General features: G+C 38.8%; 2 protein-coding genes across 2 annotated transcripts; one reads left to right on the top strand and one right to left on the bottom strand.

Annotated features, from left to right (window-relative positions):
* Positions 1–4,154: 4,154 nt before the first annotated feature.
* Positions 4,155–15,141, top strand: LOC129409505 (uncharacterized). The gene is made up of 9 exons (XM_055155847.1): positions 4,155–4,653; positions 5,056–5,144; positions 6,863–7,134; positions 8,225–8,372; positions 8,478–8,724; positions 8,817–8,917; positions 9,104–9,275; positions 11,214–11,996; positions 15,001–15,141. The coding sequence occupies exons 2-9, from the start codon at positions 5,089–5,091 to the stop codon at positions 15,139–15,141; spliced, it is 1,920 nt and encodes a 639-aa protein (XP_055011822.1). The 5' UTR covers positions 4,155–4,653; positions 5,056–5,088.
* A 9,832-nt stretch (positions 15,142–24,973) lies between these two features.
* On the bottom strand, positions 24,974–74,514 carry sema3ab (sema domain, immunoglobulin domain (Ig), short basic domain, secreted, (semaphorin) 3Ab). Its single transcript, XM_020934759.2, has 17 exons — positions 73,892–74,514; positions 50,251–50,411; positions 49,018–49,080; positions 43,623–43,742; positions 42,125–42,215; positions 40,582–40,701; positions 38,265–38,407; positions 36,383–36,497; positions 36,163–36,232; positions 35,931–36,075; positions 35,259–35,478; positions 34,723–34,814; positions 34,595–34,636; positions 33,263–33,420; positions 31,055–31,122; positions 26,793–26,938; positions 24,974–25,670 (listed from the first exon to the last, which is right to left on the bottom strand). The coding sequence occupies exons 1-17, from the start codon at positions 74,007–74,009 to the stop codon at positions 25,134–25,136; spliced, it is 2,409 nt and encodes an 802-aa protein (XP_020790418.1). The 5' UTR covers positions 74,010–74,514; the 3' UTR covers positions 24,974–25,133.
* Positions 74,515–120,212: the final 45,698 nt, after the last annotated feature.

Below are 120,212 nucleotides of genomic sequence, written 5' to 3'. Positions count from 1 at the left end.
CCGCGCATCTGCCCCCGCGCATCTGCCCCCGCACATCTGCCCCGCTCTCCCGCTCCCCCCGCTGCAGAGCTCCGTCTCCCCCCGCTGCAGAGCTCACGTGCAGGTTTTACTCCTCTGGATTACACCTGGTTTAGAAGTGAAATAGACCCGATGTAGTCCTGGTTTAGTCCTGGTTTAGAACTGAAATAGACCTGGTTTAGTCCTGGTTTAGTCATAGTTTAGTCCTGGTTTAGTCCTAGTTTAGTCCCAGTTTAGTCCTGATTTAGTCCTGGTTTAGTGCTCGTTTAGACCTGGTTTAGACATGGTTTAGATCTGGTTTAGTCCTGGTTTTCGTCCTGGTTTCGTCCTGGTTTTCGTCCTGGTTTTCGTCCTGGTTTCATCCTGGTTTAGTCCTGGTTTAGTCCTGGTTTAGTCCTGGTTCAGATCAACATTTCTTGTATAATCTGGGTCAGATCAGTAGTTTGTATAAATGTTTGGGGACAGGGGGACACAGTCTCGGGGACACGGGGACATGTGGACTCTGTGTGTCAGTGTCATATTAGATGTGAGAGATCACTAGATGACTCAAACAAACATTCAAACAGCCCCCCCTCCCAGGTCCGGACCTCCACCTCCATCTATGCCATCTCCATCTCCTCCATCTTCATCTCCACCACCTTCACCTCCTTCTCCTCCACCATCTCCTCCTCCAGCACCACCTCCACCTGCTCCATCTCCTCCTTCTCCACCTCCACCTCTTCCACCATCACCTCCTCCTCCACCTTCATCTTCATCTCCACCACCATCACCTCCTCCTCCACCATCTCCTCCTCCAGCACCACCTCCACCTGCTCCTGCTCCATCTCCTGCTCCATCTCTTGCTCCATCTCCTCTACCATCTCCTCCACCTCCTCCAACTCCACCTCCTTCTCCTTCACCTCCTCCACCTTCTCCACCTCCTCCATCTCCACCTCCACCTTCATCTTCATCTCCACCACCATCACCTCCTCCTCCACCATCTCCTCCTCCAGCACCACCTCCACCTGCTCCTGCTCCATCTCCTGCTCCATCTCCTCCACCATCTCCTCTACCATCTCCTCCACCATCTCCTCCACCTCCTCCAACTCCACCTCCTGCTCCTCCACCTCCTCCACCTCCTCCACCTCCTCCATCTCCACCTCCACCTCCTTCTCCTCCATGTCCACCTCCTCCATCTCTAACACCTCCATCTCCTTAAACAGGGGCTGATCTGGAACCTTCTCTGTTCTAATGTTCTAATGTTTGAATGTTTGTTTGAGTCATCTAGTGATCTCTCACATCTAAATATGTGACGTTACAGTTACAGTTACACTGCCACGTACAAGTGTCATATTTCCTCTTTAATATATTTTTTTCTTTTCTTTTTTGTTTCAGGATAAAAACTCGTTCTTTGTGGCGACGAACCTGATCGTGACGCGTGGACAGAGACAAGGAAGCTGCGCCGAGGTCAGACTCACACACAACCCGACCACACAGTCCTGGACTGACGCTTTGGACGCGCGTCTTGGCCGCTGACGCCAAAACGCTCAAGACGCGCCGCGTCGACGCCGGATTCGCGCCGCGCTGACGCCGAAAACGCGCCGCAAAAACGCAGGACGCTCTAGTCGCGCGTCCACATAGACTTTACATAGAAAGTGGACGCTTTGACGCTTTGGTCTGGTAGGGGGCGCTATACTGTTCACTTTTCATATGTTTTNTTCTGTCAGCTTTCCCATTTCTGACCTTTGTGGACGACTATCTTCGGTACTCTAAAAAAATCGCTTTTCCTTCTCTCGGTTAGAACAATTGGCACAGCCGTAAACTGCACAACACATCGGCATTTCCCTCCAGTCGGTTCACTTCTTGCCCTCCATCTGATTTTGCGTGCTGACAAACGTCGCCCTGTAATGTCACGTGAAACCCAGATATTCAGAATTATTATTTCCATGTAAACTCCAAGGAAAATATTTTAAGTCCAAACAATTTAATCCAGAACAATTAAAAAACATCATGTGAACGTGGCCATTGTGTTCTAACAGTGAGTTTTTAATCATTTCAATACCAGGTTTAACATTTGTGCGTTTACCTTTTGGATATTTCGTGGCAAAGTACAGTGTGATAAAGAGTAGAGGGGTGTGCAAAAATATTGAAATATCGATATATCGTATCGTTTAATGTGATGACACAGTATCGATATTGTGGGCTGCTCTATCGATATATCACCAAGAGTATTTTTGGTTTATTTTACTAAATGATTTTGTTACAGCTACAGTTTCGTTGTTTGTTTAGTGGAAGGAAACTCGTTTGACATTTTCGCTGTTTTGAGGATGAAAATGTTTGTGTTTCATATGAACTTTGCACAAGAAGTGGTTTAAACAAAGATTTTCCATGATTTAGCCTTTATTTTTTTACTGAACCGTATCGAATCGAAAGCGCACTGTATCGAGGTTTGTCTCATATCAGTGACTTCTTAACAACACTCGGCCTCAGTCAACAGGGAAACGTGGCTCTTGCCCCGTCTGGGAGTATGACATCATCACATTCTAGAACCTGAAAACCTCCCAGTTCCATCAGGTTTCACGGCGCCGATGACATCATACATGTAAAGTTCCATAAAGCCTTGTTACCATGGCAACTCCGGAACTCAAAGCTAAACTTCAAAGCTTTGTTTGGCCTCGGGGAGATTATAAGAGTAGGCAAATCGAAAATCACAAATCGAAAATTACATATCGCTTAACGGAAAAGGCACATTTAGCTGAGCTTGACACAGAGCAAATCGTACAAAGATTTCAAACAGTAGACTTCACAGAGGAGACTTTACAGAGTAGATTTCACAGAGTAGGTCGCACTTTTTATCTGCGTAACAGTAAGTACAGCAACACTTACAAAACAACTCAATTATAAAACAAAAATGGCCAGAAATAACAGAGGAAAATATACCCTTGACCTTAAACCATGACCTTAAACTAAAAGAACTGTGGTCTTCGTGTGATAAAGAGTAGAGGGGTGTGCAAAAATATTGAAATATCGATATATATCGTATCGTTTAATGTGATGACACAGTATCGATATTGTGGGCTGCTCTATCGATATATCACCAAGAGTATTTTTGGTTTATTTTACTAAATGATTTTGTTACAGCTACAGTTTCGTTGTTTGTTTAGTGGAAGGAAACTCGTTTGACATTTTCGCTGTTTTGAGGATTAAAAATGTTTGTGTTTCATATGAACTTTGCACAAGAAGTGGTTTAACAAAGATTTTCCATGATTTAGCCTTTATTTTTTACTGAACCGTATCGAATCGAAAGCGCACTGTATCGAGGTTTGTCTCATATCAGTGACTTCTTAACAACACTCGGCCTCAGTCAACAGGGAAACGTGGCTCTTGCCCCGTCTTGGGAGTATGACATCATCACATTCTAGAACCTGAAAACCTCCCAGTTCCATCAGGTTCACGGCGCCGATGACATCATACATGTAAAGTTCCATAAAGCCTTGTTACCATGGCAACTCCGGAACTCAAAGCTAAACTTCAAAGCTTTGTGGGCTTTAACTCAAAGCTTTGTTTGGCCTCGGGGAGATTATAAGAGTAGGCAAATCGCAAATCACAAATCGAAAATCACATATCGCTTAACGGAAAAGGCACATTTAGCTGAGCTTGACACAGAGCAAATCGTACAAAGATTTCAAACAGTAGACTTCACAGAGGAGACTTTACAGAGTAGATTTCACAGAGTAGGTCGCACTTTTTATCTGCGTAACAGTAAGTACAGCAACACTTACAAAACAACTCAATTATAAAACAAAAATGGCCAGAAATAACAGAGGAAATATACTCCTTGACCTTAAACCATGACCTTAAACTAAAGAACTGCTGTGTCTTCGTGTGATAAAGAGTAGAGGGGTGTGCAAAAATATTGAAATATCGATATATCGTATCGTTTAATGTGATGACACAGTATCGATATTGTGGGCTGCTCTATCGATATATCACCAAGAGTATTTTTGGTTTATTTTACTAAATGATTTTGTTACAGCTACAGTTTCGTTGTTTGTTTAGTGGAAGGAAACTCGTTTGACATTTTCGCTGTTTTGAGGATTAAAATGTTTGTGTTTCATATGAACTTTGCACAAGAAGTGGTTTAACTAAAGATTTTCCATGATTTAGCCTTTATTTTTTACTGAACCGTATCGAATCGAAAGCGCACTGTATCGAGGTTTGTCTCATATCAGTGACTTCTTAACAACACTCGGCCTCAGTCAACAGGGAAACGTGGCTCTTGCCCCGTCTGGGAGTATGACATCATCACATTCTAGAACCTGAAAACCTCCCAGTTCCATCAGGTTCACGGCGCCGATGACATCATACATGTAAAGTTCCATAAAGCCTTGTTACCATGGCAACTCCGGAACTCAAAGCTAAACTTCAAAGCTTTGTGGGCTTTAACTCAAAGCTTTGTTTGGCCTCGGGGAGATTATAAGAGTAGGCAAATCGCAAATCACAAATCGAAAATCACATATCGCTTAACGGAAAAGGCACATTTAGCTGAGCTTGACACAGAGCAAATCGTACAAAGATTTCAAACAGTAGACTTCACAGAGGAGACTTTACAGAGTAGATTTCACAGAGTAGGTCGCACTTTTTATCTGCGTAACAGTAAGTACAGCAACACTTACAAAACAACTCAATTATAAAACAAAAATGGCCAGAAATAACAGAGGAAATATACCCTTGACCTTAAACCATGACCTTAAAACTATGGTCTGTGATCTTCGTGTGATAAAGAGTAGAGGGGTGTGCAAAAATATTGAAATATCGATATATCGTATCGTTTAATGTGATGACACAGTATCGATATTGTGGGCTGCTCTATCGATATATCACCAAGAGTATTTTTGGTTTATTTTACTAAATGATTTTGTTACAGCTACAGTTTCGTTGTTTGTTTAGTGGAAGGAAACTCGTTTGACATTTTCGCTGTTTTGAGGATTAAAATGTTTTGTGTTTCATATGAACTTTGCACAAGAAGTGGTTTAACAAAGATTTTCCATGATTTAGCCTGTTGTCAGATCTTTGTGGAGGAGAAGGTCCATGATGAGCTCTAAGACGCTGCAGCAGATCCGGGAGCTGGAGGAGAAGATGATCAGGTCAGATCCCATTTCCTCTTCATCACGTTACAAACAGATCGTTAAATAAAATAAAATCCGCGAAATGTCACAGATCCGTGTTAAACAGTTCCAAGATGGCCGCCGGAGATTTAACGTTCTTTATTTGGTCGCTTTAAAATAAACGTTTATATTCATCCTAAATATATTTAAACTAACAAAACTAAGCATATGTAACAAAAAATACAGTTACGGTTGATTTCAGTCCTTGTTATTTATAAATTATTTGATTTAATCCGTTTTGAATTGACTGTAGGCTAGTTAACTGTTAAGTGTAGTGTACGTTAGCGGCCACTTGAGGGCGCACTACAACAGCTCTGTGTGTTTAATGTGGCTATAAATGTTTTATTTTTTAACTTTAAAATCCAAACTAACCCTGTTGTATAAAAGATATAACTTACACAGAGGCTGTTGGTTTCAAATCTAAAGTCCGTGGTCTTTAGTCTGTTTTCATTTGGTCTTGATTTAGACCTGTTTGGGGAATATTTGGTCTTTGAATATTCAGAGCTTGTTAACACGTTACCTGGTTTGGACCTGGTTTAGTCCTGGTTTAGTCTAGTTTAGCCTGAGTTACACCTGGACCTGGTTTAATTTCGGTTAAACCTTGGTTTAGACCTGGTTTTGGATCTGCTTTAGTCCTTGTTTAGTTCTGGAGACCTGTTTTAGACCTGTTTTAGTCCTGGTTTAGACCTGGTTCTGGTTTAGACTTTGTTTAGACCTGGTTAAGTCCTGGTTTAGACCTAGTTTAGTCCTGGTTTAGACCTGGTTTAGACCTGGTTTTGGTCCTGGTTTAGACCTGGTTTAATCCTGGTTTAGACCTGGTTTAGTCCTAGTTTAGACCTGGTTTAAATCTAGTTTAGACCTGGTTTAGGTCCCAGTTTAGACCTGGTTTAATCTTGTTTTAGACCTGGTTTAGTCCTGGTTTAGTCCTGGTTTAGACCTGGTTTAGACCTGGTTTAGACCTGGTTTAGACCTAGTTTAGACCTAGTTTAGACCTGGTTTAGACCTAGTTTAGACCTAGTTTAGACCTGGTTTAGACCTGGTTTAGACCTAGTTTAGACCTGGTTTAGACCTGGTTTAGACCTGGTTTAGACCTAGTTTAGACCTAGTTTAGACCTGGTTTAGACCTAGTTTTAGACCTGGTTTAGTTCTGGTGTAGACCTGGTTTAGACCTGGTTTTGGTCCCGGTTTAGACCTGGGTTAGACCTAGTTTAGACCTGGTTTAGTCCTGGTTTAGACCTGGTTTTGGTCCCGGTTTAGACCTGGGTTAGACCTGGTTTAGGCCTGGTTTTGGTCCCGGTTTAGACCTGGGTTAGACCTGGTTTAGGCCTGGTTTAGTCCTGGTTTAGACTTTATTTAGACCTGGTTTAGACCTGGTTTAGACCTAGTTTAGACCTGGTTTAGTCCTGGTTTAGACCTGGTTTTGGTCCCGGTTTTAGACCTGGGTTAGACCTGGTTTAGGCCTTGTTTTGGTCCCGGTTTAGACCTGGGTTAGACCTGGTTTAGGCCTGGTTTAGTCCTGGTTTAGACTTTATTTAGACCTGGTTTAGACCTGGTTTAGACCTAGTTTTGTCCTGGTTTAGATCTGGTTTAGACCTGGTTTAGTCCTGGTTTAGTCCTGTTTTAGACCTGGTTCTGGTCATGGTTTAGACCTGGTTTAGTCCTGTTTTAGACCTGATTCTGGTTCTGTGTGGGTCCAGTCTGGAGGAGCAGGACGAGCTGTGGTCTCGTAAAGAAGCTCAGGTCCTGGAGAAGCTCGACCTCCTGAAGAAGGAGCAGAAAACGATCCTGGACCCTCTGAGACGAAAGCTGGAGCAGACAGAGAAGAGCTTCAGGACAGAGCTGGAGCAGGCAGAGAGGAACTTCAGGACAGTGCTGGAAGAGAGGAGGAACAAGGAGGAAGAACACGCAAGGAGAGAGGAAGAACTACAGATGAAAATACAAGACGCACAACGCAGGAAAAGAGAGTCAGGTGAGGACAGGTGAAGAGAGACAAGGACAGGTGAGGAGGGACAGGTGAGGACAGACAGGTGAGGAGGGACAGGTGTGGAAAATTTAGACTCCTCCATCCATGTTTGAGTCATCTAGAGATCTCTCCCAGGCCCTATTCAAACCCTCGTCACATTTCGCTGCAGTACGAGTCTGTACGAGGCTCCGTCCCCCCACATGCTCCACACGACAACTCTCCATAAAAACACAAAAACACGACACAAAACTGAACACAACGACACGACAAACCTGATGTTTGTGCAGGAGTTTCATTAGTGCGACGCACGAGTGTGTGTGACAGTGCTCTGAAGGGGGAGGGACTTAGCACATAGAGCAAAGAGAAGAGAGACTCAGAGAAACTTATAAAACACGTTCATCTGTTGTTTTTGGTGAAGATAACATTTTTAAAACAGTTAAAGGAACATGGAGATCTGAATATCTTATGTATAAGTGTGTGTGTGTGTGTTTGTGTCTCTGTGTGTGTGTGTGTGTGTGTGTATGTTTGTGTCTCTGTGTGTGTGTTTGTATCTCTGTGTGTGTGTGTGTTTGTGTCTCTGTGTGTGTGTGTGTGTGTGTGTGTGTCTGTGTGTGTGTGTGTGTTTGTGTCTCTGTGTGTGTGTGTGTTTGTGTCTCTGTGTGTGTGTGTGTTTGTGTGTCTCTGTGTGTGTGTGTGTGTGTGTGTCTGTGTGTGTGTGTGTTTGTGTCTCTGTGTGTGTGTGTGTGTGTCTGTCTCTGTGTGTGTGTGTTTGTGTCTCTGTGTGTTTGTGTGTGTCTCTGTGTGTGTGTCTGTGTGTGTGTGTGTGTCTGTGTGTGTGTGTGTGTGTCTGTGTGTGTGTGTTTGTGTCTCTGTGTGTGTGTGTGTGTGTGTCTGTCTCTGTGTGTGTGTTTGTGTCTCTGTGTGTTTGTGTGTGTCTGTGTGTGTGTCTGTGTGTGTGTGTGTTTGTGTCTCTGTGTGTGTGTGTGTGTGTCTGTCTCTGTGTGTGTGTTTGTGTCTCTGTGTGTTTGTGTGTGTCTCTGTGTGTGTGTGTGTGTGTGTGTGTGTGTGTGTGTGTGTGTGTGTCTGTGTGTTGCAGAGGAGTTGTTCTTCCAGCAGAGGGCGCAGCTCATGGCTCAGATCTCGGACTTGGATCAGGCTCTGGTCCGACAGGAACAGGAGCACAAGACCGAACTGGAGAAAGCGAAGAAGGAACAAGAGGAACGCATCGACAGAAAAGTCAAAATGTAACACACAACACACACACACACAGAAACTAAACCAGAACTGAACCAGGACTGAACCAGAACTAACCCAGGTCTTGATCTGCCCACTCTGCCGCTGTGTGTCAGGCTGATGTGGCAGAGGCGGCAGGTGGTGGAGGAGGAGGAGCAGGCGTTGCTCCTGTCGCAGTGGCGCAGGGAGCAGGAGCAGAACGACAGGTGCAGGGAGGAGATCGCGGACGCCCAGAGGGAGACGGACGAGCTCCGGGACGATATCAAACTCCTGAGGGACCAACAGAGGGAGATCCACCTCCGCACACACACCACCAAACAAAAATGCGAAGACATGAGGAAGATCAACCAGACCCTCAAGCAGGTCTGGACCAGGACTAAACCAGGACTAAACCAGACCCTCAACCAGGTCTGGACCAGGACTGAACCAGGACTAAACCAGGTGTGTTTGTGCAGGAGATGGGGAGGTTGTCCAGGAAGTTGAAGGACCTGAGCAAGAGAAAGTTGAGTCTGAACGAGGAGAAGGTGAAATCTGAGGAGCTCACCGACAAACTCAGGTAACAGTCACACTCCAGGACTGTTCCAGGACTGTTCCAGGACTGTTCCAGGACTGTTCCAGGACTGTTCCAGTGTTCCAGAACTGTTCCAGGACTATTCCAGGACTGTTCCAGAACTGTTCCAGGACTATTCCAGGACTGTTCCAGGACTGTTCCAGGTCTAATGAAGCATGTGTTGCTCTTCAGGGATGACTACAGAGTTCTGTGCCTGAAGCGGGAGGAACAGAGAGTGGAGATCCTCAGACTGAAGGAGGAGGAGAAAAGAGCGAGGAGGAGGAGGACACACAACGAGACGAACCTACGCATAGCCATCGATGTCCTGCGGGAGATCATACAGGTGGAACAGGACCGCAGACAGGTGCTCCCTCTCCCCAGACACCTCCCTCTCACAGACACGGGGAGATGAAGAGAGAAGAACCTCTTCATCTCTTCCTTCTACCTCCTCTCTCTCCTCCTCTCACTGTTTCTCTCCTCTGGACCTTCAAACCTCCTTCTGTCACTTGCCACGTTTACTTGAGAGCTTGAATTCTGGATAAAAAACAAATTCCACTTTAAAAAGTCCATGTAAACACTTAATTCTAAATGAAAATGATTCAGAATTCATCTTAATAGTGAAGTAAGTGTTTGGTTTATTCAGTTTTTTTCGCTGACTGAGTTTGTTTGGTGGATCTTGTTTGTGGTTTGTTGTTGTTAAAATAATACTGGTGCTTCGTGCTCGTCGTGTCGTCCTTCTGACACGTCGGGACTTTGATCCACGTCTCTTTGGATTTGTGAGCGGGATGCGGGAGCGGGCTGAGCTTTTGTCTTCTTCCTCCTTCTCCGACGCTCTTCCCGTCTCCTCCTCCTCAGTTCACAGACGGAAAGTGTGATGAGACGATTCTCCAATTCTCATCAGAATCACTGCGGGAAAAGTTTGGATGGTTTTTGTGTCCGTGGAGGAACGACAAACGCAGACGACAGAAAAGACCACAGCTCAGTTTTTAGAGAGTCCTGGTTTAGACCTGGTTTAGACCTGGTTTAGTCCTGGTTTAAGAGCAGTTGAAGTGTGTGTTTTCTTCCCAAAGACATAAATCCGTTGGTTTTTCTGTCCAATCAGAACCTTCTCCACCTCCAGACGCTCACACATATGAAATAAAAAACATTTCGCCAGTTTAAAAACAAAACAACAATTCAACATGATTATTTACAAGATTTGAATTCAGAACAGTTAATTCAGAGCTAAAAAACATGATGTAAATGTGGCCTCTGTTTCCCTCTCCTCTCATTGTTCTCTCTGCAGATGCGTCGGATGCCCCCCTCCTCTGAACCTGCCTCCTCTGAACCACATCCATCAAACAGGTCCATCTTCTGCTCCTCTGACTCTGCTCTAGACCTGGTTTAGACCTGGTTTAGATTTGGTTTAGTCCCAGTTTAGTCCTGGTTTAGTCCCAGTTTAGTCCTGGTTCAGACCCGGTCTAGTCCTGGTTTAGTCCCAGTTTAAACCTGGTTTAGACCTGGTTTAGTCCTGGTTTAGACCTGGTTTAGACCTGGTTTAGTCCTGGTTTATTCCCGTATTGGACCTGGTTTAGTTCTGATTTAGATCTGGTTTAGTGCTGGTTTAGTCCCAGTTTAAACCTGGTTTAGACCTGGTTTAGTCCTGGTTTAGACCTGGTTTATTCCCGTATTGGACCTGGTTTAGACCTGGTTTAGTCCTGGTTTAGTCCTGTTTGCTCTCTGTATTAAACCCTTGTTGGTCTCCATCTCTGCTCCGGTCTCTAGGTCTGGTCCAGGGTCCAGGTCTGGTCGGGTCCCGTGGGTCCGGTCTGGTGTGGGGCGTCTGTGTGAGTTGGAGAAATACCTGTTTCCTGCAGACTCTGACCTCTGACTTTGCATGTTTTTATGAGTTCAATAAAAACATGAGATTTTCAGCATTTATTCACTTTTGTTGATTTATTTCTCCTGGTAAAAACACAGTTGAACTACATTTATATTTAAGACAATCTTGTGTTTGTTGAGTCTGTGTCTCCACTTCCTCTGATGATTCTCACAGCTCTGTTCAGTAAAAGAAAAACTGGAGGAACAGAAATGTGACAAACACTTTTCCAAACTTCAACACAACAGATTAAAATATGAAACAATCAGTGAATTATACAACAAATATAAAGAACAACTTTTATGTAACACAGAAAAAACTGTAATTTCATTTTCACAATATTTTTTTTCTACGTGTATTTTCTTTTGAATCTTTCGTGAGCAGGTTCACTTTCGGAGAAAAGTCTGAGAAACTCTGATTTATATCTTGTCATATTTACATCAGATGCCCTCCCTGAAGCTCACGCGTCTCTGCGCCCCCCGCGGACTCTTGGTGTCCCGAGAGCGCCCCCCGCGGACTCCTGGTGTCCCGAGAGCGCCCCCCGCGGACTCCTGGTGTCCCGAGAGCGCCCCCCGCGGACTCCTGGTGTCCCGAGAGCGCCCCCCGCGGACTCCTGGTGTCCCGAGAGCGCCCCCCCGCGGACTCCTGGTGTCCCGAGAGCACCCCCGCGGACCCTGGTGTCCCGAGAGCGCCCCCCACGGACTCCCCGAGAGCGCCCCCGCGGACCCTCGTGTCCCGAGAGCGCCCCCCGCAGACTCCCCGAGAGCGCCCCCCGCGGACCCTCGTGTCCCGAGAGCGCCCCCCGCGGACCCTGGTGTCCCGAGAGCGCCCCCCGGCAGACTCCTAGTGTCCGAGAGAGCGCCCCCCACCCTCCCGAGAGCGCCCCCGCGACTCCTGGTGTCCCGAGAGCGCCCCCGCGGACTCCTGGTGTCCCGAGAGCGCCCCCGCGGACTCCTGTGTCCCGAGAGCCCGCCGCGGACCCTGGTGTCCCGAGAGCGCCCCCCACGGACTCCCCGAGAGCGCCCCCCGCGGACCCTCGTGTCCCGAGAGCGCCCCCCGCAGACTCCTAGTGTCCCGAGAGCGCCCCCCGCGGACCCTCGTGTCCCGAGAGCGCCCCCCGCGGACCCTGGTGTCCCGAGAGCGCCCCCCGGCAGACTCCTAGTGTCCCGAGAGCGCCCCCCACGGACCCCTAGTGTCCCGAGAGCGCCTCCTGTTGGCGTGTGGGGCGTGAGTGACAGAGGCAGATGTTCCTTCGCTCAGACTGAACACTGAGTCTTTGTCTGGGAGGAATTCAGTTTGTGTCTCGACCCACGACTCCAGCACAGACCAGACTATTCTTCACATTTACTCTCATTTATTCTGATTTCGACTTGTGCAGAGAAACCACAGATCGGTGTGTTTGAGTCACACTTGGAGTGACCAGGATTCCAAAATCAAAAACTGGGACACTCGGTTTGTGAGAAGAAAATTGTGACTCGAGTGCAGAATTTAAAAAAAAATATTCTGGACTCGAACATGTGAGTCAGTACTGTCACATTTTCTTTGTGTTTTGGTCGTTTTGAAGCAGATTTTCTGTATTTTACCCAAACAAATGTCAGTTTATGTCTCTCTTTACTGTTGACAAATATTAAATTGGTTCAAAATAGGGACATTTCTTGTATAAAACTTGGACAAATCAGTGGTTTTGTATAAATCTGGAGACACAGGCTCAAAAATACAAATGTGTGAACACTAAAACTAAAACTTTTACACTATTTTTGCAATCTTATTGTACATTAGTATAATTTTTGATGTATAACTTTTAAGTGTATTTTCTTTTAGGATGCCTTTTTGATGCAAATGAGCTCTTATCAGCGAACTCACATTTACATTGTTTTGATGTTGATTAATGTGCAAATAAATAAATAAAACTGGGACTGGTCACTTTAGCCAAAAACTCACTGTATTACATCACAAATCTGTATTTTAAGATTCATTTGAGCAGATCTCATCTTTATTATTACTTTTTATATTATCTATTTACTATTAAATATTGATTAAATATTATCGGTCTATAAAAAAGTCGCACTGGAGCCACTGACTGTGACTTTCTGGTTTCGTTTCCAGTAAATTTGTACAAATGAGACAAATTTTACGCACGTGCTTGTCTTTTTTATTTATCTTTTTTTATCGTGGTAAAGTGTCCAGTTCTGTCCCGTTTGGGCGTAAACCGAGTCCTCTGCCCCCGCGCATCTGCCCCCGCGCATCTGCCCCCGCACATCTGCCCCGCTCTCCCGCTCCCCCCGCTGCAGAGCTCCGTCTCCCCCCGCTGCAGAGCTCACGTGCAGGTTTTACTCCTCTGGATTACACCTGGTTTAGAAGTGAAATAGACCCGATGTAGTCCTGGTTTAGTCCTGGTTTAGAACTGAAATAGACCTGGTTTAGTCCTGGTTTAGTCATAGTTTAGTCCTGGTTTAGTCCTAGTTTAGTCCCAGTTTAGTCCTGATTTAGTCCTGGTTTAGTGCTCGTTTAGACCTGGTTTAGACATGGTTTAGATCTGGTTTAGTCCTGGTTTTCGTCCTGGTTTTCGTCCTGGTTTTCGTCCTGGTTTTCGTCCTGGTTTCGTCCTGGTTTAGTCCTGGTTTAGTCCTGGTTTAGTCCTGGTTCAGATCAACATTTCTTGTATAATCTGGGTCAGATCAGTAGTTTGTATAAATGTTTGGGGACAGGGGGACACAGTCTCGGGGACACGGGGACATGTGGACTCTGTGTGTCAGTGTCATATTAGATGTGAGAGATCACTAGATGACTCAAACAAACATTCAAACAGCCCCCCCTCCCAGGTCCGGACCTCCACCTCCATCTATGCCATCTCCATCTCCTCCATCTTCATCTCCACCACCTTCACCTCCTTCTCCTCCACCATCTCCTCCTCCAGCACCACCTCCACCTGCTCCATCTCCTCCTTCTCCACCTCCACCTCTTCCACCATCACCTCCTCCTCCACCTTCATCTTCATCTCCACCACCATCACCTCCTCCTCCACCATCTCCTCCTCCAGCACCACCTCCACCTGCCTGCTCCATCTCTCTCCTCCTCTGCTCCATCTCCTCTACCATCTCCTCCACCTCCTTCTCCTTCACCTCCTCCACCTTCTCCACCTCCTCCATCTCCACCACCTTCATCTTCATCTCCACCACCATCACCTCCTCCTCCACCATCTCCTCCTCCAGCACCACCTCCACCTGCTCCTGCTCCATCTCCTGCTCCATCTCCTCCACCATCTCCTCTACCATCTCACCATCTCCTCCACCTCCTCCAACTCCACCTCCTTCTCCTTCACCTCCTCCACCTTCTCTACCTCCTCCATCTCCACCTCCACCTTCATCTTCATCTCCACCACCATCACCTCCTCCTCCACCATCTCCTCCTCCAGCACCACCTCCACCTGCTCCTGCTCCATCTCCTGCTCCATCTCCTCCACCATCTCCTCTACCATCTCCTCCACCATCTCCACCTCCTCCAACTCCACCTCCTGCTCCCACCTCCTCCACCTCCTCCACCTCCATCTCCTCCATCTCTCCACTTCATCTCCACCACCTCCACTCTCCTTCTCCACCTCCACCTCTCACCATCACCTCCTCCTCCACCTTCATCTTCATCTCCACCACCATCACCTCCTCCTCCACCATCTCCTCCAGCACCACCTCCATCCCTGCTCCATCTCCTGCTCCATCTCTTGCTCCATCTCCTCTACCATCTCCTCCACCTCCTTCTCCTTCACCTCCTCCACCTTCTCCACCTCCTCCATCTCCACCTCCACCTTCATCTTCATCTCCACCACCATCACCTCCTCCTCCACCATCTCCTCCTCCAGCACCACCTCCACCTGCTCCTGCTCCATCTCCTCCACCATCTCTCCCATCTCCTCCACCATCTCCTCCACCTCCTCCAACCTCCTCCCCTCCACCTCCACCTCCTCCACCTCCTCCACCTCCTCCATCTCCACCTCCACCTCCTCCACCTCCTTCTCCTCCATGTCCACCTCCTCCATCTCTAACACCTCCATCTCCTTAAACAGGGGCTGATCTGGAACCTTCTCTGTTCTAATGTTCTAATGTTTGAATGTTTGTTTGAGTCATCTAGTGATCTCTCACATCTAAATATGTGACGTTACAGTTACAGTTACACTGCCACGTACAAGTGTCATATTTCCTCTTTAATATATTTTTTTCTTTTCTTTTTGTTTCAGGATAAAAACTCGTTCTTTGTGGCGACGAACCTGATCGTGACGCGTGGACAGAGACAAGGAAGCTGCGCCGAGGTCAGACTCACACACAACCCGACCACACAGTCCTGGACTGACGCTTTGGACGCGCGTCTTGGCCGCTGACGCCAAAACGCTCAAGACGCGCCGCGTCGACGCCGGATTCGCGCCGCGCTGACGCCGAAAACGCGCCGCAAAAACGCAGGACGCTCTAGTCGCGCGTCCACATAGACTTTACATAGAAAGTGGACGCTTTGACGCTTTGGTCTGGTAGGGGGCGCTATACTGTTCACTTTTCATATGTTTTATAGTTTATTATATTCAGACCAATATCCCGCATTAGAGATTCAAATTTCAGCACAATCGAACTAAGCATGTCCCTGTAATCATTTTATAAATATTTTTTGGGGGATTCTTTGCGCCCCTACTGGCAAACCGTGAAAAATGCATCATGTCCGTAATAGACTTTTTTGCTTGTCATCATGCATAGAATTTAATTTCTGAATTTGGTACAAATCCGATAATGTTGACGTTTCATGTCTATGCTAGGGGGCGCTATAGAGTTCACAGTTCATATGTTTTATAGTGTATTATAATCAGGTCGAAATCAGGCATTAGTGATTCAAATTTCAGCATGATGGGACTAAGCCTGTGGGTGTAATAACTTTTTTAAATATTTTTTTGGGGGAGTCTTTGCGCCCCTGCTGGCCAATGCGTGGAAAAATGCATCATGTCCGTAATAGACTTTTTTGCTTGTCATCACGCATAGAATTTAATTTCCGAATTTGGTACTAATCCGATAATGTTGATGTTTCATGTCTATGCTAGGATGCGCTATAGAGTTCACTTTTATTAAATTTCATATTTCATCACATTCAGACCTGGATCACGCAATTGTGATTTGAATTTGAGCTCTCTAGGACCAATGCCTGTGGCCGTGACAGGTCACCGAAAAAACAGGAAATGAAGGCGTTATTCGCCGGCGTGCTACGGGCGAACCGTAAGGCGTATCAAAAAAAAAAGGGTAACTTCTGTGAGTTCATGTCTGTAGATGTGACATGTCAAATTTGAGCTCATTTGGACAAAACCCCGGGGACTTGAATCATTTTGTAGACCCCCAAGTCAAAACGGCGCCGAATTTTTGATCCAATATGGCCGACTTCCTGTTCAAGTCAAAACGGCGCCGAATTTTTGATCCAATATGGCCGACTTCCTGTTCATCATAGGGTCACGCTCCAATTCATCTTTTGTCTTGTCTCATTGTTCTCTATCACTGTTCCGAATTTCGTTTCCCTGCGACAAACTTTGCATGTCCCTACTCCCATAGGGGTCCAATTCTAGGTGGCGCTGTTGAGTCGGGTCACTTTGGTCATTGTCACGATGTCCATTTTATCAAATTTTTCGCCGGGCCGATCGATCTGGACCCGGTTTGGGGACTTTTCGTCGATGTTCAGGGGGTCAAAAATGCGATCGTTTGGTCGGAAAAGGGAATAATAATAAAGAAACCGAGCGAAAACAATACCCCTCGCCCAAAGTTAGGGGCGAGGGCCAATAATGGGAACAAATTTGTAATAATAGTAATGTGATGTCCAACCTTGTGCCTCAGTAAACGCACACTGATTCTAAAGAGAAACGCCCGTCTGTCCGTTCAGGGTTGTTGTTTGGTTAACGGTGGTGCGGTGCAAGTAAGTAGGTTTCTAGTTTGGCGATTTTTTTTTCTCATGTAAAGTGTAAATAATGTTTGATTGTAATGTTTGTTTGGGTGAAAGAAGTTAAAGGAGCCAGGTGACGGCTTATTTATGACTTTAGAGGGTTAGTGCAAGGCTGGATAGCTGTTTCAAGGGTAGCACAAAGCTCTTCAGACCAGGCAGATTCCTAGCACACTGCACTTTAAACATCTAAAACTCAGCGCACTTTAATCTAGTTACACTTGAACACTTTATACCAAACTGGGGTCACCAAACTTTTTTCTCTGGGGGCCACATTATCGCTCCTGACTGTGATGGGGGCCAGGGTCGGTTGGCTGACGAAGCAATACATGCTGTTGAGCAGCCAGTCAACCTTTGATCCATCGATTCCTATCTTCTCTTGTTTGCTCTTGCAAGCTAGCATGCTCTTTGTGGCAGGTTTCGTAGTGACAATGTAGATTATATTCTCTGAAAACCGCCACACTTTCTTTACATGTCAAACAAATTCACAGTCCTGCACTGAACAAAAAAATTATCGGTCTTGCCCTGTTCTTTGAAAACTCGGCACTCTCTGTCAACTTTCTGTACTTTAACACTCCCCATTTTGTTGTCTTTAACTGCACTACAGAACTCTGCGCGTATGTTGACTGTCACTGTGTGATCTCGAGCTTGTCAGGTGACGCAAATGTAAATACATCATATCTTTAATTAAATATAAATATAAATACTTCATGTAAATATACATGTTTAATTGAAAAAAATCAACAAAATACAAGATGCAGATGTGTTATTATTTCTCTAAAAAACATAGGCCATGACAATTTTTGAGGATTATCTCATAGGGCCAGTTCAAGTGATGGGGAGCAGATGGGCTGGGGCGGCCGGTCAAAGGGGCGTGGTGGGCAGCAGTCGGCCTTAGTGTGATGACCCCTGCTTTAAACATTAAAAACCAACTACAGCGCTTTATATTTCAAATTTGCACATCACCAGCACTTTGGGTTTACAGTTATATAGGTTTTAACTTTTTAGTTTGATTAACGGTAGTAAAGACTCTATATTTCAGTCCCAATTTGGTGTGTGCTGTCAGTTGATTTTATTTCTGTGTCAAACCTTAAAATGTAAATGCTACAAAAGAAAGAATAGCCTTCCAACATGATTGTCTAAATATATTTTTTACATTATCACTCTATGCTGCCGTCATCCATAGTTTTGCCAGACTTATGCCAGACTTATTTATGTTAGTTGGGGACCATAGCCTCTCCCTGGTTACAAATGCATTATTATTCAACACATCATTTCTCTGATAGTTCCACATTTTCACCATCCCTTCGTACACACCCTCTGCTCTGTACTTTGTTCTCCAATTTTATTTTTGTAATCAGTGAAACATGTAGGATTTGGCAGCGTTGCGTAATCAAAATTTCACAAATGAAAGAATAAATAAATTGCTATAATATTCACAAGATTGATTTGCAACTGTCTATAGGAGGGGCTTTGTTGGGATGACGTTTACAGGAATTGGTTTCCATTGGGCTCTGTAGTTTACCAGCCTGGAAGTCAGTGAATTTGTTTCTTTTGTTAAGTTTTAGATAATGTCATGAGCTAAAATAACTGAAATACAACATAATGGGTCATGGGTGTCATATTATAACTATATGACATACAAAAGCACAACATGTCTTTAACAGGTCTAGTTCAAAATAATATTACTTGAACAAGAAATATGGACTAAAGAAAACTTAAAAGGTTTTTTTTTTCTTTTCAAAAATATACCAAGTTAGTAAAACGTAAATGATTACTACCCATCTCCAAAGACACTGAAATGAACACCCCTTACCATTATTAGTCAAGCCCACTGAATTACCCTAAGGTGTGAACCATCACCTGAGTTCTAAGTAATATGTAGTATTCAGTGAAAGCAGACCTATATAGACATGGATGTTTGTGTAGGTACTTTTTATTGAGCTGTTTTCAGTTTTCCAACATGAAAAGGAAAATAGTCAGTTTGCATTTTATTTAATTTCATACAACTTTATTTTCCCCAATGGCAACTTTCCAGGAAGAAATGCATTAACAAACATTGGACTGCCGTGTACACATATAGTGTTGGATGCATTTCAAGTAGAGTACAAACATTTCCTTGTGCCTGTGTTTGAGTGAAAACAGCAGGAAAGGTCCTGCTCTGTGGCTCGTGTCAGTTTTTCCATTCTGTCAGTGCTGCTGTGTGCCCCTGTATGGATGGCCTCTCCTCCACCTCTGCTCAGCTGCATTTACCAACACAAGATACCTTCAGCCAGCAGAGGGCAGCAATGCTCTGTGGATGTGGTAATAGTCCTTTCACTTGGCTCTATTGAAAACTGGGTATGCACAAGTAGAATTGTTCATTAGGGGATTTGAGCTATGAAAAATGAATAATAGAATAGAGAAATAAAATAAAACAGTTCTGAATAATGTATAATAGATACATGTGTTTAGTTGCTCCCCAACACTGGATGGAAGGTAAGTAAATCTAGAATATGTATGTAAGCATAACTTACCTTAACCGTAAGTAACTTTCTCCCATCTCTGCTTGTCTTATTTAGTTTGAAGCATACACATTACTAGAATTTATCTACTAATTGTGTTAATAGTAAACTTAATACAGGGGTCTCCAACCATTTTCCTTCTGTGAGCTATTTTTTACAAAACAAAAATGCCAAAGAGCTTATCATTTTAGTGCCCGCAAGAAACTGGGACGATTGTAAGAGGGCAAGCCTTTGGGTTCAGTTAGATGTCTGTAAAACAGGGGTCCTGAACACATTTCCTTGCGTGAGCTACCTTTACTAGATAAAAATTCCATAGAACTACTCATTTTAGTGATTGCAAGAAATAAAGTATACATAAGAGCCATAGCAAAACTTAGATGGGGTACAAAACAACATAAACCATTATTTATTTATGAGTACACAAAGTCAGGCATCAAAATTATACATTTAAATAATAATATGCATTTAATTAATCAAGTTTTAGTTATTCAATACATGTAAAACAATACATGTAATTCAGAAATCCTTTGGCAAGCTACTTGGAAGAGGGTGGAGAGCTACTGCTAGCTTTCCAGCTACAGGTTGGAGACCCCTGACTTAGTATATTGTGTGTATATATATATATATATATATATATATATATATTGCATTGTAATTATTTGGATGACCTCCAGTACTTTGATAGAAATGAATGAAATGTGAATTGCAAATCGATGTGGCACCATCAAGTTGACAATCAGCACAAATCTTACATGTGTACTTAAATACTTACATGTGTTTATGAATATGTACCGTCCTTCTCTAAATAAAATCAATTTTGTGTGTAATGTCGTATTAGAGCCATCAGAGAGCAGCAGTGAAACACATTTCTTAGATCTTAGAATTCAGCTCAGACCTCATCCCTGACTCATCTAATGGAGTAGACAAGGGACGTTTAATTTTTCTTAAATTAAATGAAATATAATAATGTGAGCATTCAATATGAGCCTCAAATATGGCATGTGGTCACGACTGGTTCTCTTTTATGATTCACATGAGAAATAGACAAGTTCATTGGTCATCTACCATTTAGAACAACATCAAACCTCTCTCACATCAGTTTAGAGTTTAGACTTTCACTCTGCAGACCTTCACAATATTTTTCAGCACACTTTATTTTTCTCTTTTAAGCAGCCATATTTGTTTTTGTGTTTCTGTTGTTTCAATATTGCAATTTAAAGGCCATATACCTGATTTTGTTCTCATGCATCTGAGCAATTGTTCTTGCCCCAACACAGATATTGTATAAGCAGCTCTTTAGGCCAAAATAAGTCTGCTGCATGCTGTCTGTAACCATTTATAAAGAGTATTAATGTCCGAAAATGAGTGACAGCAAAACACTTATAAACTCGCCATGGTGAAGGATGCTTGGATTGCATAATGTAAGTGAGGAACAACTTTGGACCACTACAAATGGTTTCAAATGAATTTGTTCTGTTTTTGTAGTCATGTTTTGAAGTTACAGTGCCTTAAAATGTCCCCAATAAAGACAACCCTATAATATCTTATTTAAGTTTACATAAAATACAATTGAGTCAGGTACTTATGAAGACATTTAATAGATCAGTAGAGTACATCATATCAGCAACATGCCCCGACCCCACTCCTCTTGCAGTACAATGTCCAGTATCCAGCTTCACTCTCTGATATTGAGTCCTTTGATGAAGTTGGTTGCACAAAATCGTCCTCTTAATTTTGGTGTCCCAAGTCCTCCATTTTGAATCCCAGACCAGACCTCATATCTGGACAGAATCATATAATTTCTCACTAACTGCATCAATATGTACATCTTTTCATTTTTCTATAACAACATAAATCAGACTACAATGTCATAACACGTACATCCACATGCACTACACAGTATCCAACATAGAACATAATAGTTGTATTTACACCAGGTATTATGAGCCCCATAGAACTAAAGATATACAATATTTTAAATAGTTCACAGCTACATTCCAGGGTTGTGCATTTTAGTACACCGGTATATCCAGAAGTGTCATAAAATACATGAAGATGGGTACCATATTAAAGTTGATTATGTCTTATTATGAGTAGAGAATGATGCATATATAGGTTGCAGTTTCCAGTGGAATATTTCATTGGTCTTGTCTGGGATATGTCAGTACCATAGACTGTATAAAGAAGTTGAGTGTGATGTCATCCATAGTGTTCAGCTCCAGCCAAATAAAGCTAGTCGAGGATAGCAGCTATAATGGCTAATTTGGAGGAAAGATCCATATTTGGAAATCCAAGCGTGTGTATAATAGTGACCAATTGTAGTGCTATTCAGGATCAAGGGTGTTGACTGTAACAGCCCTTCCTATAAACGCTGCTGTGAGCCTTGTCATTTTGGTCTTAAAATGTTTGCATTAACCCGCTCTAGATGATCTTGGATTTATTTCGCTCTTTCGTCCATAAATCGGCAATGTCAATCAAACTTGTGACTGATGCTAGCAGCGATCTTTGGGGAGAAAAGGCGCCTCATTGGTCTATTATAAATGCATATCTTGACTTTATGGAAGAAGTAGCTAAATAAATCCACAGATAGGTCATGTAGAGCATGTTAATATGACCATTTTATAATCAAAATGACAAATATGACAGCAGCAATTAAGGAGAGCGTTGCGACATTTTTTTTGTTGAAAGTGAATTGGAGCCAAGAGTCGAAGGAGCCAAATCGCATTCATGCTCACTTCCTATTAGAAAAGCGCCAACTAGTGGGCTAGTTATGTCCACTGACAGTCTATGGCCACTTGTACTTGTCAGTATATTTCAAAAACCACTCAAAATTCATAAACTTAACTGTACATTTAATTGTGTTCAGTGTTGGAGAAGAAGACACAAGTACTTCAAGTTTTGTCTTTGTTCATTTTTATGTAGGCTACTGTTGAAAATTTGCATAAAGGAACCAGTTCAATATAGGAGGAAGTGTATTGCCCATGGACATAATGGCAAGGTGTACAGTGAGGGATACTTAATTTATTAACCCATGTCTTATTTCAAATGAGTTAAATTATACATTATAACCACAAATTTTGTATTGGAAGTTAATTACACTCAGAGAACCCAGGTTACACTAACAGTTACCAACCATTATTGCTTGTGTCTTCTTCTCCAATCTTTAAATGTACATTTTCTGCAAACCAAGATGCTTGATCATCCCTTTAACCCAAATATTATACTGCGTGTTTTGAACCATCTTTATAATATATAATGTCAATAAATACAAGTAAAACAGGCTGTGTACGAAACGGAACATGACACATATCTGGCAGGCACACATCCCAGTGACAGTTGCTTTTAAAATTGCTGACATGGGAGTAACTTTTATGAGCCTCGAAACATAGTATTATAAAATATTATGAATCTTGGCATGAGGACAGACTATAGTTCACAATATCCCTGTTCACGACTGCTTTTCATAAATAAATTACTATAGAGAACAAAATGCAACAAAGACATCTGCAAGCTATTCCCTTTTAGTTTGAGTACAATATTTACATTTCAGCTACACTTTTACACATATTTAAACATATAGTGACAGTCAGAGCTCAGCATTAACTATTTACATGCTGTTTAATATGGCAAACATTATTTAAAGGTGCACTATGTAACTCTTATGTAAGTTATTAAATTGAAGTTCATCAAGTTTATTCCTAAATGACAACATCCCTATAGTTGTCTTTTGTTTTTAATAGTTTGTATAATCTTGCACATTTTGGCTACACCCTAATAATGGTTAGTTCCACCTTGTGACTAGTAATCGTTAGTAATGCAGGAAGGGCGTTTGTTCATTTTATTTGTTTTCCAATAATATACACTGCCAATTAAAAGTTTCGACTCACCCTCTCATTCAATGTTTTTTTTTTTTTTTTTTTTTTTTTTGTATATTTACTACTTTCTACATTTGATAAACGATGCAAGATATATGGAATTATTTAGTAAAAAAAAAAAAAAAAAAAAAAAAGTTTTAATAATTTGACAAATATTTTTCAACAAAGCAAAAAGTGGCTAATTTAAGGATTTTGTTATAAAATATATTTAAAATTATTTATTATTACCTTTTTTCTTTGCTACATAATTCCATATATATCTTATGTCATATATTTGATGCTAGCCGTTTAGCAGCTTCGCTAGTAACGTCTCAATTGTTCTTCTCACATAGAATAGTATTTTATTTTGGCAATTCCTTTCACAAAGATTTAGACGTATGCTTTAGTTTTTGCGGACATTATATTAAATTGAAAAAGTCTGTAAATAGTCTTATGAGCAACGCGGCTATATGCTACTAGCCTACATTGAGTTAGTTAATGTTGAGCCCTGATGACCGCTGCTCCCAGTTCTCTTGCAGTTCCTGGGCATTGACCTCCTCGTACCTCTCCTGTGCTCTCAATAGCTTATTTTGTGCTTGTAACACCACTGCAGTCCGTTTATTTTTCCCACAGAACTATTAAACGACTAGTATTTGTAGGTATCTGCTGAGTGGCTAATAAGGGATACCTACCTAGTTAGCATGCATGGAGGACACAGACACTTTTCAGTATGTAGTCCATGTACAGTGTGCGCTGGTGACACTAGTTACTCTTATGCTACTTTTTGTGGTAATGTGAACTTTCAATGCTTTTTTTGTGTGTATCGCTAACTTGCTCATTTTTAACCATAACACAATGCTATTATGCAGGCCCAGTGACAGAAATGTGGGGCCTGGGACAAGAAAACTATTGCTATTATATGTGATGGGCTCCATGTGTTAGCCATTTTAGCACTGAATTAGTCCTTATACAAGATTCTGTTGTCGTCCTGCTCATTATTTTCATTTTATAACAGGATCAGTGAAAATTTTAGTACTGCTGTGAAGTTTTAGCTAGGGTGACCAAATGTCCGTTTTTCCCCCGTACATGTCAGTTTTTTGCGTCCTGTCCTGGGCGTCCGGGGTTTTTTTCATAAAGTGATGTCTGGGTTTTCATTATCTTTTATTGGGCCATTAAATTGAGTGGCTCTCGTAGCTCTCTGTAACTCAGAGGGAGCGAACAGACACAAACAGTCGGTCAGTCTGCAACATACCGAGGCACAAATGCGCATTTAACGATAACTTGGGCAAGAAATTCCCCGTTTTCCATCCCGGTTGGGACAAGTGGGAGGCCATGTGCACAGTTTGCGAGGTGAGAGTAGCTTAATGTCGTAAGGTGCCCGGGTTTTCACAAACAGAAATATGGTCACCCTAGTTTTAGAGCACTTCACAGAGGAACATGCACAGTGTGTTAAAACTGCATAACGCACCATTATTGTTTAAAGGTTCACTGTGTAACTTTTCTGATGGAGAGTCCGCCACCTGCTTGACTCCATGGAGATATTACTGTTTTGCCTTGATTATTCCACAGTATGCAAATAAACTTGGTTATCACAATGGAGTTAATGGTTTGATATAAGGAAAAGCAAGCCTGGTTAGGTTCTCTGGCAAATGAATAAATACAAGTCATATATGTCAAATGCTCTATTATGGAACGTTCCATGCAAAGGAATAGCATCTCCATCGAGACCTTAAAAGTTACATAGTGTACCTTTAATATTTACTTATTTAATCTTGATCATATTTTGACTTTCTTGACAAAAAAGTGTATCATTTGCTGCAGCCTATCAGAAAATTCACAACATACCACAAAGCAGTGTGTCAAAGCAGCTAGTGTTTCTCTAGTTCCCCGACCACTTTGAAAATGTTCATATTAAATCCTTACACTACTGCAAATAATTGTGTCATCCAGTGTCCACTTTTCAGCAGCCGTCCGTAAAAGTCAGAGCTGTTAACATTGTCTATTTTCCAGTCTCATCATCTGGTTAGGATTTCAGTTACTCCCAAGTCCAGTCAGTCGATACTACGTGGAGCTCTTTGTATATCGTGGGTTCTCCGATTCCGACCCTTCTGCCTTTCTTGAAGATGCTTCCATTTCGCAGCCAAACTGGGCGCGTGAATTTGACTATGCGCGTGAACGCTTGGACTCAGTATTGTCTTTGCCTGCTGCTGCTGCTGCTGCTGCTGAGCCTGAACCATGTGCGCTTTCTGTTTTCTGTGCTTCCTCTCACGCTTCCAGATCTGCTCGCAAAACTCATCGACGCTGTGCAAAGTGGGGTGGTTGACCAGTGACAGGAAGTCGCGGTACCACAGCTTCTGATTGGGCGTCTCCTGGGGTGGGGCGTAGGCGTTGGCTGCGGCCCCCTCTCCGTCACGCTGGAGGAGGTTGTCCAGCCGCTCCGTGCCGATGACCTCCAGGGTGACCTTTAGCAGCGTTTGCATGAAGCCGTGCTCCACAGCCTGACAGATGTACACTCCAGAGTCTGACTTGGAGAGAGTGCGGATCAGCAAGCCCTGGTCTGTGCGGATGAAGCGATCCTCGGATTTGACCTAAGAATGAAAATATAGAATTTTTACATATTTGGTTATTATCTGGTAAATAGTAAAGACCATAAATATGAATACGGTGTACATATCTCTATCTATCTAAACATTAAAGGTCATATATTACGTTACCTCTTCAAAGACATACCTGGAGTTGTGTTTTGTTTCATTCACACATGGTTGAGTAATCCTTTATTATTAACCTGTCTACATCTCCAAAGCTCAAAATGCTCTGTTCCACCTTCTGATGTCATGAAGCGATAATTTTCAAGTTAACAGCTATATTTTAAATTTAGTTTAGTAGAGATTGGCGGTTCCTGAGATTAAATTATCTAAATTATTCTAGAAATGGTAGACTTTAAAAACAATAGTGGAGCACTTCTTGTGTTCAATGTCTGTGTGTTAAATGTGTATGGATGAAACCCCAACTCCAACTCCAAGTATGTTTGTGATGTGTAGCGATAGCATAATATGTAAATAAAATAAGATTCAAAAACACATATCAGAAACATATCCAAATTCAAACTTTAAAGGGCCTGTACCTGAATATTTTCCATCCATTTGAGCAAACATTTTCTTGCCCCAGTACATATATATGGTATAAGCAGCTGTTGAGGTCAAAATAAGTCTGCTGCACTGTCCGCATCTAATTATAGTGTTTTACTGTCCAAAAATTAGGAAGAGTATGGTTAGCATGCTAGTCATAAACTCCACTCTTGTCTTTGAAAGTTGTGAAAAGCACTTATAAAACCAACATGGAGAATAATTAGAGAGTAGAGTGGCGTTTCACTGTCACAGTAAAACTAACAATAACTAGCATGTTAACAGTGCACTTCCTAATTATGGGAACCATGCCGTTGACATATTGTGACCTCAGGAGCTGCTTATACAGTATATCTGTAGTGGAGCAAGGAACATTTTGTTTAAATACATGGGGAAATTGGTACAGGGAATTTAAACATTAAGAATTTGTGTAAAATCCAGATAAATTTTACACACATTACAACAACAAAAAGAAAAAAATGGTAATACAGTTCAAAATTCCAGATAATTGAAGTAACAAAAGTAGCAAAATATCCATCTCCTGAATTCCACAAATAGCTCCTAGTATGTGCTTTGTGGTCCCACCTCCTCCCTGCGCTGGTCCCCGGAGCGCTGGTACTGCCAGTGGGTGCGGGCTCTCTGGGACTTGGGGCTACACTCCAGGAAGGTGCTGCTGTTCTCCACCCCGTACACCGTCTTATCCTGCAGCGTGGTCAGCCCGTTCAGCTCCTCTGCGTACACAACATGACACACACATTAGTGACATAGCCTATGTATTCAAAAAAGTTAACAGTCAGAAGAGTCTTATCTCTGTTTAACTTGCATATGCAGATGTACTATCCAGATTTATTTGTTTAAAGCTTTTAACCATGCTATAATTGTTTCCCCTCAACACTTACTCACCCAAAGTTGTATTTGGAGTGAATAAGTTGGCCACTGCTCCAACTTTATTTTGTTAATCAGTGATACATGTAGGATTTGGCAGCGACGTGTAATCATTTTGAGACAAATGAAAATAAATAAAAATCTGCAACATCAGCTCCCACTAGGTATTCCATTTTTCTAATGTGGAAATCAGTGTACTTGTTTCTTTTATGAAGTTGTTTTAGATGAATATCGTGATTTTAAATGTGCAACAGTGTTATGGTAGGTTACCACAATTTCAAAAGTTTAACAAAGGTACTGTTACTGAAAACATCACTTTCCTATGTTTTTAGTTTCTTTGCAGTGCCTCAGTATGATCTACAGATATGCTTATTATTCATATTTTAGCTTTAGCTTTTTAGAAAACAAACACCAATATAACTCGAGAAATAAGAATGTTGTTGGAATGATCTTGTGCCAGTGTCGACTTCTCTGAACTGTGAGAATGGATCCACAGAGCCACATTATACAAAACAGTTTTATGAGGCCTAAATGCAAAGCAATTGTGGCCCAACTTTGCGGCTTTCTTTTAGAGATTTCTTGGCCAATTTCTATTTCGGTTTGACATTTCTGGTGACTACAATCTTTTGCAATCCACATTTGGCTTACTACCAGATGTTTGGGAACCGCCATTGTATAAGCGCCGACTGTTGTTTGCTGTGGCGCAAGTTCAAGTCGCCCATTCATCTAAACATGTACGTATAAATGACGGCAAAAAAAAATGGAATGGACACTCGAATAGACTGTTAAACTCCACTCTGGACTCTGAAAGTAAACAGGATGCCTAGAATGCGTCAGGTAAGGTTTAGTTAAGTAACTTTAGACTACTGCAAATCATGCAATCATCACTTTTTCCCATGTGTTTTCCCATGAAATTAAGTTGCTCGGAATACCTAAAGAGTGAGGAATATGTTTGGACCAGTGCAAATCATCACTTCATGTCCAGCGCCTTTTTAAACTTTCTACAAATTCCAGCATAGTACATAAGCAAGTTCATATTCAGTATTAAAATAAAAACCTCAGCTTGACTTGGAGTTCTCCTGTTCAAAAACGTTGACATTTCCATCACACTAAATGGATGGAAGTTATTAATCATAGGCAGATTTGGCAGGGCCTCCACAGCAGCAGGCTCTGGAGGTAATGGGCCAGAACTAAAGGCGAGGAATGCTATCTGCCATATGCACAAATTTACTCTGTGTCCTTCACTTTAACCTACGCACTTCAAGTCAATGATTTTTATTCTTGAGAGATTATCTTGATTAAGTGGCCTAAATATGTCAAAATTCAAATTTGCCTTAAAATCTTTGCCTGTTTACACACAACAACACGAGGCTAGTTCACTGTTTCCTGTTCAACTATTTGCTGAATCACACTAAGATTAATAAATGTTTAAATCTCAAGTAGTGGACAGCGTATGGAAGCCACTGATAATAGGTCTCAGCATTATGGAGAATACAGGTGATATTAACCATAAACCAGAAAAAACATCTGCATTTTCACACTGGTGGAGCATTATTACTAAAAGTTTGCATATGGACAAACCTCCTTGCTCACTTCTCTTCTGTATGAGTACAGATCTTCTTTTGTTTCATGTCTCAAAGTCCTGACTTAATGTGCAAAGTCATGTACATAACATTTTCTAGACCAATATATCACTTGGCTGATCTGTCTGGCCAATATTTTGCACATTTTAGAGTATCAGCTTATCAGCTTAAAATAAAAATAAATTCCGACGTTTTTGTGTTTTGCTCTTTCTATTGTTTGGTTACCCTGGCTCTCTGAGAAAGAGACTGCTTGAAAATTGTAACAAAATCCAGCCAGGTTATGACCAAGTAGTTTTAAGCTTTTATTTAATTTCTTTTCTGCTTGACCACCAGCATCATGCCAACAAAACTCTTGATTGTTTTGTCTCCACTCAGTTTACACATGGGACTCTCTTGGCCTTAAATTTCCAGTACAGAGTGATATTTTTGCTGACTTCTGACTAAAGAGTATACTGAAAGCTTTATTTTAATACTTTGCAAAGAGATAATGGCACCGAATGTGATTATACAGCTCTCTTGAAGGTTTGTGGTAAAAAGGGATGTGAGTGAGTTTGTAGTAAATTTCAGTTACTTAATTTGGTGAAAATAATCCAAATCGGACCCACATATTGACCCAAAAATATCGGCAGAGCTACAGGCGATGAAAAATTGGTTAATCTTCTTCTTTATAACTGAGACCCCTGATGTGTGGACAGATGAACCCACTCAGTATTTGGGGTGTGCAAAAATCTATATATTTCGTATCGTTTATGTGATGATACAGTATTGATATTGTGGGCTGCTTAATCGACATATTGCCAAAAGCAGTTTTTTTGTATATTTTACTAAATTATTTTGTTACAGTGCTGCAGTTTTGTTGCTGGTTTACAGGAAGGAAACTCTTGTATGCAGCACATTTAACATATTCACTGTTTTGATGATTAAAATGTATATGTTTCATATGTTGTGGTTTAACAAAGACTTAGACACAGTCATGACTTAGCCATTATTTTAAGTGAACCGCATTGAACTGATTTGAAATATATCGTATTGAATCGAAAGTACACTGTATTGTGATATGTATCGTGTCGTGGCCTTTGTATCGAGATATGTATCGTACCGGCAGCTTCTTAATGATACCCAGCCCTACTCAGTATAGAATAATAAACATAACTGTAACTGAGTAAATAGGTCAATAGGTTGATACCATACTGTGGAACATTATGAGGAAAGCAATAAGATGTCCATGATGGTGTTCCTCCACACTGGAAAAGTTACGCAGTTGGGATGTAACGATACCCAAATCTCTCTGTAGGATATTATCATGATATGCATCTCATGGTACAATATTTATTGTGATATTTTGGAGAGGCTAATACCTTGACAAGATTCTGGTGTGAATTATTTACGTCATAGTCCCAAGAATTCAAGTAAAGAACATATTTCTTCATGTTGTTTGCACTGAACTGAATCATGGGATATGTAGTTCCCTATGTTTATAAGCTGTTGCTACTGTAAAACCATGCATTTAAGCAAAGAAATATATATATATTGTGACAGTCCATGATATTATTAAGAGACAATGCGATATCACGATATTTTGGTTATTGTTACATCCCTATTAAGCAGTCTACTTTAAAATGTAAATTCTACTTCTGAATTCTGACTTGGCAACCAGTTAAATGTTAAACTACTGACAGTTAGTAATGCACTGTGTAACTTTTTGGTTGGGGGTCCGTCACCTGCTTGTTTCTATGGATATGTGATTGCTCTGCCTACAATGTTCCACAGTATGTTCCACAGGTGGATTTACAGCTCAAAAATATTTAGAAAAAAAGATATTCTGACTGTGAGTGGGGTGCCTTTCGGCTGATCTGTCCTGTAACTAGGTCTGGGTTGGTCTCCATGAAAATAAAAAGGTTTAATACCATGCTGTGCTGAAGCAATAACATCTACACTGAACAGACCCTTCACCAGAAACAGTTACACAATACACCTTTAAGCAATATAAACCTCACAGTTTATCAGTTTCTCTAAGTCAGCCCACGAGCGTGTTTTCTAATCCTTCATCCTGGTTTTTATTTTCAATAGAATCATTTGTATAATATCTATATCAACTTAAGTGTTAAATAAATAAATCAAGTATTAAATCGTCAAATAACTCTTGTAAACTCTAATAAACTCTTGTGGTAACTTGAAGAGCGCTTGGACTGCGTTTAGTACTTGGATGCTCTTTTGTGGTTGTGAAAGTAGTGGTTCTCAGAAGGAGCTGGGGGGCCTGCTTTTGGACAGCAGAGTGAGAGGGGGCTTTGAGCTTGGGGGAATCGTGTCCATGCTAAATTACATGTTATAAAGGCACAGGGAGTAGTAAAACCTATTAAGATGATAAGTGCTGTTTACCGTCGTGTTGGAGGTCTGAGCACTGTGTGAGCGGGTCTCCATTCCTGATGTCCTGCCTCCTCGTCCTCCTGCAGAACAAGACAATAAGATCATGATTGTCTTTGCATCATCATAGCTTTTCTAATAAATTGGAGTAACTTAAGAACAAATTGTGTAGGTAAGGGTAATATTGTACTTTGTGTTACTTTACAGCACAACAAATACTATTTTTCATATCTCGATAGGCCTACAGCACTTACTTACTTTGAACTGATTTTTTAAGTCCTATTCTGTCCAGTTGACAGAATTGAATTTCTCCTTTGCTATGGATCCTACAACTGAGGGATTTCACAAACATCCTTTTAAAGTCCATTTTAATTTTAATTAAAGGTACAATATGTAACTTTCTGGAAGTGGCGTGTCACCTGGATGATTCTATAGCGATAGAAAGTTAAAACCATACTTTGGACCATTTTCTTTGGAGATAGATGAGTTTATTCCAGACTATGGAAGATTATAAACCAAAGAACATTTCCATGGAAACAAGCTGAGGCCTTCTTCCAGGCCAAATGAGAGTCAGGTTTGTGGAGCTGCAAGCCCACTTGGAGTAAGGATGCATGTTTTTTAGTAGAATAAACACAACAAAAATGGAGGAAACTTAAAAAGCTAAAAATGTTTGTACTTTAAGAGTGATTTTAATTGTATGTAAAGCCACAGTATATGAAATATGTTCATGGAATCATGCATGTGATGTGCCACGCCCAGAAAGTTACATACTGTACCTTTAAAGAATGATGTGAATTACGTTACATTCTGGATACATTCTGTCAACAAGTTATCTTTTAGTTTTTGGGCAACGTTTGAAATATTTATTGTTAATCATCTAAAAGAATAAAGCAAATTTCCAAGTTTTGTGTTTTGGTCTTCCTGCTGTTTGGTTACCCTGGTTCTCAGAGAAAGAGATTTCTTGAAAATTGTAACTAAATCCAGCTAGGCTTTGATCAAGTCGTTTCAACTTTTTATTTATTTCATTGTATTTCTGCTTGACTAACAGAATAACACTAACAATATTCTTGATTGTTTTGTCTGCACTGGGCTAACACATGGGCATCTCTTGCATGTATGTGACTGTGGTTGGGTTACAGTCCGGGTCCAACACAAATAGATAAACTAACAGGAGGTAGCACGGAGTATGGCAGCAGCTTTAATTACAGGGTGTGTGCGCCGGCGGAATCTGGAACCCATCAGTCATTTCAACACGGCGCACAATACAGCTCCACACATCCAAATCCAGTGTCAAGTCTAGCCCTCCAGATATTTTCTATAAACATCAATTGAAACGCTATGGAAACGCCAAGGATCTCCGCTGTCTGCACTGTTGTCCCATAGTCTGTGAAGGCCCAGTGGCAGAGTGGTTAACACCTCTCAGCCTGCAGATATCAATTCAGATGCTAGTACTTGAAGTAGCTTGGATTTTAAAGTTTTCTTCTACAAATGTGACCTCTCTGCAGACTTGGGAGACTATTCAAAACCTGACCATCTTAACATAAACTAGTGCACTGGATTTCCACTTGGAACCCTGGACTTGATTTTATATATCCAAATATTTGAGCCAAATTGTTCTAATATAGTATCTACAAGCAGCTCTTGAGGTCAGAATAATGAGCTGTGAACTGTCTGCATCTAATTAGAAAGCATGTTATTGTGTGATAATCAGGAAATAACCATTAGCATGCCATTTGGTGTTAACTTCACTGTTGTGACAAAACTTTGGTCACTTAAAGTTGTGAAAAGTGCTTATAAACTGACCATGGCAAAAGTTTAAGTGAGGAACAACTTTGTACTACTGCAACCATTTAAAATAAACATAATATAATTTAACCCAAAAAATCAGTTTAACTTTCGTTGTTAATGTTGTGTTATTGTATCATGTACAATAGGCTGTCCTCCAACAGTGTACTCCTGATCCAGATTGTCTTTTAAAAATGAAAAAAAAATAAATAAATAAAAATAAAAATGTAATAATAAAAATAAATAAAGATTAAATAAAAAATAAAATAATTCAGAATATTTTGTATATTTGCTCGTTTCTGTTATGTTTTGTTCTATTATACCTGTTGCTTTGAATGTTTTACAGAATTCTATGTTCAGCTCATGTTATTTATTTATTTATTATTATTTTTTTTAAGAAATTCAGTATATAATGTTGGGGGAAAATCATGTGTGTACCTCTTGGCCATGGGGAAGTATCTTGAGCACTCAGAGCCGTCCCAGGCGCAGTAGGGATCCCGGGCCAGGCAGCACTCGGCACAGGCTTTCCCATACACCTCGCAGCGGTGTAAGGGCATCTGGGATACACCAATGTCCGAGCCCAAATATAGCTGTTGCTATGGACGAAAAAAAAAAAAATCAAGTTAGTATTGTTAGTTGATTTAGGAAAGGGCGTATTCAACTTTTTTTGTAATAATAAAAGTATTTGTCAGTACTGTAAAATGTTTAAAAAGACATCAGAAAACAATAAAATAACTTGGAAACTTTTTTATAAAATGTTGTGAAAAAGAAAAAAGCTAAATCTATTATATTGGCTATTTAAAGAGCAAAAAATAAATAAATAAATAAATAACAATGCATTGTAAGTATTGCAGTTTATGTATTTACTTGACTACTAGATCCTATTTTGATGTACCAGTACCAATTAATTTATTTTATTTTATATTTTATTGTATTTATTTTATAATTTTTTGCAACTATTTGTAAAATGTATTGGTTATGATTCTTTTAAAAATAAATATAGAACAATACCAACTTTTTGGTGTTTGCCTACATGCCATTTTTGAATTCTGGTCACATCAGATAGTCTACTGAGTGCAAAAATGTAGATGATGGTGACAGGTTTAATTTCAATATTTCTTCCCACAAACGTCATTCAATTGAAGACAAAATCTGATATTGTAATATCCGTAGTCTGGGTGGAGCTCATAATATCTATGTGTTTTTTGGCTAAGCTCATGTTTATGAAATGAGAGGAATGTTGACACGCCATCACACTAGCGCTACCTCAAAGCTACCTGTGTATTCTGCCCAACATTTAAAGTGATTAACTAACTGTCAGTGTCTTTGCGTTGACATGTCTCTTCATTAAGTGTCGAATGCATGGACAAACACTTCTTTGTTCTACTCAGGAATTTTCCTAAAACAGAGAGAGATTCAGACAACCTAAACCTAGAAACAATTTAAATGAGGAACACCCCACTTTAAAGATCTCCTGTCTGTCTGAACCGTGGGTAATGTACCTGTCTAAATCTGGCTATATCGTGTTTAAAGTCTTTTTAAAATACACATCGGCACCTTTGCTTTGTAATTTGATAACACATATATGTATGGGAAACCCCTCTTTGACAAGTGCTACAAATGACTGTTCTAATTGCTTGGAAAATAGTTTATGCCCTTTAACAGTGCGTGAATCAGTTTAAAATCAGTAAAAACAACTGTTCTATAGATGATTCTAGAAATTAAATAAAACTTTGAACATGATTGGCTCTTTACAACTTAAATCAGTACCTGTTTAGTAGAAAGCTCCATTGCAGTGATGGCGGTGGGTTCCTGTAAAAAGAAAAAAATCAAAAATGAAAGGCTGTTAGAATAATTACACATTTGGATAGTTTTTCTAGCTAGCATAGAATCCATACTCTGAAGACTGTCATCTCCTCCAGTAGGACCTCCTCCAGATCGTGCCAGGACCCTCTGGGGATGGACACCACCTTCAGGACCGTTCCTATGTCTGAAAAAAAATATATATATATATTGATATTGCAAACTTTTTAACAAAGAAAAAAAATTGCATTGGTGTCAATGTAGAGAAGGTTTCAGTGATCATCTGAATACTGTTTTAGCAATCAAGACTCTTAGGGTGTGGTACTTATCCAACTCAGTGTTGAATAAATCCCTGAGTCTGAAACCAGAACCATCAAATTGAAAGTGGCCTCTGTATTTGGGCCGAAACAACTACTGCTGAAACCTTCTCTACGTTGGATCACTTCTGGACAAATGAGGGATTACATTGTATCTCGTATTGTGTCAATCATACAACAGATGATAATGTGTCTTCATCATATTAATAATTATAATGATACTCTATATTGCCTTTCCATCAGTCAGCCTCAAACTGTATCCTTAAATAAACTACTCATTGCACTTGGTCAATCTGTGTGTGCGTAAATCCCACCTGTGCCTATGAACATGACGTCATACAGGCCGTCCTCCGCCTCCACCTTGTCCACCACGATCTGGGTGAACTGGTAGTCCACGTCGGTCTTGACGATGATGGGACGGTTGTTGATGGGGTAGATGGGGTTGAACATGGCGGGGTGGGCCCGGGCGAAAGTCACCACCTCATCCGGAAGGTCCTTTGTCGTGTCAAATCCTCCAAAGGTTTTGCTCGGACACTGAGGAGAAAGTTTTAGTTAATTATTCCTTATTTAAACACACAAGTCCCACTGAGATTATCTCCCTTGAGTATGGGCCTATTGTGATTTTTTTTTTTCTTGGTAGGGGAAGCTGAAATACATGGAGGACACCTATGCAAACAGAGGGACAACATGCAAACCTGGGAGTCAAATCTGGACCTTCTTGCTACGAGATGGACAGTCTTTCTACTGTACCACCATGCCTGTATTTCTTACATTTTGAACTGAAAAACAGCAGAGATAAAAATGTATTGGTAAAACTATCATAGTGCTTTGGACCTTTATCATTTGTTGCATGTTAAGTTCCTGGTCTAAAACTCAAAGTCGCAAGGGGAACTACAAAGACAATGATCCTTTGCAGTGGCAATTAATATGACATATAATATATTTTCAGGTTATTACTATTATTAAAACATCATTAACAGACTTACTGTCCCAGGCCGTGGGTAAGGAACACGCCCCTGAAAAGGCACCCACTGGTAGTTGGGTCCATCTCTGTGAGCGTACGGACCCAGGAAGACCCTCCTGATGTCTGCCATACTGTACATGCACACCGCCGAGCCTTTAAAGATGTTACTGAGGGCAGAGAAAATATGAATTATAACTCAAGTCAAAAATAAATAAAATACACTATTGTAGCTATTATGGCATAGTGTTCTGTACCTGGAGGTGGTGAAGACTGCATAGACAATTGGACTCTTGGGATCCTTAGAGCTCATGAGAAAAACATCCTCTGGAGAAAGAAATGACAAAAATCTAAGGCCATTTCTAGGGGCTATGTTGAGTAGATCGTGTTCACATGACATAGAGCCCCTATAGTTTAATTGAGCTACAAGTTTATTTTTATATATATTTATCTAAAAATAATAATGAATTTACTCACGCAGTTCGTCAAAGTGTGTGTCAATGCCGTTAGTCCCTGGCACAGAGCAGATGAGGCGGGCTTTTAGAAACGTGGTCCACTTATTCACCAGGCTCCTGTGGCCTCCCAAGTCATTCTGTCAACATATACATCAAGTATTATTGAAGGGATTACGACATTTAGAGGTAGTAATATTGATTACATTGCAACATTCCTTGGGTGTGTGATTCTAACTGAAGGTACCACTCAATCTGAAGCTCTGTTACTCAAGTTAGACTTTAATTTGAGCTTTAGTTTAATACAGTTATACTAGAGAGAACTGAGTCTGCATTTACATGATGACGGTCTGATCAGAAGACGCAAAAGTGGTATCGTGTCTTCACTTTTTATTTTGTGTTTAGACCAGCGTTTTAATGAGAATATCTGCTAGCGTACGGTGACGCAAAAGTGTGTGGAATTCGATTGGGTATGCATCTCATCTGACATGTTTCTGTGTAATGTATGTATGTGACATGTACGTGTACGCGACATGAGCAGATCTGACCAGAGTTTTGCATCTTGGGCAGTGTAGACGGAAACGCTACGGCGGAGCGTATTCAACTTTTCCACTCTGGAGGGTGGTTTCAGATTTTTGCATTTTTAAACCCCCAAAATGCTGTCTCTATCTACACTAATGGCACTTCCGATAAAATATTTTGCCGTTTTTACCAGCAAGCGTTTTCGTGTAAACAGACCCTGAGTATTTTAAAATTTAGTTGGCAGTGTTTGGCATGTAGAACACCCCCATGATGTCACTGCAAAGTATAAATTGCACAGTTGTACCGGTAGTGTTGTTGTATTTAGTAGAACTAGTAGTGGGATGTAGTAGTATGAGTAGGTCTATGTACTTTTTCTAGTAGTGGTTCCTGATCATTTTTAGCACAGTTTGAACAATACGCTGCTCAAAAAAAGTACTATTCATTGTCTTCATGTTGAGGTTGAGTCCAACGTACACACTACCAAAAATGAACTCAGACTTTACATAATAGATTCTCTGTCTGAGGTCGACCCTATGGATTCTTAACATTCTAACTAATCAAGCCAATCTATAAACAACACGATATTTATCCATTGTTCATTTGTTTGCACTCTTCAATTCAGTGAAAAGAAAATAGTGGATGGTTTAAGAATGTTTCCTGATAATTCTGTATGTTCTGTTTAATCCTTTCAAAATTTTGAGTAAGAAAGCAAATAATATCATGCATAACCTACAGGTAATATAAAGGAAAAAATCTGTCAAATTTTAAAACATATTGTCACATGTTGTTTTCAGCTAATATTAAAATGACTGAATGAATAATTTAGAAATATACTGAACAGTGAGTAGGGTTTAGTAGCTCTCCTCCTCTAATTTAACTGGGGCCAAGCTGAGTTGTGCCAAACCTGGGCATTAGGATCACATGTGCTACTGCCATGTATTTCTTCTCTCAGGTTTCTGCACCACAAAGGCCACTTTCACAGGACTAAAAATAAGCATGCATAATGGCACTAAGCACACATGGGAATTAATTTCCTCTAGTACAGGAAAACACATTGAAAGTAACTATTTGTGATTTAAAAAAAGATCACAATTCCAGATATAAAAATGTAAACTTTAAAAATGCATTTTGTTGGAGAACCATAGCAAAGCAACTGCCAGATGCTGATTGAGATCAAAGTGGAAACATGGAGTGCAAACATGAGTGAGAGAAGGGATGAGGCAAGACACTTAATTTATGGTTCAACCCTGTTCATGTTTATAAAGCTCTTACTTGGCCCCATTTAACTGATACAGAACATATCTACATCAGGTAAAATTCAGATTTCTTCATTTCAGTAGAAAACACATGTCTCTGTTGACATGCACTTGGTGTGGTAGTTTTACCTTGCAGAGTTGTCCGATGCGTGCGTAGGTGGCCTTCCCGGCGTACTCCCCATCCATGGCGTTCTCCCTGAAGAACAGGTAGATCTTGTCGTCTTCAGGATTGTCGCTCTCTGGGACCTGGTACACTCCGACAAAACGAGGGTCTACAACACACACGCAAATACAACAATCAGATTTTCAATTCAAATATGGGACAATTATTTGGATTTATGGGCTATTATGCGAATATGGGATCATTTTTGGACTAATGTTATACAGACTTCACTCCCTCTCTTATTACATGGGATATTTATTTTTATGTTTTATGTTTTAGTTTGTGGTAAAAAAATAAGAAGAGGCAAGTGAGAATCCTAACCCCTAACTAAACCTTTAAGTACCTAATGTACACAGAGATTATTGTTTGACCATTACAATTATAAGAAAACAACATACTTTTGTTGAAATAATGTTTAAAGTCTAGTGTGATAATTGTGCCGAACTTTTGGACAGAATTCTCCCTAGCGTGATGTCGTCGCTTTATTTTCAAACTCTCTACTTCCTGTAATTTACAATTTATTTTTAAACTTTTTCCTCATGAACTGCTCCTGAACTGATGTAAAACTATAATTTATATTTATTACAAAAGGTATAATCCACTGAATAAGTCACAATTCATCATAGAAAGACAATCATAAAACTGTTCCTTGACTTAACCAAACCAAACTTGAAGTATTTTCCTAACCATAACCCTAATCCATTTCCTAACCTAAATTATAAACCCATTGCTAAACTATCTAGAATAAACCATGCATGTTTTCCTATGGCTCATCCTCCTCCTCACCAACAACAAGGGGAACGAATCAGCTCTTTAGGCTTGTCACACATTCTGACCAAACTTGTCATTGGTTCAAGTGAACGCCAGTCCTCTGCCAATCTTTCTTCATGAATGGCTCTAGATAAATAAAGGCCTATGTGAATGGGCCCGGCAGCTCCCATCCCTGCCCCCTCACTGCCATGACGACACGATCTGGCACCAGCGGCGGATGGATACGCTCATTTCGAAGCTTTGTGCCCTATTCTTCCAAATGTCGCACGGTGCTTTGGGTCGTGTTACGCCCCTAACCGGGACTAGATCTTCTCAGCAAACTCCGGACATACAACAGGTTCAGGGGTAGTGTGCTTCCGAAACACTGCAAGCTGTTCATTCATGTGCTTAGTAGTATCTAGTTCAGCTTTTTGGGGTCTCAGGAAGGGTACAGTCTGGAGAATGTGCAGTTAAAAGCTATGCTAGGAATTAGAGTTACATATAAGTCAAAAGTTCAACAACTCATTCCATGTTTTTTTTTTTCTCTCTTTTTTAGATACACACAGAAGACATCACACATATGAAATAAGATATATGGAATTATGTAGTAAAGAAAAAACAAACAAACAAACAATATAACAAAATCCTCAAATTAGCCATGCTTTGCTTTGTCGATTAGATTTATTTTATTTTATTTTTATTTTTTTTCTTCACTAAATAATTCCATATATCTTGCTTTATATATTTGATGTCTTCTGTGTGTAAAAAACATTGAATAAGACGATGAGTCCGAACTTTTGACTATTGTAGATGAAACAGTGTAAGTCTTGCTTCTGTTCACTATATTTGGTCATTATAATATTTAGCTGATAAAAAATAAAAATAAAAATGATCAAAAGGTAATTTATGAGAGTAGAGATATTTTGGCAACTAAAAAATAACAATAAGGGACAATTGGGGAACAACATCTGATTGAATCTATATGTTGTGTTCTCATCATAGACGCCTATAGCAGACCATACAAACTCAGATTTCAAAGAACACATCTGGTGATCTGCAATATTTGATAGAAAGCTATATCTTAATTAAATAAAGATAAGTTTTGGCTCGCTAAATGTGTATCAGGATTTGGACTTATCTGTGCTAGACATTTTTATGTCCATTTCACAAAAATCCACAACTGCTGAGGCTTATTTAGGCTTATGTTAAAACAAGGTTATAAACCCTGTATATTTATCCAGTTACCAAAATGAAAACTATGGAATTTGCCTGCTCCAAACTAGAGATAATATAGGTCACGCTCAATAAAAAATCTTTTTAGCTTATACCAACTAGAACAAAAGTGATAGGTATCTCAAAGTCAAAATTAAACAAAAAAAATGTACAATTTGAAATGATTTAGATTTAAAGTAACTGTTCTTCATTTCATTCATTCTATTCAACTCAAATCCCTGCCACAATACACTTTAGGGATGACATCTGACACCCTGAAACACACTTTATTCAGCATGACAAAATACACATTGTTCTTACCATTTAACCACCTGGAATCATGCTGCTCCGTCCTGATTGGATGATGTTTCCCGAGGGTCCTGAAAATGGCGAAGTCGCGGCCCATGAAGTCGGCTGACGTGCCTGCGTACAGCTCCCCATCTGTACAGAAACAACACCGGGGCGGGGGTTAAAAATACACAGGTCCCCATAGAGGCGAGTGTTAAATGCTGTCAGATTGTGTGGTGGCAGGTGAAGCATGTGTCCTCTGAGAGTACTACACAATAATACGATGTGAAACATAGCATGAAATACAAGCCTGAGCAAAGACAGTGAATATATTTTTGTTCTGTCGGTTTTAAAATGTATTATTATTTAGTTTAAACACATTTTTCAAAAAACCTATGCAATATAATGAATTGAAAATCTAATCAAAAGAGGTTTTGGCTTGTATTTGTCTTCAATTGTTTTGAGTTTAAAAAGGGCCCATATTACACAATTTTCTGTTATAATGTTTCCTCATTAAAAATATTTGGAGTTCATACATGTTCCACCTTGTAATGTCATGTGGTAATACAGGAAGTGCTCCACTGTGTTTTTTTTGTTTTTGTTTGTTTGTTTGTTTGTTTTTTAACTCCATTCACCTTCACAAATTATAAAAGGTAGCTGTTAACTTGAAAACTACTGCATTATATTTATGTTTGCTTTTTAATCTATTGAATCCTTGCTGGGTTTTTTTGTATTCTGTTATGAAAGTTTTGTTTTATATTTAAAAATATTTTATTTTTTATTTTTAATTCATTCATTTTAATTAATGTATTATTATTTTAACATATTGTGTGTGTGTGTGTGTGTGTGCATGTGTGTGTGTGCGTGTGTGTGTGTGTGTGTGTGTGTGTGTGTGTGTATATATATATATGTATACATATATATATATATATATATATATACACATATATATATATATATATATATATATATATATATATATATATATATATATATATATATGTGTGTGTGTGTGTGTGTGTGTGTGTTTGTATATGGTCCAGTCCCAACAAATTCAGAAAGTCTAACAAAGTTACTAACAACATTATAAATTTTAACATATGTGTTAATATTATTGTCCTAAGGTTGACGATGAAAGGCAAGGGAGGACAAGGGCCCGATGGAGAGCCAGGTCAGAAAACAAATTACAAACAAAAGGGGGAAATCCGAGGTGATGGACTGGAAAATTGCCATCTGGTGGTTTAAATGCCGTGATATAACACAATACGACTTGGCAATTGAGCCGAAAGACACTTTCATTTGCCAAAAACGTCACAAAGCAAACGTAATTGAACCTCATCTGTTTCACACTCCCTTCTATGGAACCCCAAGATTAAAATAGCCTTTTACAGTGGTGCCGATGACGGGTTGGGAGTTTGCTAATACTGCGTTCTTCTTTTAAATAGTCTTACGGAATGCCTTGGTTTGTCATTAGTGCATGTTTAACACTGTCTACGTAAAGAGAGATGAAAGGGGAAGTTGAGGGTGTTTTCTAGGCATTCCACGCTTTTATTTGGGCTTGTACACACATACTTACCAATAAGCATGGACGCTGTGGTGAGCCGGGGATCATAAGGACTCTTCCCACGGCCGTTCTCGATGTGGGGCTCCAACCGAAACACGCCATCCTGGGAAAAAATAAGGGAAGTGTGAGGAGAAGGCATTTATTTATTTATTCTACCTTAATTACAGGGCCTGTTTTATGCTGTTTTTTGATCTTTGTTATAATGTTGTTTCCTCATCACAAACATAGCTGGAGTTGTGTTTGGTGTCATTCACACATGTGTAACCCACAAATCCTGCATAGTGGGTGAATTCTTCACACAAACAGAAAACACTGTGTTCCACCTTTTGATGTAATGTGGTAATACAGGAAGCAGTCCTCTGTATTTTTAAAGTCTATACACCTTCACTAAAATCATTTTTGGTCTGGTTTGGTCGTTTAATAATGTCATACTGTGAAACATTCCAGACAGAGCAATAGCACCTCCGTGGAGAAAAGTGTCTGACGGACCTTCCACCAGAAAAGTTACACAATGCAACTTTGAATGTAAGATAATCATCAATCTATACACCCAAAATGTACATGATTAAACTCTTTCAAGGCACTTCCCATCAGATATTGTAAAAAGCTTGTGATCTTCCCTGGAACAACATTTTGAGAATATATAAATCTTTAGATTTTTGATTATTTTTGGTGGGGGTTTTGAGTGTATTTGGTGGGACAGGTTTGAGAGAGAGGCTGTTATGTGGTTTGTTCAAGGAAATGTCAGTATGCTGTCCTCTGTGTAACTGTGGGACAAACAGCTGGCTAATGAGTAGGAAGCACATTTGTAAGGCTGACTTAGTTTAAAGACATTTTCAACAGTCAGGCATGAACCGAGGCAGCAGCAAAGTGATGCAATATGAAAATGACTAGTGCAAGAATTTTCACTTTCTTTTTAAAAAACGCTGAACTTTTAACTTTTCATTTTTAGTTTATGCAGACTTAAAAACTCATGAAGGTAATCTCAATGTAGAAATAGCTATTATTCCTACGTGATATATAATATGGCACTGTAATAAATAGCTATGGAAACCCAGTCATGTCATTCTTACATGCTAAAGCAACACAATGGAACTTTCTAGAGGTGGCACGTCATATGCATGATTCCATAGAAATAAAAAGATAAAAATCATTTGGATTTTCATTCAGTTGAAAATTATAGCCAAAATAACTCAATTTCCATGGAAACCAGCAGGAGGAAGCTCCTCTCCAGGCCAAGTAAGAGTCAGGTTTGTGGAGATGCAAGCCCACTCACAGAAATGACACAAACAAACAAAATAATGCTCTTATTTTAGTCAACTTTTTGGCTAAAGCTTCATGTAGTGAGATTTGAATAAGCAAGGTTAATACACTCTATAGTGACTTTGTGCAGATCCATTTAGGTGTGGCTTGTCAAGATAAGATGAGGATTACAAATTAGACTACCATATTGCTCAAAAATAAAAGTCATTATTCAGTTTTAAGTACAGTACATGACAGTATGCCTTACCTCGGGCTTGCGTCCCACCTCCAGATAGGTGCACACGGGGTGGAAGGCTCCTGTCCCACACGCGTAAACATGTGTGTGGTTGAATGGCTGGAGGACCTTGATGAAGTTTGAGCACTCCCTCTGAAAAACAAATGAATAAATAAGATTAGGATTTCAAGCGTTAGGACTAGAGATCGAGATGTTTTGTTTTGTTTTTTTCATGGTGGATGTTTATAGTGATTGTGAATGCAGAGAAGGCGATGGACAGTAAGCTCTGCCAATAGGCTGGGGAAGTTCTGATCATTTTCCCCAAAACATATCCCTTTGTGCAGTGTTCAAAAAAATATTTATACATATTTTCAGGTACTAGGTTGGTCCTGTACCTGATTTTATTTTCTTCTGGTTGGGATGGATTTCCTTTGTATTATAAATGCAAATAAATGAGACAAATTACACTGAAACACACTATTTAGAAGGCATTTTATTAGGTAATAAATAAGAGAGAAGTTAACCTAAACACCTAAACTAACGACTACATTTCAAATAGAGCTGAACTGGTCAGTGTCATTGGTCAGATATACATACTTCAGACTCCACCTCTGCAGCCAGGTGTGTGTAAGAAGCACCTGGCTGTGATCAGGGCAGTCCTGTGTGATGTCACATAGTACTTGAAATTGCAGCGGCCGCTAGAGTTACACAATCTCAGTTTTTTACTGTTAGAATCACTGTACAGCACATTTTTCTAGTTGCCCTAAAGATGTCAAATGCTACAATGTTATTCAATCACCACCAGACAAAGTTAAGTAGCAAAAAAAAGTTATAGTTACAAATGTAATAGTCTATCTCTAGTTAGGATTTTTTTTTTTTTCTTACTGCTTAATAAAAGAAAAAACAAAACAAAAAACATATTATAACATATTTCACTCTATAATAATCTTATTTAAAGTCTTTGATAAAATTTGATTAAACCTTGAAAACCGACCAGCGCAGTTCTGCCATAAACCTGGTTTGTATCTGCTGGTACCCAGAAATGCAAATATTTCTTTGGAATAAAAAGCTGAAAACTCCTGCCTATTATCCTATCTTCATTTCATCTAGTTTCAGATGCGTGCCATTCCTCTTATGTCCTTAACAAACCCGTCAATCCCGAGGCTGTAATACCAGACAGCACTTGGCGAATTTTCCTTCCTCGAATTTAATCCCATCTGTTTTTGTTTATCCTAGGAAAAAAACAGCTTTTCTTTGCACTGGCATCCTGGAATCTTGTAATCCCCTGTTGGAATGACCGCAAAATCCATACAGATCAAGTAAGACTGAAATAAGGAATCAATCCTAATAATCAGATTAAAAGGACGTGATTTGAGTCGTCCAGGATTTTGCTTCGTCATTGCAGTTGGAGAATGAGGTTTGAAGTTATGGTACAGGCTAGCGCACATGTGGCGTGGCTCCCCGTGTCGCTGCCGCACGTGGTCCAATATGTCATCATATATTCAGAGAGAGAAAAGCTGTATGCATGAGCGGGCTGTAGGACACTAAACTGGGTCAGGGGCTGATAGCTGTTTTGCTGTTTGTTTAGTTTCACAGGACATAAGAAAATGCTATATATGACATCTTCACTTCAGTAAAAAGGCAAAAAAAAGATGTGGGCTTGCAATAGGTAGACAACAAGCTTGACAGACTTCTGGAAATGTAACAGTGAAGTCCTTATTCAATTACTGTATACATGAAAATGCTCGATCCAGCTTTTTAGGTTCTGATACCATTTCAGATGGCTTCACGGATCTGCCGATACCAGATATTAACTGATCAGTGCAGAGACAAAACTGATCTGAATGTAGCTGCTATTTATCTCTCAAGTAACTACAGAACAGCTTTATACTGTATAAATACAAGTTCAAACAGAGACAAACAAAAGAAACTGGACTAATTATGACCATTTAAAGTTTTATATTATAAGTTCAATAAGGACATACTGGCTGAACTGATATTTGGAAGCTGATATCCAGTCCAGCTAATTTTTCAGTTTCGGCGCCGTTATGCGATAGCAGTATTGGAGTGACTATTTGAAGATGATGGAATGCGGCAAATGGCCCATGCATCATTATTATTATTATAAACACTAAATGGGTGCAAACAAAAGGTGTCAATTCTCGATAGGTATACTGACAAAGACTCTCATTCTGATTGATCAATATGAAATAAGTATTCTATTTCTATATTGGTTTTAACAGCACACACAGAACACATAACACATAATATATTTGATCCCACTAATCAAACTATTGCTCATCGCATCAAGCTTGTCAAGTTGCCGTGTACAGTTTCATACCATGCTTTTGTATATTTATATAGAACTGTCGTGTAGGGGCTGGACAGGAACGTACTGTTAACTGTAAAGAGGGGTGTTGGTAATAATGTATGTGCTCATATTTATAGGTGTTACATGAATGATGTCACTCTGTGTTATATCTGTTTAATTTATTTGTGGTAAATGTATCTATAGTTCATCTGCATTTCCAGTGTTTATTTACACCAACCCGCTCAGAAACTACAGGTGTAAATTAGCATTCATGGTATAACTTGTTTATGCAATACACTTGATAATAAAGAATATTCACTGTTTTGATTATTAAAATTAGTGGTTCATATTAACTTTGCACAAGTTATGGTTTAACAAAGAAATATTGTTGCTAAAATGTATTGTGGTTCTTTAAAAAAAGCAATAAATCATGTGCGATATATATATTGATTATCATATGTATTGCTATATTGTGATAATATCTTCTGGTGAATGATGGGGACCCTGTGATTCCCAGCCTATTGTGCACTGTCCCTATACAAGTAACGGCATACCAGTGTAATTTTGTCCATGTAATAGGCCTTACAACTGTGCACACTCAACTGTACACAACATACCCTGATACCATAAATCATACATACATAGCATTTGAATGTAATGGAAAAAACGGGCGTCTCATTGACAGTTTCCAAGCAGCTGATGAAAAGGAGCCAAATAGTGCAGGGAGCAGGGGAAACCTTGCCCTGAAGCGCTATGTTATTTAATCTGGACAGTGGAGGGATTAAAATAGCTGCGTGACGTAAGGCTATGGGTCGTACAACAGAGATATGCAGGTTCACACTCCTCTGTACGCCTTCTGCACAATCTCCTCACGTCTAAAACGACACCCCCAAGGAACAGTATTCAACCAATGCTTCATGTTTACAAAAGGAACACAAAGAGGACATGTACTTGAAGTTGTCCAGATATAATGTGATACAGCGAGGGAACCCATGCATGAAAAACAACACCATCTTGTCACTGTTGATTTAATGATGGACTGTGTAACTTTTCTGGTGGATGGTCCATTACCTGCTTATAAGGAGATGGCATTGCTTTGCCTGGAATGTTCCATAGTATTTCATTAAAGTAGACCTATTATGCAAAATCAACCTTTTAGAGCTTTTAACCATGTTATAGCTGTTTCCCCTAACCATTTACCTTTCTCAAAGTATTTGGAGTGATTTGTGAATGTTTGAACAATCTTTAATCACTAATTTTCAGGATACCTTATTGCCGATTAACACCCATTTTCAATATCACCAGCATACACCCACTGCTACTTCATTCTCCAATTTTATTTTCTTAATTAGTGGTACCTCCAGGATTCTGCATCGCTCCATTGTCATTTTGGTAGAAAAAATAAAAATAAAATCTACTTACTAGTGAGATCTGCAGCTATCCATCAGAGATGCTGACAGCTATTCGGCACATTGTTGTGATGACATTAATGGCACAGAAGTCAGCAGACATGTTTATTTTATTAAGTCTCTTTAGCTGAATATTGCAATTTCAAATGTGCTAACATAATAATCCACAGCTGTAATAAATTATAACTATATAGCAGACACAAGCACAATATGTCTTCTTTAAATGTTTATATGTCCATCGAGACTAGCAGGTGATGCCACCAGATCAAATTATATTTACAATGACATACTGTGGAACATTCCAGGCAACTTCTCCAGATTTGAATGACCCTGCACCAGAAAAGTTACACAGTGTTACACACACTAAAATCATTGTAAACTATGTTATCCTCTTTTCTCTGAATGGTTGAATACTGTTGAAGAGCTTCCATAGCCCGTCTGCTGAACGCCTTGTCTGGAAACTCCTGTCCCCATTCCCGTGCAGTGGAATCCCGTATTGTGGCCGTACCGAAACTTTCCAGTCTAATAACATAATCCTAACTAATGCGCATGATCCCAGACAAATATGACTCTCATTATCTGAACACAGCAGCGGTTGTGCCAGTGAATGCATGTGGGTCCCAGGGTGCCCTCTATGGGTCAAATGCAGTTCAGAGAGTACGGCAAGCCATGATTAAGGTCAAATGATGGTCTTAATCTGAGCTGTGGAGATTAGGGTTTGTTGGTGTTGTACTTAGACAGATTGGATATGTCAACAGTGTCAAGTCTGAAAATCTCTTGTCATTGTCACTGTCTCTCTGGATAGTGTCTTTTTATTAGCAATGATATTTATTCAAGAATATTCAATTGTATACTACTCTGCTAAAAAAAAAAAAAAAAAAAAAAAAAAAGAGTTCGTCACCTGTTTGTCTCCATAGAGGTGTTAGCAAAATATGGGCCCTTCAAGGTTTACTATATTGATCCCTCAGGAGGAAAATTAAATTCTCTACATTTGACCCATCCTTCAACCAGTGTCTCTGTGGCAACTGCTATACAGCACTCGGACACCTGTCTCTATGATTTTGAGCGAGGCTTGGTCAGGTCTGCACATATGGTGCATGTTTTGAGTTTTGAGTTTGCCTCTCACAAATCTGACCTGTAATTTGGTAAATGGTCACATTTACAGATAGCACTTTTCTACTTTCAAGGCACTCATTTACACAGACACAAAGACATTCATATAGCAGTGTACACAGACACTTGGTGTTTTGCCCAAGGACACAACAACGGTATTCATCTGTGGGAGCCTGAATTGCATTGTCAACTTGTGGGCCAGTTTATGATGAGAGTGGGATATCTGCTCGTCTCCATGGAGTTAAACGAGTTTAATTCCATACTGTGAATTTCAGGGGGTAAAAATTAAATCTCCACAGAAACAAGCAGATAAAGGACACTACACCAGAAAAGTCACATGAGGCACCTTTAAAGAAAGTGTATGGATATTTGACATGACTTTTTTGTATGCACCACTTAAGGTCATTATTATATATATTTCTTTTAGTCTAATTCAACCTCACAATGTCTGTGCTGTATGTAAAGTGATAGCTCAGAAATGACCCTATGACCTTATCTGTATGTGTTGTCACTAATGTGGAGTACCTGAGTACCAAAGGTCACACGCATGGATTTATTGACAGAATTATAGAATGCGAGGACACTTTTTGCTTACCGATAGATCTTTGCCTGCCCATTTGCATTCATCTCGTCTGTTCGGAGCGGCCAACCATGGAATCTGCAACACCGAAAGCACAGGTCAGACAAAACCAGGTCAATAAAAAATAAATAACTTAAGATTAAAAAGAAGATTTGTTGTACACTTTGTTTCCCTTTCCTCCATTATTTATCCAGGTGTGGCAGCTCAAAACATGTACACGCTAGGCTCTTGTTGAAATATTTATGAAGTACTTTTCTTTAGAGCCAGAAAAGGCGGTCCCCAGACATCTGATCTACTGGCTAACATCAGTGCTTCTCAAACTGGGATGTGTGTTGCTTGTGGTAGTACAGGGACGTCTTTTACTGTTTAGGTTCTTCAGTTTCTTCTATGGTCAGGTTTAGAATCTAGTTTAGACTCTTGTTCAAATTTCAGACCAAGCATAAGTGTCAGTGAATGTTACATTGTTCATTTGAAATCTTATTTTATACTTATCAGCACTGATTTGTAATGTGTTGGGACTCATGTTTTAAAGGTACATTGTGTAACTTTTCCGGTGGAGGATCCATCAAATGTCAAACTTTTCTCTTCGTGGAGATGTTATTGCTTTGTCTGGAATGTTTCACTTGTATGGTATTTAACTTTTCTATCATCAGAGAGACCAAACCAGATCGAGTTACAGGTCAGATCTGCAACCCTCCAACTACCTGAAATTTAATAAATGTAAACTACAGCTGTTTAATGTCATACCATGGAACATTTCAAGCAGAGCAATGACTTAAGCATAGAAACAAGTAGGTAATGGTCCTTCAACCAAATAGTTATGCAGTGCACCTTTAAAGCTGTAAATAAGGCATAATAAAAATGACTTTGTGATATTATTTATTTACAGATTTACTACTTTCATCACTGACTGGTGCAATAATTGGAGAAACAATTCACAATAGATTATCTGCACAACCTTGGTCAATACGGTTCTGTTTCCCTTTGGCCCTTTAGATCCGTCTTAGTTCCTTTCCAAACCTAGTTCAGGTTTAGACTGGATTTCCTTTTAGACCAGCTGGGTCCCAGATTTTGTGAAATTAAAACATAAAAACAATACTGTATAACTTTTTGGAACTGACACATCACATTCACCTGATTCAGAGGAAATTGAAAGTTAAAACCATACTTCAAAACATTCTCCATGAAGACAGATGAGTTTTAAGCCAAAGGAACGACATTTCACAGGGAAACACACACGCCCAGTACCTGTGTGTATTCCTGGCTGATGTTGAGGAGGTTGAATGAGAAGATGTGGTCCTTGGCTCCCACCAGCAGCCTCCCCTTCTCCTCGTCCAGAAGAAACGTGTGGTAGGACGAACTGTTGGGCAGACCCTCGAACGTCTCCAGGTTGTTGGACTCCAGCATTTCTGTACAAGCAAACGGAAAGTCTGGTCATTATCATATTACAAACACACCGTGAAATTTATGGAGGAAAATAAAGTAAGTTCTTCCAGTAACTGCTCCTTAGTCTAATGGTTTTGTGATAGTTATGCAAATTTGAAAAAGATCTAGCTAAAAGGCATATTTCTGCTGACAACTTAAGTAAAGTTAGTCTACAAATTCTCAAAAGGGAATGTTTCTAGTCTGGAAAACTTTTAGAAGATCTGCTTTTAAAATAGTTTGTGATAATGATAATGTCGTGGTTTTCAGTTAGATCTGAACAGCCAAAATATTTATGATTATACAGATACTGAAATGTGGTTGGGTGAATATAGCAGGATATATAGACTCTTCACAAGTATGAATGAACACGTATAACATTTGTGGATTTAATTTGTTCATACATGTTTTTTAAAATACCATTAAAGACCTTGTGCCTGATGCTTTTGTGTGATGATGAGGCCAAATGTATTCTGCCCCAGTGCAGATAGATAGTAAGCAGCTACTTAAATACTGAAAGTATGAAGTGTTTTATTGTCAGATAATCAGGACATTAACATGCTAGTTGTTGTTAGCTTTACTGTACTGTACTGTACTGACAGAAAACTCAACTCTCATCATAAAGTTGTAAAAATCGATTATAAACTCAATGAGGTGATGAATAAAGATGCGGAATTAATGTAACTGATATTCATATCTGCCCTACCTACTCATGTTCATATCCTAATATTTAAATCTATCAATTTTGTAATCTGAGGTGTTCAATAATATGCCAAAAATACTGTAGCATGTATATTAAATCACTCCAAAATAAGTAAACAGAACTATTCTGTTTCACCATGTCATTGCACTCAAACTGACCTCATGTTCAGTACCACGTGTACCGTCTTTTCAACTTTCATCTGACCACGATTTCACCTCGTCTTTTGCGCTCTGGGGACTCTGTGTGTCTGGTGAATGGTTGTATCAATAATTTACTCTCTACATTTTGTTGACTCGACTAAAATGTGGCTACTGAAATACAAACAGGTGGGGAGGGGCAAAAGAGACAAAACTAAAATGCTCTGGGCAAGTAAAAGTAAAATGTGAGCAAATAGAAGTGGACTCAGGGGGCAACCTTGACTCTAGCCCGAATTTTAACATGAAAAGTGATTTAGGTTGAATAATCTTGGAGAAAATAAAATGGCAATTTATCTGACATGAACACTGCAATTAAATATGCATTAAAAAAAAAAAGAGCCTATACCTGATTTTAATTAATTCTTGTCAAGTGCTCATTTACATCATGTATTGTATGGTAAAAGCTGTTAAATAAAACAATGTAATCTTAATTTTACAAAGCATTTTCTTAGGTAATAACTAATACAGAAGCTCCTGACACGGACTGTTTTGTCCAATCAGGCACATTGTTATTATGAATCAGGGGAAAGTAACTGCATGGCACTATCCCACACACTCAATTCTCAGACATGGTGCATTTTCAATGAACAAAAATAGAGAAATAATAGGCAGTGATGTGAGAACTATAAAAAAACAAACAAAAAAACATAACAATGGCACTATCCCAGACTGTAATTTCTCTGTCATAGCGCAATATTACTATGTGAGCAAGGCTAAAGATTGTTGTTGACTCATGGTTTGAAATCAGCCACAGACCCTTTATAGTGCAAAATTATTAATTGTAATCATATTAAGGAAGAGATCTAAACTACAAAACATGTTTTTTTCACATTGTAATACCCATCTGAAACATGATAATAAGTTCTTTGCATATGACATTATATTACCTAAATAATTATAACCTTTGAGATATAAAAATTGAAACCATAAAATTTCTATATTATTATTAATATTCATCCCTGGAAAATGATTATCCAGTAAATATGAAAACTCTGGTGTTGGCCTTTCTATACACCACATTAGCTCCTTTGGAAAACCGCAGGTCCAGAATTGCAGTGTAATCCAAGGCTGTGCCAAGTCCAAAGGAAGCAGACTTTTGCAGAGGCAGTGGAAAGACGAAACTCCCACTCCACTGAAGCTACCCTCGACTCAAAGGTGCATTCAAATGTCATAGAATAAAACAAGTCATTGCCTTTATTTGAAATAAAAAGAATGCTGAACTTAAAGGCCCTGTGCTTTTTTTTTTTTTTTTTCCAAAAAATGTATCTTGCCCCAGTACAGATATATTGTATAAGCAGCTCTTGAGATCAAAATATGTCCCCAGCAAGCTGTCTGTCTCACTCTAATTATAAAGCATTTTATTGTCGGATAATCAGGAAGTATATGGTTAGCATGCAAGTTGTCATTAACTTTCAATTATATGATAGAAGCCCATGTGAGAACTCATTACTAAACACAGAAATGACCAAGACTAAGATTTTTATTTTTTTTTAATGGTTCAAACTGAGAGTGGGAGTGTTTTACCCTTTGAAATGATCAAATTCTAAATAAGACATATAAAGTGCTACAATAATAATAATTCAAAAACTAATTCAAGCTAGTATTAAGATTAAAAAAGCTTTCACTCCTTTTGCCCACTCTGTTTCTGTTCTATTTTTGTGTTGTTTAGTGTTAATCATTGTAAAAATGCATACAAACAGGAACGAAAAAGAGTGGGTACAATTAAATCCAATTCCATTTATTCACATTAAAGAATCATTTAAAAGAACCGACTCCTTCACAAACTTCACATCCCTAAAACCAGATATATGGGCAAGTGCTTCAAAACAGTATTAGCCATTACATATTGGCTAACAGATTATGTTTAGGGAGAGATGTCTTGTCTTTTGATGGTACCACACATTTTATCTCCAAAAGAAGATTGACACTTTTGTTCTGAGCCTTGATTTTAAGATGGGTCAAATCAGGTCACATGTTCCACAATGTTGACGTCTTCTAAAGGTAGCAGTGAGGAGCTCAGGTTTTGTTCTCATCCTCAAAGTGTAACCGTGCCATGACCCTCAAACTGCTGCTACAATGGAACAAGGCAAAACAAGAGAGGCCTTCATCACATGGCCATTGTCCAAACATGTATTATCATGGAAATGTCAAAAAGATGGTCTGCTCCTTTGTGTGTGTCAAAGTCCTGTCCAAGCTTAAGGTGGACTGGAAATAAATGATGACAGATAGTAAACAACTAGTAGGGTAACTTTTAACTTTGTAAGGTTGTTCTATTGTGTTCAGGCTATGATCAAAACTATTTGTTTTAAACACCCTATATTATGCAAATTTGACTCTTGTGAGCTTTAAGTCATGTTAGAATGCTGTTACTAGATAAAAACAGTCTTTTTATTATATACAACTTGCTGGTAATGCCCTACATAACCTGCTGAGATTTGGGGCAATACATATAAGGCTAATACAAATCCAGTCTTTACCTTGCAAAAAAAGGCAATAAGAGCAATCACATTATCAGCTTATAACGAATCAACCAATGTGTTATTTATAAACCTTCAAACTCTGAAATTTTATGATTTAGTCGACCTTTATACACTGAAAATCATGTTCAAAGTACACAAAAATCTCCTGTCAAAATCTTTACAGAACATGTTCAAAATCCGAAAGAGCCAATATGAGCTCAGAGGCACGGCCATGTTTATCAAAAAGAAAATCAGAACAAACATTATGAAATTTTGTATATCTGTTAAAGGGGTGGAGCTTTGGAACAACTGTACAGAAAACCTAAAATTCTGCCCCAGTCTCTTTCACTTTATAAAGAAGTTTAAATGTTTAACTCTGGACAGATACATGAAATATGATACTTAGTTTGTGCTGTAGTACTTTGTTGTACCGTTTCTAATGTGTTTGTTTCCTCTTGTTGTATTTATGAAGATGAACTGGTGTCAAGATGACGCTCTGATAAAGGAATACAGGGTAGGCATAATAAGCTTAAGCTTCAGCCTACACCTTTTCGGTCTGTGTATGTTAAATATGACTGTCTGTGAATTAATGTCAAAATATACCTGTGACCGAAATAAATAAATAATCAATCATAATCAGCCGTTACCTCGTCACAAACCTGGAGTTGTATTTTGTTTCATTCACACATGTTTGATTAATACTTTATTATTAGTCTGTGTGCATCTCAGAAGCTCAAAATGCTCTGTTCTATATGTCATGAAGTGGTAGTTTTCAAGATAAAAGCTACCTTTTAACTTATTTTTAGTAGAGCTTGGTAATTCTAGGACTGAAATCATCCAAATGATTCTAGTCAAGGTATATGGACTTTAAAAACACAGTGGATCACTTCCTGCATTTTCAGTTTGAGAGAAGAACCTATAAATGTGCGGGGTTTGTGTGTTAAACGTGTGTATGAAACAAAACACAACTCCAGGTATGTTTGTGATGAGGAAACAACAATATAACATAAATCAGGCCCTTCAGTGTTGTTGCCTGTATATACAGAAAGTGTAGAAAAGTAATGAAATGAAATGATGTTGTCCTGTTATGATGATAGCTTGAACATACAGCCACTGATTTTCATTGTAACCCACTAGTTTGACTAAAAAGACAAATCTGACACCCAGGAGAATATCAGGAATGTTTGGATACACTGTCCATTCCGGTCCTGAATGTTCCAATGTAATCCCAGTTCTCTGTGGTGAAGATTTTTGGTATGGCAATTAATTCAATTTCAATCAAGAGCGAGATTCTATCAAGTTTAATTGTGATAAACAGTCAAAGCATGTGGTTTGAGCAGAGTTCAGACTTTGGACAAAGACATTTTTTTGTGTGTTTTTTTTACTCTAGTACAGATATTGCAAAATACGTCTTGTGTACTGTCAGCTTCTAATTAAAAAGCGTTTTGCTTTCTGATAATTAGGAAGTGTGTGTGAGCATGCTAGGTGTTGTTAGCTTTACTGTGATGGTGTCTGTGGGTTGTAAAAAGCGCTTATCAACTCATTGTGATGAATAACTTGTATGCTCAGAATGCATAAGGTAAGTGAGGAATAACTTTGGACTACCAAATTACTTCTGTTGTTCATGTAAAAATCTGGTACAATTCCTTTAATAAAAAAAAAATAAATGTATTGATTCTTTTTTTTTTTTGCCATATCATTCTTGCTTGTGTAAGTAAGTTAAAAGTTGCAGATGTACACATACACAGAGTGGTTCCAGCCCTAAGGCAGTGACTCAAAACAGTTCATAGTTACTGTATACACTGAACTAAACTCAATAAGTCCAAGAAGGCTTTTAGTGCCTTTAAGGTTTGCATTGGTTCAAGGTTTAAGTTCAGTTCAAAACACTCAATGCACTTATTTTGCTGAGTCAGTCTGGGGTGCACACCAAAAGTTCATTCGATTTGGAGTAAAATAAACAATATTTGGTCTGTGTTTACGAAAGAAAAGTATAATAACCTAAATTGTATAGGTGCAGCCTTTGCTTTGAAACTGCACAATTCCCAAAACCAACCATCAGACAGTGGAATCAACTCCCAGACAGAGTGAAATTGTCTGTAGATCTTAAAAATCTTTGGGTGACAGTAGCTCAGTTTGAAGACACTGATCTGAAGTATGGCGGTCCGAATCCTAATCTCGACATAAACATTACTGGTTGAGCGGTCATATCCACTGACTCACAGGTTGGTAGTGCTATTCCAACTCACACAGATGAATGCTGATGTTGTGTCCTTGGACAAGACACTTAACTCACCTCGCCCCCAATGTCTGTGTACACTGGTGTATGAATGTGTGTGTGAATGGGTGAGTGATTCCTTGATGTAAAGCGCTTTGAGTATGGAAGTTAATTTGTTTCATCAGGTTTTAAATGCTGTTGAATTTCTCACGTTCAGTGTTTTGACTCTGAAAAAACATGTTTGAATTATTTTTATTCTGAATGTGAGTTGAGCTGCCTCTGTCCTCCTCAGTCACACATGATCCGTTGCTTATGCCTTGGCATCTTGGATCTTTGGTGAAATGTTTATACATATTGAAAAAGTATACCTAAAATTTCAGCAACAAAAATTCAGAATAAAAATAAAAATCTTGTTTTAGAGTTAAAAAGTTCATAGTGGGAAATTCGGTGGTATTTAAAATAAAAAATCTATCTAAATAAATTATCTTCCATATTTGAGTGCCTTGAAGGTGGAAGAGCGCACAATAGAGTCAGGTGAAATTATACTTATATTCACTGTTAAAACTTGCATTTTTTTTAAAACATTTGTATGAACTTGCAGGTACATTTGTAGGAAACCATAATGTATTTGAGATTGTGATATATTATTGTATTTTACTGAGCTAATGTTAGAATAGGAATGCAATTGTTATATAAAGTGCAATTTTACTTCATCTTTTCTTTTGTGAGATGAATAAACAAATAAAGAATAAACTAAGCATAACTCGGAATTCTTTCACTCCTTAGCAACGGCTGCCCTGGGGCCTTGATCATTTGTCCCCTTGTGATTAGTTGTAGTTAAAAAGTTCTCACACTGGCTTCTGTTTTACATAACTGTGAAAAGAGTCAGTCTTCAGATCAGATCAGCTCTAATCGCAGTCGCAACACTTGAGAAAAAATGCAATTTGATTCCTTTTTTTCCCAAAATTAGGCAGTCCACAATCCAACACTCATGAGGAGATATGACATGTGGATATTGGACAAACAAAAAAATATTATGCAACAGATTAGTAAGTTGTCAGACATAGTGCAGACATGGAAAGTGTTGATAACATATAATCAGAGGAGTTCCCAAATCGGTTTCTGTGTTTGGATGAGGCTCACATTGGCACATGGGCTCATCCTGTCTACAGATGCCAATTTTCAGATTTGGAGTTTTGAGTAGATGATAATATTTCATGTGAAGTAGTAGTACTCACTGTTGGCAATGTGTACAGTACTGTCAAAGAAATGTGGACAACTCATATATGTTGTAGGTTGTTTTGGACCACACTGTAAAATAGACATGAATGTGCCAACGCAATAAAGTCCCCCTTGATTTAAAGATGTACTGTGTAACATTTCTAGTAGAGGCCCCCTCCTCGTCTCCATAGAAATAGTATTGCTTTGTCTAGAATCTTCCACTGTAAAGATTAAAACTACCTATAACAAGGGAGACAAGCGGGTTACAGCACTACACTGCATTACAGTTCAGATCTGTGGAGAGTCGCCCCTATTCACATAAGGAGTTATTGTATTTTTGAGCAACAGAAACACCTGTAATGAATAAATGCTAGATGAACGTGTTTATGTAGCCAGGCTGGCACCACCTAGTAACCCTACTCAATTTCATTTCTCTCCAGCGAGTAGGTCAGGAATCGGAATACACCAGATGGTTTTTCAAGAATCCTGGGAGTTTTAGACCATGCACTGACCAATCAGCAAAGAACTGTCAAGCCATGACGTCAAACTCAAGCGCCTGTCTGGGTCTCTTTTGTGGTACAGCACAACAGTAAACAAAGCAGACGAGATGGATGTAGACGAAGCCATACATTCTGTGTTGGCAACGATTCCGGAGATCGAAGATTTAAAGCCAGAACAAAGAGAATGTTTGGTGAATTTTATCAGGGAGAAAGACATTATTGCCCTTCTTCCTGGGAATTTGGCGAATTACATACGTCACAACCAAACAGCAGCAGTTAAATAAAAAAGTACCCGCCTACCGTCGAGAGAACAAATTCTAATGCAAGGTCAGACGGTTTCCACAAAGTGAAACCGGCTGATGAATCTGGCTAATGTTTATTTTCATACCATGGAACATTCCAGGGAAAGCCATAACATGTCTATGGAAACAAGGAGGTAGCAGACCCTCCACTAGAAAAGTTGCACAGTGCAGTGCACAAACTTGCTTTATCGGCAGCTAATTCTGAATTACATTTTTTTTAAACGAACTATTATACAAAGCACGTTAAATTATGTAATATCAACTAAGGCTGCAAGATGAACTCAAATCAGATCAAATGATGAAAATCAGATCAAAGGATGGAATTAGAAAATTTCAAAAAAATAATGTAAATGAACTACACTTGCATAAAAAAAAGGGCCTTTTTTTTTTTTTTTAGCAGGGTGTGTCAGTTCATATCAGTCTTTTTGTCAGGTCTCTTAGATCTGGTTAAAATGTGAACTTTTTGATTCCTCTTCTAAATTGCAAATCGAATCAAAATCACAATTTGATATTTCCCCCAGATCATTCAGTCCTAAAATCATCTCATCAAACTGATTCAAATAATGATACTGGTTCAATTTAAAGCCTGGCACGCCACCTGATCCCATGTAAATAGAAGGTTAAAACAATACTTCTTAATATTCTCCAATAGGATTATAACCAAAGGAACAACATTTCCATGGAAACAAGCAGGTTACAAGTGCAGCTTTAACTTAAACTTAGATAAATAAGTAACAAACAACATAGTGGCAAACAAAATAATGTGAAGAATATGGAGAGACATTCAGCTATGCTCCAACCTCACTTCTTGGCTGTAGTGCACCACCAAACATGTATCAACTAAATAAAACATAGAAAAACCAGTTTGTGTGAAAAATAGCACATACAAGCAGAGCCTGGTCCGAAGCTGGCCCAGGTGCCGTCTCCATGGTGATCCATCATTAACCACAACAAGAGCCTGACCTCTGCTCACCTGGACTCATGTGTGGGAGAGAAACAGGCAGCCTACACACCTTTTCTATTCACTACTGAGGAACCGACATCAAATAGTACACAACATAACTGCGAGGGAGAGAGGAGAGAAGTACAGATAGAGCAAGGAGAGAGAGGAAGACAGTGAGGAGGGGGGTGCAGGGAGAAAGCGGAGGAAAAAAGAAAGAGAAGAAGAAGAGACAGGGGAGCAGAGTGATGGAAAGAGAGCAGGAAGAGAGAGAGAGAGAGAGAGAGAGACGTGGGGGAGTGCAGAGAAAAAAAAAAAGAGAAAGTGAATGAGAATGAAAGAGAGAGAGTAGGGAGAGATGCAGGGAGAAAAAAGAAGCAAGGGGTCAGAGAACATATTGGCATTGGTAAATCATGCATGCATACTGTATGTAAGAGAAATTCAGAATTCCAGTATGAATTGCTGAACAGTACATACATTTATAGTAGTAGAGATTTACAATGAATAAATTATAAACAAAATAAATGGAAGAATATCTGCCCACTGCATGGAAAGGAAAATTGTATTTCCATTGAGCATTGACATTTTTTTTCTAAGAACAAAACAGTTAGGAAAAAGTCTGTTCTTCATAAACTACTTCATTAAGTGTTGGGCTAGGAGTTATGGTTCGGGTATGTCTGAATGTTCTTTTTTGGCTAGGAAAAGTATAGTTAAAGATGCACTATGTAACTTCTAACATGGAAGATTTGCTACTTGCTTGTCTCCATGGAGATGTTAATTTTTTTGCCTGGAATGTCCTGCAGTAGACCATTAGATTCATCTCCCTTGCCTTTGTTCAGTTACAGATGTTTTATAGCTCAACATACCTTAAAAACATAGCCATATGCAGGCTTGCTTCTCCATAGATCTGATCATTATTCTGTCTCCATTGTAATTAGCAAGTTTGTAATTAAGGCAGAACAGTCATTTCTCCAGCAGGTGGGGGAAACCTCCACCAGAAAACTTACACAGTGCACCTTTAAGTGTTTACAAAATCTTAAATTCAAAATCTGATTTTATGATCTAGAGGCACTGCTTTTAACAGAATATTGTGAATAAAACTACCGTTGTGTTTATTATATTTTGACATTTATAATCAATTAAAAACATCTCGATGTTTTCCTAAACTTCTCAATATCTTTTAAACATTCTAAATCTTTTGCAGTCCGTTCCGACCCATGGAGACTATTATTAATATCACAAACAACCAGTGGACCTGATAATAGTGCTTTGGTTGGAGCTGTTTTGGTGTCTGGGAGGTGAAGCATGCAGAGATGGTGTTATTGGAAAGAGTGTGCACGTTTCTGAGCGTGTCCATGTGGAGCCTGGAGCCCAGAGGAGGAGCAAGTCCAGACCCGAGCTCAAGCTGCTTTTCCTGGGTAAAATGCTGCAGGTGGGAAGGCCCTGGCTAGGTGCACTGTGTCACTTTTGTGATGGAGGGTCAACTACCTACTTGTCTCCATGAACATGTTATTGGTTTGCTTGGTATGTTCCATAGTTTGACATTACACATATCCATCAAGCATTTATTCATTACAGGTATATTTATTGCTCAAAAATGCAGTAACTCCAGTGAACAGGGGGTGACTCTCCGCAGATCTGAGTTGTAATGCAGTGCAGTGCTGTAACCTGTTTTTGTTCCCCATGACATATCGCATTCTAGACAAAGCCATTTTCATCGAAACAAGCACATTTCACAACTGCCAGAGACCAGTGCGGAGTTTTGTCTCAACGGTAAGGCTTGCAACGACTAGCATGCTAGCAACACACTTCCTGATTATAAGAAAATAAAATATTTCTAATTTGAAGCAGACAATACACAGCTGACTTTTTTTTTGGTTTTTTTTTTACCTCAAGAGCTGCTTATACAGTATATCTGTCCTTGAGCAACACACATTTTGCTCAAATACATCAAAATCGAGCACAGGACTATTAAACCTAAACTACTACATCTAAAGAAAAGAAAAAAGAAAAAAAATCACCCATTCTTATCAGTGAATCTTTGTTTACATTTTGGAAGACACTTAAATTCTATGCAATGACAACAGATCCACTAGTTTTTTGTTTTTTCTTTAATATTTTGTCACTCTTGGGCCACACTTTTTGTTGTTGTAATTTCTTCTGTAGCAGCAGAATGACTAACAACATGGCTGCCCAAGGACACAACAGAAAGCAATGCTAGTAAAAGGTATAGAACCTTCAACCATCAAATCAGCGAGCCAAGAACCGCAACAACACGAGTAAGCTACTATATCATATAAGAAACAAAAATGAATAATAAATAAAAGTCCCTGTGGTCACTTTTACACCTTCTACATCTGGAAAGCCAAAACTTCATTGAGTCATTTGTGTACCCCATTCATAATTATTTGCGTAAAATTAACGTAACCACTCGAGCCCAATGAAATGTATAAACCGAGATTTTATTGGAGATGACGTTATCGTAAATGTAGTCAGGGCGTCGGAATGACCCTGTGGTAGTTTGGGACAGTCACTGAAACTTTAGGGTCTTAGCACTTGGAATTGTAACTGAACCCGGCAATGTTGTAACATGTGTCAGTGCCTGTCCAGAATTCTTTATTTTACAAGCCATTTCCATCTCGTAAAATTCTGCAGTCAGGGTTAGTGCAATACATTTTTACTCTCTTCCCATGTTTTTGTCTTTTTCTCATTTTTGCAATCTCCAAATAGGACAAAAGGTGAGATAGTTCATTTACCGTTCATACTTCTCGAATAAGACCTTTCATTCTTTTTATCCATTCCATCTGCCTTACCTATCCTACCTAAAACAAAACAAAAAAAAGTCAAAATAAGTTTATTCATTTTCTCTTTCTCTTCTTTTGAGACTGATGATTATTTCTATTCTTTCCATCTGCCCTTACATCTCACTCCTTTAATTTCCTATTTGGACTTGAAGATTATTGCTGTTTTAAGTCCTGTTTTCGCCAAAAGGTTTGCTGTTTCTCATTTTAGAAATACAGGATTTTTAATTTTTTTTAAATTAATATAGCAACCAATGTTTCCATACTCAGATTTTTATATAAACACATATGCACGTTTAACGCCATTAAGAAGTAACTGAAGCCATCTAGTCATTTTTATTATTTTATCAGATTTTTTTTTTTTTTTGTGTGTGGCAAAAACAGGATGACTTAAAACAGCATAATGGCTCCAAGTCCAAACAGGACAAAAACATAAAACTCCAGGAGTGAGAAGAGAGGGCAGATGGAATGGATAGAAAGAATGAACAGTCCCATGTGAGAAGTACGAACGGTAAAAATAAACTCTTTTAGCCTACATTCAGCGCTACCATTTTCTTCACTGCAGGGCATGGACAGTCTTTGCTAAGTGCATCTCGTGAAAAAAGAAAAAAAAAAAAGAGAAAAAGAAAAAACTGTACAAATCTGCAACATGATAAACAACATGTATTCGCAGTGAGTTGGTGGGAGAAGTGAAGTGACTTGCCCAAGGACATTCAAAACTGGTAGCAAACTTCAAACTTTTGCACAGAAGTCAACCTAGATTTTTTATTTATTTATTTATTTTCTGTCGACCAATCCAGACTTTTGGATTTCGAGGTATAAATATTGTTTTTTTATACTCGTTTTCCCAATGAAGCTGTTATATACCGGGAGAGCGACCATTTCTTTCTTGTTCCCATGGAGATGTTGTTGAATGTTCCACACTACAGCCCTAAACATAAGTATTTCAGTGTAGACAAACAGATGACACCGTCAAGTTACTGATCATATCTGTGGTAAGGCGAGCCCATTCAAAGAAACAATACAATACATGTTATTTCAAGAGTATGGCGTTAAACTTATACATGAAAATATAAGTTTAAGGCCATACTTTGGAACATTCTCGTCAAAGTCTTAACATCACCATGGAGACAAGCAGATGGCAAACTACATTCCCAACAAAAAAGTTACACAGTGCACCTATAATGTTTATGCCGATAATACTGTGAAAAAGCTTGAAGATTCCAAAAGCTTGCCAACAGAACTGGTCCAAATCTAGATTTTAGCAAATTACCTTAGCAACAACCAAACAAAGGACTAAAGTTGGAGATCAGCTGCAGTCTGGTCTACAGCTAGCACATATTTGGACGTCGTACAAAAGTTCATTGAGCACATGGGTAAGTGTGTGAGTGACAACATGAGGAGTGGTGCTTTAACCCGGCCTGGGGGAACTGTACCATGACTATCCATCAAATCTACTGGGTAACCTCTGCAAGTTCTGACTTCTGACACCATTGTTTACATATTTCACAACAGGTTCTTACCCAAGATTGCGTAAAATTGACGTTTGTGAGGGTTAAACTATGGTATAATGTCACCTCATCAAAAACATACCTAGAGTTGTGTTTTGTTTCATTTACACATGTTTGAGTAACCCTGCATTATTAGTCTGTCTGCATCCCCAAATGTCTAAATGCCCCATTCCACATTGTGATGTCATGAAGTGGTAGTTTTCAAGTTTGTGAAGTAGTGAAGGTGTATGGAGTTTAAAAAGCACTTCCTATATCACCACATGACATCATAAGGTGGAAGAGAGTGTTTTCTGTTTAAGAGAAGAACTCAGACGAAACATGTAAGTAAGTTTGTGTGTTAAATGTGTGAATGGAACAAAACACAACTCCAGGGATGTGATGAGGAAACAACATTATAGTAAAGGTCAGAAAATAGCATAATATGGGCCCTAATATGAGCCAAAATAGAAAACAAAATGATGAATTCTAGCAGTCAGTTGTAAAATTGTAAATTACCTATTTACAATTTATAATATGTGGAATTTTCACAATCCTTCAATACTGTATTGTTAATTATTATTATTTATATTGCCTGCACAAAGAGGTAACTAAGCAAACTGTTTCATTTGCTAGTGCACATTTGTGATTGGTTAATCCACCTGTCACTCAATCAGATGTTGACCAATAGGAGAACAGAGTGAGGAGAAGCGTTGACAGAGACAGAGAAGCAATATCACCTAAATAACATTGTCACAGGGATCACATTTATTTATTAATTAATTTATTTTATTTTTTTTTTTTGCCCTACTTCAATACTACTGCCATCTAGACGAGGTCAGTAGTATAGCCAAATGTTACCTGACCAGCCAGATCCACACGCTTGGACAAAACTTTACAAAAACAAGTGGATCTGGATTCGAAGCCTGTGTCCGTGATTTCAGAGGAGGTGATTGACAAGCAGATTAACTAATCAGAGGGATGCATCCTGTGTTCATGTAAAAAACAAACATGGCGGTATACAAAACAAAAAACTAAATAAAAAAAGAGGGAATAAAACAACATAAAGGACTGAGAAACTTTGTGGATTTTTGTAGAATCAACAATCGAAGCACCAAACTATTACTTATCTCAGGTAAAAGAAGTCATATATTTTGTTCTGAATGTTACGAGTCTTCTGCTTTTGAGAGTCGGATCGTGTGAAAGGATCATCTCAAATTTGGAGGATTTTCACGCTCTGTAGTCCAATTCCAGACCCTTCTGGATTTGATCAGAGTGTAGAAGAAACTGGCTGGTCGGGCAAAGCCAAATGCATGATTTAGGTATTCAAGTTACCCAGACAAAAGATAACCAAGAAAGCCTTATGTCTCAGTATAAATAATAATTCATGCAAAATGATACAAAACCAAAATAAAAACACATTATCTACTCTTTGCCAAAAAGCCACAAGCTCCAGTTCCTCCTGTTTTCAGATTTGAACCACATCAAGTCCTCAATATTATCTTTAGGCCGGCCCGCAATCTGATCTGGTCAAACAAAAACAAGGCTACAACCACAATCTCCTATCACATTTCAACAAAGGACTTTTTAGACCTGGTATTTATCAAGCTTTATTGAAACAGAATCAAAATTAAGTTTTCTGTTGCAAAATAGTTGAAATTGGCAAGTCTGTTTCATGTCCTGGGTGAAATCATATACCTGGTTTGATTACCTTACTTGTCCTCTCCCATCATAACTTTCACTGCTCCAAGTGATAAATGTTTTGTACCAGAATTTGATAATGTCATGGTCTCACATAGAGGCAAGGGCGAGATTACGAGATTTACTGTTTTTAAAAGAGATATCCACGCTCTACAAATATTGAACCTTATCATTATTTGTTTGGGATGCGATTGGGTTCAGAAATATATTAATATTAGAGGTCCTGTATTACACAAATTTGACTCTTGTAAGCTTTTAGGCATGTTATAATCAAAAACATACCTGAAGTTTTTTGTTTCATTCACACATGTTTGAGAAATCCTGCATTATTAGTCTGACTACTGATCCAAACCTCAAAATGCTCTGTCCCACTTTGTGATGTCATGTAGTAGTAGTGTTCAAGTTAGCAGATAACCGTTTACTTTTTGTTTAGAAGTTGGTAATTTCAAGGTGGAAATTATCCAAATGATTCTAGTGAAAGTGTAGGGAGTTTAAAAACACAACAGAGCACTTCCTGTATCACAAGGTGGAACAGAAAATTTACTGTTTGAGAGAAGAACTCGGCCTAATTATGCAGGTTTTGTGTCTTAAACATCTGTAAATGAAATAAAACACAACTCCAGGTATGTTTTTGATGAGGAAACAACATAGACCAGAAAACATAATATATGGCCATTAATATATAATATATTGATCTAATCTCTTAAAGTCTATTCATGTAAAAACCATCAGGTCTTTGGTGTTGAATAATGGCACCACATTCTGAAACTATTGTAAAAAAAAATTAATAAAATCAGCAGATTCTACCACAGAATTTTAAACTGCAATCCAGCTTAATTTCAAAATATTTCTAGAATGAACCCAGCCTATTCACACTAGAGAAAATGCTAACACAAAAGCATGACTAAAATGATTAAACAAATGGAAATATTTTGAAATTCAGGTCTCCGCCATCCGCCATGGCCTTGGGCAGTAGTCTGGTTCTCCTACCACTTTGCAAATCCCTCAGGAAGTTGTTTTGAACTTTGAACCACGGCGCGGCTGAATTATGCAGTATTAGTAGAACATATTTGGATCATGTTCAATGTTGTACTTGTTCAAATGCTCAGTCTCCAATAATGCTTAGAGTAAACCCTTTTCAAATAACTATGAATAGCATACATTTTTATTTTATAGCAGTAGTAGAATTGGAATAGCATGGAAGTTAAGAGAATGTGTTATGGATTTTACTCTTGTATCTTGTGTTTGTAACAGTTTAGAAAATATGAACCATGTTTCTCCATATTTATTCTTCCCACTGGTTTAGGTTTCAGTTTTAAGATTTATGTTTCTGATCTGAGAATGAGAAAAATGTGTATATGTCCTCTATCTGCAAGTTAAAGAGAAGGTACTTTACTTTTATGGGGTATTAACTAGGGCTAGAAATTGAAGAGGTAATTTCACGATTCAATACGATACTCAATACATGGCTCACAATATTATATTATCATGAAATTGCGATACATGCAGTAACTGATATATTGCACATTATACAGTGAATAAACAAGTTTCTTTATACTAAATAAAATATATTTTTGGCAATATATCAACACAGCAGCTCACGATAACGATACTGTATCATCAAAGTTAGTATCATGATGTATTTGTGTTTCGATATTTTTGTACAGCCTTAGTATTACCTGCTAATATGTAACACTGAGATAACCATGCCATCTTTTATTGTTTTGAAAATGCTATGTTAACCTGAAAACAATATATTAACATGTTCGTTTTTGACGTTCTGAAGCTTCCCTCCCTTTGCTCCCTGCGCTAAGCCTACCCCTTCAGAGCACTATGGCAACACAATCAGCGTGCATCCCCGCTAAAGTACTACTACTACTACTACTTCACACTGCATCAGGTTTGTCAAGTGGTAGTGTATTGTTTTTTATCCATTCCTTTGTATAATTATGAAAAAAAGCGTGTGGTCATGAGAGATTGCAAAATTTCTCAAACATGCACAGATGACATCTAAAACGTCGTCAGGCATGTTTTTGTTGAGGGAACAATGTTATAAGATGGTAGAAAACCATCCAAAGCAATCCAAATAGTACATTTTGCATAATCCCCCCTCTTGAAAGTTTACATAAATCAACCATTTTTCAAATATATCTAATTCCACTAAATCATCAGAACTGTACAAACTGACCCTCCACACATCCTCGAAACTTTACTCCTGTGTGGACATTTCACTCATGCTTTGGGATTACTGCGCTTCTATCCGGCCATTTTCATTCAAATCCACTGACTCCAGTATAAGGACGAGCGCTAAAGCAGAACCAGCCAGGGGAGGGACAATCCTGGACAAATCCTGTGTCCTGGGTCCTTTTCTATTGTGAGTTTGGAGGACTTGGCTGGGCTAGTCAAAGGGGTGGACAGGCCCCGAGTGAGGGAGTACTTCTGGCAGTACATGCTCGTCCTATAAAACTGAAGTACCCTCTCCGATCTTCCTCCAACAGTCAACAACATATGCCAGCCGTAGCGCTAAAGTCAAAACCATATGCTATGTTATTCTGTGCTAGGCTCTCAGTGTTAGCTTAGCTCCAGGGTGCATATTGAAACTGAAGGAAAATTGTAAAAGCCAACATAATTCTCCTGTGTTGTTCGTATAGCTTCATTCCTCAATATTCTGAAGATCTGCGAGTGAAACAGAGTGATGGTTCCTTAACACGTACAATGTGCATCGTATCTCAACAGTATTTTTTGTTTTTCTTTTTTTAAAACCCATTTACATTCGACCGCCTGAAGGAAAAACACGGCACATATTTTAGCACCTAAATGTTCTTTTTCATAGAATTATTGTTTTATTTCAAAGAGTCAAAGAGTAAATGCATCTCACCTCGAGTTTAAAATGACCCAAATTGTTTACCTCGTCATTCATAGGAGTTATCAGATTAGCTTTTTAAAGTGAAATAATTATTTGAAAAAACAGCCTTTTAAACAGCTCTTTCTAAAGAGCTAAACAAATTCCAAATTTCGATCACTAACGAACAACACTTTTATTAAGTAAACAAGTTTTAAAAGTCTTTGCCGTTCAGATTAGCTTCTCAGTGACAGTCCTGCAGCACACCCCAGTCAAAACGTGTGAAAGTGAGGACCAGTTGAGGACCAATGAAAATTGGTTCCTAAAGTTCCTATTTATTGACTCTCGTGAGCTTTAAACTATGATGGAATGTTGTTAGCCCCTGAAAAACATACCCGGGGTTGTATTTTTTATTATTTTTCATAGCCGAGTATGTTGAGAAATGAATATTTCCCTACCTCTGTTTTCATCATTTAAAAAAAAAAAAGTTCAAGACCAATATACCATCGAGCGCCATCATAACCACACCAAGCCTATGGGCGGCACCTGTATTAGATTCAACCCTGTAGCATTTATTTCATTACAGTTGTAAGTATTACTCAGAAATACTTTGAAAAACATGCATTACTGAGCGGGTTTGCCTCTCCACAGAAATGTTAAAAAAGTGGCAAACCTCCTGACCTTTGAGCCCTCATTCGTCTCTGGTCATGGATATGATAGATCAGCTGTGCAAATGCAAACATATGAAAAGTGTTCACACCAGAAGAAATGCCACTGCTGCTCTGAATGCTCCATGATCACCGTCATAGTAAAAGAGAATCATTGGTCACACTTTCGGCACATCAGCTCCTAAAACTCTGTTTATCTCACTTTACACGAAAATGCGAAACCGTAGTTTTCCAGAATCTCCACTCTAGTCGAAGTTTTTAGAAAGATTCATTTTCAGGGGTGAATTTGTCGTTTGCGAGTAAAAGATGGGTACAAACAAAGGGAAATATCTTTGTTTTTAAAAATACCGAAGTATGTGTAAACGGGGCCTAAGTCTCTCTACATTGGTAAAGCTCTAAATGCTCCGTTCCACCTTGTGATGTCCTGAAGTGGTAGTCTTTATGTCAACAGTTACTTTTTACATTTTGTTCTGTATAGATTCACAATTCCAATCTGTCCACATGATTATCCTTAGTGAAGGTGTATGGAGTTTGAATGTGTGAATGAAACAATATAACTCTGGGTACGTTTTTGATGAGGAAACAACACTGTAACATAGATCAGAAAATGGTGTAATATGTGCCTTTAAAATTCTACTATATTCAGTTAACCACAACTCTATACCAGCATCATACTGTGGGCTTCTGGAAAAACATACCTCCAAGATTCATACTGCTACACCTTTAAACGTTGCATGCAATGATAATTTCAGTCATATACTAATCAAGGTGAGACACTGCATGTAAATAGGAAAAAAAAAATTATCAATTTGAAACTTCTGCCGAAGTTAACTCAAATAAACATAAGAAAACAATTTATTCAGGTTTCCATCATGTAATGTTTTCATATAAAAGTAAGGGACTTTACGTGTAAAAATGGCCAACACTGACAATTTTTGGGACATTTAAAACAGAAACATGAAATGAACCAGGTTTAAAGTTCTAGCTTCGTTTTACTTTTTGCTAAAAATATACAGAGGGGATTTTGTATTTTGTAGTGTGTGAGTTAATTATGTGCCAAAATATTCAAATTTTGCCTCAGTTTTGGCGTTTAAAACTTTAGAATTAGATATCAAAAAATCCTGTGAGTTGACTGAATTAAATATTAAAACATATTTCAGTGCAGAGTGGAAGAGTTTGTTGGCTCCACATGAAAGTTGAGACCACACTGACCAAAAAAATGAAATAAATAAATAAATAAAAAGTTTTGCCTGTAGAGTCTCGTCTTAAAAAAAATCTCAACCTTGATATATTTGCTTTTTGTTTCACCAAAAATCTGTCAGTCTCAACTTATTTCACCACTTTATGTTGACACAGTTGGCGCTAGCTGGTATTTAGTTAGCCGTGGGGTAGCGTTGTTATCTTTCCCCCTTCTCCACTGGCCCACGACCCAGCGCGCGATGGTTCTGAGGATCTCTGCAGCCTCCCGGTGAGCCGGAGGAAGGCTGTGTGGGTGGACGGGTCAAAACCACAATGACTGAATGGAATAACAGTTTTCAGTATATCTACTATTGTGCTATTTTAATACCAACATCCCCGCCGTGGACTACAGTGTACTAGTATGTGGCTTGTGTATTCTCTTCAGTGGTGGGTGAAGTACTATAAAACTATAAAAATAAAACTCAAGTAAAAGTAAAAATATCACACGTGAAAAATACTACTTAAGTAAAAGTATTAAAGTACTCAGTTATTTCTATACAAAGTGTAAACTGTAAGCCTCTGATCACTTTTTAAAAAATGGCACTTATCTGTTTTTGTGAATGAACTCTTCAAATGTACTTTAAGAGAAAAAGCTTTCAGTATTTCAAGTGTTGTTAATTTGGTTCAAATGCAGTGATATTGATGAAAAAAGACACTTATGTTGATTAACACTTGCAATACAAGATCTTATTGTAATATCATATTTTTTTCTCATGAATTTTTGTATTTATTTTTGTTTGTGCAAAGCTGAAGCTTGAACTCAATAGCCTTTGTCAGGATGTTACCACCAACATCATAAAATAACCCCTAAAATCATATGAAATATACTTTTACTTTGCAGTTCAGTTAAAAAATGTAATGACCCATAAAATACAGATACGTGCTTTCAAATGTAGTGAAATAAAAGTAAAAAGTCTTCACTTTAAAATGTACTTAAGTAAATTACAGATACCTAAAAATTCTACTTAAGTACTGTACTTTACTGCTTGTACTTTGTTACCTTCAACCCTGGTTCTCCTGTAGAGGTCAGACTTCCTTTACCTTCCAGCTATGTGCTTTCATCAAGAGTAATGAATTATGTATGAAAAGGTATCAATTATTCATTATGTAATAATCTATTTTAATGAGAACAGACGTGGGCAATTTAGAACACTTTACTGCAATAACCTACAATACCGACTAAATGAATCAAAACTGTCATTTTACTTTTGCAGTGTGAAAGCTGTGGTTAGGGCTGTACCTTTCTACAAATTTGAGAATAAGCTTGTAATTTCACTGGCAACCATCCTTAACACTTCTATTTGAGTTAAGTTCCACGTGTTAAGCTATTCAGCAGTCATTCTAAAAAGAGGATCCACAAAATTTTGCCATTTTAATTAGACAGTCATTATGAAATGGAAACCCCGAATGATATTTGGTATTTTCGAGTTGTAGATAGGACCATCTTTGAGGGTTAGTTTAAGTTCGTCAACTAAACTCATTTGTCAGAGTTTTCTAAAAAGTCATATAGTCCCTGCTTACAACTAAATTAAACATAAATGATAACTGAAATTATGACTAAAAGTACAAATATTTCTCATAAACTAAGACTATAACTTTTCGCCAACTAATGAAACCATAAAAAACACTCACATACATACACAAACACACACATCAAAATAAGACTATACTGAGACTAAACCCAGAGCTATATCTCGGTTGAACCAGGACTAAATCAGGACTAGAACAAGACCTGGCCTAGTCTAACTCATGACTAAACCAGGACCAAATTAAGACAACACGCACAAAAGCCTGAAACCAAATAAAAATTGATCAAAACTGTCCTGTAAAGGGTGACCAGATGTCCCTATTAACCTGGTACAGACCTCGTTTTGAGCCCTGTGTCCTCAAACTTATACAAAACCATTGATTTGTCCCTCTTTTGAACAAGAAATGTCCAAAGTGTACCCTATTTTGACTAATTTGATACCAACCACCAGTAAAGAGGGGAATATATTATCGTTTGTTTACTTAAAACCCAAAAATCGTAAGGCAAAAACATTTACCGACAAAAGTCCCGCAGCTCATGACTAACAGAAGTGAGTCGAGAATGGACATTGTTACGTGTTTTATTTGTTTTATTTATACCAACCATCCCAACCCGGGTGTGTCCCAGTTTTTAATTTCACAAATCTGATCACCCCAATAACCCGCCATCTTGGTCATCCCCGCGGTAACATATTAAAATGTATTTAACCTAGCAGAGCCTGTTTGTATGTATCATCACCCTTCTGCATTCTTCTTCGTATTATTAACTGCTTCTTCACTCACAGCAATTCACTTTTATTAACCTTCAGTACCATTTACCACCTTTTATGAGAAATCCATTATTTATGTAATCGCATGCATAATTCATAATGTAATAACAGCTTTTAACTTCGCAAATGGGCCCAGATGTTGCAAATCTCTACACTAAAATTACCATCCTTTTGTAGTCATATAAATTACCCTTTAGCGTTTTTCATTCACCTATGGCGTGTATATTAAGCCTAAAAGCGAAAATGCTAATTACGTGACACGGATATGGCAGAGGCGGTGTTTCTAATAGCGCTATCGGTGCATGGGCGTTGCAAGCTAACTGACAACTAGCGCTTTTCAATGACTGATTAGCTTACAGGTATCATTAGCCGAATACAGATGGTGGGACAATTTTTTCTCTCTTTTTTTTTTTTCCTGCGAGCTTACAACTGTATTGGTGGTGTTAGAGAGTGCGCGTTCTGCTGGGTATAATTATTATTTCTCTTTGGGACAGCCATCTGCCGCTGTCGAAACAGACCGCCACCATTCATCCTCGGTGTAATTACCATGCAGGAAGAACGGAGCGGAAAACTGACAAGCAAGGAGGAAAAATCAGCAGGGAGAAAAAAAAACGGGATGCTTGACAAGACCGCCAATCAAGTACCAGGACTGCTTTACACTAATGGGAATGACGGAGCTGCTAAAAAGTACAGCGTTTCAGCAAAAGTTAAAGCCAAAGTATGTAACTTTTTCTTTTTTTTTTTTCATTTTGGATGTTTTTATTGCACTGTGTGTCCATCTCCTCAAACGTTCCAAAAGTACGGTTTTAACTGGAACCATGCGGGTAAGAAAATGACGTAATCTCACTTTAAGTATTTTGAAATCCAATTTTTTTTTTTTAAAGCCAGATGCCCTTCCTTTCAATTCCAGGCACAGATACCAGGACTTCAAATGCGCAATACGGGTGATATGTCTTAGCCAGGGGAAGCAATGACAAAATGCAGTCGGGTAACGTTACTGTGACAGTTGGTAGTCCGTCGCAAACTGAAAGTTTTCACCGAGAGTTAGTTTTAACAATAAATGCACCTACATGAATAAATAAATAAATAATTGTGGTGAAAATGGTAGTATCGGGTGTTGTCCAAGTAAGAAGTATTAAAAGTTAGTTACCGGTACAAACGTAATAAACCAAACTAGACAGTCTTCTTGTATGTTTTGGTATTAATTTACAGATAATTTCCACAAAAAAAATGGCTGGCTTTGTACAGCAAGCGCACACAGACAGGCATTCATTTCAAAATGGATAATCACAGAGCAAGTTTGGAACCAAAAGCCCTCCCGTTGGTGGGTTTACACTTCCCAGCAAGAAGCAAAAACAACAAATCAATATATTTTTTAATAAAAGCAAATGTTAGAAATGCATTAGAACACGCTGATGGATAAAAGAAAATATGAATAAGCAATCAGCAGCTTGTGGTGAATGCTCGATTGCAACAGAAGGGGAAAGACCAGTGACCAAGGCTCTCATTTACCATGTGTAGGACAGTTCAGCGTGGGAACCAGGGCTGGACTGTTGTAAGATCCTGGCTAGCCTTTTATTTACTTGAACACTTATTTCCTCATTACTTTAAAATACATTTCATAATAGATTTTATAAAACACTTATTATTTTAGCAGATGTACACGGACCACAGTTAAATGATTTGGTTTAAAAAAAAAAAAAAGTTCACTTCAAAACATGCAGCTACTAAATCAGAAATTCATTCATGATTTTTCTCATAAGGTTTTGTATTTCTGATGGTTTTACTACAGCGTATTACCTCATATTTTATCTTTCTATCCCCTTATGCATCTGAAAAGCCTGTCTAAGTAAAACATTTGGCAATTAAAAACATTAAAATAAATCCAAACTTACCTTTATAAGAAAGTTTTAACCTGGGGATGTTGTTCTTATTCTGAGCTCCATAACCTTCTGTCCTGAGAACCACAAGTCCAGCCAGCAGCAGCCAGACGCTACCCCAGAAAGCGCCCATGTTCTAGGGGTAAGATCAACTAGACAAGTCCCTCAGAACAGACACCTCCAGGCTGGTCCACCGTAGCCAGCAATTTCAATTTTCTTCCAAGAATCCTTTGGCGAAAATTTACAAAAACACAAATATATCCAGACTTGTTCTTTTTTTTTTTTTTTTTATTTCTACTGGGGTCACTTCCAAAAAGGCTTGGAGGTCAATCACCAAATTTAGTCCATCTCCAAAAAGTACAGGTTGCGGGTTCAATGCCACTCCAGATATCTCCACTCACACTGCCTACCCTTCCAACATTCTCATAGCTAAAAACTCACTTTGACAGCTAAACCTACCCATGTCAGCGCCTCTTTAGCTCCAAATAAGAAGTCCAAATTTGCAACAGCTGCAGACCCAAACTGCTAGCTAAGCTCTTTCTCTGTGCACTTTCTACTTTTGTTGTTGTAGCTGTCCCCTATCCGTCTGCCTGTCCACTTAGCCACTTCTCCAGAGCAACTGCGCTTACAGTGCTGATCTGCTCCTCTCCAATGCCGAGCGCAAACTGAGCTGAGCTGGGAGCAGACAGCAGAGTCACACGCCGGGGGAAGAAGGGAGGAGGAGGAGGAGGAGGAGGAGGGAGTGGTGGTGGAGAGGAGGGAGGAGGTAGGGTAGGAAGTGTGTGGGAGAGGGAGGGAGAGAGGGAGTGTAGGTGGAGAAGGGAAAGAGAAAGAGAAGGAAAAGTGTAAAAGAGAAGTAGCAGGACGCAGGAGGTCGGGTCCAGTCAAAGGTTATGGAGATTGGAAGCAGGAAGCAAAACACGGTGCGGTGAGGGAAATTCAATTTGGATCAGGAAGGAAAATGAAAACAAATAGGAAATCAGTGGTCAACAAAACGTGCGACTGGATACCGGATGAGAAAGATGGGGAACATGCAGAGAGAGTACTCAAATGCATCTTTTCTATGGTAAATATGTATTGCAAATAAGGGTGTCAAACATTAGATATTAATTGATACTTAAACTAGTATCGAAACTAGATACTCATTTGAGGTATCGATACTAAAAAAGTGACTCTCAATACAGACATTAAACTTTCCTGAATGATCTTGAGCTGATTACACAGATATAAGGCCACATGATAATATAAAAGTACAATTATCACAAGTCTATTCCTTAGAATCAAACTGAAATTTTGGTGGGTGTAACTTGTATAATTAAACCTGGGTTCCACCAACAAGGTTTAAAGCTCTTTTCAGTTGAATAAAACTCACTGCTGGTTCTCTGGTATGATGGATGAGTTGGCAAGGAAATGAATGTAATTTGCAAGTTAAAACTTTTCTACAGGTACTATTGGAATTAGGTGGTGGTCTTCTTCTGGTGGTACTTCTGCCTTCTGGGTCCTGGTTGTTAAAAAAAAACTTCTAAACAGTAGGTTGTAAGGGAATTGACCTTGCAAGCCTTCATCACCCATGCTCCCACACGACAATTTTCCATAAATATACAAAAGCATGATGTAAAACTGTACACAACAACATGACAAATCTGATGTGATGTGCTGTAGTTTCAGAAGCAGGATGCACACTGATCTAACCCTGCTCAGCAGGATGGATTCTTGTGGTATTTGTGAATTCACAAACTCACGAGAATCCATCTTGAGGTGCTCCCGCTGTACAGTTCGACCTGAGCAGTGGTCGGCCCAATCACATGGCTTCTATGTGCACAGGGAGATGTTTCAGGCAACATGACGACAACCCTAAGCACCAGGCCTACATCATGGATCTATATATATATCTGTGGAACTAGGGCCTACAAGAAGCCACACAAACATGGTGGTGCCAGCAGAGGTCGATGGTGGTTTGTAACACCTGTAATGTGCAAATTTGTATTGCAAAAATGGCAAACATTTTTGTCAATATCTTCCTTCCTGACACTTGTTTTGATTTTACCTGGCGCAAGTTGGATATGCCATTTTGACATGTTTGCCGTGGCTAAGAAGAAATTGGTGGGTGGGCACTTGAGGATGTTTCGCTCAATCTGCTCGAGGCATTCTGGCGCAAGTCCTTTCTTTTTCTAAAAGCTTTCAGTGAGAGCTGTTCAGATGGATAAATCATCTAGAAATCAATTCAAAGTGATACACATATCAATCTGTTGTGAGTCAGGTTAACCATGATTGTGTTGTGATAGTGCTCTGAAGGGGGGATGGGGGAGTGCAGAGAGCAAAGGAAGGGAAGAGTGAAACTTGTGAAACATGCTAACAGTTTTCGGCGAATATAGCATTTTCAAAACAATAAAAGGCAACATGGCAATGTCTATATAAGTAAAATACCCCCTCTTTAAAAATTGAAAAAGCAAAACTAATTATTTTAGTTTTTTATGTCCAATGCCTTTTTCTTTCACAGCCCCATCACATAGTCCATACTCCTTTACTACAGTGACATAAACAAGCTTTCACAGAATCGACCCTCCTCGCCTCCTTACCTGAGTCGAATAGATTACAAGCCTGTGTGGTAACTGGCCATCACATGTAACTTCCTGAACAATAGGGCGGCGCTATCAGCTCATGGTCATCTGTCTGCCTGCCAAGGCGCCACAGACACACCAGTCACATGTGAGGGGGGGGAGAGTGTTTTAAAGCTTAATTCCATCTGCAATCCAAACACTGAGACTTATGAGTTTGAGCAAATGTTAAAGTGTGTAAAATGTAAGAATAACAACACGTGACCTGATGGATGAAGAAACAATGGAAGCAAAATATAAGAGAAAATGTGTAGATTTTTTTATGGATTTTGAAGAAAAATTATAGCATACATCATAAAGGTCCTATATTAGGTAAAAGTTACTCTTGTGAGCTTTAAGCCATGTTAGAATATTGTTACCTTCTCAAAAAACATACAGAGTTGTGTTTTGTTTGATTCAAAATGCTCTGTTCCACCTTGTGATGTCATGAAGTGGTAGTTTTCAAGTAAACGGCTACTGCTGAGCTGAGATTGGCAGTTCCAGGGCTGAAATCAAATGGTTCTAGTGAAGGTGTATGGAATTTAAAAATACAGTGGAGCACTTCCTGTATTACATCACAAGGTGAAACAGAGTGTTTTCTGTTTGAGAGAAGAAGTCAGCCAATATATGCAGGATTTGTGTGTTAAAAATGTGTGAATGAAACAAAACACAACTCGAGGTATGTTTTTGATGAGGAAACAAGATTAAAAAAAAAAAATAGAGAGTAAGATATTAAAAGATAAAGTATTATAAGATCAGGATATATAGAGTAAGATATAAAACAAATAAAAGATTGCAAAAGTACAATACAGTACAGATCACCACCCAAGGTCTACAAAAACTTTAACTGTCTCATAGCTAGGAGTAAGCAATTTGAAATGGTGGTTAGTTTTACAGTGTGGTAAAATATCACGTTGCTCTAATGGCAGCCATGAAAACTCATCATTCAGGACATGGTCAGATGGTTTTCAGATTCTACAATGTGATGATGATGCAAGAGCCAGTTTTTCCTGTTGATTACTTTGCACTTTGCCTTGAAACATCCAAAAAAATAACTTCACAAATGTTGAATCTGATTTCTATTAGGAACTGGACCTAAGAACTCATTGTATTCCAACCTAAATCTGCATTTAAACAATATACATTTTAACTGGCCCCATCAGTATTAAATAATATTGATCTATAAAATGTGGATCTGAAACCCAGCAAATATGCCACTGACCTTCCTCATGTGGTTATGGAAATAAGTGTCCAATGATTTTTAAGCAAATGTTTACAATTCGATCAATATATCTCAGAAATATTTTGTGTTTACTATATTTCTATTTTATTTTTACTTGAACATATACATTTAGATAATTATGTTTTATTTGACACAATGTTCTTGGTATTTTTGCTACTTGTTTTGAATTTCCTATTACCATTTATGTTTTTTTGGCAGAGCGTTTGTCCAGTGATCTGAAGGTTGGCTGTTTGAATCAACTGACCGACAGGTTGGAGAAGCTATTGTAGCTACTACAGATGAATGCTGTCATTGTGCCCTTGAGCAAGACACTTAACTCAGCTCACCAGTGTCTGTGTAAACTGGTGTATGAATGTGTGTGTGTATGGCTGAGTGGTTCCTTGATGTACCAGTAAAGCGCTTTGAGTGCCTTGAAGGTGGAAAAGCACTATATAAAAAGGTGACCATTTACCATTATCATATTATATTATACTGTGATGTGTGAGCTACTGTGTACAAATAATTCCCCTTGTGGATCATTAAAGTTTGTCTAAGTGTAATACTATTTTTGTGTTTGTCTGAAAGGTTAGAGAACCAGCATCAGATATAGTTGTGTACATTTCTTCCTCTCCTTTCTATAGTCTTTTTTACCCCCCAGATTGTAAAAACTGACACCACTATCTCAAGCTGTAAAAACAAGCGTGACGTAGTCCACGAACAGCGACTTTTGCCAAAAACATTACAAGGCTGAATTAGGAAACATAAAGGCTTTACTTGAGTGTTTATAGAGATTAATTGGGACCTTAGCAGCTCCTCCATCATCGTCTAATGGGGAATTGTGCATCTTTGAACTGCGCCAAATGAGATGTCACTCCCAAGCTCCGATTCTCAGAGCTGTGGACTCTATGGCGCTGAATGATAATGACTTAACTATAGGGCACTGGGCGAGCGGGCTGGGGTCCATCTAAAGAGCCATCAGACAGTGGGAGGAGAGCAGAACTAATCCTGTCCTGAGTGCATGGGGCCCCCGCGCTATGTATGCTAATGTAGTGCCACTCCAACATGACCATGGATGCAGTATCGAGGTAGTTTTCTACACGGTGAATTCTGTGAATGAAGAGAAATCAAAATCTGGACTGTGTAATGGAGTGAACAAAGAACAACAGAAACCAGATAAAACAGTAATAAAGCTGGATTTTAAAGGCTATATATTATTATTACTGTTGTCCATTCATCAAAAACATACCAAGAGTTGCATCTTATTCATGTTGTTTCATTGATCCTGTTTCAATTTTCCCTGGATTGTTGCGTCACAGGGAGAAATCCAGACCTCTCTTGCACAGTTTTAAAGTCCATAAATCATCACTGGACTCGTTCTGCGGCCGATTTCTGTTGTGCTGACAGCAGAGGCCAAAAACGGCAAAATTCAAAAGGCATTTAATATTTTTACATAAAATATTAAATGTGGAAAATACTAATGCTTAAGAGATCTAAAGCATGCTTAAAATAGACAGCGCTCTGAAGTGGGAGTGACTTAACCTACTAATTAAACATTTTGTATTTGTGTTGGTGTTTTCAGGAAATAGCTTGTGATTGTTATATCTAAATATAACAATGAATACCCCATATAAGTAATACAAAATCTTTAAACTACATATACTACGTAGCCTGACTTGGTCCTGCTCCAGGTTTTTTGTAGTCCGAGTTTAGTCATAGTCTGGCTCAAGTTTAGAACTACTCTAGGTCTAAGCAACAAAATCAGGGTTTAATAAGGAGTAAACCAGGTCAAAACCATTACTACACCAGGACTGAACTTCTGGGACAATAGCAGAACTAAACCAGATCTAAACTACACTAAATGAAAACCAGGACTGAAGGATGTACATATATATAAAATTGATGGACGAAGTATCAGAAATTCCATCTTACAGATACTTGGACCCTCTTCTTGTGCACACGAGGCACTGACAGTTTTGACATAGCAGGTCATTATTTGGAGTAACACAATCTTCCACACACATGTTTGGACTGAGGGAGAGGTGAGTGGAGCACCAGGAGAGGGCCCAGGGGAGGTAGGGTTTCAGACCTGTTTTGGACTCTATTGCCTCAAGTGCACTTTATGTTGGAGTGAGTGTAAGGTCAGGTGCTGGTAATGCTATGGAGGAACAGAAGGAGGAGGATAAAAGTTCAAGCCAAAAACAGCAGACATCTTGTTATGGGTAAAGTGTTCTTAAAAGATTCTGCAATAGGACTGCAAGATTAATCACAGTCAAATCTAAATCTCTATTTGAATGGACGCAATTAGAAAAACGTACATCATTTCCTTCACAAATGACAAGATATTCTGCTCAATTCAGTTTAAAACTGCTAACCCTGTAGTTTAGATCCAAAATGTGATTCTTGATCATATTTTTGTCAGTTGTTCGAGATGCCTTTAAAATGAGAAATGAACAAAAACCTATTAAAACATAAATCGCAACTCTAATCATAAGAGCAGTACTCACCAGAAAAAAACGTTTTTGTTTTTTTTTCGTCACTATCCCCATGTACATATCTGAGCAAAATGTGTCTTTCTTGCTCCTGTACTAATACATTATATAAGCAGCTCTTAGGGTCAATATATGTCCTCAAAATGAGGTTTGCATCTTACCTGGACAGCCAGAACCACACAATTTGAAAAACTTTACAAATACATGTTTGTGGAGTATCCTGTCTCATTGATTTCAAAAGGCATGATTTTCAGAGGGCATGACTGACAGACCGATTAACCAATCAGGGAGATGCATGTCCACTCTGCATGTCTGTTTACATGTAAAAAAGGAGTAAAATCTACATAAAGGACTGAGAAACAGCATCAGAATCAACAATTGAAGCACCAATTTATTACTTATCTCCAATAAAAAATTAAAAAATAAAAAAAAATACAGCAGATACCAGGAAAAACAACAGACATCTCAGTCCAGTGTGTGTGTATATATATATATATATACACACACACAGCACTGAGACCTGTGAAAAGCACTTACATATTTGTTGCAAAGAATAATTAGAATGCTTGGAAGGAAGTGAGGATCAACTTTGGACCACTAGTTGTTTTTCACATCTGTAGGACAATAAAAATCAAGTACAGCTTCTTTAACCCTTATTTGCCAGTTACAGTCAAATGGGTGAAAAGCAGGGAGGACACTCAGCAAATTTCCAAAGCCGGAAATCGATTCCTAACACTTAAAATGCAGTGTCAGTGTGCTCCATTCCCTGGTTTTACCCTGGTAAATCCTCTCATTTAGGGGATTATGTTCTTGGATTGCATTGTGTAGGCGTAGGTCGCTGAACGCACCATAGGATGAGATAGACCTAAAGACCAACGCAATAGACAATCAATGGACCAATGGACAATCAGTGAAGACCTGCAAAGACATGGATGGATGGAACAGTGGGCGTAAGCAACAATGACAGGGCCAACAAATGGAAACACAATGTAGGTTAATGTATGTAGCGAGGGAGTGTAGCAAGACAAGCTGAGGGGGAGGAGTTTTCAATGGGGTAGATCTGAAGAACTTGGGGGTGCATTGTCTCAACACGAGTGGGTGATTCTTTTGGTGTGGGGTCTTGAAAACCTGCCCAGTGTATTCATGGCTACTTCTAGCGAGTTTCAATGAGAGCCACTCCAACATAGGCATGATCAATTCAAGATGGTGGAAAGGACCCTTGAGTGAAGTAGTGTTCTTGAAAGACGTTACCTCGCTTTGGACATTGTGAAAGAAACACATACATCGAAGTGCACTTGTTTTAGGGAGATGGGGCAAAGTTTGTGAGAAGAGCAGATTGGTGAGAGAGGGATCATAGGGTTAGGACATAAACACAAGGAAGACTTTTGAAAAGACAACAGAGCCTGGTAATATTTGAGGTGTGTAGTTGAGTATATTATCAAGAGCATGATGGAGGCTGATAAAATAGAAGTGAACGGGGAAAAGTAGATGGTATTTTTGTGTGTCTGAGCAAGCTGCAGTAAATTATATAATTAATGCACTAATTAATTAAACATAGAGCGGTGACAATGGTGACTGAATAGATCACAATTCATTTTCATATTGTTATAATGACCATGCCAAAGTATGGTAATGGTCTTTTGCTGTTAAAGTATTTCAATGTTTCTTTTAGTCCTACTTTCTGAGCTATGCTGAAATTAAAAGATAGTTATCTATATTTGTTGTACTTTCTTGAATTAAAGATGATTATCTTATTTATCTTTTGACTAGTTGAAGTTTAATCAGTGAATGTACCTGAAGTAGTGGAGAATGTAATATCATACTACCAGATGAGGGACAAAAACAGTGGCTGCGGTTACAAGGAATCTGATTCTTATTATGATTCTTCAGAATATATCTGATTTCTAGACATTTTACATACATCCAAACTGCTCAATTTGATTTTAGTAATAAGTTGGACCAATCTGATGATTTTGCTATTTACATGTAATTTTAATCAATCTGTTTGCTACAACAATCTGATAATAATCTGAATATTGAAACTAATATTTTCTCTTCATGACTACACTTAAAACTTGTTATCCAGGCTGCTCAATGCCTCTGCTCAATTTCATTTCTCTCCAGCGAGTAGGAGTTGTAGACTGCATACCGACCAATTAGCGAAGAGCTGTGAAGCTGTGACGTCAAACTCAAGCGCCTGTCTGGGTCCCATTTGTGGTACAGCACAACAATAAACAAAGTGGTCGAGATGGATGTAGACAAAGCCATACATTCTGTGTTGGCAACGATTCCAGAGATCGAGGATTTAAAGCCGGAACAAAGAGAATGTTTGGTGAATTTTACCAAGGAGAAAGACGTTATTGCCCTTCTTCCTACAGGATTTGGTGCATTACATATGTCACAACCAAATAGCAGTGATTGGTTAACTAAAAAAAAGTATAAGTATTAAATGTGATTGGTTTATAGAATAGTCTGATGTCATCTGAAATCCAGTTCCACTGTTAGTTCTTGTAATCATATTTCTTTTCTTAGATATATCTACTTTGAACATCTAGACATAGAGAGAGCATGCAAACTGGAATTAATCCCAGGAATCTTCTAGCCAGAGTGTTGACTACTTTGCAACTCTGCCTGGATGACATTGGAAACATAGTGTATACTCTGTCCATAAAAATAGTTATTAGCTCACAACATTTTTCGACACTGGGGTCATTGATACCTCTTAATTTCTAATCGTAATATTTAGTTACTTCACACCCCTGCGTTCACTACCCACCTCTTCTCTAACAATCCCCTCTCTGGGGGTCCGGCACCAACCACCCACCCACCGACCCACCCAGTTGTGGCTAAGATTAGCATAGCAGCCAGCAGAGAGGGGCCTGAACATGCACCGAGCAAGAATAGAAGACCATGAATTAGTCTCAACATTGGAGTTTAATTGTGCACTGCAAAAATGAAAATCTAAACAAGTTAAGATTACTTGAATTAAGATAGTTTTATCATGATTTGAATAAATTTCACTTGGCAAGTAAAATAATCTTCCAAAGGAACAAATCTGTGTGTAAATCCTGTACTTAAAATATGAAAACACATCTTGCTGCAGTTAAAGGTGCATTGTGTAACTTTCCTGGTGGAGGGTTCGTCAAATACTTTTCTTCATGTTTCTTCATGTCTTCATGAGATGTTATTGCGTTGGCTTTAATGTTTCACAGTATGGCATTAAACCTTTCTATCTTCATGGAGACTAAACCAAACCAAGTTACAGGTCAGATCTGTCTAGTTGCAAAGCTGCTCACATTCAGAATGCCTGTTTTTCTAGGTATTTTTGAGCTATAAAACCACATATACTGTATTTTCCGGACTATTGAGTGCACTTTAATATAAGCCACATCAACTAAATTTTAACAAAATTTTTAAATTATACATATATAGGTAAATGAATATAAGCCGCAGGTGTCCATGTCTTCAAGAACGTTCAAGTTCAGACCATCTGCTTATATCACCTCTGAAAGCTTTCATCATCTTTTTGCATTGAGTCAGTTCATCACGCTGCCATCGCCAAAATCTCACCATTGACTCAATGATGCCAAGCTCACATGCAGCAGCTCGATTTCCCTCTTCGACAGCCACATCAATTGCCTTTACCTTAAAAGCTGCATCATCTGAATTTCTTTGTGTGTTTTCTATAGGAGGGTGTGTGTATGAAGTAGAGACCAACCGATATATCGGCTGGCCGATATTATCGGCCGATATGGGCACCTGGAGACATATCAGCTATTGGCCGATATGCTTGCTGATATGGGCCGATATTTCACGTGGGCATGTTATACCTCGTTATAAAGATTAAACTCTCTACTTTATGTTCATTTAATCCAATTTACAGACAGATAAATGTCCAAATATGTGGCTCCGCATCAGTATTTATCTGCGGTGTAATTTGTCTGTGTCTGAGTCCGTACTGTCCCTGAACACACCACCGGAGTCACGTCACATCACTCACGTGCTATTGTTTACACCGGCAGCCGTGCGCAACACTGAGATTATATTCTTTTTACGGACAATCGGTTTGAGTCTGGATTAAAAGGACATTTATTAGTGCAGACTTGTGATGTGAGGAGGAGCCTGTGTGAGCGGAGAGTGTTGGAAATATGTCAACTCTGAAGCTAGTTTTGGTTAGCGATTAGCTGCTGTAGCTCCCGCACATAAACAGGCTGTTTTCTATTGGCCTATTGTAAAGTGACTACATTGGCCGTATATTTGTTACTGGACCAGCATTGATATGTAAATGAGCTGTGAATAGACATGTGAATGATCCACATTTATGCATATAATAAATTACCGCGGTGCGCACGTTTTTACGGCTAAAGGCTAATAGCGGTAGTTTCTTTACTAGCTAGGCTAGTAGTGATGGGTCGGTTGCGAACAAAGCGGCTCTTAGAGCCGGCTCTTTGAAGCGAACAATGGGAGCATGTTTCTTATTAGGAGTCATGTTTTCTCTTTTTCTCACTTTTTCTCTTCAAGCCGCATGAAGACCTGTAGTTTGACAGCAGCAGCGGCTGAAAATGAAACTTTCAGAAATATGCGTGTGCATAGGATTAAAAAAAGTGCATATTTGGCTGCAGTTCAGCATAAAATTAATAAACCAGGACTAATCTTGGGCTCGAGTGAGGGAGAGAGATAGAAACCGAGTCCCGACACTCAGTCCTGGTTCAGTTCTGGTTTAGTCCTGTTTTACACATGGTTTAAATCTGTTTTAGTCCTGGTTTAGTCCTTTTTCAGTCCTGGTTCAGTTTTGGTTTAGTCCTGCTTGCAACAAAACAATCTCAAGAGTCGCTTTGGAGCCGAAAGAGCCAACTGCTTTAGTGAGGCGAGCCAAAAGAGCTGGTTCTCAAAAAAAAAAAACTGGAATACCCATCACTGGTGGCTAGAATGTGATGCAAAAATGCCATTAGGCCAATCTACTGTCTGTAAATATGAGGGAAAGAGTCAGAATAACAATAAATGTTGCCTAAATAAACTCAATTTAGAATCCACCAGAGCCAAACCTAAGTTTTTTAAACAATTCAAGATTTACAGTGAATTTTTACTAAATATCACTAAATATCACTAAATATATCGGCAATTATATCGGCTATCGGCAGCTCCAACTCCCATTATATCGGTTCCATATCGGCCACAAAATCCATATCGGGCGGGCTCTAGTATGAAGTGCAAAATAACTGTTCAAAACACAATCAAACGAATGTCTTCCTCGGTGCAACACCCCCGTCTCTCCCCAGGCTCTGCTGCGCATGACTTCTGCAAGAGCCGTTGTCCTGTCTGAATCATGTCAGTGTCTTGGAGGATTTCAGCAGATTTCAGGTTCTCTCAGGGCCTAGGCTAGTTCTGTCAGTCAGGTATGAGTGGATGTCCGGCTACTGAAGTTTGAGACGTCTCTTCTCATCATTAATGCATACGTGTAAGATGTATCCCCCTCACTAATGTTCATTTAACATCATAACTTTTTTTTTTTATCACAAGGCGGTAAACTATTTGAGTTCACTGACAATATCACTAGCTAGTGTAGCAACTTCATGTTAGCCTTATATCCATGTGTTACCCGCACAGGGGCTGCGCACGCATCCGCTGTGTTGCCAAATCATAGATCATATATATGAATGAACAATGTGCCAAACAAAGAATCCGTCCATATATTAGCCGCATCATTTTATTAGCCGCAGGGTTCAAAGTGTGAGAAAAAAGTAGTGGCTTATAGTTCGGAAATTACAGTAATTGAATAAATGTAAAGTAGAGCTGTTTAATGCCATACTGTGGAACATTTCAGGCGGAGCAATGACATATTCATATAAGCAGGTGACAGACCCACAACCTAAAAGTTACACAGTACACATTTAAGGAAAAAAAAAAAACTCTTTGTGCTTAAAATAAGAAACATAATCAAATATTGCTTGAATTAAGAAAAACACACTTATTCCATTGGTAGATTATTTTACTAGTAAAGTTGAATCTACACAAAAAATGCAAAATGTTCTTATTTTATGCCTTTTTAACTTATCCAGACATTGCTTTTTGCAGTGTGGAAGAACAAATCTGGACCAGTGGGATGCCTTTGCAGATTTAGATAATTATAAAATGAGGTGTCACAGAGTTGGAGACACAGCCATGATATTAGATTACTGTAGTCCTGCTGATAGACTGTCAGTGGAGTTATTATGAGCGTAACAAGCAGCCCTCACATATGAATAGAAGAATGAGAGCCAGCCGTGTGGTCTGACAGGTCGGCTGGGGCCCACTAAGGAAGAATACAGTCTCCAGTAGAGCAGGACAATTCAGGACAGGAACTAAATGTAGAATTGTTTGAACATCGAGGCAGCTCATGACGGCGTCTGGACTTAAAGGTTCTATATTACACACCTATGTTACAATACCTTTAACCTTTTGTTTAGTTGAGATTAACAATTCCAGGTCTGAAATTACCTACAAGATTCTAGTGAAGGTGGATGAAGTTTAAAATCAAGGGAGTGCTTACTGTGTTATCACATGACATCAAAAAGTGGAACAGAGTGTTTTCATCTTGAGAAAATAATTTGGCCTAAATATGCAGAAGTTGTGTGTTAAACCTTTGTGAATGAAACAAAACACAACTCCAGGTACACTATAAAATCGTCAAGTAAATTTCCCAAGTATAGCATTTTTTTCCTCTATATGAGAAACATTTATACATTTTAGAGAGCAATTAACACTCGCAACCACTAGAGTGGGAGAGTTTTCACAGAAATGCGGTGAATCTCTTCAGTCCGAGTAACTGAGCCTCAACGCACCAAATTGCACTTGAGTTTTGAGCAGGATAGTCGGAACGGGGACAGGATTATACAGAAATGCAAGGTGAGTCTGAAATGCATGCCTTGCCAAAGACAACCTGTGTGCCCACAGCTTACCAACAGCCTGCTCACAGGTTGCCAAAGGCCACTTGTTGGTGCCATAGTTGGTGCTACAGCTTGCCCTAGGCCACAGCTTGTCATAGACCTCCTGTGAGGCCCACTACTTGCCCACTGCTTGCTAAAGGCCACCTGTGGGGGCACAGCTTGCTCACAGCATGCCCAGGCCCTCCTGTGGAGCCCACTGCTTGCCAAAGGCCACCAGTGGATGCCACAGTTTGCCCATAGTATGCCATAGGTCTACATTGGGTGCTACTGCTTGCCCACAGCTTGACCTAGGCCTCCTGTGGGCCCTACTGCTTGCCCACAACTTGCCCTAGGACTACTGTAGGGCCCACTAGTTGCCCATTGCTTGCCAAAGGCAACCTGTGGGTGCTGAAGTTTGCCCTACACCTCCTGTGTACCCCACTGCTTTCCCACTACTTGCCAAAGACCACCTATGTGGGCCACAGCTTGCTTACTGCTTGCTAAAGACCTCCTAGTGGGACTAGAGCTTACCCACAACCTTTCCACCTCTTGCCAAAGGCAACCTGCGGGTGCCACAGCTTGAGAAAAGCTTGTAACAAGCAACCTGTGGGTGCCCCCGCTTACCCACATCTTGCCCTAGGTCTCCTGCGGGCCCCACTGCTTGCCAAAGGCCAACAGTGAGGGCCACAGCTTGCCCACAGTTTGCCATAGGCCTACTTTGGCATCCACTGCTGGTGCTCTGTTTGACAAAGACAACCAGTGGGTGCCACCACTTGCCCACAGCTTGCCCTAGGCTTTCTGTGGGGTCCACTGCTTGCCAAAGGCAACCTGTGGATGCCACAATTTGCCCATAGTATGCCATAGGCCTACATTGGGTGCCACTGCTTGCACACTAATTGCCAAAGGCAACCACACTGTTTCTCATAGATGACACATGGATCTACACGATAGAATGCAGTATTCATTAAGCTTTGCACTATCGAATAAAAATTTTAATTGTTAAATCTACTGCTTTTGTTTTTCTTTAAGGACTGGATTAGTATATCAATGATTGTAATCTTGCTAGAGTAAAATTATAATAAAGGTAGAATAAAACAGTAATATTGCTAGAGTAAAATTTATAATAAAAATATTTTAAGTGCAAAAAGTCTTGTTCCACTGGTAGATCAATTTACTCAAATCATGATAAAGCTTTCTTAATTTCAAGTAGTCTTAACTTGGCTAGAATTAAATTTTTTAAGTGCATATTGTCATATTTTTGTTTCTACATAACTGGATGAACTCTCGTGCAGGTTGAGAGTGCAGTATGGGTCAGATACATAGAAATACGTAATTTTAAAAGCTTTTGTCCTGCCCCTTTTTTAGTTGACTAATCAATCAGCAGCACTGGTCTATAGTCGACCAAGAATTTCTTTAGGTGATGAGTGCCCTGCCTGCCATAGCAATGTTCTTATTGTACCTGAACAGCAATTATACGTAATTATTTCTTAACTCAAAATTTTCAAAATGGCAGTTACAATATTTTGTTTTCATTATCTCTAAAAACAACATAAAAAAAAAGAAATCTACAGTCACATTTCTCTAATAAGTTTACTCACATGTTAGTGTTCCTCAAAATTGCTTTCAAATAAATGTCTCAGGGCCCCGTCAAGCAGAAGTAAACAGCAAGGCCAAAAATTCTAGTTAATGCATCTGATATAAAAATGTATTGAACAGATAGCATATGTACTCTAGTTTATGAAACTGTTTACCTTTTTTCTGTACCATTTTTGGTTCTAAAGTTACATATGTTTTAAACAGACTATGTTTGCAACATGGAACAAAAAATATTTCCCAAATTTCAAAGACCTGCAAATCATGTAAATAAATTGATGTATTTCATCATATCTTGTGTTATTCGATCTTTGAACTGTTGATGAAGTTACATGATTTTTTTGTTTAAAAAAAAAATTTATTTAAAATGATAAAAATTTGCTTGGAAGGACTGACATATTTTATAGAAATTTACCTTTCATTTTGAAGTAATATTAAAGTATTCGGAAGAAAAAAGCTGACAAATTATGCAAATTCATGCACCTTCTACTTGCTTGAACAATTTTCCCTCCATTACTTTTCCCTCCGTTACCATGACCTTTCTTAATAAAAAAAATCTCATTACTCAAAAAGTAAGAGGTTTTTCAACCTAATCTTGTACCATATGGTAGAAAACTATATTAAGCAAATATTCAAACCAGTTTGTTAAGTGAGAACCGGTAGTTATCACTGTTTGTATTTATTGCCCAAAAAGTGCTGCATATTTCATTCAATCTGTTACCGACATGAGTTTTTAAATTTTTTTGTCAACAACTTGAAATAATATCGCAGGGTTAACTTTACCCTGTTGGAGTGTTAACTCTTTCCTACATTCACCTTACTTATTTCAATAGTCCCTCTAGTTTCTGAATAAAAGACATTTGAATGTAAAAAATCTGCCCCTGTTTCCCCCCGTTACTGCTTGACCGGACCCCTCAGTCATTCAAATGGCATATTCTAATACTTGAATCAAAGCTTCTCAAACCAACTCAAACTAAAGTTAACTCAATAATGATGTTTTTTTTTTTTTTGTTTTTTTTTTTTGAGAAACAGGAGATCTTGGCAAACTCAGAGATTTGTCAGATGAAGATTGGCTGTAACTAGAAGAATTTCATTTTGTGATAAAATCATACTGATGATAACCATTTAAAACTCTTTCTTAAACCTCCAAAGCTCCTCAAGAACCATCTGAACATAATGACTTTTCATAACATCTATTGGCAACATGAGGGCCACAATTCTGTACACTGCACTAGTTAATTAAACAAGGTAATTAGTTAACTATGATTATTATAGAAATTATATTTGGTGTGTACAACTCTTTAGCTTTCTTCTCAACTCGCGAGGCTACTGCAAAACTAGTCCAAGGATGTACTGCAGTATTCATAAGTGGAGAAGCCACATACTGCTGGTGATTTGCTTTTCTTGATGAAAAATTTATATCGTAGACAACAAAAAACACAGAGCTATGAATTAATCACTGAGCATTGTCTTCTACTTCCACTTCCAAGTATGCACAGGCCCGTAGCAGCTAGAAGCCAACAAAAATAAAACAATATTTATTATGTCTCAATAACCTGAAATAAACTAAATTTTCAGGAAAATGTCAGGCATGATAAAGGTGTTGTGTTTAAGCGATTATAATGTTCTTACCTCATCAAAAACATACTTGGAGTTGTGTTTTGTTTTACTCACACGTTTGAGTAACCCTTTATTATTAGTTTGTCTACAACTCCAAATGCTCTGTTCCACTTTGTGATGCCATGAAGATGTACTTTTCACAGTAACAACTACTTTTACTCTTTGTTCAGTGCAGACTCGCAATTTCAGGGCTGAAATTATCCACATGATTCTAGTGAAGGTGTATGAAGTCTAAAAACATAAAGGAGCACCTCCTGTATTACCACGACATCACAAGATGGCTGAGTATTTCTGTTTGAGAGAAAAGCTCAGCCGCAGGGTTTATGTGTTAAGCATGTGTGAATGAAACAAAACACAACTCCAGGTATGTTTGTGATGAGGAAACAACATTAAAAAACATAGATCAGAAAATAAAGTAATATGGGCCCTTTAAACGCAGAACATGTAGTTTCAGAACGGGCAGCATAGTTCATCTAGGCTCATAAATGTATCATCACACATCAATATTTCAGACTGGAGGCTACCTGCTTCTAACCTCTGCAGACCACAACAAACATGGTTACACAGAGCACACAGCATGGGGCTTTCACAAGACTGCAGGAGCAAGGGCTGCACTGGGGTCTCTAAACAGGTCACCATTTGGTCTTTTTGTTGCACAAAAACATGCCCGTTTTGAGAGCTTGGAAGACATGCTTGCTCTACATAGTCCTGGGGTATTTATTTTGCAATTGTGTCCTTAAATAAAGATATTATAACAAAATAAACAGACCAATACAGTGTCTGCTTAGCCTGAGTTCGCCCCTGGTAGCATTAGCAACAGTTTGATTACCGTATTTTCTGCACTATAGGGCGCTCTGGATTATAAGGCACACTGTCACTGAATGGACTATTTTCAAACTTTTTTAACATATAAACTATAAGGCGCAAAAACAAAACACAACAGTTAGATAAGTCAGTCAAACTTTATTTAATGCGCTCACAATAACTCTCAACTTTCTTCAATTGTAATGCATAAAAAAATACTGTCTGAGACGCTAAATTGTTAGCGTATTCACAATAACTCATAATTGTTCAAACAGTTGAGCAATTACAGCATCCAGCACATCCGCATTCCTCTCGTCATTATCCGAGTCAGTGTCGTTACTGTTACCTGGCAGTTCAGTGATGATTCCGGTCTTTGTGAAAGCTCGGACCACAGTTGATACTGATCCTGAGCCCAGGTGTCCACGATCCATTGGCAGATAGTGGCGTAAGTGGCGCTGTCTCCCTGTCTTGGTGAATGTGTGTTGGCCTTCTCTCATCCACTGCTCCCACACAGCTCACAGTTTAACTTTATAATAAGTTTGAGTTTAAAGTCGGCGTTGTAAGCGTGTCTCTTGACAGGTGGCATTTTGATATTAAAAGGAATCACAGTATGTGTTACTCCACGATGCTCCTGACTACGGTAGCCGTAATGCTGTAAGTGGTGCGGCTTTGTAGTTTACTAAAATTGTACTAAGACACCCACATAAATTCATATATAAGGCACTCTGGATTATAAGGCATTTTTTGTTGAAAATAAAGGCTTTTAAGTGTGCCCTATAGTGCGGAAAATACGATACCAGCCTCGTTGCTTAGCTCCCGCCTCCTGCCAAACCAGTGGTGCAAACAGGAGGGGGTGTGTACTTTCAACAGCCTTACTCCCGATTGGCTCTTGGATATGTTTTCACACACAGATTTCCAAATATGGCGGCTTTGGCTGAGTGGCTAGCACTCATGCCTCACAGCAAGAAGATTCTGGGTTCACTGGGGTCGCCTGGGCCTTTCTGTGTGGAGTTTGCATGTTTCTCCCCTTGTCTGGATGGCTTTCCTCCGGGCGCTCCGGTTTCCCCCATCAACCCAAAAAAATATGCTACACAGGTCTCCATGAACAGTTGATAGTCAAGGTCAGTTAAATACAATCAATTCAATTATTGTGTGACCTTCGGCAAGACACTTCACCCACATTGCCTAGTATGAAAGTGGTGTGTGTGTGTGTGTGTGTGTGTGTGTGCGTGTGTGTGTGTGAGTGATGGTGGTGGTCGGAGGGACCGATGGCGCCGATTGGCATGGCAGCCACGCTTCTGTCAGTGTTCCCCAGGGCAGCTGTGGCTACAATAGTAGCTTGCCATAGAGTGAATGAATAAGGCTGAATGAATAATGCTGAATAATGCTCTGTAAAGCGTCTTTGGGGACAGAAAATGTCTGTGAAAAGCGCTATATAAATAAAGACTTACTTACTAAATATGGAGCCTGGTTGGAAATTGGCCTGTATAACTGCTAACCTCCATGAGCTTCATTTGGTTGCAACCGAGCGCTGAGGGTGATATCACACTCCCTTAGTCCACTTCTTTATACATTCTGTGGTTATTCCCATCTCTCTGGATGCATACCTGACATTGTGATTATTCACCGTGATGAGTTCATGAGTGGGGCATGGTAAATGGTAATTAGCAAGCTAACAGCACACTTCCTGGTTCATGTAGGATAAAGCATTCTATAATTAGATGCAGGCAGCATAGCCAAAGAACTATCCAAGTTCACCTGGTCGAGTTTCACATTTTTGAAAAGCTTAGTCAAGGTCCCTCTGGCACTGACTCAGTCCTAATGATTTATTTATTTTTTAAACACACTTTTTCTTCGCTAGTTTATAAAAGTGGTATAGGGTAGCCTTTATCCAACCATGTAATCTGAAGTGTTTAGAGAATCCATCACCACAAGGGCAGCCATGGCTCTGTCAAACCCAAGGCAGCTGTGGCCATGGAAGCCACCGTGTGTGATGAAGTGATGGAAAAATTGACTGTGGAAGGCTAGAAGGAAGTTGTCAAAAACAATATAGATCTGTCCTAGAGCTTACGCAAAAAGAAAACCACAAATGTACAATTCTGTATGTTAAGTAGTACTCGGTAGTGAAATATACTCCATCAAATCAACAAATTGCTCATGGTTTGACATTTACGTTTATAATGGCTCCATTGAAAGAAGACATATTGTGCTTGAGTCTGTTATATAGTTATGATCTTTATGTTATAATTTGGACATTATAAATTACTATATTGTTCTAAAATGACTTAATAAAAAGAAACACGTCCGCTGAGTTCCATGTTGGAAAAATGCAGCGCCTAATAGAAGCTGATGTTGCTGTAAACAACAAAGCTAGCACCTTCTAGCTGCTGATCACGTTCAAGTAGCACTTTTTTTTTTTTTTCCATTTGTGCCAAAATGCCTACATGGTGCTGCTGAATCCTAAGTACATCACGATTAAGAAATTGAGAATGAAGTAAGTGCAGTGCAGGCTTTAGTCTTGTTTACAGAAGTATAAAAATTACTTAAACATGCATGAATCACGCTAAATAGAACTTTGAGTGGGGAAATGAGAAGGATAAAAAACTATGAAATGGTTAAAAGATTTTGCATAATAGGTTTGCATAAAACATACATGTAAAACCCTCCTTGTAACCCCAAAACTAGACTTCTGCACTCAAACTTTGAACAACACAACTGCTTCTCGCTCTGTGCTGCAGTTGATATACGAGCGCTCATCAACCCCCCAACCTCTTGAAGCTCAGGCTCTGACAACTTCGTGAAAACCCGTAACGTAATACAATCTATGTTTGCATGTTCTTTATGGAGGATATGATGTAGGTCAGTGGAGCCTAACTACCCCTGAAACCATCCACCTTCCAGGGGCTTCCAGCACAGTGCACTCCGGTCAAACTGTAGCATTACATTACACATGTTTATGGCCCATATTTATGACAACTCAACAGCATACAAAGCTTAGTCCCGGTTCAGATTTATATGAAGAAAAACATAGAGGTGTACTGTAGTCGACACCATTCAACAATAAGTCTGTCTGTAGATCTCTGACGACAGGTTCAATCAGTTTAACCAGCCAGGGTCAGTGAACAGAAACATAATGTTACCTTAAACGTTCAAACACATGTCTAAACATCAGGAATTAAACCAGAAATCAAATGGAGACAAAAAAATTAAAATTATATAGTGTCAACATTTTAAAAAGTACAACAAAAGGCGCTCCTCCAGGCAAAATAAGAGTTTGTGGAGGTGCAATGCCACTCTCAGTAAGGACATATGTTTTTTTTTTTTTTTTTAAAAAAGATTTTCAGTATGATAAACACAAGTAAAAAGAAAGTAAGTTACACATAATGGCTTTAATTTCTCACATCATACTTTTACTCCTACTTGACTAACATTTCACAGTGTAATGGTATTCCTTATTAAGAAAAGGTTTTGGTTACTCTTCCCATTGAAGTCTATCCTTTAAATATTCCAGATTATGTGTATTATTTAATGTTTTGTTCATCCAGTTGACTGCACTATGTAAACTGCATGTGTACTTACTTGTTTTACTTCTTGGACCTCTACTTCTACTGACATTTTTGTCTACTCTACTCATTTTTATGAAGATAGAATGCCATCCTTGGTCAAGACACATCCTCCATCACAATATGTATGAATACCACAAAAAGGGCACTGGTAAAACAAAACAAAAACTTGCACTCTCACAGCTATAAATTTCCAGTGGAGACCCCCTAAGAAACCAGAAGCACCGCAGATGAGTCATTTCTATTTTATAAACTGACATACTTGGACCTTTTCCTGATGGTGTTTATTGAAAACCCACATTGGCACGAAGGGGCACAGGCATCATTCTACATCCACTATATCATTCCGGATACATCGGTCTGGAGCCCCTATGAGTGCCAAGGTGAGAGGAGGAAAGGATGACCAAAACCACAAAACTACACACCAGCATGTAACGGTATACCTTCTCCAAGTAGACATAACAATAACTGCATATGTGGTGATTTTTCTGTGGGTAGAGTGCCAGTGCCCAAGTACTTTTTCCAAGTACTTTAATGTGATCCAAAATTTCTAAAATTAAAGAAGCTGTATCTTATTTTTACTGTGTTTAAAGTATGAAACACAGTAGTTCATTTTGAAAGGATTGCAATGGTTTAAAGTTACTCCTCACTTACTGTGCCTTATGTATTCCGGGAATCCTAATTATTCACCATGATGACTTATAAGTGCTTTTCGCAATGCTGAGAAACCAGAGCCTGAGAGTTGCCAAAATGACAGATGACTACTAGCATGCTAATGTGCTCTTTTCAATAAAATTAGTTTTAATTAGCTGAAGACATTTCACAGCAGATTCATTATGACCTCAAGAGCTCCTTATACAATATATCTATAAGATAAATTTTGCTCAAATACATCAAGCCAAAATTATATCTCCGATTGCACATATAAAACAGAATTAAAACAGAACAGACCATTAACACAATAAATTATATTAACTTTGAAGTAAAACAAGAATCCCATGCATTTCAGAACATGTTTGTAGGTCCAAAATTACAAGGTTGCCAGTTTTTACACACAATAATGGTGCATTCCAGGCAAACACTAACTGGATTTTTCCTACCTCTGACTTGAACAAATAGCCCTGGATCGTTTCTCGTACTTGTGAACTCAGAGATGGTTGACGCATTATTAACACGTAACAGATATTTGTTTAATATTTATATTTCTTTAGCCTATAGTTTACGTAGCATGTATGATTGATAGGATATAATACATAGGAAAGGGAGTATAGGCTAGTGTCAGAAGATCTAGTTCGGCTCAGGGAGGGAAGTGAGACATAGGTTAAAACACACAAACCAGGAGACAGTAATATAGTGCAGGATGTGAGTTGTATTAAACGGATAGACAGATAGGGGATATTTACAATATGAACAAAATTAAATAGATTAAGCAATCCATGGTGTGTTACATGACAGATGTTTGGAGTAGGAAAGTTTATAGTCTGAGCGAGTAATGAATAGGAGGTTGACTGAGTCCTTTTTGGCTATAGCTGTGAGTGTTGTGTGGGGAGCAGGCTACTGCGCCTCCTACCGCACTGTAGAAGGTGGTGGTTGTTGTTGTTGTTGTTGTCGTCTAGGCACGTGGCCTTGGGCAGCTTGCCATCAGGTTCAGCAAGTTGAGACAAGTTGAGAGTATAGTCGACAGATGTTTGATGAACGGATGGATGGAATGGAGGAAGGAAGGAACATGGCCTGTATGGGACAGGACAAATAATCAATTACATATCCATTGTCAATGCTCAGTACTATTGTTAATAATTATTACTTAAATTCAATTCAGAATACATTAAATTACATGTACATGTTCCAATATAATTCTTACAATCAATATTCAACTCTTACATTCACAATTACTGCACCATAAATCATAATGCAAAATATTTTAACAAATCAGTCAGTGCTCATTAAATTCAGAACAGTTAGCATTAAATAAGCATGGCTATGAGGCTGTAACCAGTGGCAGAATTTGTAATCTAGTGCCATCCAGCAATGACACTTAACAATATTGACTGGAAAAGCAACTAGATAAATATTTGTATAAATGACATAATAATACAAAGAAAAGGCTCGGAGGCTAGTGCTATCTTATTAGCTCGGAGAGGTATAATGATGAATGGACTCACCAGTTCCCTCTGTTTTTCATGCATACAAATGATGAGAAGTTTGCAAAACATATCAGAGAGTGAAATCTCAGTAAAAGTACAAAAATAGCCGTTTTAATCGAGGAACGCGTACCTGAGTAGCAGCTCCTAGCAGGCGTCACCACACACACACACACACACACACACCGCCGTATGTGGAGTGCCATATTAAACGGTAGTAATTCCCGCAGAGGCCCAGCGAGAATTCTTGCGAGAATGTTGCAAAGGTGTGAAGAACCCTGAAAATCACCTGGGTTACGTTTAGCATTAGCCATATTATTTACATACGAGTTAATTCAGCTGGAATACCCTGAAGTGAAAAATAACAAACAGGATCTGTAACTAAGCCTGGGCTATACCATGACAAAATCTTGCCTGACCAGCCAGGCCCTTGTATCCTCTTGGAATCCTGAAGGATCTCCAGTCACACCATACAGCGTGACAAACTTCCATCTTAACTCAGGATACTCCAACTACAGCCACTAATCTGTAGCACGTGGCTCTCAAATGTGCAAGACATCTCTCGAAAATTCTCTTAACATTCAGAACAAAATATATAATTTATTCTACTTAAAATAAATAACAGTTTGGTGCTTTGATTGTTTATTCTGCTGAAAGCTGTGCTGTTTCTTAGTCTTCAGTGTTATTTTTTTCCCAATTTTTTTTTAAGTGCAAGCCTCCATGTTTGTTTTGACATGAATGGACCGTGCGTCTCCCTGATTGGTTAATCGGCCTGTCCATAATGCCCAACTGAAATTGTAGAGACAGGATACAATTCCAAACCCACACGTCATGGCAAACATTCCCGTTCTTCTAGCCCTGCAAAGAAACTTCATTTCTATTTTACCAGCATTCCCACCAACCCATATAGGCCTAGTTTTTTTATCGCTTATGTCTTTGTAATAGCACACTCACTGCACCAGAAATAATCAAAGTTCCTCTTCCCTCTCGAATGACCTCTCGGACTGTCCCATAAAGACCATCAGGAATGCCGGATTGGGCTGGAGGTCAAAGGTCAGACTTCATTAAAAAGCAATACGAAGAAGTTGGGATTATGCCCCCTGCTGACTCCCTCATCAGGATCACCTCCATGTCACCACGGGTCAGAATCCTAAGCCGATGAAAGCAATATGTCTCATCAGCAAAAGGCGAAAATAAACAGAACAGTCAACGTCGGAAAGTAAACACAAACTCTCCATGGCTGTAATCCGTTTTAATCTACGGGATTACAGAGGAAAACAGTTTTGCGGAGGTTTGCTGGTCATCAAAACAGGTTTCAAAGGATGAAGGAGCAAGATGTTGACATTAATGATCAAAGCGCTTAATGCTAGGTCAAGCGTGTGTCTTGAAACAATTGTGAATGTTGTTTCCTAGTGGTTTTTATGGGAAATGAAGACATCTTTCATGACTTGCTTTTGGATTTTCATGGGTTTCTACAAACTTCATCATCATCCAATTCATGTTCTTTTAAGAACTCCTTGAAAATGGTTAATTATAGCCAGATATAATTGAATATACACAACCAGGCAAAAGTTTGGATAAACCAAACTTTTTTTTTTTTTTTTTTTACTACTTTCAAAATTGTATGTATATAAAACACATCAGATAGTAAGATATATGGAATGTGTAGCAATGAAAAATGTTTTTCATATTTTATGTTCAAATTCTTGATGTAGCCATATATTTAGTAGTTATTTCACTTTTATGTTAACTACATAATTCCATATATCTTGCTTCATATATGTGATATTGTTCATTTTTTATGTAGTAAATGTACTAAAATTAAAGAAAAAAAAAAACAATATGAGGGTTTGTCCAAACTTTTGACTAGAGGTGTACATTTTTAATCATGTTATTTCATTGTAAATTTAAGACATATTATGGCAAAAGAAAATAAGATACGTTTCACTTCATCCAAGAGGCTGAAGAGACGCTGGTGAGCTACTGCCTTGTATCTACTCTAGACATATTATGCATTTGTCCACTTCCATGGCACCCATGGATCATCATGTAATATATTGGATATTTTAAATTGCATTAATTATTTTAAACTATTTAATAAAAGAAACAACTTCAGATGACTTCAGGTTGAAAATAGCAGCACTGATTTCCCCTACTTCTTATGGCTGGTGCATGAAAGGACATGTCCACGCTGAGAGACAAGACCAACGGAACACTTAGTGCTCCAGCAGCTTTTTAAAAAATTGTTCCAAAATGACTATGTGACATTGTTGAATCCTACCTCACTGCTTGAAGAAACAAAAATTCGAGAAAGAAGTTTACAGAGGTGTGGGTGTGCATGGAGAGTGTGGGAAAACATATATATATTTTTTAGTTTTGAATGCTGGAAAATAAAAGAATACTCAAACATGCATGAATTACTCTTAAATACAACTTGGAGAGGGTAAATGAGAACAATTATAACATGGTTTAAACATTTTTTTAATTTTATTTATTTTTTTTATTTATTTTTTTTAATTACATGCATTTTGCAAATTTGCAGTTGATTCATTTATGGTTATTTGAAAACATACTTCTGGATATTCAAGCAACTCAAAACAGTTTGTCAAAAGGACAGCACAATGTACGTGGTATTAATTGGCTAAAATTTTCAATTTTGGTCTAAAAAAAATGATTACCTATTTGTTTATACCTTTTAATCTTTCTTTCTTTGCTGTTAAAGTATCACAGCTTGCTACCTTCCCTTTCAACCACTGAGTAACTGGGTAAGTTTTTCACAAACCTTCCCCATACCATCTTGCTTACCCTCTGTCTTCCATCTTGTGTCCTTGCCGTGCTCCATGGTGTATTTTTCTAATCAGGGACCTGTCCTCTCCACGGACGCCATTGACCTGTGAATGCGCTGTGGACATTGTCTCCTGGCGTCCGGCGATGGATTAGTCGACCTTGTCAATACCTTTCAGCCCAAGAGACCTGCATCCATGATTGATCGGAGTGTACCACCTAATATTGCTTCTCCTGTGAATCAGCCTCAAGAGTGACAAGATCCATAAAGAAGCAAGTGGATTTATGCCTTGGTACTGAGCCTTGACTGTGACACCAACCTGCTAATATTCATCCAACCTTGGAGTGTCTAGTTTGTAATAAAAATGGGACACAAGAAGAATAGACAGATGTGAAGCCTGTATAATCAGACTAGATATACTGCATATATATATATATATATATATATATATATATATATATATATATATATATATATATATATATATATCAGAGACTTCCAGTTGATGGCATAGTAATAGAGGGTTCGCACCTAAAACTCCTAAATAATCCTCTTAATATGGCTTAAAAAGTGGAAAACTTCAGGAATCTAAATGACAAGGAATGAAACTGCACTCAGGAGCAGTTACACATTTGTTTGATAAGCCAAAGAGAAGAAACAATAAGTACATCGTAAACAAAGCTGTGGCAACGGCGACATCATGGCCAAAGGTGAACAAGCAGAATCAAGTTGGAAAGAGCTGCTGATTGAATTCAAAGCAGATATGACTAGGCAGATGACGGACTTGAACACACATTTTGGAACTTGGTTGGCGGACACGAAGGAAATTAGGAAAGAGATACAAACGATGATGGAGGAAATCGGCAAGAATCTTGGTGACGTGACTTGGAGGACAAGGAAAAGACTACAAATGATATGCTGATTCATTTGCTACTTGAGGAGAGAAATATTTAAATGTATCTGAGCATGAAAAATTGGGTAAACTATCATCATCCCAAGTGTATCACTAATCCTAACCCATAAATTAACAAGAAGAGGCGTTGCAAGACTCAATGAAACTTATCTAACATTTCAAATGGAAAAGGTGCTGTCAGACCACAATGGAAGATATGTGATTGTGATGGGGATAGAGGGGATATTAAAGTGTCCTTAATAAATGTTTATGACTCCCCAAAGAAGGACCAGACTTGTTAAAAAAGCTGGCAGATTTAATAATATCAGAATGTGCAGGTATAATAATAATGACAGGGACTTTAATTTGATTCTGGAGGCAAGTTGGATACACAGGGTGATAAAAAACATTGCTCTGAATCATCTGCAAAAGTTTTAAGGAAAATAATGAAGAAGTAAAAATGTCTTTGTTTTCATATTACAAGTCACATTCCATGTTTACACTTTATAATTATCTTACACATTATAATCAGTGAAAGTGATGTTTCTCTCCAGCCTCAGACTGTTGCTTCATCAAATTTCAGTTCCCGTCTTCTCCCAGACATAAGGCCAACGATAGGCTAAAATAGAACTTACCCAGGTTACATGGCAAAACACACTGCATTACTATGCATTTTAAAATTTGAGGACAGAAGTAGGTATTACACAAGAAGAGTAGGTGCTGCAATGCCAATGGCATAAATATAAATTATATAAATCTAGCTTAGCTTTTAAATGCTCGATTGTTTGAAGACAGACAATCTCTCCATCGTCTTCATATCAAACATTTTTAACAAGAAATGTATGGCACAATATATAACTTTCTAGTCAAAAATAGAATAAGAAAAAAAAAAAAAAAGTCCTCGTTTTGGATGTTTTAATTGCACTGAAAAATGTATCAACTTGAAAACATGTGTCCTTAGTGTGAACAGGCATCTGCACAAACCTCACAAAAAACACCTGGCCTGGAGAAGAGCCTCCTCCTGTTTGTTTCTATGGTAATGTTGATCCTTTGTCCTTACAGTATGGCATAAAACATATCTATCTTCTTGGAGAATGTTCCGAATTATGGTTTTAATTAGCTGTTTCCAAGGACTCATGGCAGGTGACGTGCCGCCACCAAAAAGTTAAGTGGCCGAGAGTGGCCACTGTAATTGGTACTACACTAATACTATTAAAGGAGCTAAACCAAAGATGTCAATTTTGTCTTCTTGTGTACTTTTAAGAACCCAAGAAATTAAAATATTATAAGAGCAAACTAACTTTTCTCTCTCTTTCTGGTTTGATTTCAGTGTTTCTGTGATTAACCAGTGTAAGAGAATCCAATTCTTCAAACATCTTTCAGGTCTCAGGTTTACACTGCATAACATTTCTGCTTGAGAGTATGTCACCTAGGATATTTGTTTTTACTGTGAGATGTTTCTGCATGATCAGGGATGTTCCACAGCATGACACTGATTGCATTACAGGTGCTTTTGTTGCTCAAAAATGCATTGAAAAACAAGTAGTCTTACTGTGAGTGGGCTTCTCAGAGCTGACCCGTAACCTGCTGGTGCTACTTTAATGCCGTAATACCTACTCTCCATCCGAAAAGTTGCACAGTGCATCTTTAAATGTATTTCTGAGTTTCTTTAAAATGAAGGCAGAGAAGGTTTTACATAGAGTGGAGTAGAACTAGGCCATTATTTTTGTCTGGCTGTAAATGAGCAGAAATAACCGCAGAACACATTGTCTTGATGCATTGTCTTACTCTATAACCTGCATATAGAGTACACATGCAGGCATTATGAAAAGACTAATACCTGAGCCAGTTCAAAAAACAGGTTCATTCTTGAACTATCGACTTTGCTCTAAACTTTGATGTCAGCCTGCTGTCTCTAGTGTCATTGTTTTGCTCTGCGTTTATTTAATCAGTTTTACCATTCTGTTGGTTTGTTTCTGTTTGTGTCGGTGAAGAACAAAAATGCACGTTTGCAGTGCAGTGAACTATCTGTCAGTACCTGCTGTCAGGCCAGAGGCAAAAATGCAGCAGCAACATAACTACAAAGTTCAGGTAGCCCGTGACCCTCTCAGAGCATTGTTGGGCTGCTTTAGTGACCATGATTTGCATTTTCTTTATACAAAAAAAAATAAAAAATTGATTGGATGGTTGCAGCAATTAAACTCATACTTTGGGATTTTTATTTTTTATTAATTGGCTTAATGAAAGGACTTTGGTGACCAAGCTGGAATATATACATTATGAACAAAATCATGCATTGAACTCGTACTTCAAACGTCTGTACTTCTGGTCTGGTTCACTAAGTTAATGTGGTAGTGTTGTTTGGTTATGTGTTTGCAAAAATATATATATAAAAAAATGCAGCACCAAAATATACAGAGAGTTTCGTCCTTGCAGTCATTGGATTTTTAATAAGGTAACTTGAAACATCTGATCGCTTTAGTCTGTATTAATGGATTGTGTGCACGTACTGATGTATGTTTGATGCCTCTTACCCACTGCAAACCAAATTTACCTAAGGATACAAATAAAGACACCTTAACCTCAACGTTGCCATGTCTCATGTGAAAGATCAGAATCTCCAGAATTCATTCAATGAGTTGCAGAGGCAGCACTAGCACTGATAAATGTTTGGCTCCAGGTGATGGGGTTTAGGTAGTGACTATTCAGATCACAGAGAGGTATTTCAGGTTTAAACTGGATTCAGACATTGGTATTGGCATAATGTGAGGCTAATTAATTTTTGATTGAATAACCATTTTGAGAACCAAAATACCATATTATAACATGAACAACTTGGCAATCATGTCTGATGTTTTTGTAATTAAAAATAAATCAGCATAATTATTACCAGTAAAAGCCATATTAGATTTGGACATATCTACCTTGTAGGAACAGAGATAAATAAAATGTCTATGGATTTTGAAATCCAAAGCACAGAGAAAGTACAAAAAGTTGCATTCAAATGAAACTGAAGATTATAATTTCTCTTTTCCTTTCAGCTTGATCTTCTGCAGTGATTAGTTACCACAATGAATTAGTTGCAGACTCCTACACTCACAACCAGCCATGCTATGAAAGGAGCTGTCGATACCAAACCACGCATTCCCAACTCCACCAACAAGAATGTGTACTAATGACACTATAAAGAGACCATCAAGATGAAATAATGTGATTCACAAAGGTTCATGTATAAACGTCTGAGACCTTGAGTAAAGCTTATTTGCTGACACGTCTGTCAGCACTTGTGGCTTGTGTCCATCTGAAGCAGCTTCTGGGGCCCAGGGGGGTTCATAAAACAGCCCAAATTCCACTGCAATTAGTCCAGAGGAAATGGTGCTTGTATTTAAGCAACTGCAGGACGACAGCAGCTCAAATGGGACTGGACATGTCTCTGACCCTGCCCACCCACACCAAATGTTTCACTTTCAGCAACATCTCATGATCAATGGATTTTTTTTTTTCCTACTTGCTGATATCCACTGCATTGTAATAACAAGTGAACAAAGTATGGCTCTGAGAAGTCTACAGCTAGAGCAGCAAAACAAAAGCTTAAACTAATGCTTAGGAAATCTTGCACTGATAACAATCATAAGCACATATGGAGCTGACGTAAATTCACTTCTGTCTACCTCACAGCTTCTCCTGAGTTTACCTGCTCCTCCTCGTACAGTCAGCGCCCAGTCTGCCAAATTTCAACGCCCATTGCAGGAACATGGCCATTTCGTTTTGTGCCTCGGCCCACCTCCTCCCCAGCACCCCTTTGGCTTCTCATCGACCCCTTCACTTTCCTCATCATCTCATCACCCCCTTCACACTCCCAGGCCTCACCTCTACCACCTCCAGTGTCCAGGCCCCGAGAAGCAGTGATCTCCTAAACGTCATCCAAGCACCCACACCTTTCGCAGTGTCTTCTGTTGGGGTCTGAATGCTAAAAATAATTCATTAATAAAGCTTATTAATAGTCTTGTGTGTGTCTGAATCTCTCAGTATGTCTGTAGCAGCTTTATTTACATGTGAACCTTTCAATGCATGTTGCTGGGAGAAGCCATACTTAAATGTGGAGCACTCCTAATTTGAAATCTACACATTGTTATGATTAATTGCTCTCCCTTCTTGATCAAGAAAAGGTGGAATGTTCAGACATTTGTGTTCAAAACGTTTTACTCTGTTTTCTGTCTATGATGTTTCAAAAACATACAGTAGTCGAAGTTGTGTTTTGTTTGTGATGTCAGGTGGTAATACAGGAAGGAAACTCCATAAACCTTCACTAGAATCATTTGGATGATTTCAGACTTGGACCACTACATATCACAAGGTGGACCAGTGCATTCTGAGCTTTGGAGATCTACACAGACTAGTAAAGCTTTAATCAAACATATGTCAATGAAACAAAACACAATTCCAAGTATATTTTTGAGGAGGTAACAGCATTCTAACATGACTAAAAGCTCACAAGAGTCAAATCAACTTTCTGCCAAATCCAGGCCAAAAAAGTACAGACATCTTTCTCTTCACAGATGCACAAAGCACTTCGTCTGCACATTTTTCAAAAAAAAAGTATTTCTGCTCAAATAGGCTAATGCATATGTATTTATTTAGTTCTTTGGACCCTTCGTCTTTTGACTCCAAACCACAAAGCTGTCCTATGATTGGTCCAGAGTCCATCCCACTGGTGTCCCAACCCAATCACAACAGTGGAAGCAAAACAAAATGGATTCTCTAAACATATTCTTGCGCATCCTGTGTGGTATCCCTTTTTACTTCAGATGCCCTAAACTAAGACTAAACCATGCTTTGCCCAACCAAAGAGAATCCTTATCTTCTAGCGTCCTTGGTGTGGCGCTCAAAACAATCACAGTCCCATAGCAACTGCAAACAAATTATGCAACTTTAGTCTGAGAATAATAGATTGGCAACAAAAAACTATTGTCTTGACGTTCTTGATATTGGTTACAAATGCCCACAAGCTGGTGACCATCTCAGTGTGACTAAGCGGTATTTTGATTGTACTTATCTGAAGCCATAACAGTCGCATAGAGATGATATGATTCAAGATTTTTTGCAGGGATCATTTTTCATATTGCAAACAAATCATTTCTTAAAATCAGTGCCCTCGGGTAGAATTGAATATAAACTTGTTGACATGTAAGCGTTCTTGTAAGCTAAAACCAGTAGAGACAAAGCACAGCCCTTAGAACCTACAGGAGAAAGTATTCTAATATGGCCTATTAGACAAAGAAGCACTAAACACAAGGACTGTTATGGCTGAGTGAGGAGCAACGATACCTGAAGGAAGTAACTCATCCCCTTTTTTTATTTTGGATTATAGCCCTGATAAAAGCATCGTTAACAGGCTTTGAGCTCCAACACTGTTTCATTATAAATGGAGTTGGACTTTTGCTTAAAGGGACAGTTCAAAATTTTGGACATAGGGCCTCATTTCCTAGTGAGCTAGAATGTTAGAGACGTGTGAAGACATCAAGTTCCATCCATCCAGTCCTTGTATTTGCAGAGGTCGCTGGTGCTAGGCTAGCACATGTCAATGGCCATAGTTATCCTGCCACTAAAACAGTTTTACCCACTCCACAAACCACCCGAAGCAAATCTATTATTTCGCCAGACTGTCGATGTGAATGTCAGTGTCAATAGAATAATGTTTGAAATAACACTGACTTTGCATCGCATGAATCATCACATGTTGAGCTTTCTTTCAGGAAGTACAACTCGCTGCTGCTGCTCAGACATAAATCCTTCAAATGCAAGGTTGGTTTTACTTCTAAAATTATTCTATCGACACAGGCATTTACATCAACAGTCTGGCATTATAATTGTTTAGCTTCGGGTGCTTTGTGGAGTGGGTAAGACTGTTTTTAGTGACAGGCTAACTATGGCCATTGACATGCACTAGCCTAGCACCAGCGACCTCTGCAAATACAAGGACTGGATGGAATATTTAAAAAAGTGTCTCCACACGTCTTCAACACTCTGGCTCACTAAGAAATGTGGCCCTATGTCCAAAATTCCAAACTGTCCCTTTAATTTAGTTCATGCCTGTTTGTGTGATCTTACATATTCAGTTCATTTGTAAACGGGAAAGATACTACATTTGATTAAAAATTATGTCTAGCAAAGCATTAATATTTGCTCCTGTATTGTGCTATCATCAGGTCTGGACTTAATCATATTGCTTATTGGGGAAGAAATGACTTGCCTACAGTATTTGGTTAGTTATGTGACAGGAATAATGCTCCCTACAGTTTCCGTACTGAAAGCTTTACACGTATTAATGTCTTGGATGTATCTATTTATGCTTTAAAATACTCTATACTCAGACCTCCAGCAGTCACTGTCTTGCACAATCTATCTATAGACAAGGATGGCTGAAGTGTTTGTATATTGTATTTTTTCTCCAAAAGATACATCATTACATTGTTTAGAACTGGATAGAATGAACACAATTTATTCTTCGGTTTTTGGCACACCAAAATCTAATAATCTTTTTTTAATGATGAGCAGACACAAACATGCAGCTCTCCTCACTCAACTGACCGTGCAATAGCTAATGACGGTACCATCCATATGCAAAGCAGTACCAGCGGCCTCATTACAAGCGCTGCGTTTGACCCGTTGCAACCTATGACCCTGGGACCTGACCACATAAAGACCTACACTGTTCCACTTTCTTCCCTCAGTGTAAACATAAACAAAGAAACAGCTGATCAAGGCCCCTGTATTGTCAAAGGACCTGCCATCTGCAATTATCAAAAATATGCAGTGTGTGTTGTGTGTTTCCTATATTATGCTACTTTCTGATCGATGTTTTAATGTTGTTTTGTCATCACAAACATAACTGGAAATGTGTTTCTTTCATTTGCATGTTTAATACACAAATCCTGCATATTTTGCCTGAGTTCTTGCTGAAATGACAAAAATAGAGGAAGTAGTGGTGAGCTCTAAAACGGAATACCTCTACTTATGTAATCAACATAGAAAATCCATCATCCATTTGATCCACCCTTCAGTGCTGCAGGGACAACCTGTCAGGAGGACAATCTGATCTTGAGTTAGTCTTGGTCAGGACTACGTTAACAGGAAGATTTTCTGCTTATTCTGCATGCTTCAGGTTGATGGGTGAAACCTGGAGGCACAGAAAGACCCCATGCCTCCCAGGAGTTGAACCTGTGATCTTGTGGTGAAGAGAGTCTCAACCCCTTGCCACAGGCCCCAATCCTTACAGTTACATCTCAATCATAAAAAGGCTCATGATTGTTTTGGACTAATTCAAGCGTGACTGTTGGTTAAACCATGTCTAAAAGTGTAAATCTAGCAGCCACAGTTATAAACAAGAATGATTTTAGAATGTGCTTGTCATTCAGTTTCAAACCACCTCTCTGCTCTGCTAAATATTTTTGTTTTGGTTGCTGAAAACAATTATCCTGAGAGGAGAGGACAGAGTGAATACAGAAGAGGCCATAATTGAGAACACAGTGTTAGCGCCTGTGAGTGTGAAATGGAGTAATTATCTAAAGCCACACTCTGGCACATGTCTGTGTGGTCTAAACAAGAGGCCCAATCCTCCACAGCAGCAGCACAGTATTTTGCAACAAACATCGGCCTGATTTAAGAGCCACTGTTCGGGCTGCTGTATCTTATTACAGTATTTCTCAGACAGTGGGACAAGTGTGCACAGTCCAATAAACAGATCGTCATTTATGATAACAATTACATTTAAAATATATTCTATGAGTCAGGGTTTGCTACTGTGAATCTCATAGCCTTTTAGGGGGAAAAAATGGTATTAAAAGTTTGAATGCTTCCTCTAGGCTAATCAGCTCTGTGGTAACTAATGACCACAAGGCCTATAATTTTATTTAAATTCTGTTCTTCTCTGAAACTGCAAAGTTATTTCAACATTTTGACAAATCTTGCATTTTTTTTACTCCTAAAACAAAAACATTATGGATATTAGTTACCGTAAGCCTCCATGGTGCCTTTGAACTCTGAATTCTGAACTGAAATATTTGAATTTGTTGAAAAGGCTAAGGGAAAAATACTTCAAAGTGGGCAGGACTATGGAGCTCCACAGACGCGCAACAGAATGAATCCAGAGGAGGTTTAGTCGATATTTACTGAAAGACTTCACCCACTGGCCTCAGTGTTTCTTTTACCACAGGTTTCCTCAAGTGTCTATAAAAGGCTCACTAGTTAAGGAGGAACTTTGAAGACAATTATCCCTATAACATTCACTGTCCCTGTCCCTCCTCTTTGGCTGGTGGACACTTAAAAGAGGGAGGAGCAGGGTTGGACAGCACACTTCTGATAGTATCTCCAAGCACAGTCTCCTGAGGACATTAGGCTGTTCTGACACTTCACCTTCACTTCCACATACTTCTTCTCTCATGTGTCTCCACCCAAACAGGAAACAAGCACACCCTTCAGGGCAGAACCTCACTCAATACAGACACATGACTCTAAGCCAACCTTTACCTGTAAAGCTTGTGTTTATTTTAAGTCAGTTCTTTTGTAAGGAAGACATATTGTGCTTGTGTCTCTTATGTATAGTTATAATTACACATGTGGTTCATGATGTTATAATTCAGACATGGACACTAAGTCACTTGGCCTTCAGAGCATCATCACAATACAATCAGTGTGCATCCTGATAATGAAACTACTGCACATCGCATCAGGTTTGTCGAGTAGTAGTGCACAGTTTTGTACCATGCTTTTGTATATTTATGCACAGAATCTTACAGCTAACCGCAAGGAGAGTTTGAATAGGGCTGGGAGAGATTGCTGAATTACTCAAACATGCATGGATGACTTCGAAAACCTCTTCAGGCACGTTTTTGATAGTGGAACACCATTATAAAATGGTTGAAAGCTAAGGAAAATCAATTTTGCATAATACTCCTTCTTTAACAAACATGCCACATGCTTTCAGTTCTGTAGAATACCAACTTGTTTTCATGCTTCCTTGATGGTGGTTTACATAAGTATTGAACATGGACCAGTTTGAGAATACAGCGTGTCAAAACAAGCTTTGTGCACAGTGCCAACGGATGACAGAGTAAAATAAAACAAGAATATACAAATCAATCTGACAGTTACAAAGTCATAAAACTCCAAAACTGAACTGCCAACGTTGCATTCCTTTTGTAAGATCAATATTGTGCTGCCGACAACTACCCTGCTTTATACTACACTGACAGAAGTACATAAAAAGAAACCGTAAATTGTAAATATTCAAACTGCACTATGTACGTTTTCTGGTGGAGGACCCGTCACGCTTGTCTCATAAAATTGTTATTGCTTTACCTTTTGTTTAAAAAAAATACATGCAGTTTTATTGGCAAGAATACCTGGCTTGAAGGTACTGACCTTGTTTGAACAGAAATTGTGGATTAAGATATAATTTAAAGTGAGACTAAACACCTAAACTTCGCCCACAACCACATTTCAAATAGAGCAGCTAAACTTGGCAGTGGCTCGAGGATTAAAGGGGAGCGTGAGAGAGGACGAGGGGCAGGGTCTAGAGGTATAGGAACAGTGTGATTGGTCTAACAGGAATCCACGTTTCAAACTCCACCCTTACAGTCATGTGTTTGTAATCAGAAACACTTGGCTGTAATCAGGGCAGTTCTGCGTGATGTCAACAACTACAAGTAATTGCAGTGGCTACTGAAGGAGTTTTATATGTTTTTGACCAGAAAGCACTAAAATATCCACTAAAATATCCAAAAATGACTTGGAACAGTAGATAAAGCTTTAAGTCCATATATATAGTTTAGTAATGAAAAGGTGGATTTAATGTTTAGTTCCACTGTACAGGTCCTTTTTCCATTTTTCCTATGTATTTGAGCAAAATGTGTCTTGCCCCAGCTCGGATATATTACATAAGCAGTTCTTGAGGTCAAAATAAGTCCACTCATGCTGTATGAATCTAATTATAAAGCATTTTATTCTCACATAACCAGGAGGTGCATGTTACCATTCTAGTTGTTGTTAGCTTTATTGTGAAAAACTCTCATAAACTCATCGTGGTGAATAATTAGAACGCATAAGTTAAGTGAGGAGTAACTTTGGACCACTGAAATTTATGTTATGTTTTTAAGAAAAATCAGGTACGGCGCCTTTAAGTACAGTTTACATCAGCCTCCTTAAAAACACAGTGGAGCACTTGTTGTATTTCCACATGACATTACAAGGTGGAGCAGTGGTTTCTGTTTTAGAGAAGAAATCAGTCTGAATATGCAGGGTTTGTGTGTTAAACGTGTGAATGAAACAAAACACAACTCTTGAGATGTTTTTGATGAGGAAACAACATTATAACCCAGATGAACAAACAGCATTATATGGGCCTTTTATTATTATTATATAACTGTACTCCCTGGTGTTTTTGATGTATTTCTGAGTACTTACCTAGAAAACAACTTAATGTGAGGAAAACAAGCCATTACATGTAGAAAATGAATCAACAGGCTACAATTAAGGATCATTTTTATTAGTAATTTGAAAGACTATAGGCCAACGCACACGGACAAACTTTGATGTGTGGCAAAAAGGTGCCTCCATTATTTTCTCTGAGCGTGTCCACACCGGGTCGACCCTGCACCATGATTGGAGCTTGCTGATTATGGCGTCACAGCTGAAAACACAAGCTTTGTTTTTTACACTTCTTTGGTAAGCACAGCACCTACTCTGTCTGTGCCTAAAAAAACACTTTTGTGAAAGGCGCGTTGTGTTACTCAGAAAACACTGTTCCACCTTGTGATGTCATGTGGTAATACAGAAGGTGCTCCACTGTGTTTTTAAGCTCCATAAACCTTCACAAGAATCATTGGGATAATTACAGCCCTGGAATTGCCAGTGTTTACTGAACTAAAGGTAAAAGGAGCTGTTAACTTCAAATGTAATGCTTCATGACATCACAAGGTGGAACAGAGCATTTTGAGCATTGGTGATATAGACAAACTAATAGCAAAGGATAACTCAAACATTGTGAATGAAACAAAACACAACTCCAAGTATGTTTCTGAGGACATTCTAATATGGCTTAAAGCTCAGAACAGTACATTTTGTGTAATATACTGTAGAAACTTTAAGGCACAGGTTCAGATGTGATTGTGGCAATTTTTTTTATCTTATAAGAGCTGCACACTTCCTTAAGGTATACCTCTATTAAAATGACTTTAGAATTTACTAATGAAGTATTGAGACACAGTATAATTCAGATGAGTACTTGCTGTTTTATAAATGAACTGACTTTCCCTGAATCCTTGGTCAAAGTCATTCTGAAAGATAAAGCTCTCACATCATCTCTGTGCAGTAGGACAGAGCACAGCGTTTAAGGAGCACTAGATAATGTCTTAATGACTTCCAGGGACATGTTGATTCATCATGTCTTAATTAGAATTACCTTCATTAACTTTATTTTAATAAGACTGCGCTCAAGCTAATGACTCATTCACTTAATTAGGAAATCTCTTTGCAGCTCACACACCGTTTTACAATCTATCTCCTCTGAACAGCATGTCCGTAATTAATTCAACAAACTTCGTCCTTCAGTGACCTATAGGCTTCTGTTCACTCATTAAAGCATATACAGATGTACTTTTTTACCCTATTATGTTTTTTCTTTGTTTTATTCATGCGTGTTTGGTTATCACATTTTGAAAGACTGGTTTCTTGGTTTTAACTCTCTAAAAGTAAGTGAACAAAAATGTAAATGTATCCACTGGTACCTTTTCGGAACAAACCTTTTAAACTTACTGCATAACATTTCTAAGAGGGTCTGCCATCTGTTTGTCTCCATGGAAATGTTATTGCTTTATCAAGAATGTGCCACAGTATAGACTAAACCTGTCTATCACGAGGGAGACAAGCAGGTTGCGGCACTACACTTCATTACAATTCGGATCTGTGAAAAGTTGCCCTTATTCACAGAAGGAATTAGTGTTTTTGAACAATAGAAACAATTAACAAATAATAACATAAATAAATAAAATTAATCAATGCTAGACAGATGTCTTTAAAGTCATACTGTGGAACATCCCAGCCAAAGCAATAACATGTCCTTCAAAACAAGTAGGTAGCAGACCCTCCACCAGAAAAGTGTACCTTGCTGTTACATATGCCTGATGTCACATTTTTTGCTTGTTTATTACTATAATGTACATTGAAAATGTAGTAATCACTCATTCTTATTTTTTATTTAACAATGCCACCAATATTGCTACACCTTTCTCTCACCCTTGAAACTCCAGTACTCCCAAAAATTTAAAATATATATTATTTTTCTTTTTAAAATAATGTTTATTACACTTTTCCACAAACACAAATTTCCACAAACCTGACTCATATTTTGCCTGCAGTCTCCATGGAAATGGAGGGCTATAACTGGGCTATAATTGGGCTATAATCTTCTATAATCTATCCACGATATGGCATAAAATGTGTCGAAGCATGTTTTTAACATTCTTCTTCCATAGACTGGTGACGGACCAACTCCATGAAGCTACACAGTGTTGCTTTAAATATGTCCCATTATAATGAATAATTTTGTTAGGTCTATTTCAAAACAAAGAGCACAACAACCACCATAGCAACCACCATAACAACCAACATGACAACCATGGTTACCGTGGTTATTGTGGTGGTTGTTATGGTGGTTGCTATGGTGGTTGTTATGATAATTGCCATGGTGGTTCTTATGGTTGTTATGGTAGTTGTTATGGTGTTTGTCATGGTGCTTGCTATGGTGGTTGTTATGATGATTGCTATGGTGGTTGTTATGGTGATTCTTATGGTTGTTATGCTAGTTGTTATGGTGGCGGTTGCTATGCTGGTTGCTATGGTGGTTGTTGTTGCTATGGTGGTTGTTATGATGGCTGCCATGGTGGTTACGGTGGTTGCCATGGTGGTTGTTATGGTGGTTGCTATATTGGTTGTTATGGTGGTCATTGTGGTTGCCATGGTGGTACGGTGGTTGCCATGGTGGTTGTTATGGTGGTTGTTATGTTGTTTGTTATGGTGGTTGTTATGGTTGTTATGGTGGTTGCTATGAAGGTTGTTATGGTGGTTACTATGTTGTTTGCTATGGTGGTTGCTAAAGTGGCTGTCATGGTGATTGCTGGTTGTCATGGTGGTTGTCAAGGTGGTTGTTATGGTGGTTGTAATAGCTATAACCATAACAACCACCATAGCAACCACCATAGCAACCACCAGGACAACCACCATAGCAACCACCATAGCAACCACCATGACAACTTCCATAACAATCACCATAGCAACCACCATGGCAACCACCATAACAACTACCATAAGAACCATGATAGCAACCAGCAGAGCAACCACCATGACAACCACCATAGCAACAACCATAAAAACCATGATAGCAACCAGCAGAGCAACCACCATAACTACCACCATAACAACCACCATTGCAACCACCATAACAACCATCATAACAACCAGCAAGCAACCACCATAGCAACAACCAAACAACCACTATGACAACCACCATAGCAACAACCATAACAACCACCATAGCAAACACCATAACAACCACCATTACAACCACCATAACAACCACCATAACCATCACCATAACAACCACCATAGTAACCGCCGTAGCAACCACCATAACAACCACCATGACAATCGCCATAGCAACCACCATGACAACCATAACAACCACCATAGGAACCACCATAACAACCACCATGACAATCACCATAACAACCACCATTACAACCACCATAACAACCACCATAGTAACGGCCGTAGCAACCAAAATAACAACCACCATGACAATCGCCATAGCAACCACCATGACAACCATAACAACCACCATAGGAACCACCTTAACCACCATAGCAACCACCATGACAACCACCATAACAACCACCATTGCGACCACCATGACAACCACCATAACAACCACCATGACAATCACCATAACAACCATAACAGCCATCATAACTACCACCATAGCAACTACGACCATAACAACTACCACCATAACATCCACCATGACAACCACCATAACCACTGTACCAACCGCCACAGCACCCACCATAACAACATTGTGATAACAACCACCATGACAACCACCATACCAACCACCATGACAACCACCATAGCAACCGCCATAGCAACCACCCAACAACCACCATAGCAACCACCATGACAAACACTATGACAATCACCATGACAACCACCATTACAACCACCATAGCAACCAGCATAACAACCACCACCATAACAACCACCATGACAACTACCATAGCAACCATCATAGCAACCACCATAACAACCATCATGACAACCACCATGACAACCACCATAACAACCACCATAGCAACCAGTATAACAACCATCATGATAACCACCATGACAACTACCATAGCAACCACCATAGCAACCACCATAGTAACCACCATAACATAACCTTCATGACAACCACCATAACAACCACCATAGCAACCACCATGACAACTACCACCATAACAACCACCATAACCTGCATAGCAACCACCATAACAACCATATGCATGCATATTTGGCACATCTTAAGATGGAGTAAGTCAACTTCTAGGTAAATTTGTGTGAAAATAAAAAAGAAAACCCCTACAGATTTTTTTTATATGTTGTTGTAGATGTATAGGGCTACATTTTTTTCTAATGGTGTCATTGAGGTTGGGCGTGTCCCTTATTGTCAATTTCAAGGTCAAAATATATGTCAAAAGGTAATTCATCTCAAAAGTACTCAAATGCAAAATTAAATGACATTTGATTGATTGGATTCCTTATGATATCCTCTTTCCAGCGATACCTTGGTTTTTGATACTGGACCAGTAGTTGCGGAGTAAATGCAATTTGAAATTCGGCAGCCATTCAAAAAAGTGAAAACGTGAAATTGCGATATCTCGGAAACTGTTGGTCCGATGACGCTAAAATTTTAGATTTTGGCTTTCTTGGCTATGACTTACCCATACACCAATTTTCTTGCAATTGGACAATGTGAGGGTTCAAATTGCATTTTTTTTGGGGGGTGAACTGAGGTGAAATTACCCAGGAATGCCTTTATGTGTCAATGACCCTGTGCACATCAGTCTAAGGTAGACTGTGAGGTTCATCCACGCTGTGTGCACCTGCAGATGAGCTGAATGTGAGACTGTACCGTGTGCAAACAGCAGTGCCCTGTGAAGGTAGGGGTCAGCGAGCATGAACTGACCAGAGAACAAGTGTGGAGCGAGGGAGGGGCCATCCACTGAGACAGATAAGAGGAGGAAAAGATACAATGAACTGAAAGAATGAACAGGTGGAAAAAGAAAGCAGTGAAAGAAGCACATTTAGTCATTCTAAAGAGTGCCTTTTACAGATAATAATAAAGGTACACTATGCAACATACGTGTCTCCATGGAGATGTCATTGCTTTGCCTGGAATGATCCATGGTATGCCATTAAACATATCCATCTAGAATTTATTCATTACAGTTGTTTCTATTGCTCAAAAATACTATAATTCCTTCTGTGAATAGGGGTGATTCTCCGCAGATCTGAACTGTAATGTAGCATAGTGCTATAACCTGCTTATCTCTCTCATGATACATATTGTTTAATCGAACATAATAACATTTCCACAGAGACAAGTAGGAGGCACCCTCATTAAAAATGTCATGCAGTGCACCTTTAAAGAGGGACAATGTAGGTTTTTAGTTTTTAGACTTTACTTGACATAAAAGAAGCCATACAAACAGCCATACAAAATTCATTTAAAGTAAGCAAACTATATTAAACACAACACAAAAAATGTATATACAGTATGTACGAAGTGGAGGGTTTAAAGATTTGACTTTTAGCTGATGATTAGCAATTTAATTATATGTTGTCCTGATTCTATAGTCTTTCAATGTGTATGTTTTTATGCACTTCCAATTATTACTCCTCTTGGTTGGGTAGAACCAACTACTAGTATATGTCACCTACTCACAAAACTTTTTAGGTGGAAGGTGTTTCTGTTTCTTTTTTCTTCTTCTTCTTCAGATATTCCATTATTACTCCATATCGTGTATTCTATCAGCTGTGACCTGAAACCCAAGACATATGTGTGATTTTCCCTGCAGCGTTATTAAAGCATACAGACAACAGCAGGTCTGTAGAGGCAGTCTAAACATCAGCTGGTTTGAATATGGAACACAATGAACCCATGTGCATAGAGACTTTTACATTCCACACAAATTCTGAGACTGCTTCTGGTTGTACTTTTTCAGAAATTACATTAAAGGTCATTATTTCCCATGTGATTATACACACATGTATATTTAAGATAATGTGAATTTGAATTCTGCGTTCACAAAGACTGGACAAGATTGTTCCGTCAAAGGCGGAGACTCAAAAACATTGTTGAGTTGTGTTTTTTATCTAGTCTGTCTATCCTCAAAGTTCAAAATGCTCTGTTCCATTGTGTGATGTCATGAACCAGTATGTTTTTTTTTTAGTTAACAGCTCTTTTTACCTTTTGTTCAGGAGAGATTAGAAACTCCAGGGGTGAAATTGTCGAAATGATTCTAGTGAAGGTGTGAAGAGTGTTTTCTGTTTGAGAGAAGAATTCAACCTAAAAATGCAGGGTTTTACTGTTTAACATGTATGAATAAAACAAAACACAACTCCAGATATGTTTGTGGTGAGGAAACAACATTATGGGCACTTTAAATCAGCTGATGTGGTGTGTCTTGGGTGCTCACACATCCCACAGATCAAACTCGAGAGTTGAAAAAGCTAAACTTTCTGCAATATTCAGGGAGCGTCAATATGTTTCAAGTGTCTGCCCTCAAATGCTAATGCGCCCAACTGGGGTGTTTGATGATTTTGACGTCGTGGTCTGAATGTAGCAGAACTGTGATTCGCCTCTTCACAGATCTAACTTGTAACTTGGCCTTGTAGTGTCAACTGCTTAGGATAGAGATACGTTTGATGCCATACAGTGGAACATTCCAGGCAAAGCAATAACATCGCCTTGGCGAGAAGGAATCGGCAGGTCCCCCACCAGAAAAGTTCCACCTTCAATTAGGTAATTATAAGCATTTTTACTTGTTTACAATGACAGTGCTTAAAGGGCCATATTACACTTTTTACTGACCTATGTTATAATCCTCCTTAAAAAAACATATCTGAACTTGGGTTTTGTTCTTCTCTCAAACTGAAAACACTGTTCCACCTGTACAGTAACACAGACCATGCTTCACTGTGTTTTTAAACTCCATACACCTTCAATTGAATCATCTGGATGAGTTTAACCTGGAATTGCCAATCCAATCAACAGAGCATTTTGAGCTTTGGAGATGTGGACAGACTGATAATAAACACATGTGTCAGTGAAACGAAACACATTACATTAAAACTGCACTGTGACATGGTTTAACATGGCTTAAAGCTCATGAGAGTCAATTTTGTGTAATATAGCACCTTTAAAAATGCATTAGCGCAACTGCTCATATTTGACAACAGATCAACCTGGGGCACTATTCCCATTCATTTGAGTGGCACGAACTTTGTGGAGTTTCAAGTTTCACGAGATACAAGATAAAAAGCATGTCATTTGGAAGAACATTACCTGTAAAAATATTAGACATGTATGAATTGTAGCCATAAAAAATCATCCATCAACTTTGAAACTCCTACCGTGCATGTTGTAATCACCAATCTACCTCCAGGCTTCCCACTGATACAAAGGTGTTATTGTTTTAACCTGACTCCCAACTATGTCAATTCTGCCACCCTGTTTGATGGATTGCTGGGAACATAGAATTCCAAAGATGTTGTCAATTGTTGTAAATCACTAAACTTTGTACTTGTAGTAATTACACTTTAAACCTGCAGAAGTGGGTACTGTAGCCAAAAATCGTACTCAAGTAAGAGTAATGTTACTTGATACTAAAATAATATTACTCAAGTTGTAGTAAAGTGAGAGTAAAATAGTAATAGATAGTAAAAATAGTATTTTGTGAAACTTTTTAAGTAATAATAACACTAACTGTCAGAACTAATTTATAATTTTATCTAGAGGGAAGTGTAAAACAATAAGAAAATCTGCTATTTTCAAAGGATAGACACAAAAACAGAAAAACTGAATCATATCAGGAGAAGAGGTGCAAGAAACACAAATGTTGAAACCACTTTATATAGTCAACATAAAGCTTTTGACACTTGTAGACTTACTCACAGTGAGATGAGTAACCAAAGCTTTTACTCAAGTAAGAGTACTGTTACTTCAATAAAAATAATATTCAAATGTATGTTGTCTGAAAAGTACTCTGAAAGTGACATTGTAATTTTAAAATCCACAAACATGGCTTATATTTGCCATCAGCTGTGAGGTAAACATGTTCAAATCAAATGTAACTTTTACTGATGACATTTATAGTGCAGATTTATTCTTAATTAAAAAACAATGGATGTGGTGGACACGTTTATGTTTATTTTTATGTCATGTGTATGTTATGATTTGATGTTGTGATTTGACAGTGACATTTGGCCAGTTTCAATGCTGAAATCCTGTTGGTTTAGACATAAAAGGCCTGTCCATATAATGAAAATGAGAAAAGCTTGTATGTGTCCTCTGTCTGCAGGTTCAGGCTCTGGCAGCCCAGGTCCAGTTATGATTGTCATTCTTTATGTTAAGAAAGAATGACATAGAACTACATACAGTTCCTTTACAAAGTTACTCAAGTAAATGTTAACTACTCTCCTCCATAAACCTGTAAGTATGGAGTAAACAGCAGCTTGTGTTATGAGGCCACCTGACATGCTCGGTCTCCTCAGGGGAATTCTGCAGTTCAGGTGCACTCACATTACATCTGTTCTATTCCATCTAACTGTCAGTAAGACCTGTTTTATAGACCTGATTCAAATGGCGTATCAGGTATTCCAAGCCCTGGCAGCATAATATCACAATCATGACTTTGTTATGGTGATCTATAGAAACTAACAACTGTGTCTAGACATATCATATTTGAGGACATAAATTGCAGCCACAACAATTATCATAAATATGTGTGTTTGACAATAGATCAAATTTCCCTTGCCAAATAATATAAAAGTCAAGAAGGCTGAAATGCAGTGCCTACAGGGCCCATATTACCATATTTTTCTGACTATAAATCGCTCTGGATTATAAGTTGCACCAGCCAAAAATGCTTAATGAAGAGGAAAAAAACATATATAAGTTTCAAAGGACTATAAGTCGCACTTTTGGGGGGAAATTTATTTTATAAAATCAGAGACCAGGAACCAACATTTCATCTTGAAGGGGAAGTTATAGTAAAACAATAGAACAGAGAACAACAGGTTGTTAATGTAACATTTATTCAGTTATTCAGATAACTATAGCACAAACAACAGAACATTACAAGTTTACCAAACTTTCGATCTCACTCCAAATCACTAAATCCATTGAATTCTTCATCCTCAGTGTCACTTTTGAGCAACTTCGTGACCTCTGGAGATAAACAGAACGCCACTTGTTCGTAGCTGTCGTCGGACTCAGCATCAGTTCCAGTTAGAATTATTCGAGTCTTTCTGAATCCTGACAGGATGGTTTTGGTTGTCACTGAAGTCAATGCTTCGTCCATCCATGCAGTGATTTCCAGGAAAGTGAAGCCGTGTTCTCCATCCCCG

The sequence above is a fragment of the Boleophthalmus pectinirostris genome, unplaced genomic scaffold (assembly GCF_026225935.1).
Source record: "Boleophthalmus pectinirostris isolate CB_2022bp ecotype Guang Dong unplaced genomic scaffold, ASM2622593v1 HiC_scaffold_2, whole genome shotgun sequence".
In the NCBI taxonomy this organism is placed as follows: Eukaryota; Metazoa; Chordata; class Actinopteri; order Gobiiformes; family Gobiidae; genus Boleophthalmus; species Boleophthalmus pectinirostris.
The sequence above is the reverse complement of the archived record's forward strand: the minus strand, read 5'-3'. Positions and strand labels throughout refer to the sequence as shown.

Bases quoted from the DNA above. Each gene is read 5' to 3' on its own strand.
- LOC129409505 (XM_055155847.1), top strand. From the start codon at position 5,089: ATGATGAGCTCTAAGACGCTGCAGCAGATCCGGGAGCTGGAGGAGAAG. The intron at 7,135-8,224 runs GTGAGGACAGGT...TGTGTGTTGCAG, and splicing joins ACGCAGGAAAAGAGAGTCAG to AGGAGTTGTTCTTCCAGCAG. The intron at 11,997-15,000 runs GTGAGTGACAGA...TTTTTGTTTCAG, and splicing joins CTCCTGTTGGCGTGTGGGGC to GATAAAAACTCGTTCTTTGT.
- sema3ab (XM_020934759.2), bottom strand. From the start codon at position 74,009: ATGGGCGCTTTCTGGGGTAGCGTCTGGCTGCTGCTGGCTGGACTTGTG. The intron at 36,498-38,264 runs GTAAAACTACCA...ATATGTTGACAG, and splicing joins GCATCGGACAACTCTGCAAG to AATGACTTGGGAGGCCACAG. The intron at 25,671-26,792 runs GTGGGACCACAA...TTTCATTCTTAG, and splicing joins GGGACCAGCGCAGGGAGGAG to GTCAAATCCGAGGATCGCTT.